This window comes from Macaca nemestrina, chromosome 3, assembly GCF_043159975.1.
Source record: "Macaca nemestrina isolate mMacNem1 chromosome 3, mMacNem.hap1, whole genome shotgun sequence".
NCBI classification, from domain to species: domain Eukaryota; kingdom Metazoa; phylum Chordata; class Mammalia; order Primates; family Cercopithecidae; genus Macaca; species Macaca nemestrina.
The window spans coordinates 153,684,012-153,828,190 of NC_092127.1; the positions used below are offsets into that span (position 1 = coordinate 153,684,012).

The 144,179-nt window shown below is 36.6% G+C and overlaps 1 pseudogene; it reads right to left on the reverse strand.

The window, feature by feature from the left end:
• Positions 1 to 65,211: 65,211 nt before the first annotated feature.
• On the reverse strand, positions 65,212 to 67,160 carry LOC139362250 (piggyBac transposable element-derived protein 3-like; annotated as a pseudogene).
• Positions 67,161 to 144,179: the final 77,019 nt, after the last annotated feature.

Genomic DNA, 144,179 nt, shown 5'->3' on the forward strand with positions numbered 1-144,179 from the left:
CTGGGTATCCAATAATGAGTGGAATGGAAAATTCCATAGGAAACGTGAAAGGAGGTGATAATTCTCAAATTGATAAGTTTGCAGTTGCAATGACAGATTCTACTGCAGCTAATTTGAGCAGAAAATATCCTATGGCAGTGTGAAAAAGGACATACCAAGTTATTAAGAGAGGTAAAGATATAAATTCTAGGTTTGGCTTACAGTAATGACTCTCCAAGTGACACCACTGACTGAACCCCCTGGAATCTGCTGTTACTGCAACACCAGGAAGCTATAGAGTCAGAAGTTTTAGCTACCATCTCCATGTCCATGCCTCGTTTGCTGTTATCCATATCTGCAACCACCTCTGCAAAACAGATGCCTCACAGCCTACCTTTTTTCAGAATTTGTCAGAGTATGCCTTATTGGCACACCTTAAATCAAATCTACAGCTATCATTGAAAAAGTGTCATGAATTCTTATCTGTCCAGCCTTTTAGTTTCAGAAAAGCTGAAACTTTCATGAGAAGGTTGGAGCAAATATTGTTTACATCAAATCACAGTATCTGTCATACCATGATTAATCTGCACATTAAATATAAACGCTAAAACACATGTGGATTTAATATTACCTTTTGCATAATTAAACATTTCTGTACTGAAAAACAATAAGAAATAAAAATAAATAAAAATTTTTAAATACTGTGTTAATCAGGTAGCTGGTACAAGCAAGAGGATATCACTAGTCTGATGGAAACAACTTATCCAGTCAATCAAGCAGTACTGATCAAATGCCTTCTCTGACAGATGTGATTTTGGAGGCTACTAGAGAAATACTGGTGAGCTTTATAGACACTGCATCCACCACCAGGAAACTTACAACTAGTAAGGAAGGCAGATGCTAACTCAGCTATTATAAATGTTTGGAATGTCACAAAAGAGAAATACTGTATTCTCTGAAAACATAAAAAGTATTCTAAATAACCTAATCTCAAATGGGTTAAGGTCAGAGAGAGCTTTTTGAGGAGATAATGTTAAAGATAAAGCTTGAAAGATGAATAGGAGATAAGGAGGTGGTGTAAGTTTAGTATGATTGGGGCAACTGGAACTGTAGAGCTATTACTGTTAGAAGAGTTGATTCTTTTGAGAGGAAACAAGAGTTAGGCCATGCAAGATTTTGTGATCATGTTGGGAATTTTGTACATTATACTGTGGGTCATGAGAAGGCACTGATGGATTTTTAAATACAGGAAGAATAGAACCTGATGTATGTCTTCAAAATTTCACTATGGCAATTTCATAAAAATTTGGTTATAAATGGAAAGATCATAAGCAATTTGCTGTGTAATATTGTAGGTCAGAGGTTTTGGTGACCTAGACTAGGGTAGAGAAGAATAGATGGAATGCAGAGACTGCTGGAGACAGAATCATCAGCAGATCTTAATGTTTGCTGATTATTAAAGCCAAAAGAAAGGGATGGGCCAAGGATGATTCACGAGGTTCAGACTACTAGTCTGATAAACAAGTCAGATATAGGAAACCCTGGGATGAAAGCAAGTTTGATTTTAGTTAATTATGAATTTAAATTAAAAACTATGGTTTCAATTGCTAGAGACGGGGTTTCACCGTGTTAGCCAGGATGGTCTTGATCTCCTAACCTCGTGATTCACCTGCCTCGGCCTCCCAAAGTGCTGGGATTACAGGCGTGAGCCACTGCGCCCGGTAAAATCATACTTCTTTTTTAACTATGAAGTTAAATAGTATATATAAAATGCTTGGCATGGTGCATAGACAGGTATTAGTTACCTATGTGGATTAAGTTAGCAGATTAGGGAGATATATTTGGGTTGTTGAAGTCAACAGATACTTATTAAAGCCATAGGAGGGAATGATATTTCACAGAGAAGGGGTGTAGAATAAGAAGAGGAGAGTACATAGAACAAGGCTTTAAGGTCAGGAGGCAAAGGAGATGCCCACCATAGACAAGCTGCAAGTATTGGCTCTACCCCTTAAACAAAAGAGTGCTGATTTCTTGTTCTCCGATACATCATTTCCAATTAAAATATGATAATACCATGTACATGTACGGGATTTACCTACATGAACACGATGAAAGGTTATTATCCAGATATATGAAGATCTGACCTGGAAAGAAAATGACAAGTAACAAGAGCTGTATGCTTTAGTTTGATTAGAATCTTGCTAATTATACAAACTTTAACATTAGAACAGTAATCATTAAAATAGTAACAACAAAACTAAAACAAAAAATCACCCCTCGCACATACACAGAATGACACATTCTTTGTGCGGTTTCAGTAATAATAATAGTTGTAATTAACTGAGTTCTTTCCTACAGCACCATGTCTGGTAATACACACATACACACACACACACACACACACACACACACACACCCATATAATTTTATCATTACAAATATGAGAATCACACTTTATCCTGAATTAAAAAGTGAGGAACATGAGGCTTAAAGCTGTGAGTGCCCTGTTCAATGTCACACAGTAAGTGACAGAGTGACAGACTTGGGAATCAAACTTAGGTTTAAATAACTCAAGCCGAAAGCCTTTCCCACCTTTGTCAACAACTTTGCAAAAGAGAAGCCAAATATGCTGACATGAAGACCAGTCACCGTAAAAGGATGCAGGACCATAGGTGAGAAATATCACACATGGTGAGAATAACCAGATATCACCTGAGTATGCTTTTTCATCTTTATTCATGTCATTCATGTGTTCATTCCAGGTGCTTTTCATTTTCTATGCTCTGGGATGATAGCACTGAGCAAAATAGATGAATACTTGTCCTAATCATAGCAATTTGGGGATAAAAGAATAATTTCGCCAAATGTAAACTCTATGCCATCCAGTTTTGCTTTATGCTAGAAAGTACTCACATAAAACACTGCCAGGAACTGAGCTGATTAACACAGTGAGTTCCTTTCTGCTGCCTTTTATTGAGTCAATTCACTCTTAGTTTTGTGATTTCCACTACTACTGGCCCCTTAGTATAGCACACCTGTGACAGATTCCAACATTTTGTGCAGAAGGAATTCATGAGAGTTGTTTTTGTTGGTTCTTGGCAACATAGGGTCCAAAATAGTGCCCTAGGAAGAATCTATTCCAGAGAATACCTGGGTACCAGTCATTCATTCTGTAGGTCCAATATCTGGAATTCACTCATGTTCATCACACTCTTCTAGGAACAATAGAACTAACTTCAGCACCACTCTAATACGTAACCTTGATTTCTCCTGTTCCTTGTTTTTTGACTTGTTTCTTATTCTTATCTGTTTCTCTTCTCTTTGGGCATTCCAGATCTTGCTGTCCTTGATAGTGTGGTGCTGAAGTCAGTTCAATATTGACCTACAAGAGCCAATCAATAGTTTTACATAAATTTTTTGAGCCAGTTTTTAAACACATGCAATATTCAAAATTAAATTTTACAAACTTATAATTAAATTAATTATATTCAAAACAATTGCCGGGCGCGGTGGCTCACGCCTGTAATCCTAGCGCTTTGGGAGGCCGAGGCGGGCGGATCACAAGGTCAGGAGATCGAGACCACGGTGAAACCTCGTCTCTACTAAAAATACAAAAAATTAGCCGGGCGCGGTTGTGGGCGCCTGTAGTCCCAGCTACTCGGGAGGCTGAGGCTGGAGAATGGCGTGAACCCGGGAGGCGGAGCTTGCAGTGAGCCGAGATCGCGCCACTGCACTCCAGCCTGGGCGACAGAGCAAGACTCCGTCTCAAACAAAAAACAAAAAACAAAAAACAAAACAATTATATCCTCTACATATCACTTCCTAGCTATTTCACAATGTTTTACTATTGCTTATACTCTTAAGATTATTTGCCTCTACCATAGCTGTATGGTGGGATTACTGTTTCACCATGTGCTACCACCCATCTCTTTCCAACTCCATGTTCAGTAACATCACATTAATAGCTTGACATTTGCCGTGGTGAAAAAGTAGACCATAGAAATCAGTCAAAGCTACCAAATGAGGCTTAGTTGATTGTTTTGTTGATTAGCTAGACTTAATGAAATGATGAAGAAAGTGTTAATAATGCAAATTGTAGTTAGAAGTATGTTGTGTCTCTAGCTATTACCTTATAAATAGCACAAAAAACAAAATATTTTTTCAATATTTTACAACTATTGTCTGATACATCAGTTTTCACATAATTGAAGAATAAAGTGTGACATATATAGTCTAAATGATACAAGTAATTTCAGTGCAATAATATAATTTATGTGAAGGTCAGGAATTGTTTAAGAGTAGATCACATATCATATCTTAAATTATTGAGAAAGAGTGGGTGGGTTGAAATGCAATTTCGTTTGTCAACCATAGTTGAATTGCAGACATTGGTTATTTTCAGATAAATGAATTCACCAAAAGTCAACAAAACCATTTTGCAAAAATCATTTGGCTGTGTAAAATTTACAATAGAAATATTGCATTAATTATAATTATTAAGTTATGTGTTACATATATTTTATATCAGTAAAATTTAAAACAAGCTCTATATGAACACATGTGTATATGTTTTCATACGTGTGTACTTACATACATGTATGTATGCATACATGTGTTTACATGCATGTATGTGCATTTACACAATGCATGTATATGTGTTCAGTTGTTTTATCAGTTTTACCCTTAGCAGACACAAGTTTTTACAGCTATACTGATGTCTATAGCTATTAAATTTTTGTTACTTGAAAACTGTAGATACGTTCACAGTTCATCAATTGTTAATAGTAAAATCTTTGTGTATGTAACTTTATATACATACACACACATATATTCACACACACACAAATATATATATAATATATATGCATATATTTTTAGTCTAGAGAATTAGTTGTTGACATATACTGGCACACTACCACTTTAAATACTTCTTTGGTATTGATGAACTATGTATTTGACCTCAATTTTATCACTTTTACCTGTAGCAGACACAAGTTTTTGCTGTTATACCACTGTCTATGGTATGAAATTTTTGTTACTTGAAAACCTTAGATATGTCCACAGTTCATCAATTGTTAAGAGTAAAATCTTTGTATCCAGAGTCTCTCAATTCATTTTTAGACTCAGCCTCTTACTAGTTCTGTAACTTCAGAGAAATTCACTTAACTTCTTAGTTTCTATGGCAGTAAAGAAAGAATATTATTAGCATTTATATCATAGGGTAGTAAAATTCAAATGAATTCACACATGTAAATTTCTTAGAATGGTGCCTAACTGGAATATCTAAAATATTTACTTAAAAAATCATGATTATTACTTTTTATTATTAGGCCTGTGTTGAGCACTAAAGATCATGTTCTTCTGCATATCTTTGTCACAGTTTATTGGAAATCAGGCTGCCTCATGTCTGAGACATGTGTCCTATTTCCCCAGGGAATTGGGGAAACTATAATCCTAGCATGGCTTGCTCAAGGAAGCGGTATTTTATGTGGAATATATGTGGATATAATGGCATTTCAGGACAGCAGCTCAAGGTGTACAATACATCTATACTGTTCCTTGACCTAGATGGCAACTAGCCCCATCTGCTTAACTCACGTGCTGCTGATAGTTGTACAGAGACTTTTTGTTGTATAGTAACACAGTGTGAGGCTCCACAGAGCATAACCTAACAACTAGGCCCTCATCCCTTTTTTCTCGATTGAGTCTCAGCGTCTTAACCTCTGATCAAGGGTAAGGTCATTTATAGAATGTCCTAAACATTCTATAGAATGGAATATTGGGGAGTAAACCACAGCATTTCTTGAGGTGGTACTTGAAGTCATACTTGAATATTGTATTTGTTCAACTTTCTTTTTTCTTTAATTACCTCCCCCTTGTCATCCTTCCTTCCTTTTCTTTCCTCGGCCAGGTATTTGTTATTGCTTCTAGCATTAAGTGATCTGACTCATTCTATTTTTCCTTCCTTTCAAACTCCTAAGTTGCCTAAAAGCATCTCTATTTGCCTCAAATGAACATGTTATGTTTATTTTCATGCCACATAAAATGTGTTTTTCTTTTACAGCTATCGTTATTAGATACGTCAAATATTTTCTATATTACTCATTTGGGAACAGATACTGAATCAGAAATCTGAGTCTAATGGAAAGAACACTAAAAAGTTCGTAACATTCGTGACAGCAACGGGAGAACATATGAATTTACTCATAAAGGATAAGGTAGTTATTCATAGAAGAGACTTTGCCTAGAACATACGATTATAGAAATGTTATTTTTCTTAAGATACTGAGCTTTCTTTACCAATAGCTTTTTAAAATGTAATGCTTCATATGTAGAAACATATATGTATCCTTATTGATATAGATTTAATCCCTGACTTAGCTAAGCTCCATATTCTTCCCAACATAAATTCTTTAATGCTAAATAAAAGCCCTTTTCAAAGGGGGAAAAAAGGATAAGATTTGAATTAGTAATTTAGACTTTTTATTTGAAAGCCATTTTAGCTGTTTCTTATTTCTAATCACACTGACATTTTTAAAGCTTCATACCCAGAAAGTCTATTGGTGAATATCTACTATCTCAAATTCAATGAAGATTATAAGTAGAGTCCAAGATAGGCTCACTCTTTTATGGAAACAAAAATACACAGTCCCCAAAGCACAAATACAAGTTATTGGGGAAAACCAGAAATAGCAGATTAGTTAAAATTAAAGACTAATATTATCAGTTATATTCAAAACTACAAAAGAACGATATGTGTGTGTGTGTGTGTGTGTGTGTGTGTGTGTGTGTGTGTGTGTGTGTATAATGTATAATGCTGGATGATGAAAATTTAAAATCTGAAACACCTTGCGTTAGTTGTGGTGCAAACAGGATCTCAAATCATTACATTCCAAATGACTGCTTGTACACCTATTCAACGTCGTTAAGTTACTGAGGAAACATAATTCTGGAGACACCATATACACTGCATATACACTTCTAATTTCTGGCTAGGTCTTTGGCCCCATAGCCCTAGGTTTTTGTTTTTCTATCTTGATTGTCTGAGTTGGGAAATAAAGAAACTTAAATACATGGTTTATTCTTACCTCTTAATGCCTAGAACTGAGCAAGGTCTTAGCATCTAACTACTTGCCACTCAATTTATCCTTGCTCTGCCATTTTCACCCAACTGGCACTTCTCTAACAAAAGACATCCAGCCTAAGCAGATTTCTCCTGCTAACTTCTACATAATATTTTATACTTCACCCATTAAATGCTGTGTTCTTTCCAGTAAAACAGAAAGAAATAGGTGGAACTTTTCCTAGAAGCATCATTATTTCTGGGAGGATTATTTTCTCCACAATGCAGAGGAGCTTTCTGTTTCCCTTCTAGGCATAGAACCAAGTGCTTAGATTATGTGGCCAAAAGATAGCACAGTATCATGTGTGGAAAATAATGAATACTCCAACAATTGGAAGGAAAAGGCAAGCCCAGGATAGCACCAATGGGAGACAGTGACTGTTAAACAAACTTAGAATGTCACTCCTTCAAAAACAAACAACAGCAGAATAACAGAGTTCTGATTCTTGAGCCTACCCTGAGTGTTCCAGCCTAATATAAAGTATGCGCAAAAATTTTATTTATTTTTATTTTCCATATTCTTCTCAGAACAGAAACTAGAGAAATGTTTAAAAATCATTTGAGGCAACATTTTAAAAGTTAATGTAAAATTACACCTATGTTAATGAGACTAACATCTTATGATTGTCATTCATTCATGGTTTATACATCATCTCCAAATACTCATGTTGTTTTTGGCCATTGGTAGCTCAGATTGTGAACTAGAACATATGAATAGATTAGAAGAAACTCACCACAAATACTACAAATATAACTCAAAATAGCATGCTTTAGCACATAATATAAATTTGAGCTGGAGGGTGGAGGTAGCATTATATTGCAGAGAAAAAAAAGTTTTCTCTTTTATGGCTGCAAAATGAATCATTTTTGACTACTGTTCATCTTAGCCAGACTACAAAAATATACCATGCTTTCTCAGCCCAACATTTCAAAATCTTGCTCTTACTCAGCTAAATTGAAGAAGTGTAGTTTTCCCTTAGTATTTGCTGGAAATTGGTTCCAGGAGCCTTCATGTGACCAAAATCCAGAGATCCTCAAGTCCCTGATATAAAATGGGATAGTATTTGCATAAAACCTATGCAGATCCTCCCATATACTCTCAATCACCTCCAGATAACTTACAATTCCTACTACAATGTAAATGTTTTATGAATAGGTGCAATATTATTTATTTGCATATTTTTGTTGTATTGTTATTTTATATATTTTTCCAATAAATTTTCTATCTGTAGCTGGTCAAATCTGCAAACATAGAATGCATTAATACAGATAGCTGGCTGTACATTGTATCACATTTCTTAGTTGGTTCCACACTTCACCGTACATCACACTAAAGTTCAGAGACCATATATTTATTTGTATTTTGACTACAGCTTGGTTATCACTTAACACACCAAGGTAATGTATCACACTTATTTGACATATGGATCTCCCTTTTGTAACGTTCGGTAAGGAACCAACATTACCTCTTTTTGATCACCTCCAGAGACAAAGGAATTTCTAAAATAATCCATTCGATTTTTTAAAAGTTACCATGAATAGACACATATAAATACTCATGTCATAAGAATGATCTGAACATTGAAAATAGGAAAAAGAATGATTACTGGGTGTTTATTCAGAAAAGTACTGGTTGTGACTTTCTACTGCCTAGCATATTGTAAAACGTTTTCACGGCAGACATTATGGTTAAAATTTTCCTGTTAGAAACGTGAAGAATTTCTGCCTAGTGGAATGGACACCTTCAAAAGTTATAGTTTATGCCCTGTTAAACATTAACTGTTTATGTAACCTAGAAATTTTATCCTGATTCCCTATAAATATATGATCAATATATAGTTTTATAATTGTTCTTTGCACCAGTTTTTACCTCTATTGGTTCCTTCTTTAATTAATGTGTTGTATAAAATTTTTGATACATGTTCTTTTTATATTTACGTTTGTTATGATTTTACCTCATAAAATTATATTTTAACATCCATCATTGTTCAGATATACAAAAATGTTTTCTAAACAACTAGTTTTGAATTTTATTATTCTATTAGAATCATCTGTAAGGCTTGTTAAAACACAGACTGTGGGGCCCTAGAATTTCTGATTCAGTAAGGTAAGATGAGATCCAAACATCTGTGTTTTTAGTAAATCTCTAAGTGACAAAAATGCTTTTGATCCTGGGATACCATTTTGAGAATTACTGTTCTAAATTCATCATTTACTATCTAGTTCTCTAATTTTCTCTTCAAAATGCCAAACACCCTTCACTACAATACTCTGTATAATATTTGTGAAGCTGTGACTATTAGACAGGGAAAGTTATATCAACTTGTAAGCCATGTAATTTCCCATCACTTTGCTACTTAGCAAATTAAAATCAAACTTCCAGAGAATTTTGTATCTATGTCTTTAGTGATAGGAACAATTACTTATTTTAAAAATATTTTTAAAAAATACAGAAGGTACAAATTAACAAGTCTAGTGTTTTGACTTTTTTGCTGTGTTTTCATAATTCTGAATGCCTTCTTTGAACTTATATAAGGGAGGGATTATTTACCTAGTAGAGATCAGGGGAATCAGTTACTATTCATTTTTGTATTATTTTAGAATTAATATACTCTTATTTTGAAAATATGGAGACATAATTTACCTCCACAGCAGGGCTTTCTCTCTTGATGAAGGAGATTTTAAAATTCTCTGGGATTTCTACTTAGAGGGGCATTGGTTTACAGTAAATTTTCTGTCACCATCACCTGTCAACAATGTTTCCCAAACTTTCAAACTGAGCTAAGAGTCACCAGACAGCACTTGTTAAAACACACATTACTAGGCATTTATCGCCTAAAGTAGAATGTACAAGAGAGGGGTTAAAGATGATCAGGAGTTTAACAAAGTTCCCCCGTGACTCCTGAGGTGAGGGAAACTTGAAAGACACTGATGTACAGAGAGGAATAATCTAGGATTCATGTATTCATCCATTTTCACGCTACCAATAAAGATATACCAAAGGCTGGCTACACCCTCCACTATCTTGGTGGAGGGTGAAGGAAGAGCAAAGGCTCATCTTACATGAAGGAAAGCAAGAGGGTATGTGCGGGAACTGCCCTTTATAAAACCATCAGATCTCTTAAGTTATTCACTATCATGAGAACAGCATGGGAAAAACCCACCCCCACCCACGATTCAATTACCTCCCACCGCCTCCCTCCCATAACACGTGGGGATTATGGGAGCTACAATTCAAGATGAGATTTGGGTGTAGACACAGCCAAACCATATCTATTCACAAATAACTGACCACTTGCTTGATTTTGCTGAGTAGTTCCAAACATGACTTCATTATGGACTTTTAAAAAAAGTCGTACTAATTCTTCCCACCCCAGACATTCTTATTTAATTGGAATATAGTGCCACCAGAGCATTGGGGTTTTTTAAAGCTTTAATATGCAGCAAAGTTTATGAACCACTGACCAGTCAGTAAGACTTGTTCCAATACATCTCTGCGAGCTTACAAATAGAAAACTTCTCCGGCCTCATTATCTCTGAGGTTCATTTTGTAGCACCTTGTGAGAAGAGAATATATTGAAAACCTCAAGTCCGCCCACATGCTTAGAGCAAATGATGATGGTTGGTGGATGGGAATATTGACACTGACCTTGTGGTTGGTTGGTTTGCTGTGTTTTTACATGATTGGAAGTAAGGAGTATTCAACACACTACTAATCAGTTAGTAGAATTTTATAACAGAGGCAGTGAATTAACAATGAGGAACCACTTCTATTTGTTTGGTATTTATCACTTAGTGTCCTACATGAAGGTCGGTCTCTTTTCTGGACCTCTATATCCTTAAGATTTGGCCAGCATTTGTTACGACCTCTTCACAAAATTACTGTGAGTCTGTGACTGCAAAGTGTCTTTTGAAGTCAACAGTGCTAATAATATGAAATATTATCATTTTCTCCTTCTAGTAATGAGACTAATAAAACAAGTTATTTCATTTGTTCATAACATTCTAATCCATTTTTCTCTTTTTAAAATTCTTGAAGTAAACCATGCATATCAAAGAAGGACAAATGATAAACATGCAGATAGATGAATGGTTTAAAAAATGAAGTGTTCTCAATAAATTTAATCTTTAGTGTTGTTGTTTGTGATCAACATTTTTGCATGATCATGTGTATTATTATTTATAATATTTGATATTAGAAACAGTAAAATATTTGTCAAAGTTGTCTAACATCCTCATTCTATTTTATTGTCCTTGTGACATGTATTCAGCTTTTGCTATCTATTGAATTTTAGCAAGTTTCTTTTAAAATATTTACCCCTTTTGTTTCAGTTTGCTTTTATTGGATAATATTGACAGATACCGGGTTGTTCAGTTTTCTCCACATTCATATGTTCTACAAAAAACAAAAAACAAAAAACAAACAAAAAAAACCACAGATTAGAAATACTTTCCTGTTCCTCATATGTCCTGGAAAATAAGTGTTTGGCTTCAGTACAGATAAAGAATTTTCTTCATTTATTCCTTTTCCCAGAGTACCTATTTTTTCAGCTTATATTTCAGAGTTATTTAAAAATATTTTAAATATCTAAAGAAAAAGAATGTGAGACTACCATTCTCAATGAGTTCCCAATGAGATCACAACTCGTTTGTGATATTAGGGAACTAAATTTTCTCTCCCTCCCTCCCTCCCTTCCTCCCTCACTCCCTCCCTTTCTTTCTTCCTTCCTTCCTTCCTTCCTTCCTTCCTTCCTTCCTTCCTTCCTTCCTTCCTTCCTTCCTTCCTTCCTTCCTTCCTTCCTTCCTTCCTTCCTTCCTTTGTTTCCACCACACTACAAAAGTATAATGTAATCTTTCTCTGATATAAGAGAAGGCGAATTAGGGTGGGCAGAAAAATCAACCTGTGCACTTCCCCTGTATTTCAGTGGAATGTTGGGCAGAAATGGCCTTATATAAGTTTTCAGGGTGTTAGAATTTCAACTATTTTAACAATGCCCTATCAGATACCCTTTTTATGGGGGGGAGGGGTATAACAAACTATCCTTTGAAATCACAAAAATGAGAAAAAATTTTTTTTCTTTTCTGTTTCCTCAGTTTTCCTGTTCTTGGGCAGGACTCCATTAATAAAAGCATCAAATTCCATTTGGTTGGCAATCTTTAATTAAATTTTTTATTTCTCAGGAATTCAAAGATCCTTTCTTGTTAATAGTTTGTGAGTATATTTACTGGCAAAAAAGCAGTCTCAAGAAAATTCTACTGTGTGTGCAATCTGGGCTTTTCTACATTTTTGTTTGTGAACTGGAGCTCATAAACCTGAAAAAAGTCTCCTCGGTAGTGAGCACTTCACTGAAGAAATGGGGTAAGTGTTTTCTACATTTGAAAACATGTAGCAGACTTTACAGATCTAATTTTGCCCTATATTCATACTTCTTTTATTAACAATGAACACATGTGTAAGGACCTATGTATTTATTCTGCACAGTAAGTGGGCAGATTGTCACTGCACATCTGCTGTGTTGGAGACATTATGACCTATACAGAAACTAACTGGTGAACAGAATGACCAGTTTTCACTCAGAGAATTTGAGATCAGGTAGGGGAGACAAAAGTGCTATAGCAATACCGGAAGATTTTAAGCTCCAGGAGGCCAGGGACTATGTCTGTCTCTCTCAACTGCTAAATCCTTGAATCTAATGACATGTATTGTTCACACCCCATGGAATACATTAATAAATTAAGGACAGTTTTAATAAACCTCTCCTTTATTTTCAGTATTCTCCCTCATCTAAAGTTCACCCTAGCCATGCCAGAAATCTTTTCCCTACTTTCTTCTTTCAGCCTACTATGAAAATTAAGAAGCCTGTTAGGCTTCTAAGTTATTATCCAGGCTCCTGTTAAGCTCAATATAGTGCTCTGTATCAGCAACGTGGCTCAAGGTCAACTACATGTCAGCCAATACTGTGTTTTCTCTTTGCCATTTTCTCATGGGGGAGAGGTAGCTGTGATCTGGATCAGGATTCATGTATTTCCAAGAGTACTGGCTTAATATCCCCTTTGACTGTTCTTACTCCACTGACATTTTACACAATTTTGATAAATACCTTTATTGGAAAATTACAGAAAGAGCATGCATGTGAGGCCACTGCCTTAAGGTTGGGACTCAGCACAGGAATTCCTGGAGGAGCTTATATTGTCTTCCAAGATATTAACTAAAATGTGAAGATGGAATTTTCTTTTAGTGTGCCTGAATTAATTGCTTCTTGGAAGACATGAAATATTTTAAATATCATTTGAGTGCTTCTCATCCTTGTGTAATATAACTTTTCCATATTCATAATAAAATAATGTAGCAAGAAGAATTCACAGTGACTTTTCTAAGAAATATTAGCACAAAAATGGCTCACTGGTTTCATGTGTGTGTATGTGTGGTGGTATTTGAATAATATAGAAAATTCCATTAATTAATTTAAAATAATCACTATTAGTACAGGAAGATTTACAGGACAACATTAAATAATTCTGCAATCACTAGTGCTATATAATGAAGAAATTTACTCATTTACAAGTGAAAAATATCTTATATCAGATTAGTTAATATGTGTCATCAATATCTTTGCCTGTGCATCTTAATAAAACTATGCAGAAGAGTCATTAATGAGAGCACACAAAGCTAGATAAATTGAATAATTTAATCCTCTAATAAACAAACAATAACTGCAGCTCTAAAAATTATTCAAATTATTTAGAATTAGAAACTTGTGAAGGCAGAGAGCTTGCTCCTCCTTTAACCACCAGGACATCCAGTGATCAGGCATGAATGACTTCTGAAGGGTTTTGAGGAGAGGAATAATATGGATCTCTAGGAGCTAGCTGGACATGTCAAGAGTTCCAGAAAGCAAATAAATGTACATATTATTTCTAATAGAGAAGCAAAGGCATTTCTTGGACTGAATAGAAGCTAATAATAAGCTTGATTCTTTTTCAGGAAGAGCAAGTTCAAATAGAAGTCTATTTAGGAAAGATTTTAAAACACAGTTGATTGCCTCCATTGTCTGAATTCGCTAAATAACTGATCAAATAGCTGATTCAATTATGATAACAATTATGGATTTTGCCGTAATTTTAAATGTGTACATTTTAGAGATGTTTAAAAAGGGTAAATCAATATAAATAATTAATTGTCCCATTTTGTCTGGGACTGAAGCATTTCCTGGGACACAAGAAATTTAGTGCCAATATGTGGAGTAACAAATCAATATTTCTGTTCTAAAAGTTGGTGGGAACTAGTGTAATCTATTCAAATAAAGAATATAGAAAAAATGCGAATGAGGGAGATATATAACGTTTCAGTTGAAATCTACAAACTACGAGGCACCTATGATGTAGGCCCTGGGACTGAGCAGTAGAGAGTTGTTGTATGTTTCTAGATTTTACAAAGAAATAGAAAATTTGAGGAAAATACCAGGAAGTTACCAGATTGCCAATGTCCAACTGTCAAAGACCAAGGAACATACCTGTGTTCAAATACAGTTAGGTTCATTGACTTCTTACAGTGAAGGAAACCATGTACCGTGGGAAACTGTGGGGTGTTTCACGCAAGGGGTATTAGGAAGTTGGCTTTGTGTGGGGAGATTTTGGACAGGATGCAAAGGAATGTATACTCAATGGAGCACTTTCAGAAAGCATGGTCATTCTATGACTGAGTAGCTGCTGTGATTTAAACATTTGTCACTTTCAAAACTCATGCTAAAATTTAATTGCCAATGTAACGACCTTACCAGGTGGAATCTTTGGGAAGTGTTTAGGATAGCAGGGCTCTGTCCTCATGGGTAGAATTGATGTCATTATAAAATATCAAGTTCAACCCCCTTTTGCCTCTTTGCCCTTTCACCCTCTGCCATATGAAGACAAAGTATTATACTTCTCTCTTTCAGGGGATGCAGTGTTTAAGGCACCATTTGGAACAGAATCACCAAATCTTCTACTGCCTTGACGTTGGGCTTTCCAGCCTCCAGAACTGTGAGCCAATACATTTCTATTTATAAATCACCCAGCCTCTGGTATTCCGTTACAGCAGCACAAATGAACTAAGACAGTATCCCAATAATTTTTATTTAGGACGTTTGAGTAATGGAATGGGGACAGAACTGTAATTGATGAAGAAGCAGCAGTCATATAGAACTGTAATTGATGAAGAAGCAGCAGTCATCTCTCTTATCCCAGAGAATGGGATAGTTGGTTCTTTTGTGTTTCCTAAGTGTTCTAGTTTTTTATTTTTATTTTTTTATTTGTTCACTCAAACATGGCTACACTTTTTTTTTTTCTTGTTCCACCAGTCACAGTGTGAAATTGTTTGACTGTGGTTTTCTATGAAATTGTTTATGTTGAGTAGGGAAAATTGTAATCTAGTTGTTAGAGCAGAATAGATATCAGCTGATAGATATCAAGGATTGCTCTTTTCTTTCTCACAACTAAAACAGCTATTTCAAACTATGAGCATTCCAGAGATTGGCTAGGGATGGTGCATAGATTGCAAGAAGAAGAGAACATGGGTAGACCCTGAAGTATATTATCCGCCCTTTAAACTCCCTACAATCACTGTCATTCCTAAACTCTTAAGGTCTTCTTTAGGTCATGGGGTAACCTACAAAAGACCAATCAAGTTTTTTTTGTCCCTAGTAAGTTGAGAAATTTGGTTGACTGGAAGCCAGGAGATTCTACAGGGATCAGCAATTTTATATCTCAAGCTCTTCTCAAAAGAATATGTTGTTTAAAAAATCTAAATATCAGAGAATCATCTTCTCTGAACATTTAAAACAGAAGAGGCTTTAATTGCAATTTATGAGCACATTAAATGGAGTTTGAAGAATATTTAAAATCGTGATTGTGAGGAGTATGAGAGAAAGTGATCTGGAGGAAAGCAGCATGACTTTAAGGTATTACTAGGGATCCAAGTAACATTAATCATCATGTATTTGGCATCACATGATTTAGAGTCTCTTTCATGGTTTGGCCATTTCTTGTAAGCTTAAAGGTGTAGAGTCTAAGATGGTTAGTACATTTGGCACTCATTTCCTATTTGGCCTTGCCTCCTGATGTTGATCTCCTGTATCCAGATTTAAATTCAGATAGTCTTACAGACAAGCAGCACAATATTGCCATTGAAGCACAGATTCAAGACTATGTCCCAGAGTTCCATTCTTTCACCACATCCTTCTTGATCTTTAACTTTGAGCAAGTTAATTAAGCTGTGCCTCAGTTTCTTCATCTACAGTATGGAGATAATAATCTTATTGGTTATGGGAAATAAACAAATCTTCTCAATATGTAGTAAGCACTTTCCAATTATTTGCTATTACCATTATTTTAGTTGTTGCTTGTAGTAGTAGTAGTACTAATAGTAGTGTAGTGAAAAATTAATCTTACACAAAGAAAGATCTGGCCTTTGTCCCAGTTCCTGGTAGGTAAGCTCTAAACTCTTGGGACTTCTCAGGTTATAGGAGTGTCTTTGTTATTCGTAATAGACCCATCAAACCACATATAAACTTTATGCTGATGAGATGACTCTAGATGATGCCAGCCACATCTGATAGTCTTGGGGTGAAGGCTGATCTTGCAGAAAGATCAACCTTGTGATTATAGAGTTGAGATATTGAGCCAAGAAAATATCAATCAGCCTGACCTCTGGAGGAAGAGGAAGGGGGCTGGAGACTGAACTCAACCACTTAGATCATAATTTAATTAATCATGCTTATGTAATGAAACCTCAATAAAATCTCTGGACACTGAAGTTCGGGTGAGTATCTTATGTTGGCAATACTCAATTCACATATTTTTACCCATTAATACTGGAGAAATAACATATCCCTGAGGACATGGAAGCTTTGTCTTTGGAAGGCTCTTAAGTCTCAAATTCCACCCAATCTCTTCCTGTGGTAGGTATTGATTGTATGCTTTGGTGACAATAAAAATGAAATTGCAAATATAGCACTTTTCTGAGTCCTGTGAATTTGGCTTACACTTTACAGAAATAAAGAAGTTAATATGTGCAAATTTTATTAGTATGTATTAAGTACTATTTAACTTTTGGCTATTACCATTGTTTTTATTGTTGTTTGTATTTTTTTCAGATTCATCTCTTCTTTTGCCTAGCTAAAAAAAAAGACTTACACTTAAATTTGCTCCCGTGTTAAGATCACTGCTTTTCTTCCCATTTGCTCTTTCTGCTTTGGCCTTCTGAGCTTAGCTATTAATGATGTGACTATACCAGTCTCTACTTACTCCCACCTTTATTCTTTCATTGTACAGTATATACTCAACATATCATTTATTCTTCAAAAATATAGGCCAAACTATATCTTCTGATCCATAATTTTTTATAGTGTTTTATCTAACTCAGTAGTATATTCACACCCCTCACCATGGTCTGCAAAGCCTTAGATAATACAGCTCTCACTATATATGTGATATGTCAGTTCTCAGTACATACCACCTTTTCCCATTTTCTTGTTTTATTCTAACTAGCTGACTGTCTTACTCTTTCTCAAACATATCTTCTAATTCCTGCCCCGGTGCCTATATAATTACTATACATTCTACGTTGAATATAGGTATTTCAGAACCTTTCCATGAAAACTTTTTGTCTTCGTATAATTGCAATCTCTACTAATGTGTCATTGTCTCTGAAAAATCTTATTAGGTATATGTTGAATGAGTGAATAAACGGATAAATAGATAAATGAAAATGAGAAATAATGATTGAACTGATGAATGAGTGATTGTATTTTAGTCTGGAAAATGAAAGTCTGTTTATGCAAATAAAGCTCTTTGGAATGAATACATTAACATTATTAAATTTGTGTGCACATATAATGCCTACTTATTTATGTGAAGGAAAAATTGAGTAAATATTACAGCCTAAGGCACCTGGAAGAAGGATTTGTCACTGAAGTGAGAAAACAATCAGTGGAGAAAATTAAAGTATAGGAATAAAACTTTTTGGTTTTGTGAGTATAGGTGAATTTTGTCACAACTTGTGATGAAAATAACAGCTCTCAACTCACATTAATTTTAAAGCACAGTGTTATAGAATGCATAATATGTACATATGCATGTATAAAATTTTGTGTGCAGTTATGTTTTGATATATTATCTTAATGTACATTATACAATAAGCCATATTTTTAAATGTTTAAAATATATAGCTGAATAGGCCGGGTGTGGTGGCTCATGCCTGTAATCCCAGCACTTTGGGAGGCCAAGGCAGGTGGATCATGAGGTCAGGAGATCAAGACCATCCTGGCTAACATGAAGAAACCCTGTCTCTACTAAAATTACAAAAAAAAAATTGGCCAGGTATGATGGCGGACACCTGTAGTCCCCAGTTACTCTGGAGGCTGAGGCAGGAAAATGGTGTGAACCTGGGAAGTGGAGCTTGCAGTGAGCCGAGATCATGCCACTGCACTCCAGCCTGGGTGACTGAGCAAGGCTCTGTCTCAGAAAAAAAAAAAAAAAAAAAATGTGTGTGTGTATATATATATATATATATATATACACACACACATATAATAGAGAGAGAGAGAGAGAGAGCGCACTGAATAAATCTTTGAAACTTTAATGATGCTGATTTTTACTTATGTTTTACTTTTGAATTGCAGGCTTAAACATATTTCTACTATTTAAAATGATCTGGTTGGAATCTTAGATCAACAAAATTTCTATAGTATACAAAGAAAATTTAAGTACCACTCACCTATAATTGCGAGATTGCTTTAATACTTTTTGCTTAATAGAAATTGCTTCAATATTATTTTTAAATAATCAAAGAAAATTAAACATTTTATTAGAAAAATAGTGATTTTTCCAAGGTTTATATTGGTAATATGCTAAATGTTATAATTGCCTTACAGGAAGTGCACACTACTGCTGATTTAATTTTTGTAATATTTGGGGATTTTATTTTCTTTCCTAAATTTTTCTTAAAAATATACTAAAGTTAAGCAATTGGATTTAATCACTTCCTCATGAAAATAAAGATAGAAATATGATAATTTTAAATAAATTTAGTCCTCATGAATGTTTATTATAACATTGAGGTTTCAAATAATAGAATATCTCCCTTTTAGGTTGACAACAAAAATAATTGATTTAAAACTTATTTTAACTTTGGCAACAAAGTTAAAATGATATATTTAAATTATATTTTTTGTCTTTAAGTAAAAATAGCTCATTAGTCTCATTAAAATACGTTTTTAAAAATTAATATTACCTTGCCTCTAATTAAAATAATATTTTTAGAGAAGAAAACTGGTTCGACTTTTTAAAATGTACTATCTGACCATATTTGAAAAGTAACAATATGAAGGCAGCTTTACAGTTGCATTAGTATACATGTAACTAATAATCTCAAATTTATGAAGTTTATCTGTTATAACATTAATATATAAAAAGCATAAATATTTTGAAACATACAAAATTTGAAATGGGGTTTATGGGAAAAAAATTTAGTTTAATTTCAGACAGTATTTATTTTCTTATTTTTTCTCTTCTAACTTTTATTTTAGGTTCAGGGGTTACATGAGCAGGTTTGTTACATGGGTAAATTGTGTGTCACTGGGGTTTGTTGTACAAATGATTTTGTCACCCAGGTAGTGCGCATAGTACCCAACAGGTAGTTTTCCAATCCTTGCCCTCCTATCCTCCACCCCCAAGTAAGTTTTAGTGTCTATTGTTCTCCTCTTTGTGTTCATGTGTACTCAATGTCTAGCTCCCACTTATAAGTGAGAACATGTGGTCTTCGGTTTTCTGTTGCTACGTTAATTCTCTTAGAATAATGGCCTTCAGCTACATCTATGTAGCTGCAAAGAACATGATATAATTTGTTTTATGGTTATATAGTATCCATGGTGTATATGTACCATATTTTCTTTATGCAGTCCATTGTTGATGGACATCTGGGTTGATTCCATGTCTTTGCTATAGTGAATAGTGCTGTGATTAATATAAGCATGTATGAGTCTTTATGTTTGAATGATTTATATTCCTTTGAGTGTTCATTTGGGGTTTTTTATTCATTTTGTGCCTATTGTGAACGGAATTGCATTCTTGATTTGGTTCTCAGCTTGGAAGTTATTAGTTTATACAAATGCTACTGATTTTTGAGCATTGGCTTTATATCCTGATACTTTGCTAAAGTTGTTTATCAGATCTAAGAGCCTTTGGGCAGAAACCATGGGGTTTTCTAGGTATAGAATCATATTGTCTGCATAGAGAAATATTTTGACTTCCTCTCTTCCTTTTGGATGCCTTTTATTTCTTCCTTTTGGTTGATTGCTCTGCCTAGAACTTGCAGTGCTATGTTGAATAGGAGTGGTGAGAGTGGGCATCCTTGTCTTCTTCTAGTTCTCAATGGGGAATTGATGATATGGTTTGGCTCTATGTCCCCACCCAAATCTCATCTCAAATTGTAATTCCCATGTGTCAATAGAGGGACCTGGTGGAAGGTGATTGGATCATGGGAGTGATTCCCCCATTTTGGTCTCATGACAGTGAGTTATAATGAGATCTGATGGTTTAAAAGTGTGGCACTTCCTCACTTTCTTTCTCTCTCTCCTGCCACCATGTAAGTTGTGCCTTGCTTCCTCCCCTTCTGCCATGATTGTAAGTTTCCTAAGGCCTCTCCAGCCATGCAGAATTGTGACTCAGTTAAACCTCTATTACTTATAAATTACCCAATCTCAAGTAGTTCTCTATAGCATGTAAAAACAGACTAATACAAAAAATTGGTACCAAGAGTGAGGCATTGCTATAAAGATATGTGAAAATGTGGTAGCAACTTTGTAACTGGGTAATGGGCAGAGGTTAGAACAGTATGGAGGGCTCAGAAGAAGACAGGAATATGTGGGAAAGTTTGTAACTACCTACGACTTGTTGAATGGTTTTGACCAAAATGCTGTTAGTAATATGGAAAATGAGACCCATACTGAGGTAGTCTCAGATGGAGATGAGGAACTTATTAAGAACTAGAGGAAAGGTCACTCTTGTTGTGCTTTAGTAAAGAGAATGATGGCATTGTGCCCCTGCTATAGAGATCTATGGAACTTTGAACTTTAGAAAGATGAATCAGGGTATCTCATGAAAGATATTTCTAAGCAGCAAAGATTCAAGAAGTAACATAACTGTTTCTAAATGCATATGACTATATGCAAAGAGGTGGTCTGAAATTGGAACTTATGTTTAAAAGAGAAGTAGAGTATAAAAATTTGGGAAATTTGCATCCTGACCATATTGTAGAAAGAAAGAACCATTTTCTGGGGAGAAATTCAAGCCATCTGCAGAAATTAGCATAACACCTGGATGTTTAGGCAGAAGTCTGCAGCAGGGATGGAGCCCTCATGGAGAGCCTTTACTAGTGCAATGCAAAAGGGAAACATGCGGTTGAAGCCCTTACACAGAGTCCCCACTGGGGCACTACCTAGTGGAGCTGTAAGAAGAGGGCCACTGTCCTCCAGACTCCATAATGGTAGATCCACCAACAGCCTGCATTGTGCACCTGGAAAAGTTGCAGTCACTCAACATCAGCTCATAAAAGCAGCAACAGAGGCTGTACTCTGAAGTGCCACAGGGGTGGAGCTACAGAGTAAAGTCACCTGGGAGCCCATATCTTGCATCATCATGCCCTGGATGTGAGACATGGAGTCAAAGGAGGTTATTTTGGAGTTTATGATTTAATAGCTGCTCTGCTGAATTTCAGATTTACATGGGGCCTGTAGCCCCTTAGTTTTCATCAACTTCTCCCATTTGGAATGGGAGCATTTATCCAATGCCTGAACCCCATTTTATCTTGGAAGTAACTAGTTTTTCATTTATTTTACAGGCTCATAGATGAAAGGGACTTACATTCTCTCAGATGGGACTTGGGGCATGGACTTTTGAGTTAATGCTGGAATGAGTTAAGACTTTGGAGGAATATTGGGAAGACATGATTGATTTTGAAATATGAGAAGTACATGAGATTTCGGTGGGGTCAGGGGTTTGCCTCTGTGTCACCACTCAAATTTCATCTCAAATTGTAATTCCCACATTTTAGGGGAGGGATCTGGTGAAAGGTGATTAGATCATGGGGACAGTTTCCCCAATGCTATTACTGTGACAGTGAGTTCTCTTGAGATCTGGTGGTTTAAAACTGTGGCACATCCCCTCTTGCTCGCTCACTCTCTCTTTTTTTTTTCTCTCTCTCTCTCCTGCCACCATGTAAGTCATGCCTTGCTTCCCTTTCTGCCATGATTGCTAAGCTTCCTAAGCCCTTCCCAGCTATGCAGAACTGTGACTGAATTAAACCTCTTTTCTTTATAAATTGCCCAGTCTCAGGTAGTTCTTTATAGTAGTGTGAAAAGAGACCAATACAGGAATGCTTCCAGCTTTTATTTGTTCAGTGTGATATTGGCTGTGGGTTTGTCATAGATGAATCATTTTATTTTGATGTATGTTACTCAAGTGCTTAGTTTGTTGAGGGATTTTAACAGGAAATGATGTTAAAATTTTTAAAAAGCCTATGTGCATATGTTGAACAAAACCTGCATCCCAAGAATAAAATCTATTTGATCCTGGTGTATTAGATTTTGACATGCTGCTGGATTTAGTTTGCTAGTATTTTCCTGAAGATTTTTGCATCTGTGTTCATCAGGAACATTGGGCTAAATTTTTTCTTTGTTTGTTATGTCTCTGCCAGCTTTTGGTAGCAGAATGATGCTGACTCTTTGAATGAGTTACAGAGGAGTCCCTCCTCCAGAATTTTTTGCTATAGTTTCAGGATTGGTGCCATCTCTTTTTTCTACATCTGGAAGAATTTGGCTGCAAATCTATTTAGTCTAGGGCTTTTTCTGGTTGGTAGGTTTTATATTACTTATTCAATTTCAGAACTCATATTGGTCTATTCAGGTGTTTAGTTTCTTCCTGGTTCAATCTTGTGAGGTTGCATGTTTCCAGAAATGTATTTATTTTGCCTAGATTTTCTAGTTTGTTTGCATAGAGGTATTTATAATAGTATCTGAGAGTTTTTTGTATTTCTACAGGGTTGGCAGTAAGGTCACATTTGTCATTTCTGATTGTGTTTTGGATCTTCTCTCTTCTTTTTCTTTATTAGTCTAAATAGTGGTCTATTCATGTTATTTATTCTTTCAGAGAAGCAACTTTTGTTTTCATTGATTTTTGAAAGGATTTTCACATCTAAATTTTATTCAATTCTGCTCTGATATTGGATATTTCTTTTCTTCTGCTATCTTTGGGGTTGATTTGCTCTTGCTTTACTTCTTCCCCTAATTGTGATGTTAGGTTATTAATTTGAGATCTTTCTAACGTTTTGATGTAGGCACTTAGCACTATAAACTTTTCTTTTACCACTGCTTTACCTGTGTCTCAAATATTTTGGTATGTTATATCTTTGTTTTCATTGTTGTTATAGAATTTCTTAATTTCTGCCTTAATTTTGTCATTTACTCAAAATTCATTCAGGAGCAGGTTTCTACATTTCCATCTAATTGTATTGTTTTGAGAGATCTTCTTGGTATTGATTTTTATTGTTATTGTGCATTGTCCAAGAGTGTTATTGGTATAATTTTGGGGTTTTTTTTGTGTGTGTATTTCTTGAAAATTGCCTTATGGCTGAGCATTTGGTTGATTCTAGAGTATTGGCTATGTGCATATGGGAAGAATGTATGTTCTCTTGTTCTGTGGCATATTCTGTAGATGTCTGTTAGGTCTATTTGGTCAAGTGTTCAGTTTAGGTCTCAAATATCTTTGCTAGTTTTTTGCCTTGATGATCTAATACTGTCAGTGGGATGTTGAAGGCTCCCACTATTATTGTGTTATTATCTAAGTCTCTTTTAAGTCTCTAAAAATTATTTTATTAATCTGCTGCTCCTGACTTGGGGCATATATATTTAGGATGATTATGTTGAATCGAACCCTTTATCATTATGTAATGCCCTTATTTGTCCTTTTTGATCATTGTTGGCTTAAAGTTTGTTTCACTGAAATAAAAATAGCAACCCTCATTCTTGCATGTTTTCTGTTTGCTTTATAGATCTTTTCCCTTCCTTTTACTTTGAGCCTATGGGTGTCATTGCATATGAGATGGGTCTCTTGAAGACAGGAAACAGTTGAGTTTTGCTACTTTATCCAATTTGGAACTCTATGTCTTTTAACAGACATTTAGTCCATTTACTTTAAAAGTGAATATTGATATGTAAGAATTTGATTCTGTCATGTTGTTAGCTGATTGTTATGTGAACTTGATTGTATAGTTGCTTTAGAGTGTCAGTGGACCATGTACTTTGGGGTGTGTGTGTGTGTGTGTGTGTGTGTGTGGTGGTGGTGGCAGATAATAGTCTTTCTTTTTCTTTTCTTTCAGACAGAAGTCTTGCTCTGTCACCCAGCCTGGAGTACAGTGGCATGATCCTACCTCACTGCAACCTCCGCCTCCCAGGTTCAAGCAATTATCCTGCCTCAGTCTCCCAAGTAGCTGGGATTACAGGTGCATGCCACCAGACCTAGCTAATTTTTGTATTTTTTTAGTAGAGACAGGATTTCACCATGTTGGCAAGGCCGGTCTCGAACTCCTGACCTCAAGGAATCCACCTGCCTTGGTCTCCCAAGGTACTGTGATTACAGGAGTGAGCCGCTGTGCTCAGTCAGGTAACAGTCTTTCGTTTCCATGTTTAGCACTTCCTTAAATACCTCTTGTAGAGGGGGTGTTCTGGTAATGAGTTTCCTTAGTATTTGTTTGTCAGAAAAGGACTGTATTTCTCCTTCACTTATAATGTTTAGCTTGTCTGGAAATAAAATTTGTAGTTGGAAAATTTTTTCTTTAAGGATACTGAATGTAGGCCCTCACTCTCTTCTGGCATGTAAGGTTTCTGCTGAAATATCTACCGTTAGCTTGATGAGGTTCCTTTTGTATGTGATATTGCCCTTATCTCTAGTTGCCTTTTATACTTATTTCTTTCACATTGACCTTGGAGATTCTGATGATTATGCCGTGAGGATGGTCATCTTGTATAGAATATTGTTGGGATTCTCTGAATTTCCTAAATTTGCTTATCAACCTCTCTAGTTAGGCTATGGAAATTTTCCTGGACAATAGTCTCAAATATATTTCCAAAATAGCTTGCTTTCTCCCCTTATCTTGCTGTAATGGCAATGAGTCATAGGTTTGATTTCCTTACATAATCTCGTATTTCTCAGGGGTTTTCTTCATTTTTCAAATTCTTTTTGTTTGTTTTTGTTTGATTGAGTTGATTCAAAGAACCAGTCTGTAAGTTCTGAGATTCTTTTCTCAGAACTTGGTCTATTCTACTGTTAATATTTCTGACCGTATTATGAAGTTCTTGTAGTGAGTTTTCAGCTTTAGAGTAGTTTGGTTCTTTCTTAAAATGGCTATTTCTTCTTTCATCACTTGTATCATTTTATAGGATTCTTTAGATTCCTCTGATTGTGTTTCAACTTTCTACTGAATCTTAATGATCTTCATTGCCAGTCAGATTCTAAATTCTGTGTCTGCCATTTCAGTTTGATTAAGAACCTTTGCTGGGGTGCTAGTGGAGGCATTTGGAGGTAAGAAGACAACCTGGCATTAAGAGTTACTGTAATTCTTGCACTGGTTATTTCTCATCTAGGTGGGCTTTAATGTTGGAATATCCTTTAATGTTTGAATATGGCGCTTTTTGTTTCTATGTTTTTGATGCCCTTGAGGATTTGACTGTGGTGTAAGTTGGGTTTAGTTGGTTGGCTTCATTTCTTGATAATCTCAGTGGGAAAGTGCTGGGACTCCTGGGCTGCATGCTGTAACTTTTGCAGGGCTAGGACTTGGTCCACTGCTTTGTTATCTGGTCTCTGGAGGTTAAGCACCTGCTGTGCTAGTTGATCAGAGGTGTTCTCAGTCTGCTGGCAACAATACTCAAATGGATGGTGCTCATCAAAAGTGTTTTGCAAAGGGAGTGGCAAGTTGATGGGAGTCCACATGCTTGTGCACATCTCCAACAGGGCAGCAGAAGACTCCACAAACGTGTGCATGACAGTCAGTATTTAATTTATATTGGTATAAAAATATATCTGTTTGGGTTGCATAGGCCTTACAAAATCTTTTTGGAAACAAAAAGTAGTTCTGAATGGCAATCTTGTTAAACTAAAAATAATAAACATCTATATTTACTTTAATAAAATCCTAACAGCAGAAAGTTTTACAAGAAAAAGTCTTATTTTTTCTTATTTTTCATTTATATAATCTATCTCTCTCGAATTAATCATTATTATGAGTTCCCTGTGAGTGATTTTTTTCCAGGTATTTATTCCACCGAACCTTGAACTCTTGTTCATTAACAATTTACTCATCAAATAGTTATTGAGCATTTACTATGTACTAGGTAATTTTCCAGATACTAGGGATACAGAGGTGAACAACACAAACTTTGTCATGAACTTTACAAAATCAATGATGAGACAGATAGTTAAGTTAAAAAATAAGGTAAACCAAGTATAAAAGTAAAAAAAAAAATGTCAGTGGAAAATGCTATGAAGAAAAACATGTAACAAGCTAAGGGGACAGAAATCTAGTTTTTGATTACATCCAGAGTTTATCAGAGATTTATCTGAGGAGGTAGAATATGAGCAGATACTTCCTAAAATTAGTCCCACAAATCTGAGGGAAGACATATATACAGAACAATCAACTTACATTTCCTATAAGCTTGAGTTGAGTAACATCTGTAAGTCTCACTTTATGCCAGTACAGTGAGAGATAAAATGGAAGCTAAGGTGAAATACCTGGACTCAACCCTCAGTAAGTGCACTGGGAAGACCCTTATAATGCCACACATACTGCCAGAATGGAGATCTGCAGGTACACATGGCAAACTGACATGGTGGTTCTTTTAAAAAGCAGGGGTTTTTATGATTCGAGAGACTGGATTTGAATCTTGGCTTTGCTACTAATTAGCTAGATTTCCTCAGGCAAATTACTTAACCTTTTTGTGGTTACCTTCTGTCACCTGAGAAATGGGGTAAATGGCAATGCCTACCTCATTAGACTGTCATGATGACTAAATAAGTCACTATATATACAATATTTAAAACTGTATTGGGACTTAGCAAATACCCTTTAAAAGTTAGCTATCATTATTAAAAGTTAGCTATTAAAATAAGTTATTATTATTATTACTATTAGTATTATTGTTGTGATTATACCCTACATCCAAGAGAGTGTAACTGAAAGACTTCAATTATTTTAAAAAATTTTCTCACTTTTCCTAGAAAACCTCTTATTAAAATATGTTAGGATCAGAATCAATGAAAGGCAGGTAAATAGTGAACATTTAATTCAGTTAACTTTTCCCTCACTTAACAATTTTACTGGCTGAAATCACAGAAAATAGATGATAACAAACAACCCCATCAAAAAGTGGGCAAAGGATATGAACAGACACTTCTCAAAAGAAGACATTCATACAGCCAAAAGACACACGAAAAAATGCTCATCATCACTCACCATCAGAGAAATGCAAATCACAACCACAATGAGATACCATCTCACACCAGTTAGAATGGCAATCATTAAAACATCAGGAAACAACAGGTGCTGGAGAGGATGTGGAGAAATAGGAACACTTTTACACTGTTGGTGGGACGGTAAACTAGGTCAACCATTGTGGAAAACAATGTGGCGATTCCTCAAGGATCTAGAACGAGAAATACCATTTGACCCAGCCATCCCATTACTAGGTATATACCCAAAAGATTATAAATCATGCTGCTATAAAGACACATGCACACGGATGTTTATTGCAGCACTATTCACAATAGTAAAGACTTGGAATCAACCCAAATGTCCATCAGTGACAGACTGGATTAAGAAAATGTGGTACATATACACCATGGAATACTATGCAGCCATAAAAAAACGATGAGTTTGTGTCCTTTGTAGGGACATGGATGCAGCTGGAAATCATCATTCTCAGCAAACTACCGCAAGAACAGAAAACCAAACACCACATGTTCTCACTCATAGGTGGGAATTGAACAATGAGATCTCTTGGACACAGGAAGGGGGACATCACACATCAGGTCCTATTGTGGGGAGGTGATGGGGGGAGGGATAGCATTAGGAGATATACCTAATGTAAATGACGGGTTAATGGGTACAGTACAGCAACATGGCACATGTATACATATGTAACAAACCTGCACATTGTGCACATGTGCCCTAGAACTTAAAGTATAATCAATTAAAAAAAATTTAAAAAAAAGAAAATAGATGATAATTTAAAAAGAAGAGTCTCTAAGCTATGTCATCTTGTCTTTACTGCTATGCACCTGATATAGTGACGTTATTTGGGACTTTTTAGTCAATGAGACTAATTCAATGTAAAATACATTTTAAGAATTATTTTTCTATAAAATAACAATCCACATATTATGTTGTGCCAGAGAGTGAAGTAATATAAATTAAACATTGGCAGTGATTTTTTTTACAAAGGCTGAACCTTAACCTCCAGTTTTCCTGTAATTCAGTTTTCTCTCTCTCTGTCATTTAATTTCTTTGTAGTGTTGCTATAAAGTTGTAAAGTATAAGAGGAAAAGAGTTATAAATTTTTGTAGACTTACACGGGTATAAAACTTAGATGGATTGACATCCTTTTAAAAAGACCTAAAGGTATTGCCTGACATGAAGAATTGATCCCATTAACAGTGTGCTGCAAAGGGCAGAGATAAACTATCATAAACGTGTAGTTTTAGCGGGAGAAGCTGTGACTATAGCCTTGGTAATAGAATGATTTAGAGATTGGATCCCATTGACAAAGTGCCTGAAGCTCACAACATGAATATTAGCATGACATGAGGCCATAAAAAGGGTTTTCACTCAGGTTCATATTTACATGCATCATAGAGCTCTATCAGATTCCTTTTCCTCTTACCATAGTCACATATCCTGAATCTTACCCTTCTATTATGTTCATCTACCATAGTTTCTCTTTTCCCAAACTGCCAGGAGCCTCATCTTCATCTCGTTTCCTGATATTTAAGTAAATTTGCTTTGCAATGCATTTACAATTTGGTATAAAATAATGCATTACCTAGAAATTGCAATCTTAAGTGGCTAAAATGTCTGTGTTCATAATAAGGGCAAACCCATAGTACATGTGAAAGTGTTTTAAATGTATTAATTCACTTAGTCCTCAATCAACCCTGCAAGAGAGAGTGGCATTATTATCTACATTGAACACATGAAGAAAGTTGAGCATGGAGAATTTGTGTAGCTTGCTCACACTCACAAAGCTGGAGTATGGTGGAGCTAGGATCTGGATCAAGTCAGTCCATTTTACAGTCTTTCCTTTTCAACTCTTAATTTAATAAGTTCTTTTCTAGAACTTACTAGCACAGTGTTAGTTTTGCTTAGATCCTTTGACTCTGTGAGGGGATCTTTATGGAATGCTTTGATATTTTAACCTGTTTTTATTTATTATGTAGGTTTTCAAATGACTTGCATTATGACCCAACCCACATGAATGATATGCTATCTATCTATCTATCTATCTATCTATCTATCTATCTATCTATCCATCTTAGACATATTTGTCAAATATGTGTTTAACAAGAATAAAAGACTCAAATACCTTGGGAAAGTTGACCTTTGTAAATTTCCCAGGATAGAAAACCAAGCCAAGAGCCAGGTGTGGTGGCTCATGCCTCTAATCCCAGCACTTTGGGAGGCCAAGTCGGGCAGATCACTTGAGGTCAGGAGTTTGAAACCAGCCTGGCCAACATGGTGAAACCCCATCTCTATTAAGAATACAAAAGTTAGCTGAGCATGGTGGCATGTGCCTCTAATCCCAGTTACTAGGGAGGCAGGGGCAGGAGAATCACTTGAACCTGGGAGGTGGAGGTTGCAGTGAGCTGAGATCATGCCATTGCACTCCAGCCTGGGTGACAGAAACTCCGTCTCAAAAAAAATAAATAAATAAATAAATAAAACCAAGCTAAAATCACAGCATACTGCTGCCTTCCAAAGCTCTACACTTATTATACCTAAAGATTAAATTTACAAAATTTTCCATGAAGAATTAGAAATTGTTTTTCAGATGGTCCTTGGTCAAATGACTTCACTTGTCTCAGACTCAGTTTCATATTCTATAAATTGGGAAACAAAGTTGCATCTAATCAATCAGATTTTTTTAGAATAAAATATAGTAACACATAAAATTTGTAGCATAAACTAAGTACTCAATAACTGTTAGTAGCTCTTATTTTTATCAAATTGAAGCTACCAGGTTTCTCACTAACAAGGAAGATCTCACTCTGATGTTGGAAGTCAGCTTACTCTTTTGTTCTTTTACTTAAACCTCACAATATCCATAGGAAGCAGGATAATGTTTTCTACCGTTTGAAGAAATTCCAGCTTGCATATTCACTATCCTTTGCACACAAAATAAGGCAATGAGCTAATTTTTATGAGCCTCACCTCACTTTGGACAGGTATCATTATCAGGCAGAAATTGGCCCTACAGAAGAGAATAAAGATTCACTGAAGGGTGCATCGGCTGAAGGACATCTTGTGAAGTTGAGAGGCATGTCTTATGTATACTGAGCTAGCAGTCCATGTATAAGGTAGTTCTCCTATAGTCAAAAATTATAATTCCAAAATCCAAGGAGTGAAAGTGGTATCTCTCTCCCTATTACTCTTCTTCTTCTTTTTTTTTTGAGACGGAGTCTGACTCTCTCGCCCAGGCTGGAGTGCAGTGGTATGATCTTGACTCACTGCAACCTCCACCTCCCAGGTTCAAGTGATTCTTCTGCCTCAGCCTCCCTAGTAGTTAGGACTACAGGTACATTCCACCATGCCTGTCTAATATTTTTTTTTAATTTTTTTTTTAAGTAGAGACAGGATTTCACCATATTGGCCAGGCTAGTCTCAAACTCTTGACCTCGTGATGCGCCCACCTCAGCCTCCCAAAGTGCTGGGATTACAGGCATAAGCCACTGCACCCGGCCCCTATTACTTTTTTTACTCTTCTCGCAAAACTATTTTTCACATCATTATCACTATGGGATCTGATGTTATACTCTAAGCACATGGATAAATAAGTCAAAAAGTTAGGGGCTTCTCTCAGAATTTTATTAATATTGTCACGTCCAATGGTTAAAGCACATGGATTACTTCAACAACTTCTTTCAGGAAGGGCCACCAGGACTCAAATATTTGCATACTAAAAACCCAATTTTCACAGCAGGAAAAGCATCACAGAGGAGCTGCTAGATAAGAGTGAAATAAACATTGAAAGGCTTGTGATGTTATTAAATCTATGTGTGGTTTCATAACATGTTACAAAAACAGGAAGTTTACTGTCTTCTCAACCTTCACTCTTGTTGTGTCATTTATATATTTAACTTAATTATACCTTTTTCCCCATCATGTTCAACCATTTTATATAAAGTGGAGTAGTGTTTTTGTTGTTGTTGTTGCTGTTGTTTGTTTGTTTTTACATAAGTCATGGATTATAGATACCAAGACAAGATTGCCACAGAACTAACAAAGTCAGACCTAGAAGTGATTACAGTCAGAGATTAGACATTGATTTGTGCTGTTTGGTATGTGTGGAGGGAGGTTTACCATTTAATAAAGGAAAGTTACCGAAAAGTGGCAGAATATGCCACCTAAAACATGCCACTCTTGCATAAGGATTATTTTGGGCTAAAGACACTTGAAGAAACAGCAGATGTAACAAGGGAATTCTAATTATTTCCTTTTCTTTCTGAAAACAGAAGATTAGAACCCCCATGTGAAAGATGCCTCCCTTCTACCAGGAGAAAATAATAAGTTTTTTGATGGGGAGTCACGACCAAGAGAATCCTGTACAAACAGACCTTGTTAAAATAATTCTTATCTTCCTTTGACCTCCCACATTATTTAGTTACTTTTTAAAATATTCCTTGTTCAATCTAGCATAAAAGCATTAAGACTTTGACAGCTCTTTGGGCCTTCACTTCCTCCTTATGAGGGCTCCTATGTCACTCAAAACTTACATAAATTTGGATGCCTTTCTCCTGGATATCTGTCTTATGTCAATTTAATTCTCAGGCTTAGCTGAAAAAAAGAAGTAGAGGGTAGAGGTAGACATTTGCCTCTCCTATATTGCCTATTTTTAGTGGGCAGTGATGCAATTTTTGCTGATGATGGAAAGTTTAAATATGATAGAAGTTGTGTGATGATGTGAAGGCTGCAAGGATTAGCTCCACAGGCATGTGTGGCTGATCATCTTTGAACACCCTTCTCATTTTTAAAATCATTTTTTATAATGTGTGTCCCAGCTTATCACAGTGAAAATAACACCACAAAAATGTTTTCTAGGCTGTATTCAAAGCTTCAGCATAAGCAAGCACCTGCATAACCTGTGATGTGATAAAAGTAAGTGGATAGGTGAGGAACCCCTGGCTTTGAGAGTATGATAACATAGAAATGTAGCTTCATACGGACACCTGTAAATGAGCTGCCATGCTCCACCAGTATGAATAACAGCTGTGCCTCCAGCTTCGTATGTGCAAGATGGAGAGTCCGTGTACATTATGGTGAGGTGCCCATCAGTAGTAGCTGTGAGGTTCTTGCCAGAACATCCCCAAAAATGCCTACAGGGATTCTGGCTGCAGAATTTAGGAGCCCAACTCTCTAGTCATTCCAGAGATTTCTGCATAATTTAGGAGCCCCACTCTCTAGTCATTCCAGAGATTCTACAATCTACCTTATGTCCTTTAATGCAATCTTATTTTCCTAATACAACAAGGTCTTATTCTGGCTTTTTTTTTTTTTTTTTTTTTTGGTAACTAAAAATATCGATTGAAACTTTGAGCAATAAAATACAATTTGAAAGTATTGATATAAAAAAGCCATGCTACTTTAGCATTTTAGCACCAAAAGGGAAGACCAGAAGATTAATTAAACAACTTCTTTTAATAATGATTACTGGCTGGGTGTGGTGGCTCCCTCCTGTAATCCCAACACTTGGGAAGCATGGGCCTCCAGAAGTGCTGGGATTACAGGTGTGAGCCACTGTGACAGGCCTGAACTCTTTATTATTTATTTATTTATTTATTTTATACTTTAAGTTCTAGGGTACATGTGCACAATGTGTAGAACGTGCAGGTTTGTTGCACAGGTATAAATTTGCCATGTTGGTTTGCTGCACGCATCAACTCATCATTTACATTCGGTATTACTCCTAATGCTGTCCCTCCCCCAGCCCCCTGCCCCCTAGTCAGCCCTGGTGTGTGATGTTCCCTGCCCTGTGTCCATGTATTCTCGTTGTTCAACTCCCACCTATGAGTGAAAACATGTTTGGTTTTCTGTTCTTGTGATAGTTTGCTTATAATGATGGTTTCCAGCTTCATCTATGTCCCTGCAAAGGACATGAACTCATCCTTTTTTATGGCTGCAGAGTATTCCATGGTGTATATGTGCCACAATTTCTTAATCCAGTCTATCATTGATGGACATGTGGGTTGGTTCTAAGTCTTTGCTATTGTGAACAGTGCTGCAATAAACATATGTGTGCATGTGTCTTTGTCATAGAATGATTTATAATCCTTTGAGTCTATGCCCAGTAATGGGATTCCTGGGTCAAATGGTATTTCTATTTATAAATCCTTGAGGAATTGCCACACTGTCTTCCACAATGCTTGAACTAATTTACACTCAAAGCAACAGTGTAAAAGTGTTCCTATTTCTCCACATCCTCTCCAGCATCTGTTTTCTTCTGACTTATTAATGATCACCATTCTAACTGGAATGAGATGGTATCTCATTGTGGTTTTGATTTGCATTTCTCTGATGACCAGTGGTGATGAGGACTTTTTCATATGTCTGTTGGTTGCATAAATGTCTTCTTTTGAGAAGTGTTTGTTCAAATCCTTTGCCCACTTTTTGATGGGGTTGTTTGTATTTTTCTTGCAAATTCGTTTAAGTTTTTTTGTAGTTTACGGATATTAGCCCTTTGTCAGATGGGTAGATTGCAAAAATTTTCTCCCATTCTGTAGGTTGCCTGTTCATTCTGATGATAGTTTCTTTTGCTGCGCAGAAGCTCTTTCATTTAATTAGATCCCATTTGTCTATTTTGGCTTTTGTCCTAAGTGTATTTCTTTCAGCAAGGACACCAGTTTAAAAAAAAAGCAACTCAAACTTTTCTCAACTTTTTACATCAAAAAAAAAAAAAAAATGAAAGCTGGTGGAATCAATTATTTGATCAATACACAAAATTGTAAAATTCTCAATCCCTATTGCCATTAACAAAATGGTTCAGGAACTCCACACATAAATGTCTATTTAATATCCATTAGAGATCATTATACTACATATTGACTTGTGAGATTTCAAAAAATTGTCTACTATATGGAAAGCCAAACTATTTTAAAGTAAAAAACAAACCTTCAACAGGTGTATGTATGTTTGATCAGTCTCAAATTAGAGAATAAAGCTGCCTCTGTTCTAAAATTTGAATATTCTCAATCTCCATCCTTGTGGGAAAGCATTTAAAAAACAATTACAGTGGTTGTATTTATTCTCCCTTTATTGACCTCTACAGGCAGCACATACTCTCTCCTCCAATCTCTGAATATTAGTCACTTGCCAGTTAATTTATGTTTTCATATTTCTACATAGTGACTCAAAAGCAATATTTATAAAACCATTTTAACTTCCAATTATAGATACTAACAGTAGCATTTTGAGATATATCCAAAATAAGTTTTAAAATACACCATTTGTAGAGCCTGAAATTTCATAAATTTTATTCTGAGGAACTTAATTATTCAGCTGATTCTTGTTTCACGTCTCTTGAGGAAACAAAAACCTGGCTAATGTTAATTAATTGCAGTTTTAAATCAAGAAGCTAGGGTTCTTTTGTAAACTACATCCCTTTTTTTCATGTGGGCTATTACCTTGGATAATTGAGATCGAAATATGTATGTTAGAGGCCAATACTCAAAATATTTTTGTTTTATTATTTTAAGCTACTAAGAAACCAAAAGAAACAACATGAAATATAACATCATGAATGTGGATGCCGAATGTCTGCCCAAATGAAAAGTCTGGGAATGGGACAGTAATCCTTTAATGAATTTACGTGAGTGAGCAAGAACATGTTAAAATGAGTTTAAAATAGTCAGTTGAAGAGAGGAGAGAGAATCACAGTTGTCAGGGTGGATGCTGCAAAGAGAACTGTTGATGTACTTAGTGGTAACTTTGACTACTCACCCTTACAGGAATTGAACTACATTAGATGTAAGACTGTATTGATGCAAAATTTGATTTATTTGGTAAGAAACAAAACTTTATGTGCTGTATGAGAAAACTAATAGAAAGAAAAAAAAAAGATCTATAACTGAAAGTTGGAAAATGACAGCAGATAAATGGTTCCACAGATTTGCAGATCTGAGAAAGCATCTTCCTCAGGGTCCTTCTTACGCTGGATCAGAGGTAGGAAAAATGTACATTTGAATTCTGGTAGTGAAAAAGGGCAAGATCAGAGCCAGAGAGACAAACAGAGACAGAGAGAGAACTTTTAAAAGCAGTTCAGAGGGAAGGATAAATTAAAATATCACAAAGAAAACAGCAGGGAGATCTGAACTCAATGCATCTTTTGGAAGAGCATTTTCCTTTTCTTTTGTGGTAACATGAATAGAACAGGTATTGGGAGGTTAATATGTTCTTCTGAAATAAAAACTTAAATGACGTAAAAATTTAGAAGGATGAGAAACCTAACACAAATATGCTAATTAAAATATCCCAGTGCAACAAATATTTCTTTTTGAAAGACCATATGATCTGAAAAATAAAAGAATAAGTACTTTTCTATTTTATATTCTCTAGAGAATAAAAGAAAGATAAAATAAAAAGTATTTTTCTACTTTATATTCTCCCATAAATGTGCTAGTTCTGTATGAAATTATTTTGGACTTTGAATGGCATTAATATAATTTGAAGGACAGGAAACTATATTTTAGGCATAGAGTGAAAAACACTATATTCTGACTTGAAATATAAATTAAATTTTCAGGGGACGTGCCCAAGATGGCCGAATAGGAGCAGCTCCAGCCTCCAGCTCCCAGTGTCAGCGACGCAGAAGATGGGTGACTTCTGCATTTTCAACTGAGGTACCGGGTTCGTCTCACTGGGGCATGTCGGACAGTTGGCGCTGGTCTGCACGTACAGCCCAACCAGTGAGAGCTGAAGCAGGGCGAGGCATTGCCTCTCCTGGGATGTGCAAGGGGGAAGGGAATTCCTTTTCCTAGCCAAAGGAAATTGAAACACACAACATCTGGAAAATTGGGTAACTCCCACCCTAATACTGTGCTTTACCAAGGGTCTTAGCAAATGGTACACCAAGGCATTATATCCCACACCTGGCCCGGAGGGTCCTATGCCCACAGAGCCTCCCTCATTGCTAGCACAGCAGTCTGAGATCTAAGTGCAAGGCGGCAACAAGGCTGGGGGAGGGGCGCCCACCATTGCTGAGGCTGAAGTGGGTAAATAAAGTCACCAGGAAGCTCGAATAGGGTGGAACCCACCACAGCTCAAGGAGGCCTGCCTGCCTCTGTAGACTCCACCTCTGGGGACAGGGCATAGCTAAACAAAAAGCAGCAGAAACCTCGGCAGAGGTAAATATCCCTGTCTGACAGCTTTGAAGAGAGCAGTGAATCTCCCAGAATGGAGGTTGAGATCTGAGAACAGACAGACTGTCTGCTCAAGTGGGTACCTGACCCCTGAGTAGCCTAACTGGGAGACATCCCCAACTTGGTGCAGACTGACACCTCACACCTCACACAGTGGGGTACTTGAGACAAAGCTTCCAGAGCAAGAGTCAGAAAGCAACACTCGCTGTCCAGCAGTATTCTATCTTCTGCAGCCTCTGCTGCTCATACCCAGGCAAACAGGGTCTGGAGTGGACTTCAGGCAAACGCCAACAGACCCGCAGCTGAGGGTCCTCACTGTTAGAAGGAAAACTAACAAACAGAAAGGACATCCTCACCAAAACCCCATCAGTACTTCACCATCATCAAAGACCAAAGGCAGATAAAACCACAAAGATGGGGAAAAAGCAGTGCAGAAAAACTGGAAATTCAAAAAATCAGAGCATATCTCCCCCTCCAAAGGAACACAGCTCATCACTAGCAATGGAACAAAGCTGGACACAGAATGAGTTTGATGAGTTGAGAGAAGAAGGCTTCAGTCGATCAAACTTCTCAGAGCTAAAGGAGGAACTATGTAACCAGCGCAAAGAAACTAAAAATCTTTAAAAAAGATATGACAAATGGCTAACTAGAATAACTAATGTAGAGAAGCCCTTAAAAGAACTGATAGACATGAAAGTCATAACATGAGAACTATGTGACAAATGCACAAGCTTCACTAACAGACTCAATCAACTGGAATAAAGAGTATCAGAGACTGAAGATCAAATGAATGAAATGAAGTGAGACGAGAAGTGTAGAAAAAAAAGAGTAAAAAGAAATGAACAAGGCCTCCAAGAAATATGGGATTATGTGAAAAGACCAAATCTACGTCTGATTGGTGTGCCTGAAAGTGAGGGGGAAAATGGAACCAAGTTGGAAAACACTCTGCAGGATATCATCCAGGACAACTTCCACAACCTAGTAAGACAGGCCAACATTCTAATGCAGGAAATACAGAGAATGCAACAAAGATACTCCTCGAGAAGAGCAACTCCAAGACACATAATTGTCAGATTCACCAAAGTTGAAATGAAGGAAAAAATGTTAAGGGTAGCCAGAGAGAAAGGTCAGGTTACCCACAAAGGGAAGCCCATCAGGCTAAGAGCAGATCTCTTGGCAGAAACTCTACAAGCCAGAAGAGAGTGGGGGCCAATATTCAACATTCTTAAAGAAAAGGATTTTCAACCCAGAATTTCATATCCAGCCAAACTAAGTTTCATCAATGAAGGAGAAATAAATCCTTTACAGACAAGCAAATGCTTAGAGATTTTGTCACCACCAGGCCTGCCCTACAAGAGATCCTGAAGGAAGCATTAAACATGGAAAGGAACAACAGGTACCAACCATTGCAAAAATATGCCAAAATGTAAAGTCCATCGATGCTAGGAAGAAACCGCATCAACTAACGAGCAAAATAACCAGCTAATATCATAACGACAGGATCAAGTTCACACATAAAAATATTATCCTTAAATGTAAATGGACTAAGTGGTCCAATTAAAACACACAGACTGACAAATTGCATAGAGTCAAGACCTATCAGTTTGCTGTATTCAGAAGACCCATCTCACATGCAGAGACACACATAGGCTCAAAATAAAGGAATGGAGGAAGATCTACCAAGCAAATGGAAAACAAAAGAAAGCAGGGGTTGCAATCCTAGTCTCTGATAAAACAGACTTTAAACCATCAGAGATCAAAAGAGACAATGAAGGCCATTACATAATGATAAAGGGATCAATTCATCAGGAAGGGCTAACTATCCTAAATATATATGTACCCAATACAGGAGCACCCAGATTCATAAAGCATGTACTTAGAGACTTACAAAGAGACTTAGACCCCCATACGATAATAATGGGAGACTTTGACACCCCACTGTCAACAATAGACAGATCAACGAGACAGAAAGTTAACAAGGATATCCAGGAATTGAAGTCAACTCTGCACCAAGCAGACCTAATAGACATCTATAGAACTCTCCACCCCAAAGAAACAGAATATACATTCTTCTCAGCATCACATCACACTTATTCCAAAATTGCCCACATAGTTGGAAGTAAAGCACTCCTCAGCGAATGTAAAAGAAAGGAAGTCATAACAAACTATCTCTCAGACCACAGTGCAATCAAACTAGAACTCAGGACTAGGAAACTCAATCAAAACCACTCAACTACGTGGAAACTGAACAACCTACTCCTGAGTGACTACTGGGTACATAATGAAATGAAGGCAGAAATAAAGATATTATCTGAAACCAATGGAAACAATGATACAACATACCAGAATCTCTGGGACACATTTAAAGCAGTGTGTAGAGGGAAATATATACCACTAAATGCCCACAAGAGAAAGCAGGAAAGATCTAAAATTGACACCCTAACATCACAATTAAAAGAACTAGAAAAGCAAGAGCAAACACATTCAAAAGCTAGCAGAAGGCAAGAAATAACTAAGATCAGAGCAGAACTGAATTAGACAGAGACACAAAAAAACCTCCAAAACATCAATGAATCCAGGAGCTGGTTATTTGAAGAGATCAACAAAATTGATAGACTGCTAGCAAGACTAATAAAGAAGAAAAGAGGGAAGAATCAAATAGATGCAATAAAAAATGATAAAGGGGATATCACCATCGACCCCACGGAAATACAAACTACCATCAGAGAATACTATAAACACCTCTATTCAAATAAACTAGAAAACCTAGAAGAAATGAATAATTTCCTGGACACTTACACTCTCCCAAGACTAAACCAAGAAGAAGTTGAATCACTGAATAGACCAATAGCAGGCTCTGGAATTGAGGCAATAATAGCCTACCAACCAACAAAAGTCCAGGGCCAGACAGATTCACAACCGAATTCTACCTGAAGTACAAGGAGGAGTTGGTACCGTTCCTTCTGAAACTATTCCAATCAATAGAAAAAGAGGGAATCCTCCCTAACTCATTTTATGAGGCCAACATCATCCTGATAGCAAAGCCTGGCAGAGACACAACAAAAAAAGAGAATTTTAGACCAATATCCCTGATGAAAATCAATGCAAAAATCCTCAATACTATACTGGCAAATTGAATCCAGCAGCACATCAAAAAGCTTATCCACCATGATCAAGTGGGCTTCATCCCTGGGATGCAAGGCTGGTTCAACATTCGCAAATCAATAAACATAATGCAGCATATAAACCGAACCAAAGACAAAAACCACATGATTATCTCAACAGATGCAGAAAAGGCCTTTGACAAAATTCAACAGGCCTTCTTGCTAAAAACTCTCAATAAACTCGGTATTGTTGGAATGTATCTCAAAATAATAAGAGCTATTTATGATGCTCTTATCCAGTTTTTTTCAATATCATGCTGAATGAGCAAAACCTGGAAGCATTCCCTTTGAAAACTGGCACAAGACAGGGATGCCCTCTCTCACTACTCCTATTCAAAATAGTGTTGGAAGTTCTGGCTAGGGCAATCAGGCAAGAGAAAGAAATAAAGAGTATTCAGTTAGGGAAAGAAATAAAGAGTATTCAGTTAGGAAAAGAAGAAGTCAAATTGTCCCTGTTTGCAGATTACAAGATTGTATATTTAGAAAACCCCATTGTATCAACCCAAGATCTCCTTAAGTTGATAAGCAATTTCAGCAAAGTCTCAGGATACAAAATTAATGTGCAAAAATCACAAGCATTCTTATACACCAGTAACAGACAAACAGAGAGCCAAATAATGAATGAACTTCCATTCACAATAGCTTCAAAGAGAATAAAATACCTAGGAATCCAACTTACAAGGGACGTAAAGGAACTCTTCAAGGAGAACTATAAACCACTGCTCAGTGAAATAAAAGAGGACACATACAAAGGGAAGAACACACCATGCTCATGGATAGGAAGAATCAGTATTGTGAAAATGGCCATCCTGTCCAAGGTAATTGATAGATTCAATGCCATCCCCATTAAGCTACCAATGACTTTCTTCACAGAATTGGAAAAAAACTGCTTTAAAGTTCATATGGAACCTAAAAAGACTCCGCATTGCCAAGACAATCCTAAACCAAAAGAACAAAGCTGGAGGCATCATGCTACCTGACTTCAAACTATACTACAAAGCTACAGTAACCAAAATAGCATGGTACTGGTACCAAAACAGAGATATAGACCAATGGAAAATAACAGAGCCCTCAGAAATAATACCACACATCTACAGCCATCTGATCTTTGACAAACCTGAGAAAAACAAGAAATGGGGAAAGGATTCCCTATTTAATAAGTGATGCTGGGAAAATTGGCTAGCCATTAGCAGAAAGCTGAAACTGGATCCTTTCCTTGCTCCGTATACGAAAATTAATTCAAGATGGATTAGAGACTTAAATGTTAGACCTAAAACCACAAAAGCCCTAGAAGATAACCTAGGTAATACCATTCAGGACATAGACATTGGCAAGGACTTCATGTCTAAAACACCAACAACAACGACAACAAAAGCCAAAATTGACAAATGGGATCTCATTAAACTAAAGAGCTTCTGCACAGCAAAAGAAACTACCATCAGAGTGAACAGGCAACCCACAGCATGGGAGAAAATTTTTGCAATGTACTCATCTGACAAAGTGCTAATATCCAGAACCTACAAAGAACTCAATCAAATTTACAAGAAAAAAACAAACAACCTCATCAAAAAGTGGGCAAAATTTATGAGCAGGCACTTCTCAAAAGAAGACATTCATACAACCAACAGACACATGAAAAAATGCTCATCATCACTCACCATCAGAGAAATGCAAATCAAACCCCAATGAGATACCATCTCACACCAGTTAGAATGGCAATCATTAAAAAGTCAGGAAACGACATGTGCTGGAGGGGATGTGGAGAAATAGGAACACTTTTACACTGTTGCTGGGACTGTAAACTAGTTCAACCATTGTGGAAGACAGTGTGGCACTTCCTCAAGCATCTAGAACTAGAAGTACCATTTGACCCAGCCATCCCATCACTGGGTATATACCCAAAGGTTTATAAATTATGCTGCTATAAAGACACATGCACACGATACTTGTTGTGACACTATTCACAATAGCAAAGACTTGGAATCAATCCAAATGTCCATCAGTGACAGACTGGATTAAGAAAATGTGGCACATATACACCATGGAATACTATGCAGTCGTAAAAAAGGATGAGTTTGTGTCCTTTGTAGGGACGTGGATGCACCTTGAAACCATCATTCTCTGCAAACTATCGCAAAAACAGAAAACCAAATACCACATGTTCTCACTCATAGGTGGGAGCTGAACAATGAGATCACTTGGACACGGGAAGGGGAACATCACACACTCGGTCCTATGGTGGGGAGGGGGAAGAGGGGAGGGATAGCATTAGGAGATATACCTAATGTAAATGATGAGTTAATGGGTGCAGCACACCAACATGGCACAAGTATACATATGTAACAAATCTTCATGTTGAGTACATGTACCCTAGAACTTAAAGTATACTAAATAAACAAAAGAAATGAAAAAAAAATTAAATTTTCATAATTTAATTTAAACATTATACTTTTCCACAAGGTGTAATGTTTTTCCCCAAACTAACAATGGTTAACTGATATTTATTTTGTTTTCTAATAAGTTCAATAATATTTAACTTTTAGTAGCTTATAATTCTTTTTCATGTTCTTTAATTAAGTGAATATGTACTTTAACATTAATAAATCATTTTAAATGATGATTTTCTTTCCCTCTATCTGTCTAAAAAATGCTCTTTAAGAATATGCCCTCCTACAGATACTGAACTATATTACAGAGAAAATAAAAAGAAATAATTGCTTTTACCTCTTAGTATAACTATTTACGAAATAAATGCAGTGTATCAGTCCATTTTCACACTGCTATAAAGAACTACCCAAGACTGGATAATTTATAAAGGGAAGAATTTTAATGGACTCATAGCTCCATGTGGCTGGGGAGGCCTCAAGAAACTTATAATCATGGTAGAAGAAGAAGCAGGCACCTTCTTCACAAGGTGAAAGGAGAGAGAGTGTGTGAAGGAGGAACTGTCAAACACTTACAAAAAGTAAGATCTTGTGAGAACTCACTCATCATCACAAGAAAAGCATGGAAGAAACTGCCCCCATATTTAAATCACCTCCCACCAGGTCCCTCCCTTGACACTTGGAGACTATGGGGATTACAATTTGAGATAATATTTGGGTAGAGACACAGAGCCAAAACACATCATTTCACCCTTGGCCCCTCTCAGATCTCACATCCTTTTAATGTTTCAAAATCAAGTATGCCTTCCCAACAGTCCCCCAAAGTCTTAACTCATTTCTGCATTAACCCAAAATCCAAGTCCAAAATCTTATCTGAGATAAGGCAAGTCCCTTCTGCATAGGAGCCTGTGAAATAAAAATCCAGTTAGTTATTTCCAAGACACAATGGGAGTACAGGCATTGGATAAATGCTCCCATTCCATATGGGAGAAATTGGCCAAAACAATGTGGCTGTTGACCCCATGCAAGTCTGAAATCCAGTGGGGCAGTCATTACATCTTAAAGCTCCAAAGTAGTCTCATTTGACTTTACATCTCACACCCAGGGCATGGTGATGAAAGGAGTGAGCTCCCATGTTCTTGGACTGCTCCACCCTCTTGGCTTTGCAGGTACAGCCCTTCTGCCTGTGTTCACAGCTGGTGTTGTGAACTAGTGGCCTTTGCAGGCACACAGTGTGATCTGTCAGTGGATCTACCATTTTGAGTTCTGGAGGATGGTGGCCCTCTTCTCACAGTTCCATTAGGCAGTGCTCCAGTGGGGACTCTGTGTGGGGGCTCCAACCTCACATTTGCCTTCCACACTGCTCTAGTAGAGGCTTTACCTGTGCCTCCACCCCTGTGGCAAATTTCTGCCTGGACATCCAGGTGTTTTCTTACATCCTCTGAAATACAGGCAAAAGTTCCCAAACTTCAATGCTTGACTTCTGCACACCTGCAGGCCCGATACCATATGAAAGCTGCCAAGGCTTGAGGCTTGTACCCTCTGAAGCAATAGCCCAAGCTATACTTTGGCCCCTTTTGGCCATGTCTGGAACTAGAGCAACTGGGATGGAGGGCACCAAGTCCCAAAACTTCACAAAGCTATAGAGCCTGGGGCCACGTCCATGAAATTACTTTTCCCTCCTAGGCCTCCAAGTCTGTGATGGGAGGGGCTGCTGTGAATGTCTCTGACAAGTCCTGGAGACATTTTCCCCATTGTATTGGTGATTAACATTGGAGTCCTTGTTACTCATGCAAATTTCTGCAGCTGGCTTGAATTTCTTCCCAGAAAATGCTTTTTTGTTTTTTTTGTTTTTTCTTTTTTTCTACCACATGATCAGCCTGCAAATTTTTCAAACTTTTATGTTGTTTCTCTTTTAAACATAAGTTCTAATTTCAGATAATTTCTCTCAAGTTTGAAGTTCCAAAGATCTCTAGGGCAGGGGCAAAATGCTGCCAGCCTCTTTGCTAAAGCATAGCAAGAATGATCTTCACTCCAGTTCCCAAGAAGTTCCTCATCTCCATCTGAAAGCACCTCAGTATGGACTTCATTGTCCATATCTCCATCAGTATTTTGGTCACAACCATTCAACAAGTCTCTAGGAAGCTCCAAATTTTCCCACATCTTCCTGTCATCTTCTGAGCCCTCCAAACTGTTCCAGCTTCTGCTTGTTACCCGGTTCCAAAGTTGCTCCCACATTTTCAGGTTATCTTTTTAGCAGTACCCCAGTCTCTGCAGTACCATTTTCCTATATTAGTCAGTTTTCACACTGCTACAGAGAACTACCCAAGACTGGGTAATCTATAATGGAAAGAGGTTTTAATTGACTCACAGTTACACATGCCTAAAGAGGCCTCAGGAAACTTACAATCATGGCAGAAGGGGAAGCAGGTACCTTCTTCACAAAGCAGCAGGAGAGAGAGAGTGTGTGAAGGTGGAACTGTAAGATACTTATAAAACCATCAGATCTCATTAGAACTCACTCACAATCATGAAAACAGCATGGAGGAAACTGTCCCCATTATCCAATCACCTCCTACCAGGTCCCTCCCTCAACACATGGGGATTATGGAGATTACAATATAAGATGAGATTTGGATGAGGACCCCAGAGCCAAACCACATCCTGCAACCATACTTGTACAGGCAGATTATCAGTTTAATTAATCTGCACCAATTGCTGTGACCTTCTCACCTTAGAATTCTCTAGGCAGCACTTCGATGATAATTGCAAAAGCTGTTCTAAAAAACAATTCTTGAATACTAATATTTAATTATCTGAAACAACTTTTAAATAGCATTTATTGGCGAGCTTTCATTGTTTTTTTTTGTTTTGTTTTGTTTTGTTTTGTTTTTTCTTTTTTGAGACGGAGTCTCACTCTGTCACCAGGCTGGAGTGCAGTGGCAAGATCTCAGCTCACTGCAACTTCTGCAACCTGGGTTCAAGAGATTCTCCTGCCTCAGCCTCCCAAGTAGCTGGGACTACAGGCGAGTATGTATCGACTACACCATAGGCGACTACACCATGCCCAGCTAATTTTTGCATTTTTAGTAGAGATGGGGTTTCACCATGTCTGCCAGGATCATCTTGATCTCTTGACCTTGTAATCCACCCTCATTGGCCTTCCAAAGTGCTGGGATTATAGGTGTGAGCCACCGTGCCCTGACTCATGGTTTATTAAAAGTTATATTCAAAGCCAGGCACAGTGACTCACACCTGTAATCCCAGCAATTTGGGAGGCCGAGGTGGGTGGATCACCTGAAGTCGGGTGTTCAAAACCAGCCTAACCAACATGGAGAAACCTCATCTCTACTAAAAATACAAAAATTAGCTGGGTGTTGTGGCACATGGTTGTAATCCCAGCTACTTGGGAGGTTGAGGCAGGAGAATCACTTGAACCCAGGAGGCAGAGTTTGCAGAGAGTCAAAATGGTGCCATTGCACTCCAGCCTGGGCAGCTAGAGCAAAACTCCATCTCAAAAACAAAGTGATATTCAAAACCAATCACATATTTTTTTGGCTCACCAGAAGCTGGTGATCTGACTTTTTTAAACGAGCATTAGTTGTAGTTTCTCCAGATACATAATTGTAATGTAGGTTCTTAGTTTCAGTTTGTCCAAATTTTCAATTTATATACTTGGTATCTGTGTGTACGCACACATGCATGGTGTTTCTCTGTGTGTGTTCATGCATGCATCTTAATTCTCTTTAGCTTTTTATGTCCTCCAGAAATTACCCTGGGTGCTACCTTTATAGTAACAATTTTGTTTTAAATCTGGCTACCTTGCCTTTATTCTTGATGAACCTCCAGTCTCAAGATATTCTTAATTCTTCCTCCTTCACAAAATGAATCTCACTTTTCCACGAGTTGTAAACAAGGACAAATCACAAAGCCATGGCAGGGACATAGACTTTGATCAAATGCAACCTTTCTAAAATACCCTAAAGAATTTAACACAAAATAAACCAACTTGAGTTTATGCCTAAACTCTCTCTATAATGTATTGTGTGGTCCACATGAATTTTTTCCCTCTGTATTGCTTGTCTGACCTGAAACAGCAAAACCGAATATTAAAAGCCAAGCTCCATTTGAAAAATTCTATAACTTACGATGCATAAGAACCAGTAAAACATGTTGCAGATAAGGTAAAAATACTGTTAAGGGATCTGCAGTCAATGATCAGGTGGTAGGTAAATAAAGCTGTCATAAAAAAATATGGAAGTGTTTAGTCCTATCTGTGAAGCAGGGTCTCAGAACGTCATCTCAGAGGAGATGACACTTGAACTGTGTCATGAAAATAGGAAGGGATTGTCAGATTGGCAGTATGAAGAGAAGATGAAAACTGTCGTGTTTAAAAACGTCTTAATTTTTATGAGTCTGATTTTTGTTTGAGAAACTAGGCTGAAATATAAGTTTTAAAGGATCTGGAGGAAAGAAAGATTGTAAAATTGTAAGACATTAGCTCTAAACAGGGAACCAATTCTGGACAGTCCTATGTATGCCACCAAAGAGTTTGGACATTGTCCTGAGCAATAAATGTCTGCAAATGAAAAAAATATGTATCAGGCTTGGCGCGGTGGCTCATGCCTGTAATCCCAGCACTTTGGGAGGCAGAGGCAGGTGGATCACTTGAGGTCAGGATTTTGAGACAAGCCTGCCCAACATGGTGAAACTCCGTCTCTACTAAAAACACAAAAGTTAGCCAGGCATGGTGGCACGTGCCTGTAGTCCCAGCTACTCAGAAGGCTGAAGCAGAAGAATCCCCTGAACCTGGGAGGCAGAGGTTTCAATGAGCTGAAATTGTGACACTGCAGTCCAGTCTGGGTGACAGATCGAGACTCCATCTCAAATAATAATAATAATAATAATAATATAAAATAAAATATATTTTTTAAAATCAGACAAAAGCATTTATTTTTTACTCTATGTACAAAGAAAGCAGCACCCCAGCTTCAGCCTTTTAAAAAATGTTTCTCCTCTACACTTTGAACTGCACTCAGGACAGAAAAAGGGTTATACGCAGTAACAGTTTAACCCTCTAAGTATAACTATCTGGTTCTACTCCACAGGAGTTGACTCAGGAATGTCGCGAACTATTATTGTTGTGGTATTAAGTAAGTTGAGATGAGGTTGTTTGTGAGTTTGTATTTCATTGTTGTTGTTTGCTTTACATAAGTTTCTTTATAATTTAAGGATCAGTTTTTCTCATTGAAAGTTAGCTGACAAATGTGTTTTAGTATCTTCATATAAATTCAGCCTTGAAAATATCCAAACTTGGGGAAATGACAGGCTGTTAGTATTACTTTTTAAAATACCAGGTGAAGGCAATATTCTTTTTCATTTTATTCTATTTATTTATTTCAATTAATAAATAAAAACTATATGCATTTATGATGTACAACCCGATGTTTAAAAATGTTTGAATGGCTAAAATCAAACTAATTATCTTATATTAGTTATATGTTACCTCACATATGTCTTTTTTGTGGTGAGAACACAAAATCTACTCTCTCAGCAATTTCCATGCATATAATACTCTGTTACTAGTTATAGTCACCGTGTAGGATAGAGCTTACTACATGTTTTAATTCAGTGGAGGAAATTTTTAGGTTTATATTTCAGATAGAGTTTTTGGCTGCAATGTGGAGGATGAATTGGACTAGGGGGTGCCATTAACAGACCAGTTGTACTCACAAGTCTTGGTGAGAGATGAGTGTATAAACTATGGCAGAAGTCATGAAAGTAGAGAGGAGGAGTTAGATGAGGTATATAAGAAGGTAGAATTTACAGGACTGGCTGATTGATTATCTGTGGGCTTAAGAGAGAGTTGACTATCTAAATTGCATCCCTGATATAGAATTTAAATGTGTGGGTGAATAATGATAAACATTTGGGGAAAGATGATTTTATTCTCTATGTTGTGTATGAGGTAACTTGAAGCTATTTATAACCATCCTCTATACCCTTGTATATACAGGAACAGAGTTCAGAGGATGAATTTATGGAGTAAATACGGATTAGTTTAATAAACATTTTTGAGCACTTACTAAGTATCAGGTAGTGTTCTGGGGATGCAGTGATGAGTAATAACCCTTCCCTGAAGGAGCCTCTTGCATTAGACTAAGTATAGTAGTCAACAGCAGAAGTTGTCCTCATAAGGATGGATGATCATTTTTGTAACAAATAAAATGAGGAGAGATAGAGGAACAAGGAGGGAAAGAGAAAGGGAAAGGGAGAAGTGAGAAACAGAGGAGGTTTTCAAATGGAACGGGTAAATTTCAACCTTTAAGGGACATCAGTAGAAACACTGCCAAAGTAGATTAAATGCTTAGAAAAGTAAAAACAGTGAACTAGAATTTTAGAGTAGAAATTGATGTTTTAGAATCCAAGGAATGAGAAAAGCCAAGAATTATAATTTTATGAAAAGATAAATTAAAGAAATCCAAGGAACGTGAAAGAAAAAAATAATTTATTGAAATCCCACTGGTCACCTTTTAGAGAGTAGTGTCAGTAAAATCATAGAGGCAGAGGCCTGATGGCAGAATGGTAAGAAGTAACTAGAATGTGAGATCTCCCGATTTGAAATAAATGTAACAAACATTCTCTTTTTAGCGAAAATTTCACAGTGGGAGGAAGAAAAAAGCTATAATTGCAGAAACAAAGGACATTTTCTATTTTTTAAGCTTGCAAAGACAAACATTTTGTTGCATATTAAAAAACAGTGATGAAGGAGAGGAAAAAAAGTTAAAAATACAAGAAGGGGGAAGACAGCAATCTATTTTACGAGTAAGGGAGTAAAGGCAAGAAATTTTTCAGAAGCACAAGTAGTGGGATTTACTTGAACATGAGAAATGACAGATTCTTTTCAGACTGGATGGAATGAGGTGACAATGGATATATATATATATATACACACACACACACACACATACAGAGAGACAGAGAGAGTGTAAGAGAAAAAGAGATTAACATTTCATATTTTATTTATGTGGGAAGAATGTAGATGTTGTTTCAAGGTTGAGAAAATCATACTCCCTTTTGCTTTCACTAGTTAAAATTCATCCCTTTCCTAAATATTTATTTGTTATAGGATCCTCTTGATTGCTAAAATGATGAGCTGTTATAACCCTTTTAAACTGAATGACCTAGCAAACAGCACATTATATTGGTCAATTGCACACATCTATAAGGGTGACTGCATTTAACACACTAGCGTAATTGCAAGTCTGCTCTTAATAAATTATTGCCAACATCCTTTCTATTGAATTACTTTACGCTTGTGAAAAAAAATCAAACAGGTTTTAACACATAAAACAATTCTCCTGCTATATTTTAAATATAGTGTCTTTCTAAATTTTAAACGCAATTTATGTTCATCAGCATAGTATGGACCTTTGTAATTCTACCAGGTTATCTAAAAGGCACCTTAAACTTAAATGTGTTATGTTAAACTATTGATATCCCTCCAGCCTGCTGTTTAGCTCAGAAAATAGCACTACTATTCACCACAAAACAAACACAACAAACAAATCTTAGGGTAAGTGCTGACCTCTTTTGTTCTTCCACATTTTCATAAATGCATCAGCACATCTTGTATCCAACCATTATCAATAAAGACTTTTCCTGATAAACTTTAGAGAATAACTTCTCATGAACTTCTATTGTCTTTCCAGTTTTAGTTTTTCTTTTAAGCACTATCACCACCTGACATCGTTTCTACCCATTTGGATATAAATTACATGAAAGCAGGAATTCTATCAGTTTTGTTGACTGTTAAATCCCCAGTACATGCAAATGGTAATTAATACATATTTTTGAGTGAATGAGGGAATCTCTCTGTTTGGAAATCTGTGCGCTGATTTTCTTTTCTCATCAATTTGAGCAGGGATTAAAGAGAGATGATGGGGCAGAAAGAGGGAATAGTATTGAGACAGCTGGCTCATCCATATCTGTGATTACTGATGTTTTAAACTGCATTAGATTATTGTGAGTGACTGAAAATGACCTGAAAGCTATAGGGTTTGCTTAAAATGTAATTACATGTTTTAAAAGCAAGGTAAGAGAGAAGTGACTGAAGACACATAAAACTTTACTATGAACATACTAGGTTCAGGCTGCTCAATAACCGTCTCATGTATTGATAAAAAATGTTTGAGAGTCAAAATGAACAGATCTATAAACTGGCAATTTTATGTATTTAAATTTATTTTCAAATATTACAATGTCATATAATGAGTACACTATGGCCTGAATTATAAAGTAAGCCATTCAGTTTACCTGCTTTTTATGGATTGGTTTGATTGCTGTTTTTATTAATGGCCATTCAAAACCTACGTCAATTCACAAAAGATTCGAGGAGATTTCAGTATAGATAAATTGATTGGTTGCCTACCAAATTTGTAGGTAGAATTATGTCGTCCAAGGTCTATGAGCAAAATTGTAAAAGTTTATTAACATAATCATGATAACAGTTGATACCTTCTTTTAAGGTACTAGCTATGAACTTCACTTAACCACTGAGATTTAGAGAATTTTAAATGTGTGAACTCTCAGGGCAGTGTGCTTCAGGTTCAATTCCAGTTCTACCACTTATCAACTGGGTATCCAGGGGCAAATTATTTAAATTTTTTTTATCTATTAAATAGGGTTATCAGTATACTTGTTCTATGGGTTGCTATGATGATAAGATGAAATAATACAGCTAAAGTGCTTAGAATAGTGCCTTGTAATAAATAATCCTTAAATAACTTTAGCTATTGTTAGTAACACTGTGTAGTTTGTACTTTTATTATCCAAATTACTATCTGAATATGGGATAATTATTCCCTATCAGTTAATATGGAGAGGATATAATAACTTTTTAATGGTCACATAATGAATAAATATCAGAATGAGGAAATTTCATATTCTTGAATTTCATGCCACCCCTAGAGAAGCAGGAAATATGAATTGATATTGAAATACATCCCTGAAAATAGCCTAACAATAATAATTGTTGTGAAATATATGTTTTATAGAAAAAGAAAACAAAATAAACAAACAAAAAAAAACTCCACTGAATGGCAATAGATAATTTGAAAAACAGAAGTCAGATATATGTTGCCTATAAATAATAACATTTCTACATTGGAATAATATTTAAATACGCTTTAATGGAATTCTCACCTTTAAAATCAAGTTTGGTAAAAATTTGATTACGATTTAGAATTTTCTGGAATCATGAATTTGATTCAATTTTGAATTCTGCAATGAAAACAAATTTGAATATTTTACACATGCACCCACAAACACACACACACAAACATATGCACACACACACGCCACATACCAACTATTCCTACTGCTAATGATCCTAATAGAGTTCTATAGAGGGCTACAGATCTTTGTTCTAGGCTCAGTGCAGACCAATGTCGAACATCAATCTCATGGAAAATATATGTTTACCACAATTGCAGATCCAAGAAGCTAGAAAAGCAGAACTAATACTAGCTATCATAAACCTTGTTTAAATAATGAGTTGAATGACATTTTTGTGTAAAACCGAGATAATGTAGTTTCACGAGAGTAAATAAAAATTTTATTATCAATTTTTTTACTTTCAAAGAATTGCACGAGTATAAGATTAGAGATTACTAAAGTAAGTGAACCTGCTACTATGAGCAGGAGATCAAAAAGCAACAAACAAATAAACAAACACCCAGAAACACAGATTCTTGACATTTTTGAGTCCTTGGACCAATGTTAGCAAGCCTTTACCTTCAAAATTCTTGCTATGTGAGAAAAATCAACTCCTGCTATTTAAGCCACTATTTGTTAGGCATTTTGTTACTCATAGGGATAGAATATCTAATTGATATACGATCTATATGATGTTGGCTTTTTAACCTACCTTTCTCAGAACTCTTGTGAACTGCCACATCTTTTGCACAGGGTGAATATTTGTTAACTAATTAATGAATAAAAAAACTTGATATCTTTAAGAAATTCCTATTTGACATCTATAATTGAATGTTTCAAATAAAATATATTACGGTCATAGCTAGACTTTTAGTTGTCTCTATGCTTTAAAACTTATTTTTTCTTTATAATATTTAAATAAATGAGATAATATTTACCAATGTGTTCAAACAAAAATCAGGATTCATCTTTGATTATTCTCTTTGGATATTTTGTTTTTGTTTGAATATCTGAAGACTGTGCTCATTCCCACTTCTAGTTTCTATGCATAATCATTTATTGTATATGAAACACTGTTTCTAACCTTTACTTGGCTAGCTATTTCTTTTTTTAATTCTTGAATTACAAAGGATATTCACAGAGAGAACTTTCCTGATTTCATAGTTAATTCAGTTTCTCAGTTATTTACTATCACAGGACACTATTTTTTCACTTCATTGTATTTATTGTGGATATGAGAATTGTTTTTAATTGAGATTTTTTTTTAAAAAAATGCGATTAAAGCAATAGGATAATTGTGTTTTTTTGTTGTTTTGTTTTGTTTTTTAAATATTTACTGTGGGTGTACTGTTGTCCCACAACAAGAGATACATAAATTATGAATGTATTTACCTTTCTCTATTCAGGCAGGAAAATAGGGTCTGGGGGCAGTGAACCTAGAAGTAAATCAAATGAAAACAACAACAACAACAACAATAACTTCCTATGACCAAGTAAATAACTTTGTAACTTCACTTCAGCTATAGCAGAAAACATCCTCTTCAATTGCATAGTGTGTACATCAAGTAAATTACTTCATAATCTCACTTTATCCTCTCATTTGCGTAGGTCATATACAAAGTAACCAATGGGAAACCTCTAGAGGATATTAAAACCCCAGAAAATTCTGTAACGGGGTTTTGGGCTACTTGCTCAGGCCTGCTCCCACCCACCCTGTGGCGTGTGCTCTTGTTTTCAATAAATCTCTGCTTTTGTTGCTTCATTCTTTCCTTGCTTTGTTTGTGCATTTTGTCCAATTCTTTGTTCAAACTGCCAAGATCCTGGACACCTTCCACTGGTAACTTATTTGCCTTTCTATGGCATTCACATTCAAGTTTAAACAAAATCTACATTAGCTATCTATTGCTACATAGCAAATGACCCCAGAATTTAGTAATGTAAACATCAAGCATTTATCTCATGGTTTCTGTGGCTTACAAGTCTGGGTGCAGATTTGCTGGGCTCCCCTAGGTCAGGGTTCCTCACAAAGCTGCAACTGAGGGAAGGATGTTAATAAGCTCACTCATATAACTGTTGTCACACTTTAGTTCCTAGTGAGTTGTTTAAAAAAAAGACCTTAGTTCCTTACTGGTTGTTGGCTCCAGGCTTCCCTCAGCTTCTTGCCACATAGGACTCTCTGGAGAGAAGCTCACAAATTGTCAAGTATCTTCCTTCAGAACAAGCTAGTGAGTGAGTGAAAATGAGTGAGCAAAATGGAGCCTACGGATGTGTGCAGTGGTGCTTACCTACAGTCCCAACTACTCTGGAGGCTAAGGCAGGAGGATAGCTTGAGTCCAGGAGTTCTGGGCTGCAGTGCCCTATGCTGATCTGTGTTTGCACTAAGTTCAGCATCAATATGGTGACTTCTTGGGAGCTGGGGATCACCAGGTTGCCTGAGAAGGGGTTAACCACCCCAGGTAGAAAACAGAGCAGATCAAAACTCCAGTATTGATCAGTAGTGGGATGGTGCCTATGAATAGCCACTGCACTCCAGCCTGGGCAACCTAGAGAGACCTCCATCTCCAAAAAAAAAAAAAAAAAAAAAAAAAAAAAGAAAAAGAAAAAAGAAAAAAAAGAAAGAAATTGAATCCACAGTCTTTCTGTAACCTACTCCAGAAAATGGAATTCCATCATTATAGCCATATCCCATTCCTAGGAAGGGAATCTAGGTTCTGCCCACACTCAATTGGAGGGAAATACATAAAGGCATAAATATTAGGAGACAGAGGTGATTCAGGGTCATCTTAGACCCTCCCTACACCAAACAATATTTCGGAGTTTTAAATTCAGTCATTATTCTGTGACTTCAGCATAATACTTTTGATCTTCTAGAATGTAAGGGCCACAGATACAGAATATAATGTTTGTTTAAAACTGTATCTCCAGCTTTCTGACTACTGCAGGGCCATATTAGGCACTTGTGTTGGGTTAAATACTGCCTGTCCCCAAAGATGTTTGCATCTAATCCCCTGAACTTGTGACTATATTACCTTACATAGTAAAAAGGGATTTTTCAAACATGCTTGTGTTATGGATTTTGATATAGAATTTATGGGTGATATAGAATTATCTGGGTGGGCCAGTGTAATAACAAAGGCCCTCGAAAGAGGAAGGGAGGAGGATCAGAGTGAATAGGAGATGCAATGATGAAGCAAGAGGTTGCAGTGATGGCAAAGAAAAGGCCAAGAAATACAGGCAGTCTCTAGAAACTGAAAAGGGCAGGGAAACAAATTATCCCCTAAATGTTTCAGAAGAAAAGCTCTAAACTGCTAATGTATTCTGGACTTCTTACCTCCAGAATTATAAGAGAATAAATTTGTGTTGTCTTATGCTGCTAAATTGTGGTTATTTCTTTCGGCAATAGAAAGCTAATAAAGCACTCAAGAAATACTTGTTGAATGAATAAAAAGTTTTATACAGTTCTCACATAGCATTACAACTGTCATTACATATCCATCCCCCCCACAAAATTAAAAAGGCAAAGAAGTGAAATTATGAGGAAGAAAGGAGTGAAATATTTCAGTGAGTTAAGAAGAAGGAAGAATGGAAGGAAGAAAATAAAGAAGGGTGGAGGAAACATAGGATGGAAGGGTAGAAGGAGAGAGGGAGGAAGGAAAGGAAGCTCAGTTTTAGATTGTCAAAATTATATTACCCAGATTACAGGAAAGAACCATCCAATTACATTTTAAAGGGGTTAAACATCAACTAATGTTTAATCATTGGTATGACATTTTCAATAAATCTTTGAAAATATAAGGTATATATAGAGGTGACTGACATGATGGAAACCAAAATTAAATATATTAGTTGAGGAAATAAAAGTGAGTAGTGAGAAAAACAAAACAAGCAAAATAAGACACTACTGTGATTAGAGATTTGTCAAAGCATGGGTTAAAATATAAGCTTTGAATTTGTAATGGTTAAAACACTTAGTAAGTACTAAAATAAACGTACTTGAAACTCTCTTTTAAATATAACAGTCCATAATATCATGATTGTTAGATTACAAGTTGTAAAATGAATTTTTCAAACTCTATAATACCTTTTAAAGTTGTATGTATTAGTGTCAGCTGAAAATGTATCTAAATTCAATACATATGCACACATTTTACAGAATTATGCAATATAAACAAATCAATTCAATGAAGTACATGTCAATAACCAAATTCTTCTTAGAGAAAGGTAAAACATCTTTTAGCTTTTCCTGTTATTTTGCAATTCACTAAGAATAAAGGGAGACTGAGTGAAGTGTATGTTTAAATTGTAATCCAAATGCAAATGTAATTTAATACATTTCATAAAATCCACTGAAAATACTCCTACAGGTTTAGATAAATTCACTAAAGTTCTTAAAGTAAACATTGTATGCATTGCTTTTAGAATTTTATACTAAAAACTATGATGATTTTTCCATGTTTAGAACTCCATATTATTTAAACTGATTTTACAGTACTAAATTGTATCATTTAAATATATGTAATGTGGACTATTACAAAGATTTATATTCTAAAAGTATTTGGATATTAGTAGAACTTCACTATCAACATATTCCAAGGACTCATGAAATTACAGATTTTTTTTGGAAAAAAGGTAAAGAGGCTTCCAAAGGGAATTAGCAAAAACAAATCACCTGTCAAATTCTAATATCAGATTTTCCATCAAAAGTCAACCACGAATGTCTTTGTACATTAAAAGTGGTTATACTAATAATGCATCAAATGGAATATTTGTTTGATTGTAGCTTGTATTTAATAAATCATCTTTCTTCCTTAATTTATGCACATAGATATATCACTGATGTTTCCCAAGAAATCTATCTTTAGAAGGCTAAAGTTATTTATAATGAACTGGCAGCTTCAATTAAATAGAGGAAGTGATACTTATAACTTTTTACAGTCTTTGAAGTATATGAAAGAATAAGACATTATATGCCTTTTCTTTCACTGCCTTTGGTCCATGTTTTGGATTTTTATATAAGAGTTGTCAGTAGTTGGATTTCATTTTCTTTTAAAATCCACCAAGAAACAACATATTAAAACAAACACCCATGGACGCACCCACACTCACACAAACAGCCCTTGAGTAAATGTGTATGTGTCTAGGGTCGCGGGGGGCATGTTATGTGCGTGTTTTAAACTTATGAAGGATGGGGATGAGTTTAGTGGAGGAGGTTAGTGGTAATTAAAACAAGTTAAAACAATTGACTGCAGCTCTTCCAGGAATGGATTACATAACAAACCTTAAGGGAAATTGGAAAATCTAATAGTTTAGAGCCTAGACCGGTCTAACTACTAGGTAAAAACAATGGAACTCCATTAGTGCTTCAGAATGAGACCTTCACACAACACAGCATATAATAATTGTTAAGCTAAAATCCCATCAGTAATCACCTGGAATCAAGTAGCCAGTGAAGGAAAAACTTTGAATGAAATGAATTATAGCTTCTTTAAGACAGAACAAAGGATATGATAAATTCGAGACTGTGTGATGTGACTACTTGTCATGGAACTTAAAAGTTAATTTAAAAAATTTAAAAAATTATAATATCAAATCTCTAAATTCTTAGTTCACAGTGTGGTAGACTGCAAAAATGAACACTAATAATTTATCCAATTCTTCTATGCTTATGCCACTCAACTCATAAAGAGATAAAGTCAGCTCCTTTCTCCTCAGATCTGGGCTGGTCTTGCGACTGACTTTGATCAACAGAAGGAATGAACAATGATACTGTACGACTTCTAGGGCCTGCACTTCAGAGATCCTAGTAGCTTCCACTTTCAACTTATTGGGATTCAGCTCCTGTGAAAAAAAGCTTGAATCACAGCTTTGAGTGATAAAAGAATTCACGAAACAGAAAGGACCAATGGATCCCCAGCCATAATATAGTCATGCTAGGCAAGGCTCTAAAAAACACAGGGGTAGCCATCTGGGATCCTGCAGTCCTGGCTGAGGCTCTGGACAACACCATATGGAACAGAGACAAGTCACTGTCAATAGGCTGAATAATGGTCCCCTGAAGTATTTCTGCACCCTAATGCCTGGAAACTATGAATGACATCTTTTATGGCAAATGGAACTTTGCAGATGTGACTGAGTCAAAGACCTTGAGATAGGAAGATTATCCTAGAGTATCTAGTTGAGCCTTAAGTAAGGCTCAATTTATTTATTCTTAAGTAAGAATCCCATAGGTTCTTAAAGAGAGAGGCAAAGAGTCTGAGACACATTTCTCACAGTAGTAAGAAAAGTAGCAATTTTTATGAATATAACATGTGTAAGAAATGTTATATTCACGTAAATATTCATGCACATTTCTTACTAGTGTAAGAAAAGTTATATTCATGTAAAAAGCAAGATGTTGGAGTGAAGTGATGTGAAGGAGTCATGAACCTAGGAGTCAAGCTGTAAAAAAATAAATTTTTGTTGTTTTAAGCCTCTTAGTTTTTGTTAACCTGTAACAGCAACAATAGGCAACGATTACAATGCCTCTGTTGACTCCTGCAAAAGTTATACAATAGTGAGAAGTAATAAATAGTTATTGCTATGTCATGCCACTATATTGGAAGGCAGGTGTTAAGCAATAATAGAAAACTTTAATACAAAGCGTGAGTAGAAACCCAGGCTCCTTACAATTGTGTTAAAAGAAACTGCTAGTTAGAGTCTCAGGAGTAAGATAACTAAGAATTAAGGATAAAGTATAATCTACATATTTACAGTATTAATTGAGTTCAAAGGGTAACAAAGTCTTTTTTGTTGTTGTTTGTTTGTTTTCTGAGATGAAGTCTCCCTCTTGTCACCCAGGCTGGAGTGCAATGGGGTGATCTCGGCTCACTGCAACCTCTGCCTCCTGGGTTCAAGTCATTCTCCCACCTTAGCCTCCTGAGTAGCTGGGATTATAGGCATTTGCCACCACACCTAGCTAATTTTTTTTGTATTTTTAGTAGAGACGGGGTTTCACCATGTTGGCCAGGCTGTTCTCAAATGCCTGACCTCAGACAGTCCACCTGCTTCAGCCTCCCAAAGTACTGGGATTGCAGGCAAGAGCCACCATGCCTGGCCCACAAAGTCTTTTATGTGAAATGTAGCAGACTGCCTGTTGTGGGAAGTCAGGGACCCCGACGGAGGCACCAGCTGGAGCCGAGGCAGAAGAACATAAATTTTGAAGATTTCATGGACATTTATCAGTCCCCCAAATTAATACTTTCATAATTTCTTACGCCTGTCTTTACTGCAATCTCTGAACATAAATTGTGAAGGCTTCATTGACATTTATTACTTCCCCAATCAGTACTCTTATAATTTCTTATGCCCATCTTTACTTTAATCTCTTAATCCTGTTATCTTCATAAGCCAAGAATGTACATCACCTTAGGACCACTATTGTACAAATTGATTGTAAAATATGTGTGTTTGAACAATATGAAACTAGTGCACCCTGAAAAAGAACAGCATAACAGTGATTTTCAGGGGACAAGGCAAGATAACCATGAGGTCTGACTGCCTGTGGGGTTGGGCAGAATAGAGCCATATTTTTCTTCTTGCAGAGAGTCTATAGATGAACGTGTGAGTAGGAGAAATAGTGCTGAATTATTTTCCCAGCAAGGAATATTAATAATTGAAACCCTGGGGAAGGAATGCATTCCTGGGGGTAGGTCTATAGACAGCCACTCTGGGAGTGTCTGTCTTATGTGGTTGAGATAAGGACTGAAATACGCCCTGGTCTCCTGCAGTACCCTCAAGCTTACTAGGATTGGGAAATTCCAGCCTGGTAAATTCTAGTCAGACTGGTTGTCTGCTCTTGAGCTCTGTGTCCTGTTAAGATGTTTATCAAGACAATGTGATACACAGCAGGACATAGGCCCTCATTAGTAATTTTGATTTTACCTTGTGATCTTTATTGCCCTTTGAAGCATGTAATACTTGTGACCTACTCCCCGTTCATACACCCCCTCACCTTTTAAAATCCCTAATAAAAACTTGCTGGTTTTGTGGCCCAAGGTCACCGTCACACTCCTATCAACATGTGATGGCACCCTCAGGAGCCCAGCTGTAAAATTTCTCTCTTTGTACTCTTTCACTTTATTTCTCAGATTGGCCTACACTTAGGGAAAATAGAAAGAACCTATGTTGAAATATTGGGGGCTGATTCCCCCAATCCTTGTCAGCAAAGAGTGGACAACTGATAATTTGAATGGAGATTTGGAGATTCAGAATATAAAAAGCATAACACCCAATTAATCTCATTTGGTTGCCATAGCAAAGTTCTGACCATGCCAAAGCTCGCTAACTTGAGGGAGTTACTTTGCAACGCTCTCTATAGTGATAAGTTAAACCAGGTCCCAGTAAAATTATAGATGATAATAACAAAGTCAACCCATGAGAAGATATATCTGCAAAACAATATCAGGGATTTGTTAATTTATAAAAAGGCTACAATTTGCATCTTATATTTGGGCCAAGAATTTTGAAAGTGTTTGTACAAAAAGAGGAGAATGTAGTTTTAGACTTAAATGGATTCATTCATGGATTATGTTGCACTCATCAAAAATATTGCTTCCTTCCATTTCTTTTGCTATTGCCATTGTATAATTTTATTGTTACATATTCTATAAACTCACAATAACTTGCTATTTTTACATTAGAAAGGTATATTTAATAGAGATTATAAATAATTTTATGAAGGTCTTTTATATATACCTTCATTTTAATCATGTCTAGGTTTCATTTTTGTTGTTTGTGCCCATACAATTTTTTCTCAGATATCTTATTTTTTTATATTCAATGACCTTTCTTATTTTTTTTACTTTTATTTTAGGTTCAGGGGTACATGTGCAGGTTGCTTATATAGGTAAATTATATGTCACAGGGGTTTGGTGTACAGATGATTTCATCACCCATTTAATAAGCATAGTATCCAATACGTAGGTTTTTGATCTTCACCCCCTACCCTCCACTCTAAAGTAGGCCCTACTGTCTATTGTTCCCTTATTTGTGTCCATGTGTTCTCAATGTTCAACCCCTACTTATAAGTAAGAGCATATGGCATTTGGTTTATTTTTCCTGTGTCAGTTTGCTTAGTATAATGGCCTCTAGGTCCATCCATGTTGCTGCAAAGGACGTGATCTTATTCTTTTCTGTGGCTTTGCAGTATTCCATGGTATATATATGCCACATTTTCTTTATCCAATCTACCATTGATGGGCATTTAGGTTGACTCCATGTCTTTACTATTCTGAATCATGATGTGATAAATATACATGTGCATGTCTCTTTGTGGTAGAATGATTTCTTTTCCTTTGTGTACATACCCAGTAATGGGGATTGCTGGATTGAGTGGTAATTCTGTTTTGTTATTTGAGAAATTGCCATCCTGCCTTTGGCAATGACTGAGCTATTTTACATTCCCACCAGCAGTGTATAAGCATTTGCTTATACTGTCATGTTGTACAATCTCACCGGCATCTGTTATTTTTTGACTTTTTGATAATATCCATTATGACTGGTGTGAGATGGTAATCTCATTGGGGTTTTGATTTGCCAACAAATGTATGAAAAAACTCTCAACATCACTAATCATTAGGTAAATACCAATCAAAACTTCCTTTGAATATTTGTTTTAGTGAAGGTCTGTTAATAGTGAATTCTCTCTTCTGTTGTTGGTATTTAAAATGTCCTCATTTCACATTTACTTATCAAAGAGAAGCAGATCATTTTGTGCTAGAGTTACATCAGCTCTTGGGCTATGAAACCTTAATTGTTACACAATCATTTCAGATGGTGACATCACTCTCACTTGACTACGAAAGCAGAAAATAGAAAATGGCCTAAAAGTTTTGGTGAGACACTTGCATGTTAGAAGATATAGGTATGTCACACAAACATACAGGGGACTGTTACCTCAGTGAAGTTTCTGTGGTCTGAACTATAGCAGTATATCCATTAGACTTTGCATAATCATCACTAATGAAGGAGAAAGAAACTTACTCATTGAGCTTCTTTGACTTTTGGAAGTAATTTGCAAGTTTTTCTTTTTCTCCATGCCATCTGATTTACCAAAAGGCCACCAACTCACAGTAGGGCTTTGAAAGAAGAGAAAAGATCTCCGCATGGTTTCTGACTCCAGTAAAAGCAGCCCTGACCTTGTGATTCAAATAATATAATGATGCTCTAAGAGTTTGTGGCAGATCCTGTGCTGAATGAGGTGATGGAAATCACGACAGAAGTCCCTTGACTTTTATAGCAAAGTAATGCCACTTAATCAAGTAGTAACCATTTTTTTTTAATGTTTTCAAATGACACATTGTAATTGTACATATTTGTAGGGTACAGTTTGGCATTTTGACTCACATCGATGTATAAAGATACAATCAAGGTAGTTAATATATCTGTTACTTCATGCATTTAGTATTTATTAGTGTTGAGAATATTCAAAGTGTGTCTTCCAGCTATTTTTAATCCACAATATTTTACTATTTAACCATAGTCACCTTACTGTGCAATAGACTAATTTCTTCTGCAAAATGGCTCTTCACTATATGTTGGGCACTGGTAGAAGGAGACTTATCCTCCTCCATGTCATTATACAAAGGGAGCTAGCTGCCCATAATACACAGGATGATATTTATCTAGCCCAAATATCAAACATATCCAGTAACATGCTATTTTAAAGTGAAGTGTCTGGTACCAGACCTGAGCTAGTACTGAAACCACAGATAAATTTAATTAACAAGTAACTCTACCCATACTAACATCTAACATCTTTTCCATAATATGCACTTCCAGACTCAGTGAGTACTGTCCATGATCATCCGAGAAAAAAAAAATTGTGAGTCTGATAAATAATACTCTGGCAAAAAATAAAATGACATGCTCTTACTTTACATACTTATAAAGAGGAGACCCTGGAAAACCACATAATCCTTTCAAAATTCCTCTGAAGGCAGAACTTTCAGTGGTGTATCTCATTGTCTATTTCTCTTAGAAGGAAAGATAGCCTAATGTATCCTGCACATCCATTTGGTGTCAAATGTTAAGGTTAGGCCAGATGGCCAGGGGCTTGAAAATGATATGATGAGAAGACTAGTACCAAACTTACTATGGTTGAGGGCTTTTACTTAGGGTACTAGATGGACACCATTATGGATGGCTAAAACTACCCTGTAGGATGGAAAACATACAATAAAAGGTACAAATGAAGGAGAAATGAAAGGAATAGTAATGATATGAATGGTTTTGTTCTTTGGTGCCATCCTCTATAACCATAACCAGTGGTAAAATTTAATAATATACCACTACATCATTGTACAAATAACTCTACCAAAAGTTCATGTCTCATGGGAATAAAGTTTAATTACATCTCTAAGCCAAAATCCTTATCATCTGGGGCCAGAGAAAACATAGAAATAGTGATTGGAAAAGGAAAGTAATAAACACAAGCAATAGCTTCCTGGCCAAATGCAGACACAGGACTTATTTTGGTATTTTTTGCTATGCTACCTAAAGATTTATATATTTAAAAAAAACACTTAGCTCACATTGCCTTTTTTAGTAATAATGTATATAAATTATAGTGTCAGTAATTTATTTTACAATCTTGCTTTTAGAATGTATAATATGGAAACAAAATAACATAAAAATAGAGGATGTGATGAACATTTTGTAGGGATTTTGGGCGTGGATCTGGTAGTTAAAACTGAAGAGATTTTGACTGGCTTCTTTAATCAGAAAGTGAATGAATACAAGTCCTGTAGAATATAAGTCGCCCTTACAAATAAAGGAAATCTTGACATTTGCAACAATATGGATAAGGACATAAGGTTAAGTGAAATAAGCCAGGAACAGAAAGATAAATTTTACATGATCTCACTTGTGTTGAATCTGAAAAAGTCAGACTCACCGAAGCAGGGTTGAACAGTGGTAATCAAGAGCTGAGGGGAAAACAGGATTTGAGAGACTTCGGTTAAAGGACACAAAGGACACAAAATTTCAGTTAGAAGAAATAATTTCAAAGAGATCCATTGTATACAATTGCAAATACAGTTGGTAACAATGTTTTGTAGACTTGAATATTAACAGAGTAGATTTTAAGTATTCTCACCACAAATTAATGATGTCTGTGAGATAATGCATGTGTTGCATAGCTTGATTTAATCATTCCATAATACATATTTCAAAACATCAATGTGTACCATAAATATATACAATATTTATTTGTCAATTAAAAAATAATTGACTAAAAATATAAAAATTTATATTCAGTTATATACTGCCTTAGAAGATTCTGTGTAATTCTTTTTTCTTTTCTTTTCTTTTCTTTTTGACAGGCTCTCTGTTGCCCAGGCTGAAGTGTAGTGGCATGATCTCAACCCGCTGCAACTTCCGCTTCCTTGGCTTAAGGGATTCTTCAGTCTCAGCATCCTGAGTAGTTGGCAGTACAGGTGTGAGCCACCATGCCCGGATAATTTTTTCTTTCTCTTTTTCTTTTTTGTAGAAATTTTTTTTTTTTTTTTTTTTTTTTTTGCCATGTTGCCCAGGCTGGTCTGGAACTCCTGAGCTCAGAATGACCCACCTGCCTCGGTCTCTCAAAGTGCTGGGATTATAGGCATAAGTCAACATGCCCAACAGTGTAATTCTTTTACTGTATGTTGGTCTGTCTCAATTTATTTTATTTTTTCTCAAAGGGATGATTTCTATTGTATATGTGGGTTTTTTCCCTACTTAAACACTTTGAATGGTAAGTGGTCTGTCTACAAAATGAAGGAAATCTATCTTTAGTGTATAACTCACCCCTCCTGCTTCCCTATTGCTCTGGCCCAAGTCTCTATTTTCATGTTGGTTACTCTTTGCTATGATAACTAATGTATAGAGTCTATTACATCTAGGGGTCATCTATCTACTGTAGTGCCATTGTACTAAGGTTTAATTATTTCTTGCTATTCTCTTTAGTTCATTCTTTTAAAACACTTTCAGCATTGATTTTGGTTATTTATTTACACATTTCTCAAAAATTTGTGGCATGACAAATATTTTAGGTACTGTTTAATTGATGAGTAAAAATCTCTGCCCTCATGGAGCTTATATTCTGATAAGAAGAGACAGATTAAAGAAAGTAAGGTATTTTATATGTTTGATGATTATAAGAGTAATTGGAGAAAAAATAAACTGGTTAAATGAAAAGGGACTGCAGAGATGGCATTTTATTTTATATTATACAGTCAGAGAAGACCTCTCTGGAAATAAAAACTTTTGAGCAGAAATGGGAAAAAAGTAGTTTGATACGAATTTAAAAGGAGCTTATCAGGTATTATTATGTATCTGTATTTTAATCTAGAAATACATTAAGAAGCAATTCTGTAATTTTTAATTTTTTTACAGATATCATTAACTCAAATTATCTCTAATTTTATTTCATATTTAAAAGACACAATTGCGGTTACAGCATTTATATTTGCTTTTGGTCGTATATATTTTCAAATTCTCCAGGAGAATATTTTACTATAATTTGAACTGTCAAACCTGAATAGATTAACCCATTTATGCATGAGGTTGCAATTTTTTAACTTTGTTCATGAAATTCATATTTGTTACCTAGAAAAGTTCAAGACACAAGAATTTGAAAAGGAAAATTTTTTATTATGTTGTATTGTTGAGTTACGTGACATTCAAAACACGGAACACTAGGCAAAATCACTGCTACATTGTACATAATGTTTAAAATCATGCTTCTTGTCTCAGGGGGTGGTGAAACCTGCAGTCCAGTGGGATATTCAACAGAACGCTTCACATGCAAGGCAACATCACATTTTTCACATTGAAAAGTGCTGTTCTTATGACACTCAGCACACCACATTTGCATTCCCCGCTTGAATATCCCATGATTTATGCCGTCATAACATGAGTCAGTGTTATGGCCTCAGAGAAGGTCTTCCTTTTCCTCCAGGTTCTAGACGATGACCACAGGTCTTCAAATAATGGCATACCACACATTGATGAAACTCCGGAAAATCCACTGGCTTCTCATCAAATGCTTTATGCAATTGCCAAGCATTTTGTAAGACCAATTCGAAACAGAACAAAAGAGGGCTCGATAACATTTATTTCCACAGATTGATGCCCAATACTTATTAATGTTTTCATCTGCTCTGTGTATGGCTCCCGTGAAACTGGTCATATACGCTTTGGTCATGTATGGCTGCTGACCTTGGATCTTCTTTTTCAGTTTCTGGTAATAACAACTGACAAGACATAGGGGATCGATACCAGCACCAGATGAGGCAATAGTGACTACACTGTTATCATTCCACCTGCAGACAGTACTGCCTTTGCCATCAGTTCGATGATCGAATGTGCCTCTATCTTTTTTTCGTTAGAGCTGCATCTGATTCCAATGGAGCCTTGTCAATGCAATACTTTCTCACTGTACCTGTTGCCTGATGTCCCAATGAACTGAGTTTATCAAGAAGTGCAATACTGGTGAAAAAGTTATCGAATACAAAATGGTATTGTCGAGGGTGTGTCTCTGTAAGTGCCTCACCAAACTGAAGGACAAGTGATGCACCAACACCATATTCTTCATGTTTAGTATCAGGGTTTTTACCCTGATACAGCTGAAACCAGCAATGTAGCCCAGACATTTGGTACCACAGCAAATCTTACAGCCAGACCGAACGGGCTTTCCCCATATAAATTGTTTGCATCCCTGATGACCAAAATAAGGAACCTCGGATTCATCAAAGCTGAAATATGTTTCATTTGGAACAAATTTCATACATCTCTCATTGAGTTTGCTTGTGAGAGGTCACAATTTGGAAAACTGGTCCATTGGATCCAAATTTGCATTGTCGGCAACATGCAAATTAGAAAATGTAGTTTCAAAACGGTCACATCTCATGGCAGTACATTATGCCAGTACATTATGGCAGTACATTATGCACATCTGTTCTTTGTTCCCCAAACACACGCCTTGAGCAACTGAGATGTAACCACTCAGAAAAATAATTTCCAGAAAAGATTTGAATTCGGAGGTAGTCAAGCCAAGATGTACACCCTTACTGCGAGCACATAAGTTGTAGTACTTGACAATGAATTCAACAACCTCATTATCATGAAAAAGTTCAAGAATTTCTGTGGGAGTTCTCATTTCGGTGAAAAAATTGTTTGGTGGTTCTGTAACTCTACCTCTTACGGGTTGTGCAGTTAGGCCAGATTTTATCCATTTGCAAACAATTTTGGTCACTTTCCGCCTCTTTGATGGTGGAGGTTACCGCGCAGTAGACATAGATGAAAATTCATCAGGAAAGTCATGTCTAGATGTGTATGAGGGATCATCTTAGTCAGGTTCAGCATCAGAGCCATCTTGAATAAGATATGCAGTTGCATGCAACAAAGAACCTGGCAGATTATTTCTTGTTCCACCTTCTTCATCTCCTGAGTCCTCATCAGAAACAGGTGCTGTAGCATTTTTCACGTGATTGTGTCACTATAGCACTTGCTGTCATCTGTCTCTAAAAGGTCAATTGTTTCATGTAAACTTAGAGTTTAAGGCATCTTGGGACGAAACTGAAAAAAAACGTATTATTAGTCCTAGTGGTAGTGGTTTTGCCTAGTGTTCCAAAAATGGAGTAAGGAAAGGATCCAGTTTCAGCTTTCTACTCATGGCTAGCCAATTTTCCCAGCACCATTTATTAAATAGGGAATCCTTTCCCCATTTCTTGTTTCTCTCAGGTTTGTCAAAGATCAGATGGCTGTAGATGTGTGGTATTATTTCTGAGGACTCTGTTCTGTTCCATTGGTCTATATCTCTGTTTTGGTACCAGTACCATGCTGTTTTGGTTACTGTAGCCTTGTAGTATAGTTTGAAGTCAGGTAGTGTGATGCTTCCAGCTTTGTTCTTTTGACTTAGGATTGTCTTGGCGATGCAGGCTCTTTTTTGGTTCCATATGAACTTTAAAGTAGTTTTTTCCAATTCTGTGAAGAAACTCATTGGTAGCTGATGGGGATGGCATTGAATCTATAAATAACCTTGGGCAGTATGGCCATTTTCACGATATTGGTTCTTCCTATGCATGAGCATGGTATGTTCTTCCACTTGTTTGTGTCCTCTTTTATTTCACTGAGCAGTGGTTTGTAGTTCTCCTTGAAGAGGTCCTTTACATCCCTTGTAAGTTGGATTCCTAGGTATTTTATTCTCTTTGAAGCAATTGTGAATGGAAGTTCATTCATGATTTGGCTCTGTGTTTGTCTGTTACTGGTGTATAAGAATGCTTGTGATTTTTGCACATTAATTTTGTATCCTGAGACTTTGCTGAAGTTGCTTATCAGCTTCAGGAGATTTTGGGCTGAGACAATGGGGTTTTCTAAATATACAATCATGTCATCTACAAACAGGGACAGTTTGACTTCTTCTTTTCCTAACTGAATACCCTTGATTTATTTCTCTTGCCTGATTGGCCTAGCCAGAACTTCCAACACTATGTTGAATAGGAGTGGTGAGAGAGGGCATCCCTGTCTTGTGCCAGTTTTCAAAGGGAATTTTTCCAGTTTTTTCCCATTCAGTATGATATTGGCTGTGGGTTTGTCATAAATAGCTCTTATTATTTTGAGGTACGTTCCATCAATACCGAATTTATTGAGCATTTTCAGCATGAAGGGCTGTTGAATTTTGTCAAAAGCCTTTTCTGCATCTATTGAGATAGTCATGTGGTTGTTGTCTTTGGTTCTGTTTATATGCTGGATTATATTTATTGATTTGCAAATGTTGAACCAGCCTTGCATCCCAGGGATGAAGCCCACTTGATCATGGTCGATAAGCTTTTTGATGTGCTGCTGAGTCCGGTTTGCCAGTATTTTATTGAGGATTTTTGCATCGATGTTCATCAGAGATATTGGTCTAAAATTCTCTTTTTTTGTTGTGTCTCTGCCAGGCTTTGGTATCAGGATGATGTTGGCCTCATACACTCTTCCAAGACTAAACCAGGAAGAAGTTGAATCCCTGAATAGACCAATAGCAGGCTCTGAAATTAAGGCAACAATTAATAGCCTACCAACCAAAAAAGTCCAGGACCAGATGGATTCACAGCTGAATTCTACCAGAGGTACAAGGAGGAGCTGGTACCATTCCTTCTGAAACTATTCCAATCAATAGAAAAAGAGGGAATCCTCCCTATTTCAAATTTTATAAATTAAATAATTTTCTTTTAAAATGTTTTGCTTATGTATGGCTATAGTCTAAAGAATAAAGTTACATATATGAAGAGTATAATTTATTTCATCAATATGTATTGATGTAATCTTCAAATGATTTTCAGCCTGTTTGCTTGCTAAATATTTCTAGCTTTTTAAATACTAATAACTGCATATTCAAAGAAATGGTTAGAGGATTTTTACAATTTTTTTAGTTTATTGATGTATATTTGACAGTCAAAAATCATATATATTTAAAGTGTACAATTTTATCATTTAAGATATAAATATGTAGTGAAATAATCATCACAAGCTAGTTAAATATTATTTCCATGACTTCAGATAGTTAACTTTTTTTACTTTTTTATTCTTGTTTCCATGAGAACGTTTAAGATCTATCCTCTTAGGAAATTCCAAGTATGAAATACAATATTATTTATATATATATAATTTTTATTTTTATTTATTCATTTTTTTTTTTGAGATGGAGTCTTGCTCTGTTGCCCAGACTTGAGTGCAGTGATGTGAACTCAGTTCACTGCAAGCTCCACCTCCCAGGTTCAGCCATTCTCCTGCCTCAGCCTCCCGCCTAGCTGGGACTACAGGCGCCCGCCACCACGCCTGGCTAAATTTTTTTTTTTTTTTAAGTAGAGACGGGGTTTCACCACGTTAGCCAGGATGGTCTCATTTCCTCACTTCATGATCCACGTGCCTTGGCCTCCCAAAGTGCTGGGATTACAGACGTGAGCCACCGTGCCTGGCCTGAAATACAGTATTATTAACCACAGTAAACATGCTGTACGTTAGATCTTAAGAATTTATTTATCCTGCATAATAAAAAATTTGAGCCATTTCTCCAGTCTTTCCCCTTCCTCTCGCTCCCAGCCTCTGGAAAACTACGAGTTTGTCTTCTTTTAGATTCCACATATAAGTGAGATCATGAAGTATTTGTCATTCTGTGCCTTGTTTACTTCGTTTAACATAATGTACTCAAAATGCCCTCCAGTTTCATCCACGTTGTTGCAAATAATAGGATTTTCTTCATTTTAAGGCTGAGAAATATTCCAATAGGTATATATATGTATATATACATATATATGTTAATATCATTTTATCCACCCATCGATGTATACTGGGTTGTTTTCAAATCTTCACTATTGTGAATAATGCTTCAATAAACCTGGAGGTGCATGTTCAATATACTGATTTCATTTCCTTGGAAAATATACCAAGCAGTAGGTTCGCTTGATCATATGGTAGTTTTATTTTTATTATTATATTTATTATATTTTGAAGTTCCAGGATACAAGTGCAGGATGTGCAGGTTTGTTACATAGGTAAATGTGTGTACCATGGTGGTTTGCTGCACCTATCAACCCATTGCATAGGTATTAAGCCCCACATGCATTAGCTATTTATCCCAATGTTCTTGCTTCCCCTGCCCCCTGACAGGCCCCAGAGTGTGTTGTTCCCCTCCCTGTGTCCATGTGATCTCATTGTTTCGCTCCCACTTATAAGTGAGAAGATGTGGTGTTTGGTTTTCTGTTCCTGTGTTTGTTTGCTGAGGATAATGGCTTTCAGCTCCATCCATGTTCCTGCAAAATACATGACCTCATTCTTTTTTATGGCTGCATAGTATTCCATGGTACATATGTACCACATTTTCATTATCCAGTCTATCACTGATGGACATTTGGGTTGGTTCCATGTCTTTGCTATTGTGCATAGTGCTGCAATAAACATACATATACATGTATCTTTATAATAGAATGATTTATATTTCCTTGGGTATATACCCAGTAATGGGATTGCCTGGTCAAATTGTATTTCTGGTTCTAGGTCTTTGAAGAATCATCACACTGCCTTCCACAATGGTTGAACTAATTTACATTGCCCCCCCACATGTAAAAGTTACCCTATTACTCCACAACCTCACCAGCACCTGTTGTTTCTTGACTTTTTAATAATCGCCATTCTGACTAGCATGAGACAACATTCCCTTGTGGTTTTGATTTGCATTTCTCTAATGATCAGAGTTGTTGAGCTTGTTTTCATATGTTTGTTGGCAGTATAAATATCTTCTTTTGTGAAGTATCTGTTCATGTCCTTTGCCCACTTTTTAATGGAGTTGTTTGTTTTTGTCTTGTAAAATTTGTTTAAGTTCCTTGTGGATTCTGGATATTAGACCTTTGTCAGATGGGTAGATTGCAAAAATTTTCTTCCATTCTGTAGGTGGTCTGCTCACTTTAATGACAGTTTATTTTGCTGTGTAGAAGCTCTTTAATTCAATCCCATTTGTCAATTTTTGCTTTTGTTGCAATTGCTTTAGATGGTTTCATCACAAAATCTTTGTCCACGCCTATGTCCTGAATGGTATTCCCTAGATTTTCTTCTAGGGTTCTTATGGTTGTGGGTTTACATTTAAGTGCTTAATCCATCTTGAGTTAATTTTTGTATAAGGTTTAAGGAAGAGGTCCAATTTCAACTTTCTGCATGTGGCTCGCCAGTTTTCCCAGCACCAGTTATTAAATAGGGAATCCTTTCCCCATTGCTTGTTTTTGCCAGATTTCTTGAAGACATATGAAGGCAGCATTATCTTGATAACAAACTCTGTCAGAGATACAACAACAACAAAAAAACTTCAGGCCACTATCCCTGATGAACATTGATGCAAAAATCCTCAATAAAATACTGAAAAACTTAATCTAGCAGCACATCTAAAAGCTTATCCAACATGATCAAGTCAGCTTCATCCCTGGGATGCCAGTCTGGTTCAACATATGCAAATCAATAAATGTAATTCATCACTTAAACAGAACTAAATAAAACACACACACACACACACACACACACACACACACATGATTTTCTCAATAGATGCAGAAAAAGCCTTCAATAAAATTCAACATCCCTTCATGTTAAAAAGTCTCAATAAGCTAGATATTCCTGGAACATGCCTCAAAATAATAAGAGCTATATATGACAAACCCACAGCCAATGGCAGCAACTGGAAGCATTCCCCTTGAAAATTGGCACAAGACAAGGGTGCCGTCACTCACCATTCCTATTCAACAGAATATTGGAGGTTCTGGCCAGGGCAATTAGGCAGGAGAAAGAAATAAAGCATATTCAAATAGGAAGGGAGGAAGTCAAACTGTCTCTGTTTGCAGACAACATGATCCTGTATCTATAAAACCCATTGACTCAGCCCAAAAGCTTCTTAAGCTGATAAGCAACTTCAGCCAAGTCTCAGAATATAAAATCAATGTGCAAAAATCACAAGCCTTCCTATACACCAAAAATAGAAAAGCAGGGAGCCATATAATGAATGAATTCCCACTCACAATTGCTATAAAGGAAATAAAATATCTAGGAAAACAGCTAACAAGGGAAATAAAGGTCCTCTTCAAGGTATTTCTATTTTTAATATTTTTGAGAAACCTCCATACTGTCTTCCATAATGGCTGTACTAATTTACATTCTTACCAAGAGTGTACAAGGCTTCCCTTTCTCCACATCCTCACCAACTTTCTTTTCATGCATCTATCTGATAGCCATTATAACAAGTTTGAGGTATTATCATATTATTGTTTTGCTTTGTATTTTTCTGATGATTAGTGGTGATGAGCACTTTTTCATATACCCGTTGGTCATTTATGTGCCTTCTTTTGAGAAATGTCAGTTTAGGTCTTTTGCCCATTTTGTAAATAGAGATTTTATTTGTTTATTTGTTTGTTTTTTGTTTTGTTTTGTTTTGTCTTGCTATTGAGTTGTATACATTCCCCATATATTTTCTACATTACTTCTTCATTCAATACATGGCTTGCAAATGTTTTCACCAATGCCGTTTTACTTTTTCGATTGTTTCCTTTGCTGTGCAAGAGCTTTTTAGTTTGATGAAATCTCATTTTTCTATTTTTTTTCTGTTGCCTGTGCTTTTGGTGTTAAACAAACAAAAAAATATTGTCTAGACCAATGTCAAGAAGGTATTTCCCTTCCTCTAAGTTTTCTTCCAGTAGCCTCACAATCTCAATCTCAGATATTACATTTAATTCTTCAATTAATTTTGAGTAGATTTTGTATATGATGTGAAAAAAAAGGAAACAATTCCATTCTTCAGCATCTGGATATACAGTTTTTCCAATATCATTTGCTGAAGAGAGTGTTTTTCTCCATTTTGTGTTCTTGACACCCTTGTTGAAGATTACTTGACCTGAGATACATGGATTTGTTTCTGGGCTAACTATTTTGTTGCATTGGTCTATATGCTGTTTTTATGCCAATGCCATATTGTTGGGATTACTGTAGTTTTGTAACATATTTTGAAATCAGGAAGTGTGATGCTTCTAGCCTTATTCTTTTTTTTTTTTTAATTTATTTATTATTATTATACTTTAAGTTGTAGTGTACATGTGCATAACGTGCAGGTTTGTTACATATGTATACTTGTGCCATGTTGGTGTGCTGCACACATCAACTCATCATTTACATCAGGTATAACTCCCAATGCAATCCCTCCCCCCTCCACCCTCCCCATGATAGGCCCCTGTGTGTGATGTTCCCCTTCCTGAGTCCAAGTGATCTCATTGTTCAGTTCCCACCTATGAGTGAGAACATGCGGTGATTGGTTTTCTGTTCTTGTGATAGTTTGCTAAGAATGATGGTTTCCAGCTGCATCCATGTCTCTACAAAGGACGCAAACTCATCCTTTTTGATGGCTGCATAGTATTCCATGGTGTATATGTGCCACATTTTCTTAATCCAATCTGTCACTGATGGACATTTGGGTTGATTCCAAGTCTTTGCTATTGTGAATAGTGCTGCAATAAACATACGTGTGCATGTGTCTTCATAGCAGCATAATTTATAATCCTTTGGGTATATACCCAGTAATGGGATGGCTGGGTCATATGGTACATGTAGTTCTAGATCCTTGAGGAATTGCCATACTGTTTTCCATAATGGTTGAACTAGTTTACAATCCCACCAACAGTGTAAAACTGTTCCTATTTCTCCACATCCTCTCCAGCACCTGTTGTTTCCTGACTTTTTAATGATTGCCATTCTAACTGGTGTGAGATGGTATCTCATTGTGGTTTTGATTTGCATTTCTCTGATGGCCAGTGATGATGAGCATTTTTTCATGTGTCTGTTGGCTATATGAATGTCTTCTTTTGAGAAATGTCTGTTCATATCCTTTGCCCACTTTTTGATGGGGTTGTTTGTTTTTTTCTTGTAAATTTGTTTGAGTTCTTTGTAGGTTCTGGATATTAGCCCTTTGTCAGATGAGTAGATTGCAAAAATTTTCTCCCATTCTGTAGGTTGCCTGTTCACTCTGATGGTAGTTTCTTTTGCTGTGGAGAAGCTCTTTAGTTTAATGAGATCCCATTTGTCAATTTTGGCTTTTGCTGCCATTGCTTTTGGTGTTTTAGACATGAAGTCTTTGCCCATGCCTATGTCCTGAATGGTACTACCTAGGTTTTCCTCTAGGATTTTTATGGTATTAGGTCTAACATTTAAGTCTCTAATCCATCTTGAATTAATTTTCGTATAAGGAGTAAGGAAAGGATCCAGTTTCAGCTTTCTACTTATGGCTAGCCAATTTTCCCAGCACCATTTATTAAATAGGGAATCCTTTCCCCATTTCTTGTTTCTCTCAGGTTTGTCAAAGATCAGATTTCCAGCCTTATTCTTTTGCTTAGGATTTATTTAGCTATTCAGACTCTTTTTTGGCTCTTTATGAATTATAGATTTTTCCCATTTCAATAAAGAATGCCACTGGGATTTTGATAAAAATTACATTGACTTTGTAGATCATTTGGGGTACTATGGATATAAAAAGTAACAAATTTGAAAGCAAGAAGTAAAATTATCTCTGTTTGCAGACAATATTATATACATAATAAACCCTAAATACTTGCAAGGAACTGTCAGACTAATAAACTAAGTTAGTAAAATTCCAGGATAAAAATTTGTGTACAAAAATCAATCACATTTCTTTTTTTTTTTTTTTCTTTTTTGAGATGGAGTCTTGCTCTATCAACCAGGCTGGAGTGGCATGATCCCAGCTCATTCAAGCTCCATCTTCCAGGTTCACACCATTCTCCTGCCTCAGCCTCCCAAGTAGCTGGGACTACAGGCACCCACCACCACACCCAGCTAATTTTTTTTTTTTTTTTTTTTTTTTTAGTAAAGACGGGGTTTCACCATGTTAGCCAGGATGGTCTCAATCTCCTGACCTCATGATCTGCCTGCCTCGGCCTCCCAAAGTGCTGGGATCACAGGCGTGAGCCACTGTGCCCAGCCTAAATCAATCACGTTTCTGTAGAAAAACAATTAACTATCCAAAAACAAAATTAAGAAAGCAATCCCATTCACGACAGTAACAAAAATAATAAAACACTTGACCAAAGAGATGAAAGCATTAAACACTGAATATTATAAAACATTAATAAAAGAAATTTAAAAAATTATAGATAAATGGAAAAACATCCTGTGTTCATAGACTGAAAAACTTAATATTGTTAAAATATCCATACTATGGGGCTTGATTATTTTAAATGGAACAGAAAATATTTGAGCTGTAGAATTAAAGTCACTCAATCTAGAAAATTAAATTGTAGAGCTTTGCAAAACAACATTGATAAAAATAAATCATTTCAACATTCATATGTCCTTGCTATATCTGAATGTTAAAAAATATAGGCTATATTTCATGGTGATGTGATTTGTACACATCTATATTTATATACTATTTATTAATTGCTTCAATTAGAATGGACAATTATTTTTGCTATAGTAGAAGTATGTAGTTTTCTAAGAATTGTATTATAGCTCTGTAAAAACAATTTCTGGTTTTGTACCCTGCTACGATTCCTAAGCTATAAATAACAGATTTGGGGTAAATTTAATTACTTTTATCTAAAGATCTTGTTTGTTTTTAAAAATATAATAATTATTGCACAAAGAAGTAATGTGTGTGTGTTTGTGTGTATTCGTGTGTGTAGGCTATAATTTGCTATTTAGAACATTGTATACTCAGTTTTTCCACTGCCACGAAGCATTCCAAACACAATGTCTTTTTTAAAAAATCATCTATTTGGCTCATGATTCTGTACTGACAATTTGTGCAAAGTTCACCCGGGCTTAACAGATAATACCTTGGGGGTGAGTCAACTGGGGATCACTGTTATATCGGGCCCTCAAATGGGATAGTGGTGACAGCCAGGGTTCCAAGAGCAAAAGAGTAAGCTTGCAAGGCTTCTTGAAGCCTGTCTTAGAAATGTCGTAAAATTGCTTCTAAGAAATTCTATTTGTCAAAGGAAGTCTTAAGATAACCAAATTAAAGGGCAAATAGATTTCACCTCTTGATGAGTGAGCAGCAATGAATTATGACTGTTTTTATAATCTAATATAAACATTAATCTGAATTTTTAGATAGGCTATCAAATATACACAAACAAATGAAGTAGTAACTCTATCAGCTAAGAAAATAATTTACTTCCAGATATTTAATTTGTATACTAAAAGAAAGTAGTCAAAATTTGTTAGACATCACCACCATCTTAAACATAATAAGCAAATAATTTTGATCTGATATTGTGAAGAAGGCTTTACATGTCATCTATTCACTTTTCTAAAAAATATGATAAATATATAGGAACATGCCTTTTGCAACATTCAGTGTGAAAAACATAATACAATGTATTTGTCACCATTATTAAAAAGAATAATGTATTGGTTGAATTCACTTAGCCAACTTCAAATAATTTTAGAGTAATGTGTGAACTAAATGCTTGTGGAAGAGGAATAGCTAGATAGATTGGTGAAAGTAGGCAACTTTGTCTAGTGCCAGTTCTTAGGAGGGATGCTTTCAACTTTTTCCCACTTAGTATTATGTTGACTGTGGGTTTTTTATGTATAACTTACATTTTTTTGAGGTATGTTTCTTCTATGCATAGTATGTTTAGGGTTTCTATCATGAAGGGATGCTGAATTTTATCAATGCTTCTTCTGCATCTCTTGAGATAATCATATGGTTTTTGTTTTTAATTCTGTTTATGTGGTGAATCACATTTATTGTTTTGTGTTTGCTGAGACATCCATGTATCCCTGGACTACAATCCACTTGATCATGTTGTATTATCCTTTTGATAAGCCATTGACTTTTGTTCACCAATATTTTGTTGAAAACATATGAATCTATGTTCATCAGTATATTGGCCTGAAGTTTTCTTTTTGTTGTTGTCTCTTTTTCTGGTTTTGGTGTTAAGGTAATGCTGGCCTAATAGACTAAGTTTGGAAGTATTTCTCGTTCTTCACTTTTTTTTTTAAGGAGTTTGAGTTTAACTGGTGTTGGTCCTTTTTCAAATGTTTGGTGTAATTGTGCAGTAAAGCTTTCAGGTCAGGTCCTGGAATTTTTATTGATGGGAGACTGTTTATAAAGGTTTTGATCTCATTATTCATTATGATTTTATTGAGATATTATATTACTTTATGGTTCACCCTTGGAAGGTTGTATGTGTTTAGATACTTATGTATTTCTAGGTTTTCCAATTTCTTGTCTGTAGGGGTTAATAATAGTCTCTAGTAATTCTTAGTTGTTGTGTCTAATTTTTATTTATGCTTTTATTTGGATCTTTTCTCTTTTTTCTTAATCTAGCTAAAGTCTTGTTGATTTTGTTTATCTTTTCAGAGAAACAACTTTGTGTTTCGTCAATATTCTGTGATTTTTCAGTATATGTTTCATCTAGTTATGCTCTGATAGTGTGAAAAGGCTGGTTAGGGGTTTTTGCCCAGGACATCTGTGGTGTGAACCTCGTTACTGCATCGTGCTGCTAAACAGCTGGTCAGGTTTGGTGTCACCTCTAATCTAGTCACAGAGCAGAGATTTCAGGTCTAAGGATGGTTTTACCTTCCTACTTTGACTCTGGATATTTTTAGGGATACTTCTCCCTTCAGGCACTCCCAGTGCTTCCCTTTGGTTCAGGCAGCAGTAGGTCTCCTGCCAGGGAACCCAAGATAGTGGAGTAGCTGGTTGTTCACTTTTTCCAGTATTAACACTATGATTCAGGGAAATGTTTTCACATGCTTGGTCCTGGACAGATTACGGGGAGGGATGTCATATATGTGGAAGTTTGATTTTCTTACCATCTCCTCAGATGTTGAACTTCTCTGTGACATAGGAACTGTCTCATCCTCATATTTGAGTTCTGGCATATTTGGTGATAATGTCAGTGTTATGTATTTGTTTTTGGTTTTCTGTAGGGAGGAGTAGAGTAAGCTTGCTTCCAAGGCACCATTTTGTTACCAGAAGTTTGTATTAATATTCTATTGCAGGGTAAAAAGTTAGTACAAACTTTGCAGTTGACTGCCACACTCATTTATCATCTCAGTTTCTGTAGCTCAGATGTCTGAGATAGGTTTACTGCTCAGGGTTTCACAAGGGTATGCCAAGTTGTGGGCAGTGGCAGCATTCTCATCATTAGCTTGGAGTTCTCTCAATCTCATTCACGTTGTTGGTATAATTTGTTTCTTGTGGTTGTAGGACTGAAGTCACTGTTGTTTTCTTGCGATGCTTTGGTTGGAGATCACTCTTAGTTCCCAGAGGCCATTCTTTCGGTACTAGCTAGGTAACTTTCTCCAGAAGAAAGTTCACTGGTATGCCTATTTCCTTTCTTCACACCAGGAACAGAGCATTTTATGCTGCTACTTATCTCTTTTAAGAACTCATTGATTAGGTCAGGTCTATCGAAGATAATGTTATTTCCCTTTTATTTCAAATTTAGCTGTTTAGGGATCTTCATTATATCTGAAAAATTCCTTAGTCCATATAATGTAACATAATCAAGGGAAGGGTGTTCCATCATATTCACAGGCTCTGTTTGCACTCAAGGAAAGGGATTATAAAAAGTATGTATATCAGGCAGTAGAATCTTGGGAGTCATCTTGGCATTTGCCTATCATAATGTTCATAGTAACTGAAGAAGAAACTATAATGAGTAGGCAGAAATAACAAGTAATTAACTTGGAAGTCAAATAAATTGTTATGGATAAGAAGTATGTAGGAAAGAAAATCTATCATTGTCAAAAAGAACTCAATGTCTATTTCATTTATTTAGGGTAATTCCAATGCAAAACTGAACTACTGTACCCTTGGAAGATGGAAACTAATATTACTTACTCTTAAGCTCTGCTCTCCAGTGTCCCAAAGCAATCATTATTATAATTAATGGTTTCTGTTATAAAATAAAGAATGAAAGATAATTATCTCATACAACTCAGATTTTCTTAAGTAGATTAATGTGATGTAAGAGACTAAAAAACTTTAAAGATTTTTAACTGTCTCCCATTTCCTTAGTAGCGTGTGCTTTCATGTAGGAAACACTCCTCTTACTATGAGTCAGTTCAGTCAGTTAGAATATCACGTTTGGGTGTTTTAAGAAAGATGAATATAATCGTATTATTTTTTCTTTTTCTTTTATTAAAGCAAATCTTATATATATATTTTAATAGAAAGGGATTCCCGTCATGTTGCCTAGGCTCAAACTCCTGGGCTCTTGTGCTCCTGGGCTGAAGCAATCCTACCATGTTGGCCTCACAAAGTGCTGGGATTGCAGGTGTGACCCACAACACCCAGCTGATATGATCTTCTCTAAGGCATTAGGAAAGAAAATCTTTCAAATGTAGAAGCTTAGGCTCATGACAGAAGGCAAAAAGTGTGATTTTAAAAAACAAGTTGGCACACATAGGATAATTAATCAAAGTTTATTCCTATTCTTATTAGTCACATATGTGTACCTAACATTATTAATAACCTCTGCTAAGTGGGGAATAATAGAGAAAAAGCAGAAAAGGATTTAAAATCAAACTTATCCTTGTTGCAAAAAGTTATAAAAAATTAATTAACAGTTGAAAATGTAAAGTACTGATAAAAATCTAAATAATTTTTGCTATTTCTGAATATCTAGAAAACTTGGAAAATTTAGGGAAATATAAAAATATAGTGTGGTTATGTGCATGTGACTTATATCTATGTTTAAGTAACACATATATCTATGTGTAAGTAACACATAAGAAAATCCATTTTAGAGTTAAGCAGCAACAGACACGAACCTTATCAGTATCTTTTAAGGATGACTTCAGATTGTGGTATTCAGTGTTTTATCTTCTTCTATTCATTTATTCATGTTAACATTAATGAATTCTTTAATTCATTTATCCACTTTCATAAAAGTATTACTTTTGTACTCATATACAAAGGACTCAATTTGTTTTATTGTTTATATTAATTATCAAAAAATAACTCTGGGTCATGAATTTATATTTGTAAATATTAACTAAACCTGGTGCTGATAGAGATTATTTATTATCTAAATGTTATGTGAATGATTTTCAACTGAGCAAAATTTTGCCACCACCACCACCATCACTACCTCCCAAGACAGTTTGGAAATGTAGGTGGTCATTTTTGATTGCCATGACATGAAGGCAGGGATGCTACTAGCATCTAGTTGGTAAAGACCAGAGATGTTACTAAACACCCCATAATATACACCCTGATCTGTCTGTACATGTATAAAATTTCAAAATTTTTACATGCATTATTCAGAAATTGGCAGCAGCTTTCTAGTAACTATAGAAAAATCTATTATCTTCAGATGTGAGAATTTACAAAATGGAACATATTTTTCAAAGTATAGTGGAAGAACACTGATGTATACCGGCATGTATGTGTATGTATGAATTTAATGTATTTGTTGTAGTGTCAGAGTTCTTTGTCAATAGAACTGAGTTCACAATGTAAACAATGGCCTGTTTCACTCTGAAGTTTGTTTTTGCCTTGAAAATATGAAAATGTTCTTACAACACTATGTTTACTTGCTGTATAAAGCAAACTTGAAAAGTTATTGACTATTTCATGTAGAAATAAAGGATTGATATACTTCAAGTAGGAAGTTATATAAGTAAACTACATTAGAAATTATTCAGATATTAAGATTTTCTACAAAAGTGTTGTATTCCCAACTCAGCAATCCATTTCTAGCATATAACAGTTACTCTGTGCTTTCAAAGCAACCCTAAAACCCAGAATACCTAATTTCTTAGTTTAATTTTATTTTATCTTGTTCTATACTTAGTGTAGAAGAAAAACAGCTGGTATCCATCTTCTAAAATACATCTATTCACACTCTTGAATTCTATTATTAAATTTAGTTCAAATTTCTTTATTTAAAATCACTCACTTTCTCAAAACTGCATGGAAAGGTTGACATGTCCTACCTACCTGTGAAGATTCGAGGTAGACTTGATATGTTAAAAAGCCCCTCAGAAATTCAGCCATCTGACTTATCGTTAAAAAGAACTTTCTTCTTAATGAAACTAGTCCCTTTGATTAAAAGCCCTGCTTTCCGAAATGAAATCATTTTCTAAGCCATGAACATTCTCTGCAGATGTTGTTTCTAGTGGAGTTGAAACACTTTTCCTTATACTGTACTTCTAGTAAAGATAAATCCAAGAGTTACCAATAATAGAATATTAATGTAGTTTCCTCCATAGCAGATGTAACACAAAAGTATAACAAATTCAAATATATAGAGACAATTTAAAGCAAATTGATTAGCATTTGGATATAATCAGTCATGGACATGAAATGCTATTTAATCAGGTAATGGCTTCATTAAACATGGTTAATCACACACCACCTTGAACTCATTTTCTAAACATAGAATTAATTATTCAAATTATAGCAATTAAAACACACCCGTCAATGGCTGGATTCATTTCTAAAACTACCTAGGCAAGCCTGCCAAGAAAATCTACTCATCATTTGCAGAAGTTGGCGTGTGTGTTGAATATCTAGTTCAATAAAATAGACTTCTGAATCAAATGGTACTATAGAAACAAAATATGGACAACACTGGATAGTTATTTTTAACCAAATCACATAATCAATTTAGAGAAGTAAATAGTAGATAGAGAATATAATTGAATATTGAAAGTTACCATTCTTTCTTCAAATATAGTATAACTCTTTCTTTATCGTAGGACCATACTCAATTCAAACAAAGCAGAAATACATTTTCCTTACTCCACACAAAATCAACAGGTATATAAGTATCTATAACCTGTACGTATATATTCATTTTGTGTGGCATAATCTATACCATACAAAACTGGAGTGGATTATTTCATTTAGTGGTGTACATAAACAAAAAAAACTCTTACTTGAGAGATGTTACATCTAATTTTAGATGCCAGATATAAAATGAGGAGAACGACTCCTAAAATGCTCAAGCATAGTCAACTGTGGAAGAGGCTATTGGGATTTCTGTTTTGAGGCATACACTTGGAAAACATTTGTTGTGTCTCAGCTTAGGAAATTGTTGGATTCTGTCTCATGGCACTCTTTACATGGTCATTCTTGACCACTCTAGCACTGGAGGAATAGTTTATTTCCTGACTATTCACACTTATGTACTCACTAAGAAAAGGTATTGCATGCTCCAATAAAACTTAGGGGATGGAATGAGTAACATTGCCTTAAATTTTGCCTGTGTCTCAGGATTATTATTCATAGCAATTTAAGATGGTAATTGTCTTAAATAAAACTTAAATAAAACTGTTTAATTATTCTACATTTAATTCAACATTCCAACTGTTAATGGGCATTATAATAATATACATCCAGAATTCTAATAAAACCTTTTCAAATATTACTTAAAAGTGTTAGCATATTTATACAATTACCAAGGTCATCAATTACTTTCTCCCATCAGTTGAAACCTACTATATAAAGTTTTCATTTGAAAATAATTCTTAAAATTCCACACAGATAAGGTGAGTATTGAGTATCTGGACATATTTGTGACATAGTTCTTAACAATCTTCCTTTCATTACAGCAATTCTTTCCTTTTAAAATAACCAAACAAGGTCAAATAATGATTATATTACTATATACTTATGAAAAATTATAACTCTTAGTAACATTATGTAAGAGAATAAAATGCATGACTTATTTCTAAGAAACATCTAATTTCCATGTATTACTTGTAATATAGAAAATAGGATACAAACACCAGCACATTCTCATCACAGAATGCTCATTTAGAGATATGAACTATTCACACAATATGATTCAAAGTAAACAGCTGTTAATAAAAGAGCTGCTTAAAAAATAATAATTTCAACTTTATTCAATTTTTACCTCATATTCCAGCATCAGGTATGAATTTTCTGAGAATTGATGTATACCTGCTGTTATTCTAAAACCATATTTACAGCAAATTGAAGTAATATTATTGACCTAGTAATTTAGTTTAATGAAAATTATGCCTCATTATCATAAATTTATTAAATAATACTGAATAGTTTTATTGAAAATTGCTTCTGAAATTATGCCACTATAGTAACTCAACAAGAGGAAATACTATAAATGGAAAATTCCATCTTCTTGCTTAGGTAAAACTACATTTTAAAGGCTAGCTGACATACTGAATTTTGTCATATTGAATTTTTATTGAGGTTAAAATATATGATAAAATGATAGTGAAAACAAGCAAAACATGTTGAAAATTCAACCTAAAATATAATACATCTTATACATATATTTGCTAGATATAATATATATAATAAAATGCACTGAATATTGTTCAGCTGCACAATCAGTATCTGAGTGTCCATTGATGAATGTACACAGTGTGCTTCCGAATACATCATTGCCTTCATATTCCATTTAAAATGCAGTAACTGCCTTGACAAATATTTCTGGGAATAGAATGCAGCTATTTTAATGTTTATTTATTCATTTACTTATTTTAAAACTTTATGATAGTCCACGTTTTATGGTTCAACTCAAATGCTGCCTCTTCTCTGCAGCATTTTCTGGTCTAATATAATAAAGGGTTTCTTCTTCCCTGAGTTTTGCCATATTCCTTGGCCCCTGGCTTGTTAAATGAATCACTTTCGTTTTTGAATCATGATTTCGATCTAATTTTTTTTTTTCAGAAGTGGTTCAGATGCTGACATGTTAAGACTGTTGCAAACAGCTTAGATTTTCAAAGTCATTTAAATTCTGCAACTTTGCCTTATTAACCCAGGTACTGGAAATAAATATTGTGACGATTATTTTCATGTGTCAATGTAACTAGGGTAGGGGATACTCAGATTTGGTAAAACATAATTTCTGGGTGTTTCTGTAAGAAAGTCTCCGGAAGAGAGTAGAATTTGAATCAGTAAACTGAGTAAAGAAGATCTATCCTTACCAATATGGGTGGGCCTCATCCAGTCCCTTGGGGGCCTGCCAGAATAGGCAGCAGGGTGAGGAAGGGTATGTTGTTTCTTCCTGAGCTAGGAGGTCCACTTTCTTTTGCCCTTGAACATCAGAGCTCCTGGTTCTTGAGTTTTTGGACTCCAGCTCTTGCAGCAGCACCCCTTCAATTTCACAGACCTTTAGCCTCAGACTGAGAGCTATGCCTTCAGCCTCCCTGGCTCTCAGACCTCCAGACTCAGGCTGAATTACGCCATCTACTTTCCTGGTGCTCCAGGTTGCAGACTGGTGGGGCTTCTTGGTGTTCATAATTTCAGGAACAAATTTCCATAATAAATTTATTACATATATAATGGTTAATATTGAGTGTCAATTTGACTGGATTGAAGAATGCAAAGTGTTGTTCCTGGGTGTGTCTGTGAGGGTGTTGCCAAAGGAGATTAACATTACAGGCAGTGGACTGGGAGAGTCAGACCCATCCTTCATCTGTGTAGGCACTGTCTAATCAGCTGCCAGTGAGGCTATAATAAAAGCAGAAAGAGGAACATGAAGAGACTAGACTGGCTAAGTCTTCCGAACTTCGTCTTTCTGCTGTGCTGGATGCTTCCTTTCCTGCAACATCGGACTCCAGGTTCTTCAGCTTTTGGACATATAATATATATGATATATTATATGTCAGTATAAGTCCTATGGGTTTTGTTTCTCTAAGAACCCTGAGTAATACAGATGGAAACATGACTAAGTATAATATAATATGGTCATGGCCGAGTATATGCTGTGAGAAAGAATACAGTGGAAGTCAACCAGGTGTGGTCACGGTGGAGCAGACTCAGAACAAAGATCTTGCCTGTCCTGCCTATATCATCCTTTCACTTGACAGATGGATAATCAGTGGTATAAAGGAGCTCTATTATAAACTAGATCATGTGTAATCAGATGAACCAAAAAGAGTCATGGAAATTTCAATATTGAAAGTGTTAGATGTTGCTGGAATTCAAAATATTGTAAAGCCTAGAATATTTACTACATTGTTTTACATTCTCTTATTTTAAAATGACTTGCTGTATATATATTTTTTCTGTTTTTCCTCATTAGCCTTCTCAAGGTTCTTTTATTTTTTAGGCTTCTGTAATTAGCAGCTATAAATTACTTACGTTTACATACTATCAACACTTTTGGTTAAAATAAATTATGAAGTGAAATATAGTATATCTGCAGCTTACTATAAGCCAACAGGTAAGGAACAGTTTAAAGAACAGTTACTTCCTTGAAATGTGAAACATAGACATCATTCTCACAAAAGTGAATAATACTTTTAGATATCATGTTCATTCATTTAGTTTTTTTTTTGACTCTTAAGAATCATCAAATGTACAAATTCAGCAGAGGAATATTAATTTTAATATACAGGTCACTCACTTTTTAAAGGAAAATATTCTCCCTTTCTTGGATATAATTAGCAATGGAAAATTTTAAATACTTTTTTTTTTTTTTTTTTTTTTTTGAGAGCGAATGTCTTGCTCTGTCACCCAGGCTGGAGTGCAGTGGCTCGATCTCGGTTCACTGCAACCTCCACCTCCCAGATTCAAGGTGTGCGCCACTATGCTGGCTAAGTTTTGTATCTTTAGTAGAGATGGGGTTTTTCCATGTTGGCCAGGATGGTCTCAAACTCCTGACCTCAGGTGATCCACACACTTCAGCTTCCCGAAGTACTAGGATTACAGGCGTGAGCCACCACACACCACCTTAAAATACTTTTTAATACATGACTAAAAGCATTAAAGAAAATGGATAATGACTATATCAAAATGCCTAAGGTAATATTCCGACAAACTTTGCTGATTCATATTTTCCCTTTCTTATTTGAATTAAGAGGTCAAGAAATAACAAGAAATAAGTGAAATATAGATAGGCAATAATAACAAAAATAATTAAGGCTATTGAAAACATTTGGAAAATAAAAATTGACTGATAAATATACAATAATTACACAAAGTTTGTCATTGAGGACTAACAAAGAGAGGCAAGTCACCTAGTCTGTCAACTTCACTCACATTATTTTTTCTAAATTTTACACCCAATTGCTGTCATAAAACATCATTATCTAAATCCTTATTTGCTTTTTTACAGTAGTATCAAAACCCTATAATAATCATAAAACTCTGAAAAAGCTTTGTCATATTTCAGTCATTCCTAGCATTTTGTTTCACTGGAACTGAGAAGTAAGTACCTTTTCAAGAAAAAAAAAATCAACCTGCTAAAATTGGTAACTATAATTCTACATTTTAAAATATGATTTGAAAACCAGAAATTAAAATTTTTAAATAAAATTTGCTTACTCTTTGATAAATTGAAGTGTTGGTGTCATTTTAAATATTTGTTTCCTCTTTACACACTGGGAATTGATTGTTCAATTCATGATTATTCATAGTACATCTCTAGGCAACCTCATTAGTGCATGAAAGATCTTTTTTCTCCTCTTCAAATGTATTTGCAGTATTGTGCTAAAACACTTTTTACGTTCTCTAGAAATTTTCTTTCATTATTTTTGACTGGTGTGATAAAGTTTGTATGTGTTAAACAAGGCAAAAACCCTTTTTTTAAATCTATTAGGAATTTTGTCTATAAATAGCTACTTATTTAGATGAAGGTGGATCTTTCACATTTGGTTATAGTATCATAGAAGATACTATTCCAAGATACTCAGTATCTCCAAGCTTGACAGGAATGATGACGGTTCTCAACAAATTTTTCCTCCCTAATTTTTTGGGCAATAAGTAAACATGTGCTATGGAACAAATTGTGTTTCTTCACAACATTAATATACAGAAGGTTTGAAATGCCTCAGAATGTGATTTTTTTGGAGATAGGGCCTTTAAAGAGGCAGTTACATTCAAATGGGGCCCTTAGAGTGAGCCTTAATCCAATAAGACCAATCCAACAGGGCAGATAAGAACATACAGAGACTCCGTATGTAGACATCAGAAAAAGATAGATATTACAAGAGAGAGGCCTCAGAATAAACAACCTTGCCAAAACCTTGGTCTATTACTTTTATCCTCTAAAACTGTGAGAAAATAATTTTCCCTTTTTCAGCCATGCACTCTGAGGCAGCATAACAGATTTTCTAATGGCAGTCCTAACAACTTAATATACATAGGAAAGAGGAGGAAAAATAGTCTCTGTGTTTAATTGGAATCAGTCTGTGGAAAATCTGTTGGACTAGTTACCCATTAAAACAAGACAATCATACACAGTGTTATGGACCATTTCAGAACTAAGACAAGAGGTTAAAAGCCTACACAAGGGGATGCTAGGACCTCACAACAAAATCAGGCCATACTCCTCCGAAGTATTAAAAGATCATAGCTTTACCCGGGTCAAGAGAGTGAATTACATTCAGTAAAAGTATAACCCTATTGAAAGACTGTCCGGGGCGGGGGGAGGGGGTGAAAATAATCCCTAAGCAGGAAAAAAGTCTCTAAGAAGGGATTTCTAAAGCTTTATCTACATGAAAATGTTCTCAAAGATTTTTTTTAAATAAACAATAATATTATAATAAACAAGGCACTTCAACTTTGCTCTTACGAGTTAAAAAATGTTCCGGTATATTTACCTGTATTCTATTATTTTCCTCTAAAAGGATCATATAATGGGGGGAAAAAAAATAAACAAAAAAATTAATATATAAACAGTATTCTTAAAATATATTGTAGTTAGGAGTTAAGAATAGTTAAAATCTTATTGCTCAATATTTTGTAATTTTGTTTACTTTTTTAAATTTTCAACGAGTTAACTGATATTTGAATAAATTTATTATAAAATTGAATTTAAGTTTGACTTTTATTAATCACACAGTTTCCCATATTTAACTCTTCTGAAATTTGGACATAATATTAATAGACTATATTACAGAAATTAAAATTAACAACATAGTATTGAGCTGAAAGTGTTTTAGGTCATAAAACCTTACATATAAATATAAATAGGAGCTTGTTTTAAATAACAACTGTACAGCCAGACTTTTCTTTTTTAAATACATATCCTAATGTTTTTATTTAAAAAAATTTTTGTACATATTTAAAATCAATGACATTATGTTTTAATAGGTATATAATGAAATGATTACTACAGCTATTAATGTATCCATTTTCTCACATAGTTACCATTTTTTGTTTTTGTGGTAGGATCATCTGAAATCTACTTAGCAAATTTCCCATATGCAGTACAATACAACTTGTTATAATCATCATGTATTAATACATTAGATCTCTAGATTTACTCATCCTACATAACTACAACTTTGTACTTTTTGATCTTTCTGCTCTTATATTGAAACTTATATTTAATACATTTTTGTGTGTGGTGTGAAATAACAGTCCAATTTTATTCTTTTGCAAGTGGATATCTAGTTTTCCCAGCATCATTTAGTGAAAAGGCTATATTTTCCCCATTTTGTCTTTTCTTGGTGCTCTTTTCAAAAATTAGTTGATCGTATATGCTTGGATTTATTTTTGGGCTTGCTATTCTGTTCCATTTGTCTGTGTGTCTGTTTTTTATACCAGTACCACACTGTTTTGATTAACATGTCTTTGTAATGTAATTTGAAATTAGAAAGTGTGATGCCTCCAACTTCATTCTTCAAAATCTTTTGTAGTTTTGTATAAATTTTAGGCTTTTCTTTTTAGTTCTGTGAAAAATACTATTGGAATTTTAATAGTTATTCCATTGAATATGTAGAACACTTTGATTAGTATGGATATTTTAACAATATTATTTTCTTCAATTTAGGAATAAGTGATATCTTTTCATTTCTTTGTTCATTTTATTTCATGAATATTTTATAGTTTTTAGTACATAGGTCTTTCATCTCCTTGGTTACATTTATTTCTAAGTGTTTTATTCTGTTTGATGCTATGATAAATTAGATGGTTTTCCTACTTCATTTTTTGAATAGACTATTATTTGTGTGAAGAAATGCAACTTATTTTTTCCTATTGATTGATTTTCATCTCACAGTGTTACTGAATTCATTTTCATTTACTAGTTCTGTATTAGACCATTGTTTCTTTGCCATAAAGAAATACCTGAGGCTGGGTAATTTATAAAGAAAACAGATTAATTGGCTCATAGTTCTGCAGACTGTGCAGAAAACATGACGCAGACATCTGCTAGGCTTCCGGGGAGGCCTCAGGGAACTTACAATCATGGCAGAAGGCAAAACAAGAGAACAGGCATGTCTCATGGCCAGAGCAGGGGCAAGAAAGCAAAGGGGGAGGTACTACATGCTTTAAATAACCATATCTCAGAACTCACTCACTAGCTCAAGGACAGTGCCAAGGGGTTTGGTGCTAAACCATTCATGAGAAATGTGCCCCCATGATTTAATCCCTTCCCACCAACTCCTACCTCTAACATTAAGGATCACACTTTAACATGAGATTTGGGTGGCAATACACATCCAAACTCTATTAAGTTTTAATTATTTTACCCTTTTTGGAGTCTTCAGAGTTTTATACATATATGATCATCTTCAACAGGGATAGTTTTATTTCTTTCTTTCTGATTTGAATGCCTTTTCTTTCTTTTTCTTGTCTAATTGCTCTTGCTAGTACTATGTTGAATAGAAACAGCAAGAATTAGTATCCTTCCCTTGTATCAGATCTTAGAGGAAAAGATTTCATTTTTTCCTATTGATTTTATTTTTAACTTATTATTAGAAAATTTGTAATGTTGATAATAAGCATAGAATTATTTAATAATCATTTAAAAACAGAAATCACATATTTTTACAAAAAGGGATTTAATACAGAAAATTACATCAAAGAGTGATTTTTGGCTGAAAAAAAAATAGAGAATGCCAATATCATCTAAATCCACCACTCATGAAGGCAGCTGTTTCCAGCACCAAAGCATATAATCCAAAGCTCTGGAAAAAACCTCAGAACTGCTGTTTATCCAAGTATCTATCACATTGCTTGAGCAGAGTAAAGAATTCCCTTATGTTATGTCTTCAAATTCTCACTTAAGTGTCCCGCAATACAGGAAAGAACTTAGTCTCACTTAGTCCTGCAATACAGGACAGTTGAGACCTGAAGATGGTGCTTACAATCAATGAATAATATCTAGAACTCGTATCAATAAGACATACAGAAATATTCGGTCAAGAAGTAATAGTTACCATAAAATACATATGCTTAAAATTTTAATTTTACTGAGTTCTTATTAGGAGAAACAAAAGTATTAGCTGATAAGGTATCTCAACATGCTCCAGTTACATGGTAACATTCTTGCTTAATATTTAAATATGTATAACTTGAGCCATAACCCAAATGTGAGTTGGGAAAGCAAATATTACTTCTAACATCTTACGGTATGTAGACAGGTCTTATGTTTATACTGATCTCCTTTTGCTTTTACTTTCTAATTTTCTTGAATTGTAAATCACACTAATGTTTTCACTCAATTCACTAGTTTCTCTTTTTTGTTCTCTATTAAACCAAATTTGAAACCGTCAAATAAAAATTACACCAGTGGAGTTAAATTGGCAAAATACACTCTATTCAAGATGTTGCAATGGGATCAAGATTATTGAAACAAAAGAGAGAGATTAAACTCAATTCCTCTGAAACAAAAAAAGGCAAGAAGTGAGCTAGTGGAAAAGTACTGAAGGATATTAGAGGAGAGTTTGATCAGTGTGATTAGGCTATCTGTGTTTGCTAGTTGGTGCTTACTGAAGTTAAACTCCTACCCTTCCAGGGAGTTGAGGAGATAGGAGTGCTGTTTTTATTGCTGATTACATTTTAAATAGATGCTCTCTAGTTCTTGAAAAAGACATTCCTGAATTGCAAAACTGACAAGAGGCTAGGAGAAAATTTACATCTCAAGGAGGGCAAAAGAAGGACTTACAATTGTAAGTTTTCTGAAATAAATACTCTAAGAAAAGCGAAGTCAAGATCCTAGAAAGCTGACTAATATTTAGTCAAATTGAGGGAGTCCTTAAAATGGTATTGGTAAGAACAGAGCCATTTCTAAGAGGGAGGTACCTAGGGTGTAGAATTTAAGGAGCCCTAGATACCTTACCCTCCTGTTGGTCCTGAGCTCTCTATAGGCGGATTAGCTCTCTCCTGTGGCAGATTATGCAAAAGATTCTGGAGTATCAAAGACTGGGGAAAGTCTGGAATTATATTACATCCCTCTTCCTAAAACATCCTCCTCAGGTCTCAAGGCTGAGTGAATTACCTACAAAGTTTAAACTGCACACTGTCATCATTGGTCCATGTGAGACCCCAGCCATGGACTGAATTATATTTCCCTCAAATTTATGTGTTGAAACCCTAACCCCCAATGTGACTGTATTTGGAGATAGGATTTTTAGGAATTAATTAAGGTTAAATGGGTTAATAAGGGTAGGGCCCTAATTTGATAGGATTGATATCCTTATAGCAAGAAAAAGATAGACCAGAGCCCCATCTCCTTCTCCAGGTGGGCGAACACAGAGGAAAGTCATTGTAAGTACAGAGATAAGGCAGTCATCTATAAGCCAGAAAGAGATCCCTCACCAGAAACCAAATTTACTGGCACCTTGATCATGGACTTTTAGCCTCCAGAACTGGGAGAAAATAAATGTCTGTTGTTTGAGCTTAGTCTGTAGTAATTTGTTATGGCAGCTGTTATTATAACCCCCTCTTAATTTTTATGTTAATTTCAAGTTTCAGCACTCTTCATATCTTTTGTCTCCAGAAACCACATTCTGTTCTCATCCTCTAAGTAATCATTCTGATGTGTTAAATGTATTTTTTATTTCACTGAAAACTTGTAATATACAATTTTTGCATGAATATGTCATTTACATAAATTGCATTCTTTTATATCTATTAAGCATCTCATACTTTTTTTTTTCACTTGGCACCTGTTTTTAGGAACTATCCATGTGGCTATATATAAATCTAATCCCTTGCTTCTACTTGCTGCATAGTATTCCATAGTCTGCTTCTAATATGCTTAACCTACTTATCTCCCAGTGGTGACTTGAAATCTGTTTCTAGACAATGCTACATAAGTGCCAAAGTATATAATTTCCGATTTTTACATTACTCCCATCTTTCTTCCCTCATGTATTTTGGCTTCTTTATCACCTGAGACCCTTTTTCCATTCCCTACTCATATCTTTTCTTACATCTCCTTATTCCCAGAGTCTCTTTTGAGTAGACTTTGTGAAAACAAATACCACTCTTAGATAAATTCAGCCTTATATGTTATAGGGCCTACAAGATCATCCACAATATGTCTTGTGGCTTTGCCTTTAATACCAAAACAATCAACTAATGTAGAAATTAGGCTTCCCCAAAAACACAGATTCAAGCAATTATGGTTCAAATTTGCATTTTTCTTTTTGTATTTAAATAACAAAACTTAAAATAGGAATATTTGATTAAATTTAAATTTAGGTAGTGCAAGTACTTACAGAAAATATATAGCAAGATTAAGAATACAGTACATTTTTATCTTTTGTCTATTACCCTCTTCCACTCCCCAATGGCTTCTTCCAGGAAATATATAATTTGAGCTGAATTCCACTCTGGAATAACTTAGGCAATTTTGAATCCTGTTTTACGTTTCAATCAAATAAGGCAGGATCATTTTAAGTGGGCATTGCAAATTTCAGGCTTCACCTTCAATTAAAAGAACACAAGGAAAGGCTCTTTTCTCCTAACAGTCCAAAGCCTAGGACTGGAGGCATTTGGATTTCCTCCTGTATGTCACTTGCCATTGCACATTATCTCCCAGCAACAGCTGGTGACACACAGACACTGTGCCTCTAGGAAAACTCTCTTTTCCCCCTTCCATCTGTTTCAGTCCATTTACTTCAGAAATAAAACACTGCTTTAGCTACTCTGCTTACAACATCTTATCCACAGTGTAATTTAAATACCTTCAGTCGGAGGAAGCAGATTTTGCATTTTGAGGCTAGTTTTACTTAAAGAAAAAAAAGCTGAAGTTATAGGTCTTCACAACCAGATTATCACATGGAAACTTTTTATAGGTAGGACAGGAAAATACCGATGCTTATGTTATCAGAAGAATATAAAGGTAATATGTAAATATGTTTGAAAATAAAATATACTTACTGTATTTCTGAGGTTGAATTTAAACCTAAGTGACTGTTATTTATTTTCACTACAGAACAGGAAGGATTTGCAATTTTATAAGGGCTGCTATATCAATGTCTCTATGCTTTTTTGCTCTTGATTGGGAAGCAGCAACAAACATCAATGAAGGTAGAAGTAACCACAGCTTCTGCGTCTTCACACCCTTACAGCTGCTTTGAATGCCTAGACCATGACTATAGCAAGGTTTTTTTTTTTTTTTTTTTTGTATTTTTCTCTTTTAAAATTTGTATGTGACTTCTTCTCCACTGTTTGAAAAATATCACAAGCTCAGAAATCCAATGGCCAAAGTGTGAACAAAGAATACAATATTACATGTGAAATGAGCAAGTTATTTAACATATCTAAGTCTCTGTTTATCTAAAAAAATAAGGTACCTATTTCATAGAGTTACTATGAGGATTAAACGATATGTTTCATTTAAGGTTTTTAATACTGTGTCTGTCCCACTATAAGGGATCAAACGTAAGCTAACATAAATGTTGCAGAAATAATAATAATGAAAATAAAATAATATTATTTTCCTTTGATTACTGTGATTCTTTCTCATTTTCAAGAAAAGAGAATGTCATTAGTCTTTTGAATCAATCTCTTTGTTTTTGGTTTGAGGAGATGAAAAAACACAAAATCTTACTCCTGATATTGACGTTGTAAGAGTTATACCATTTCTTCCTAAATACATTGTTGCAACAAAGCTAATTCTGTTCAGTAGAACATAAAATCAATATTTTTACTGATGTTTTCTAATGTAGTAATTTGTTTCTTATTTAGTAGATTTTTTTATTTTAAAATAGTTTTTTTATATTGTGATTTTTCTCTGTGTGTATTTCCAAGTGAACATTTTTCACCTTTGGATTATAAAAGCAGAAATGCATGTTAACTTTATGCTTTTTGGTTTGTTGTTTCTCTGTTTATTATTATAAGGTATAATAAGATACTTTTTGTCATAAAACAATATAATACGAGTTTTAGGTTTTAAATTTAATTTTTAAATTTTAGGTTTTAAATTAGGTTTTAAAACTAGGTTTTAAATTTTATTTATTAATTTCCAACTTGAATCAGCAGTAAATATGGCTTTACCCATTGTTTCTCATAGATCATTATGAAAATTATTATTCTGTTCCACTCTGGGACTGTCTACTTTTAAATCACCGTGTGGAAATCTATCATAGAACTCAAAATTAATTGTCCAAATGGAACTAGTGATTTCACTTCTCCTCACAAAAATCCCCAATTTGTTCATCCTCAACTCTCACACATCACTAGTGGCATCATCACTGAGTCAGTTGCTTAAGCCAAACACACGTTTTATCTTTCTGTTTTCTTCACACTTCACATCTGATCTCTCAGTAAGTCTTTAGGTAATATATTTAAAATACACAAAAATCTATATTACTTGTCACTCTCTCCATCTCCATAAGCCACCGTCACCCTATAAATGGTCTACTATGATGGCATTCTATATTTGTCAATATGGGCTAGTTTGTTACTCTTGACAGGAAGTTCATTAATTTTTATCATCTAAAAAAACACATAACACTTAGCCCATTATAATTCTCAGGTCAATCATGAAGTACAAAAGTATATTGAGAAAATTAAAAGTCTCCTCCTCTTACCGTTGCCACTGTCCTCTTTATCTCTTCAGAAGTGACCATAGTTAACTGGTTGAAATGTGTATCCTTCAGTCTTGTCAATTATATGTGTAGTTCTTAAGTGGGGTTGATTTTCCACCTAGGGGACATTTTACAATACCTGAAGTCAATTTTGGTTATTAATGCATGAGGTCGCTACTGACATATAGTAGGTAGTGGTCAGGAACACTGCTGAACTTCTACAATGCACAGGCAACCCTCACAACAGATAATTATTTAGACCAAAATATGAATAGTACTGAATTTGAAAAACCCTGTTTGTTTTGTTTTGTTTTGTTTGTGTGTGTGTGTGTGTGTGTGTGTGTGGTGATGTTGGTGATGTTGCTTTTACTTTAAACAATCTACTGTTTTAATATAATCATAGAGTTGTCCAATTATTCAGTTTTTGAATACTTTTGTCACTCAAACAGGAAACCCCACATTCATTATCAGTCATATCTCATTTGCTGTAGTCCTCCCAATCCTAGGCAACCATAATCTACATTCTGTCTCTACAGATCTATTTTGAACATTTCATATTAATTAAATTATACAATATGTGGTATTTTGTGATTGGCTTCTTTCGCTTAGCATAATGTTTTGAAGGTCCGTCAACATGTAGTGTGCATCTTTACTTCCTTTCTTTTCATTGCCAAATAATATTGCATTGCATTGATATCCTACATTTTATTAATAGTTCTCTGTCAATTGACAGAAATTTGGGTTGTTTCTATTCTTTGACTATTTACTAATAGAATTTCTGTGGATATTTGTGTACAAGTTTCATGTGAATATATATTTTTATTTCTCTTAGTATAAACCTAGGAGTGCAGTTGCTGAATCATATGAAACTCTATATTTCACATTTTGAGGAACTACCAGACTGTTTTCCAAAGTAAGCTGCACCATTCTCACCAGCAATGTATGAGTTCCATTTTCTCCACATCTTTGTCAATTCTTATTGCATGATTATTATATTTGGATTATAGCCACCAAAGCACATGAAAAGTGGTATATCATTGTTATTTTGATTTTCATTTCTCTAATGACTAATGGTTTTTACCATCCTTTTATGTGCTAGTCATTTGTATATCCTCTTTGGAGAAATGTCTACTTAGATTCTTTTTTTTGTTTTGTTTTGAGATGGAGTTTGGCTCTTGTTGCCCAGGCTGGAATGCAATGGTGTGATCTCGGCTCATTGCAACCTCCACCTCCTGGGTTCAAGCGATTCTCCTGCCTCAGCCTCCTGAATAGCTGGGATTATAGGCATGCACCGCCATGCCTGGGTAAGTTTTTAAATTTTTTTATTTTTCAGTAGAGATAGGGTTTCTCCATGTTGGTCATGCTGATCTCGAACTCCCGACCTCAGGTGATCCGCCTGCCTCGGATTCCCAAAGTGCTAGGATTACAGGTGTGAGCCTCCGCGCCCAGCCTACTTAGATTCTTTGTTGTTTTTTTATTTGTTTGTCTTTTTATTATTAAGTTAAAGAATTCTTTGTATTATATATATGAGTCCTTTATCTAATATATGATTTATAAATATTTTCTCCCATTCTATATTTTTCCACTTTATTTATATTAATTCTTTAAGGCAAAAGAGTTTTAATTTTGATATGCTTCAAGTTTTATATTTTATTTTTTGTGACCTACCTGAAGCTCACGAAGATATATGCCCATATTTTCGTCTAGGAATTTTATAGTTTTATTTTTAATATTTAGGTTCACGTTCTGTTTTAAGTTAGTTTCTGTGTGTGGTATGAGGAAAATATCCAACTACATTCAGTTTACTTTTTTAAACTGATAAATAAAATTTGTGTATTTCTATGGTTTACAAAGTGATGTTTTTGTATGTGTATAAGTTGTGGAATGATTAAATCAAACTAATTCACATATCCCTCATTTCAAATACTTTTTTTGTAGTGAGTCCATTTAAAATCTATTGTCTTAGCAATTTCCAAGTATATAACACATTGTTAACTATAGCACGCTGTGCAATAGATCTCCAGATTTCTTTTGCATGTGGAAATCTAATGTCCAAGTGATGCAAGCAAACCCCAAAATTGGGACTCAGCCTGGGAGGGTTTTTGGCTTCATGCAGGAAAGAATTCAAGAGTGAGCAAACAGAGTAAAGTAAAAGCAAAACAACTTTATTTGTGCATAGGAAAATGGCTGCTCTATAGAGCAGGGCTTCACCATAGGCAGAGTAGCACTCATGGATTGCTGGCTAGCTATATTTATAGCTACTCTTAATTATATGCTAAATAAGTGACAAGTTATTCACAAATACTCTAGAACAAGGATGGAGAGTCTCCAGAACTGAGGGTTCCTCCCCTTTTAAACCATATATTGTAAATTTTGGACATTGCTATGGCACTTATAAACTGTCATGGTGCTGGTGGGAGTGTCTTCTAGCTTGTTAATGCATTATAATTAGCATATAATGAGCAGTGAGGACAACTAGAAGGTTGCTTTTATCACCATCTTAGTTTTAGCCGGTTTGGGCTAGTTTCTTTTTTTGTTTGTTTGTTTGACTGTTTTTTTGAGGAAGAGTCTCACTCTGTCCCCCAGGTTGGAGTGCAGTGGCCCGATCTCAGCTCACTGCAAGCTCCGCCTCCCGGGTTTATGCCATTCTCCTGCCTCAGCATCCCGAGTAGCTGGGACTACAGGCGCCCGCCAATCTTGCCCGGCTAGTTTTTTGTATTTTTTAGTAGAGACGGGGTTTCATCGTGTTAGCCGGGATGGTCTCGATCTCCTGACCTCGTGATCCGCCCTTCTCGACCTCCCAAAGTGCTGGGATTACAGGCTTGAGCCACTGCGCCAGGCCCTAGTTTCTTTACCACATCCTATTTTGACCAGATCCTGTTTTGATCATAGGGGTTGTGACTGGTGCTCAGAAAAGAAGTTCTGCTAATCTCCTTCCCCACATGCCTCACCTGTTGAAAAGACTGTTCTTCCTCATTGATTTGTCTTGGCACCCTAGTCAAAAAATCAAATAACTGTAGATGTTAAGTTTTTTTTTCTTTTGACTCAATCCTATTGCATTGGTCTATGTGTCTAGCCTTATGACATAACCACATTATGGATTGTGTAGCTTTGTAGTAAGTATTGAATTTACATGTGTGAGTTCTCCAACATTGTTCTTCTTTTACAAGATTGGTTTCTCTATCCTTTCTATTATTAAAAATAAGATATTGAAATATCCATTTGTTATTGTTATTTTTCTGTTTTCCCTTTGAATTATTTCAGTTTTTATTTTGTTTATTTTGGTGACCTCAGTTAGGTGCGTATGTGTTTATATTTTTTGTATCTTTCTGATGGATTAGCACTTTTTATTATGGAATGTCCCTGTAGATCTCTATTTTATTATAAAGTCTGTTTTACCTAATATAGGTATAAGCACACCAGTTTTCTTGTGTTTGGTGTTTTTCTAGCCTTTTATTTATTTTATATTATGTGATTATTATTATTTTTTGAAATGCAGTCTTGCTCTGTCACCTAGGCTGGAGGGCACTGGCACAATCTTGGCTCACTGAAAGCTCCGCCTCCCAGATTCACACCATTCTCCTGCCTCAGCCTCCCGAGTAGCTGGGACCACAGGCACCCGCCACCATGCCCGGCTAATTTTTTTAATTTTTAGCAAAGAAGGGATTTCACTGTGCTAGCCAGGATGGTTTTGATCTCCTGACCTCATGATCCGCCTGCCTCAGCCTCCCAGAGTGCTGAGATTACAGGTGTGAGCCACCATACCTGGCCTCTAGCCTTTTATTTTTAACCAGCTTGAATCTCTGATTCTAAAGTGAGTCATCTGTAGACTACATGTACGTGGATTTTGTTTTGTTTTTTGTTTCTGTGTCCAGTTTTGCAAACTCTGCATTTTAATTGGATTGTTTAATTCACTCATATTTAATGTTATTATTGATGGAGTCGTATTTGCATATTACTATTTACATTTTGTTTTCTATGTCTCATATGTTTTTGCTTCTATATTCCTATTTTATGGCTTTTTGAATTACCTTAATATTTCCTAGTGTAACATTTTAATTTCTTCATTGATCTTTTGGGGTGTGTGTGTGTGTGTATATATATATATGTGTGTGTGTGTGTGTGTGTGTGTGTTTTTGCAGTTGTTCTGGAACTTACTATATATATTCTCACTCATCAGAATCAACTGTATATTTATACTAACTTATTTTCAATGATATATGAAAATGTTGGTCCTACATATTGTGTACACTGCATCTATATTTCACTAATCCAACAGTACAGGTACAATTACTACTTTATATATAGTCTTTTAAAAGACAGAAGAAAGAAGAGCAATTATAGAGAGAGTACATTAATATAAAACTTTCTACTTACTATTTTTGGCACTCTTAATTCATTTTTGTGTTTTAAGTTATAATTTAAACACTTCAGCTTTGTTTACTTACTCATCTTCAGCTTTGTTTCCATATACATTCTTTGGGTTAACTTTTCTCAGCTATATTAAATTTTTTTATGCTGTAGCCCTGCTGTAGTTTCAATGTCTGCTCCCAAAACTCATGTGAAACATTGTCTCCAATGTGGAAATGTTGAAAGGTGGAGCTTTTTCTGCACCCATCCACAGTCAAATGTCTCAGGAATCAGGTAGGAGTTTGTGAAACCCCGGTGGAGCCTAAGACTTAGGAAGGTAGTTTTGAGAGAGCAGATCAACACCAAGGTGGCTGATCTGTCCTACTGAGCTTGCTTACAGGTTCAAGACAAGAAACAGGAGAGTTCACCAAGAGGTTTGGCTATAGCTTCACTTGGCCTTGAGCTTTTAACCAAAGCCATCTGTCAAGGTGTTCACAAGGAATGATGCACATTAGTGCCTTGGTGGAAGGGTTTATTTGCTCATTGACATCAGTCTCAGCAGTGAACCTGAACGTTGTCCTGTGGTGCTTCTTCAGCTTTCCTTAGCTGAGTTCCTAGCTCAGAGTTACTCTCACAGGGACCCAGAGGGAGACTCACCCATATAACCCAGTCTAAGATTCTAAACCTTCCAGACAAGCTTGCCAACCTCCATCCCACAGCAGATTCCAAGGAAGTCTAATCTCAGCTGTAGTCCCTCTTGCTGCAACTGGAAACTATCCCATCTCTGTAGGGATGTACTAACAGCCTCATTCCTATCTGGGACAATGTGACAGGGTCTCTAGCCTCTGTCCCATAGCAGATTCCAAGGGGGCCCAGTTTCAGTCTAGTCTCTCTCTTTGCAGTCAAGGAAATGTCCTATCTGTGTAGGAACTTGCTGGGTAATGCATACCACTCTTTGAAGAGACCAGGCTTTCAGTCTCTGTCCCACACCAGATCCCAGTCTCAACTCTAGGTCTCCTACTATAGTTAAGGAACTATCTCATCTGTTTAGGAACCTACTGAGAGATGCACACCCATCTAAGTCAGTGTGACAGGCATGCCAGTCTTCATTCCAGAGCAGATCCTGAGGGGGCCTAGTCTCATCTGTAGCCCCTCCTGAGAACTACTCTGCAAAGTAGGACCCATCCTGTTTGTGCAGAGACCTTCAGGGATGCATATCCATCTGGGACACTGAGACAGCCTTTTGAGTTCAGGTCCCTGGCCGGCGTTCTTACACAGTCTTAGTACCCTCACTGAGCCTTCCCCAGGTCCATCAGGGACAGAAAGCCATGTCAACCCCATAGCCCTTGCAGCTCTCCTAGACTTGGGCTAAGAATGTCCTCTAATGCTAAGATAGATGCAGTAGATATAGGTTCAGAGCATACAACAGTCAGTCTAGAATTCTTAGATACTCCTCTGAAGAAGGACAGCCACAACCAAAGTCAGATTCCAAAGACTAAAATACATACTTAGTTCCTTAATGGGCAGACATCATCACACTTCCAAAGGAATCAAGAACATACAGGAAAATAGAATGTAACCACTCCAGCCTGAGTGACAGAGCGAGACTCTGTCTAAAAAAAAAAAAACAGGATGTAACCAAATGGACAAAATAAGACACTAAAGGCTGGCCCTATAGTGATAAAGGTGTGTAATCTCTCATACAAAGAATGCAAAATAGCTGTTTTAAAGAAGCTTGATGAACTTCAAGAAAACACAGACAATTAATTTAAAAATTTGCCAGAGAAATTTTAACAAATACATTAAAATTTAAAAAAGGAAATCCTGGACCTACTAAACCCAATGAATGAAATTAAAAAATGCAATAGAGAGCATCCACAGCAGGACCAACCAAGCAGAAAAAAAGAATCAGTAAACTTGAAGATGGACTATTTCAAAATGCACAATCAGAGGAGGAAAAAAGAAAAATAGTGAAAAAGAATAAACCAAGCTTGTGGGTCTTATGGAACAACATTAACATGGCAAATATCCAAGTTATTGAAGTTAAAGAGAAAACTGAGAAAGACAAAGTGTAAGTAAGCTTATTCAAATAAATAATAACTTTAAACCTTCGAAAACCTAGAGAAATATGTAACTAGCTATGTACATGAAGGTCAATATTCACCAATCCAATTCAACCCAAATAAGAATACTTCAAGAAATTATAATAGAAATCTCAAATGTCCAAGACAAAGAGGGGATCCTGAAAACAACAAGGGAAAAGAAGCAAATAACATATAAGAGATCCAATACACCTGGTAGCAGACTTTGCTGGAGAAACCTTACAGGCAAAGAGGAAGTGCAACAATGTAATCAGAATACTGAAGAAAAAAATATCAAAAATACTGTACCCAGCGAAGTTACTTTTCAGAAATGAAAGACAGATGAGGACTTTCCCAGAAATACAAAAGCTAATGGCATTTATTGCTATCAGACCTGTCATACAAGAAACACTAATAAAAGTTATTCAGATTGAAAGAAAAGGAAGCTAATAAGATTGTTACTCTAATATTTTAATTATTGTACTTATATTGTTAGTAAGAAGACTAAAAGACAAAACTGTTAAAAATAACAATAACAACTCGATAAAAGATAAGCAATACAAATGTAAATCACGACATCAAAAATTCAAAATGTTGGTGGAGAAGGGAGTCAGTTTGCACAGGATTTTTAGAGAGTTGTTTGTTTTATTTGTTGTGTGATCACAGTAAATTGGTATCAGTTTTAAATACTTGTACTTATAGAATGCTTTTGGTTAGCTTCTTTGGTTACCACCACAAAGCAAAAATCTATAATAGGTACACTAATAATAAAAAGGAATTAATTAATCCATACTACCAGAGAAAATTACTTAACCACAAAGGAAGATAGTAGAATGAAAGAGAATAAGAGAGGAGTTACAAAACAACCCACAAAACAAGCAACAAATGAAAGTAGTAAGGCTTTAACTATAAATTATGACATTGAACATAAACTGACTAAATTATCCAATTAAAATTGGCTGAATGGATTAACAAACAAGACCCACGTATATGCTGCCTGGAAGAAACTCACTTCATGTGTAAAGACACACAGAAATCGTGGTGACAGAAAAAGTATTTCATAAAAATGAAAACCATAAGAAAGTCAGGGTAACTGAACTTAGATAAGATAGATTTTAAGTCAAAAACTATAAAAAGACCCAAAGAAGGTTGTTATATCATGATAAGTGGATCAATTCAGCAAGATATAACAATAGTAAATATATAGGCACCCAAAACTGGAATACCCTATTATATAAAACAAATATTAGATTTATTGGGTGGGATAGTCTACACTACGATAATGGTAAGGGATTTCAACACCCCATTTCTGGTAATGAACAGATCATCCAGGCAGAAAATCAACAAAGAAGCATGAGAGTTAAACTATACTCTAGAACAAATGGACCTAATATTTATAGAACACTCCATCCAACTGTTGCAGAATACAAAGTCTTCTCATTAGCACATAAAACATTTTCAGGATAGACTATATGTTACACTCCAAAAACAACCTCAACAAATTCAGAAAAGTAAAAGCTCTACCAAGCATATTTTCTGACCAAAATGAAATGAAACTAGAAATCAATAACACAAGGAATTCTGGAAACTTTACCAATAAATGGAAATTAAACACATATTCCTGAATGACCAATGTTCAATAAAGAAATTTAAAAGGAAATAAAGGGCCAGGCATGGTGGCTCATGCCCATAATCCCAGCACTTTGGGAGCCTGAGGCGGGCATATCAGAAGGTGAAGAGATCAAGACCATCCTGGCCAACATGGTGAAACTGTCTCTACTGAAAATACAAAAATTAGCTGGGTGCAGTGGCACATGCCTGTAGTCCCAGCTACTCAGGAGGCTGAGGCAGGAGAATCACTTGAACCTGGGAGGCAGAGATTGCAGTGAGCTGAGACTGTGCCACTGCACCCCAGCCTGGTGATGGAGTGAGACTGTCAAAAAAAAAAAAAAAAAGAAAAGAAAAAAAAAAGAAATAAGAAGAAGGAAATAAAAAAAATTAAATGGAAATGGAAAGAAAACGTAGCAAAACCTATAGCATACAGCAAAAGAGGTTCTATTAGTCCATTCTCATGCTGCTATGAAAAAAATACGCAAGACTGGTTAATTTATAAAGGAAAGAAATTTAATTAACTCACAGTTCCACAGGGTTGGGGAGACTTCAGGAAACTTAGAATGATGGTGGAACAGGAAGCAAACGTGTACTTCTTCGCATGGTGGCAGGAAGAAGAATGAGAGCCGAGAGAAGAGGAAATCCCTTTATGAAACCATCAGATCTCATGAAAACTTACTCAGTATCACAAGAACGGGATGGTGGAAACCACCCCCATAAAACAATGATCTCCACCTTGTCCCTCCCACGATGTGGGGATTATGAGAACTAAAATTCAAGATGAGATTTAGGTAGGGACACAGCCAAACCATATCTTTCCACTCTGGCCCATCCTAAATCTCATATCCTCACAATTCAAAACACAATCATGCCCTTCCAACAGTCCCCCGAAGTCTTAACTCATATCAGCATTAACTCAAAAGTTGAAGTACAAAGTCTCATTTGAGACAAGGCAAGTCTGTTCCACCGATGAGCCTGTAAACTCAAAAGCAAGTTAGTTACTTTCTAGATATAAAGGGGGTACAGGCATTGGGTAAGTACATCCATTCCAAATGGGAAAAATTGGCCAAAACAAAGGGGTTACAGGCACCATGCAAGTCCAAAATCTAATAGGGCAGTCATTAAATCTTAAAGTTCCAAAACGATCTCCTTTGACTCAAAGTCTCACATCCATGTCATGCTAATACAAGAGGTGAGCTCCCATGGCCTTGGCACGCTCCACCCCTGTGACTTTGCAGGGTACAGCCCTCTCCAGGCTGCTTTCACAGGCTGGTGTTGAGTGTCTGTGGATGTTCCAGGTGCACAGTGCAAGCTGTCAGTGAATCTACAATTCTGGGGTCTGGGAGACAGTGGCCCTCTTCTCAGAGTTCCACTAGGCAGTGCCACAGTGGGGCCTCTGTGTGGGGGTTCCAACCCCACATTTCCCTTTTGTACTGTCCTCATAGTTCTCTATGAGGGCCCCAGCCATGCAGCAAAGTTCTGCCTGGACATCCAGGCATTTCCATACATCCTTTAAAATTCAAATGTAGTTTCACAAACCTCAATGCTTGACTTCTATGCATCTATGCATCTGCAGGACCAACACCATGTGGAAGCTGCCAAGGCTGGAGGCTTGCCCAATCTGAGACAACAACCTGAGCTGTACTTTGGCCTCTTTTAGGTATGGCTAGAGCAGCTGGAAAGCAGGACATCAAGCCCTGGGGCTGCACACAGCAGCGGGGGCCCTGGAGACAGTCCAGGAAAGCATTTTTCTTTTCTAGGCCTCCTGGCCAGTGATGTGAAGGGCTGCTGTGAAAGTCTCTGACATACCCTGGAGATATTTTTTGCCATTGTCTTGGTGATTAACATTTAGCTCCTTGTTACTTATGCAAATTTCTGTAGCAGGCAAAAATTTCTCACCGGAAAGTGGGTTTTTCTTTTCTATCACATCATCAGGTTGCAAATTTGTCAAACTTTTATGGTCTGCTTCATCTCAAACATATTGCCACTTAGAAATTTCTTCTACCAGAAACTCTGAATTAACTCTCTCAAATTCAAAGTTCGAAAGATCTCTAGGGCAGAGGCAAAATGTTGCCAGTCTATTTGCACAACAAGAGTAATCTTTACTTCAGTTCCCAAAAAGTTCCTCATCTCCATCTGAGACCATCTCAACTTGAACTTCATTGTCCATATCACTATCAACATTTTTGTCAAAGCCATTCAACAAGTCTCTAGGAAGTTCCAAAATTTCCCATATTTTCCTGTCTTCTTCTGAGCCCTCCAAACTGTTCCAACATCTGCCTGTTACAGAGTTCCAAAGTTGCTTCTACATTTTTGAGTATCTTTACAGCAGTATCCCACTCTCTGTAGTACCAATTCACTGTATTAGTCCATTCTCTTGCTGCTGTGAAGAAATACCAAATAATGGGTAATTTATAAAGGAAGAGGGTTAATTGACTGACAGTATCACAGGGCTGGAGAAGCCTCAGGAAACTTAGGATCATGGCAGAAGGGGAAGCAAACATGTCCTTCTTCAAAGGGCAGCAGGAAGGAGAAGAATAAGAGCCTAGAAAAGGGCAAAGCTCCTCATAAAACCATCAGATATCATGAGAACTAACTCACTATCATGAAAACAGGATGGGAGAAACAGCCCCCATGATTCAGTTATCTCTAGCTGATCCCTCCCACAACACATGGGGATTATGGGAACTACAATTCAAGATGAGATTTGGGTGGGGATGCAGCCAAACTATATCAGAGGTACTAAGAGGAAAGTTTATAGCAATAAAACATAGAAAAAGTCTAAATATACAATCCAAAAATGTATCTCAAGAAACTACAAAAACAAAAGCACCCAAAAATAATAGAATAAAAGAAATCATAAAGATCAGAGCAGAGATAAATAAAAGTGAGACTAGGCAACATGCAGATAAATGAAATGAAATGTTGGCTTTTTTCAAAAGATAAACAAAATTGTCAAACATTTAGCTAGAATAATAAAAAAGAGAAGACCCAAATAAAATCAGAGTTAAAAAGAAAAATATTGCAACTGATATCACGGAAATACAAAGAATCATTAGATTCTATTATGAACTACTATATAACAACAAATTGGAAAATCTAGAGGAAATAAATGAATTCCTGGATGTACACACTTTTCCAGGATTGAACCATGAAGAAATAGAAAACTTAGAGAGACCAGTGACAAGGAGTAAGATGAAAGCAGTAATAAAATGTCTTCCATCAAAGAAAATCTAAGGAACCTAATGGATTCACTGCTGAATTCTACCATGTGATCCACCAATCCCACTGCTGGTTATGTATCTACAGGAAAGAAAATCAATGAATCAAAGAGATATCTACATTCTCATGTTTATGAGTGCTCTATTCACAATAGCCAAGATATGGTGTTAACCTAAGGTCCTACCAATGGGTGAATGCATAAAGAAAATGTGGTATCTATACACAATGAAACATTATTCGGGCATTATTTTCATAGAAATAATGAAATGATTTTATTTCTATGAATGTAATATGAATAGAACAGGAGATGATTATGTTAAATCAGATAAGTCAGATATAGAAAACCAAATATCACATGATCTCACTCATATGGGGGAGCTAAAAATGTAGATCTCATGCAGGTAGAGAGTAGAAGGGTGGTGACCACAGCTGGGAAGGGAATGGGGAGGAAGGTATGAAGACAAGTTGGCTAATGAGTATAAAAACACAGAAGAAGTAATTTCTGGTATTCATAATACAGTAGAGAAATCATAGTTAACAATAATGTATATTTCAAAACAACTAGAAGAGTTTTGTAATTTTTTAACACTAAGAAAAACATAAATGTTTGAGGTGACAGATATTTCAATTACCCTGATTTGATTATTTCATGTTATATGCATGTATCAAAATATCACATGCGCCCTAAACATAGGTAGATCTCTGATATGTCAATTTAAAAAGGCAAAAATAAGTTTTTAAAAAATAGGTGATCTGATCATGAAGTCTTTGCCCAAATTTGGGGATTAATGTGTAAGTTAATGAATTAATGAGTTATGAGTAATGAGTTCCCCCCAGGAAGATGTTTCTTACCAGATGTGGTTCCTTAACTTTGGACATCTCAGCTTCTATAACTGTAAGAAATAAATTTATTTTCTAATAATTCACTCAGTTTCAGGTATTCTGTTACAAGCAACAGAAAACGAATTAATACTATTTCTAACAACACAGAATTTAGATAGATAAATGGATAATAGATATAAATACAGTTATAGTTATTTACAACTGTTCTTTAAATCACTTAAGAAAAGAAAGGAGTGTTAATAAACATTTATAATGATCTTTATAATCCTGTAAGTATAGTTAATGGTACTTCTTGTTTCTCGGGAGTTTTCTTTCTTTGGTGGGGTAAGGGACAGTTCAAGACTGAAATTACTGTATAAGGTCACCTCCTTTCAGCCTGCAGAATTTCCTTTATTATTTCTCACAGGAAAGCTATGTTAACAACAAATTCTCCGTTTGTTGTTCTTGTTGTTGTTTATTTGGCCACATCTTTATTTCACTTTTATTTTTGAAAGATTGCCTTGCCACCCCACTTTCAACTGTCTTGTACTGTTTTTGCTGAGGCTGGGTTGGGAAGTCAACTGCTAATTTGGTTGGACTTATTTTCTACCTGCCAAGTCATTTTTCTCTTGCTGCTTTAAAGATTTTGTTTCTTTTCTTGCTTTTGTCATTTTCTCTAGAATGTGTCTATGTGGATCTCTTTGTTTTTGTCCTACTTGCATTTCATTAAACTTCTAGGATGCATACAATAAACATTTTTTTGTCAAATTTGAGAATATTTCAGCCATTGTTTATCTGGAATTATTTTCTGCTTTCTCTCTTGTTCTATCACAAGTAATTATGAAAGTCAAACTGAAATTATGATAATAAAAAGTAATTCATGGCCAGGTGCAGTGGCTCACACCTGTAATCCCAGCACTTTGGGAGGGCAAGATGGGGCCAAGTTCAGGAGTTCAAGACCAGCCTGGCAAATATGATGAAACCCTGTCTCTACTAAAAATAAAAAAAATTAGCCGGGCATGGTGGCTGGCACCTATAATCCCAGCTATTCGGGAGGCTGAGGAAGGAGAATTGCTTGAACCTAGGAGGCAGAGGTTGCTATGAGCTGAGATCATGCCATTGCATTCCAGCCTGGGCAACAAGAGTGAAACTCCATTAAAAAACCAACAAACAAACAAACAAAAAACAGTAATTCATGAGTAAAATTAAGCTAAAAACAGAAGCAGATTTTATAATTTCTGTTAAAAAGACAGACTGGTGAACAATCGTATAGCATGTTCATGAGTTTGGACAAATAAATTAGCAAGCTAGTGGTAAAGTAAAATGAGCCAGTTATTGAATAAATATGCTGATTAAAAACAAATAACCTAGGAAATGTGTCACAAATGCTAATAGGCTTTTGTATCCTGAAGAGATAAAAGAATAATTATTTTTAAAAAAGAAATACATATGTAACTATGAGGTAGCTATATTAAGTCCTCCTCTCATCTGATTAAAATTTTTCAGAAGTGCAAAAATAAGAAGGAAATTGCAAAAAAATCATTAAGAATTTAAAGCATAAGAAAATGAAAATTGGAAATGTATCTGTTTAAAAATAATTGAAAGTACAAAGAAGGCAGACTCCTCATTTTTCTAAGCTTGTAGTATATAATGCAACTATAATCAGATGAAGAAAATGATGTAGTCTTAATTTTGTAAATAGTGAAAGCATAAAGAATTAAAATGTTATATTTAAATATAATGATATGGTAGTTCTCTAGTACCTAATATTAAATTTTTAAATTTAATTCAATGCAGTAAACAACAATCAAACCTCTGTTTTAGGTAACATGAAAAGACTGAGAAAAAGTGAAAGATCCAGTTCCTTCATTTGAAGAGATCACAGGTTTAAAATGTATACAGACAAAATAATAAATCTGTCATAATTAAATGGTAAAAATGTAACAATAAAATTACGCACAGTACAGCACGTGAGTGTGATGTATAGTTATCATTAAAATGTGACTATACTTCATAAAACAACTAAGATGTGGGTTATGTTAAAAAGAATAAATACAATCTTGAACAAAGAAGGAAAGGTCTCTACAAATAAGGAAAATAATATGTTCAAAGAAGCATAATTTTGAAAAAGTTGAGTGCAGACAGAGATTATAGTATGACTAAAGATAGGAAACAAGATAGGGAGAAATGGTCAGGCCAAATAAGAGATCTGAAGGCAAGTCATGAATAATACCCTTCAGTGAGACATCAATAATATATTAAGAAATAGAGTTTCATTGCTGAGAAAAACAAAGAAACATTATAATACATCGCATAGTAAAATGACAAGATTTGGTTATTTTAGAAAATTTATACTAGAAGCAGCACAGAGCATCATAAAGAGTGAAACTGAAAGTGGGAACCTAGTTAGAAGGCTGGAGTAATAACTGGGAGAAAAATGAACGGCAATATACGCCTTTAGAATTTTTTATTTAGAGGAGAAGGACAAGAGATGCTAAGGAGACCGAATGCAAAGAACTTGTTGACAAACTGCTTGTAGGGACTGATAGAAAAGGAAGCATATAGTTACTTCCTGATTTGGGATTGTGGTGCTTTTCACAAAGGTAAGGGACGAAATGAATTTTTAAAAGTCTGTATGGATGGGTGAGGGAGAGGATGAGATTTTTTTTTTGAGACTATAATCTGTTTTAAATACCTTTAGGAAAGTCAAGTCAAGATTTGTTGAGAGAAATGAGCAGTTAAATATTCCAATCTGGAGTTCAATATATTGAACTGAATATATTCCAAGTGGTCAATATCTGAACATAAGGAAGACAAAATCAATCATTCACAAAGAATGAGATGAGAACTAAGAATGAAACTTTGGGAAATAAGGACACTGAGAAAAAAAAAAAAAATAGCCACAGAGAGAGGAGAAAAAAACAAACAAACAAACAAAAAAAAAGTGCATAGTATACTGGCAGCTAGTGAAGATTTTCATTTTGAAACCTATAAATTACACAAAAGAGTGAAATGCTACAGACCAAAAGTTTAAAAAGATAACAGATATGTATTTTTTCATTGAATTCATCAGTAGAATGTAATTTTAGTGGACATTAGAAACCATAATGCAATGTGTTAAAGAGAATTTGATGTTCAGAAGTGAATTCCAGGAGAGCTGAAAACCTATACAAGAAGCTTGATTTGAAGGAAGAAAAATACAATAAGGATAAATTATAAAGATGAGATAAATAAAGTCAAGAAAAGAAAGGCAAGTGAAAAGATAATGGGAAGGAATTAGAAAAAACAAAGAATGAGACCCACTTGCAACCACATGGATGGAACTGGAGATCATCACGTTAAGTGCAATAAGCCAGGCACAAAAAGACATACATCACATGTTCTCACTTATTTGTGGAATCTCAAAACCAAATCAATTGAACGCATGGACATAGAGAGTAGACGGATGATTAGCAGAGGCTAGGAGAAATAGTGGAGGGCTGGGTAAAAGGTGGAAATCGTTAATAGTTATAAAAAATTAGAAACAATGAATAAGACTAACTATTTGATGATAGCACACTAGGGTAACTATAGTCAATAATAACCTAATTGTATATTTAAAATAACTTAAAGAATGTAATTGGACTGTTTGTAACTCAAAAAATAAATGCTCGAGGGGATGGATGCCCCATTTTCCATGATATGCTTACTTCATGTTGCATACATGTATCAAAATGTCTCATGTACCCCATAAATATATACATTTACTATGTACCCATAAAAACATTTAAAAATAATAAAAAATTAAAAAGAAATAAGTTAGAAATTTTGTGAGATGACATTATAATATTATTACTGTTAATGATACTTATTAAAAGAGTTAGCTTAATAGAGGATTAGATCATATTTTTCAACCACAACCAGGATCAGAATAAAAAAACATATGTCAGTGGTAGGCAAGAAGCTGAGGGAATGTATGGCCTCTATTTTCTCTGTGAAGTAAGAATACTGAGAGTGAAGGAGTGCTGGAGTTTGGGCCTCCAGGCATCTCTAAAGAAGTGAACTAGCCATTGTGCAAAATATGAAAGAAAGCAGATATAAAATCCTTCCTCATCAGGAATAAGGTTTTAGTAAAAGTTTCTAACAATACCTATGTGATGACCCTTATGAGCATTGTGTGATTTCCTCAAGATGTGCTCGGTAGTTCAGCTGTAGAAGACAAGAGAATGTGTTGTACCGGTGAGTTTTCCAGGTGAGTACAAGGGAAGAAAAAGGAAGCAATTGAAAATCCTCTCTTGTTATACATATCTTTTTCCTAAGGGATGTACAGTTTAAAAGAGAAAATCCAGATCATTTATTTGCAACCTACTATGAGGTACTAATACATAATTTCTACTGAGAAGGCATCAGATAGAAGTCTTTGGAAAAGTGAAGGAGTGAGCTGGACCCATTAAGGCAGATCCAGGTATCTGGTAGATGATGAAAGGCAGAGTCCCCCGGTGGTGGACGAATTGTGCCTTCAGCCCAGGTCTGGAGTTGATTTGAGTCAGAATGCAGCCCCATCTAAGCCCTTAAGCAAAATAGACATGAAAGGAGAGCAAAAGAAGAGTAGTTAGCTTATTCAGAGCAATTATTAAGAACACATGTAGCTAGGCCAAGCCAAGATGAGAAAAATGAAGTTTCCAATAGTCACTTTGGCAGGAATGGGAGAAAGCATCATTGTATCCTTTTGGCCTATTCAGAGGCACAGAGCTCTTTTCACCTGTGCTGTCAATTGTTCTGCCAATGGATTTCACTTTGCCTTTTAAGACCATCTCCTTTTTGTTTTGTTTCTCCTCCAGCATATAAAACACTGTTATTTTTCTTCATCTTAACTTCAACTAGTACCAATATACTTATAATTCCTACAAATTCCAATCTTAATATCTTCAAGACTCGAGTTTTAAATTTACTCTACCTGGCCGGGTGTGGTGGCTCACTCCTGTAATTCCAGCACTTAGGGAAGCCAAGGCGAGTGGATCACGTGGTCAGGAGTTCAAGACCAGCCTGGTCAATACAGTGAAACTCTGTCTCTACTAAAAATACAAAAATTAGCTGGGCATGGTGGTGGGCATCTGTAATCCCAGCTACTCAGAGGCTGAGGCAGAAGAATCACTTGAATCAAGGACATGGAGGGTGCAGTGAGCCAATATTGTACCACTGCACTCCAGCCTGGGCGACAGAGTGAAACTACATCTCAAAAACAATAAAAATAAATATATTTACTCTACCGGAGTATTGACTGTATTTACTCAAACTCAGAATGTCTTAACTGAATATATGTTCTCAAATGTGTCCCTTCTCCTGTTTTCTTATCTTATGGTACATAGAAATGCATCACTATCCATCTAGTCATTCAAACTTGAAGCCTGGAAGTCCTAATTTCTACTTCTTTTTCTCTCCCAATTTCCAATTGACGAGAAACTATCCATCTCTTATTTCCATTACTACTTCTACAGCCCACTTGCCACTACAAAGGGAGGCATTAATAATTGCCCAGGGCCTCTATTCTTTCCTCCATTCCTTCTATCTCTACACGCAAAACAGATAATTCTAAGTGTTTAGTAGCTCACAATGCCCAGAATAAGAAATTTGAAAATTCTTTAGCATGGTCCTTCACGATTCACTCCCTAGCACTTTTCAAGATTTTTTACCAGATTATTGAACAAAACATTACTGGTTTTGCCTGAAGCGAGAACAAAACAGATGCAAAGAACAAAACAGGCAAGAATTCCTGTATTCATAGAGTTTACATTCTAATGGCAGAGGGAAGAAAGGTGTTAAATAATAATAATAGACTGGGCACAGCAGCTCATGCCTGTAATTCCAATACTTTGGGAGGCCGAGGGGGGTGGATCACCTTAGGTTAGGAGTTCCAGACCAGCCTGGCCAACATGGTGAAACCTCGTGTCCACTAAAGATACCAAAAATTAGCTGGGCATGGTGGAACACACCTGTAATCCCAGCTACTAGGGAGGCTGAGGCAGGAGAATCACTTGAACCTGGGGGGTGGAGGCTGCAGTAAGCCGAGATTGTACCGCTGAACTCTAGCCTGGGCAGAACAGTGTGCAAGTTTAGGGGAACTTGAGTCTAAGTTACAGAAGAGACTGCAATTTTAATAGTGTGGTCAGACATAGTATCAGCAATGATTTTTGTAAGGACTGGAAGTACAGGTAAATTCTAACTCATACTCTCCCTTATCTTCCACTATTTTTTCACAGTCCCTCTCATCTTCCTCTATGTGGACATTACTTATTATGATTATCTCCCCCACAACTAAATGAGAAGCTTCACAAAATCTGCATATTTGTCTTGGTCATTGATTCCTAGTTCTGAGAATAATGTCCAACACATAGTAGTGTCTGAATAAATATTTGAAGACCGTATGTATCTCTTTAAATGGAACTTCAGCCACAGTTGAAATCTTTCCAGGCAATACCCAGACTTACATATTGTGACATAAAAGCTTGCCATATAATCTGTTGTGAAAAAAATTAAAACATATTCTTGGTTCCGTATATCAGAGTCTCACAAGTTAACACCAATGTGGAAAGCCTAAAGCAACAGCAGCTGGAATAACATATGCATCTTTGCTCTCTGCGGTTCAGAAGAATAGAAACACTACAGAAGCAGAAATGAGAGCAACAAAGATTGCACAAATATCCTGGCAGCATAACTTTCTTTAGTTTATAATGAGCACTTGAATCATGGCTATCATTCTAAATATCAGAGATCTGAACATTTAATTTTCTGAAGTGATTCTAATTGGCTTGAATGATAAAACAATTTCAAGACTAAATATCTGAGTTCCATGTAAGTCTTCATAGGCATATTTCTGAAATACCTTTTCCCCTTTTAGTGATATTTAAGCTACTTGTTGCCAATTGCATGCTAGACATATTTCATATGTAATCTTCATGAAATTCCTGCAAGGTACATATGCTTATTTCTATTTTGAAAAAAAAGGGGAGAAAAGATAAACAACTTGCCTCTAATTACATAGTAAATGGTATAGTGGGGTTTTGAAGCCGCATCTGCCAACATTCAAAACTCATGCTTTTAGTCATTATTTTATATATTTACTTTCAAATTGCAAAAGGAAAAGCAGCATATGAAAATTATTTATTATATAGGATTGCTTCCTGAGTAGTTTTTTTAAATGTAGAAAGTAATGCGATTGTGTTTAAAAGAGAGAAGAAATTGGCTTCTTTCTTTAAATGCTATGATTTTCCAAAAATTAAGAGCAATTTACCTTCTTTATAACAAATTGGAAGAAACTGTAAATTTAAATGTTAGAAACTCTAGATTTTTAAATTTATTTTATTTTATTGAGATGAGGTTTCACTCTTGTTGCCCAGGCTAGAGTGCAATGGCACATTCTCTACTCACTGCAATCACCTCCTTTTGGGTTCAAGCGATTCTCCTGCCTCAGTCTCCCAAGTAGGTGGGATTACAGGCACCTGCCACCACGCCTGTCTAATTTTTTGTATTGTTTTTTTGTAGAGACAAGGTTTCACCATTTTGGCCTGGCTGGTCTCCAACTCCTGACCTCAGGTGATCCTCCCACTTTGGCCTCCCAAAGTGCTGGGATTACAGGTGTGAGCCACCATGCCTGGCTTTGATTTCTTTTTACTTTGTTTTATTTTATAATAAAAGAATTCATGCTAATTATAAAACAATGGTAAATTTTAAAATGAAAAAGTAAAATTATCAAACATAACACCATCTAGAGACAACTACTATCACTATTTGGTGGGAAATGCCTCCATATCTTTCTCTGTCTGTGCACAAATATATCCACATAGACACCTTTGTAAATATAACTGTATATCTGGACTTTTAAAATGAAAGTTGTATTTGTTTAATTTCTCTTTCATTTGTCATATTCATACACGTAAAATGGTTAACAGGGAAAAATTTAGAAATTCTGTTCTTGAAATGATTTTTCCCTAAAGATTTTATTTTCCCCTTGATGAGTGCCACAGTCACTTTTCCAAATTGTTTCCTTTCATATGAGGAAAAGCTCATAAAGAGGCTGGTCAGAGAAGGCAAAAATCCTCAGCTGTGACTTCTATTGAATACCAAATGCTCCTGAATGTATCAATGATGGGATCCAACTTGGCACGGGTGAAGCTGGCTCATGTCAAGGATAACGTGTTGCACACTTGCTAACACAGTGGTCAATAGGAGGGGTTAAAATTAAAAATATATACATCGTATGGTTGACTGAGAAAAAGTTGAACTTTTATTAATTGCATTCATCCACACACAGGGAGTGTAATAATTTGGCTTTTGGCTATTTACAGGCAATTATATATTGACTGATTGATCTTATCAAGGCTTCTTAATGGAGAATTCGGACTACTTTCTAGTTAATGTTTATTTCTGTGTTTTAACCTAATTTAGAAGAACAATTTTAATAAATAAATCTGCATGAGCACGTCACATGTTTTTACTTTGTAAACTTTTGGATCAGTTCTCTCTTTCTAACACTTATCTCGGTTATATGATCATGCTACAAATAGAAAGAAAAAGATTTTTTCCACTGTGAAGACTGATATGTTCATAAATGTTTAACACTTGATTCTTAGAGGGAAAATAAGCCTGGTTTGTAGCATTTGCCAATTTTCTTGTTGTAAATACTACCACCATGGCACATTTCAAGGTATAAAGTGATGTCACTTAAGACAAAAAATGGAAAGAGATGCACAGCAATATATGGTTATAAAGTATTTCCACCATGCAGAAATATTAGACCGTTCACAACCTCAAAATCAGAGATGTAATACAATGATTCGGAAGTAATGAATTCTGAATGTTCATTATATTTTTCTGTAGTAGAATTCATTTAATTTTAAGTTTATACAATTTAATAGTTTAATAATGTCTCTCATCTTTCCTGAAAGTTCAGCGACTTGATTGTGTGAGCTGGTAGGGACCTGCTTCACTGCTCCACTGTATTCTGTTTGTAGCTTCCCCCAAGATCTTGGTTTTATAACAAATCAATTCAAATCTACTTACTGGATTACTATGATATGCTAAGTGCTGTGTGGAATACTGCAACCATTAGGCTGAGTGTAAATTCGGGAAAATCAGAAGACACAGAAGAGTAACTCAATTGTTCTCTATAATCCACTTTGTATTGCTAAAAGCACTACAGAGTTGTTTAAAATTTTTCTCTTAAAATTATTGCTCTATTTTCTTAGTGATTTATTTCTGAAATCCTAGTTTTGAAATAATAAAAAGTTGTCTAAACTCAACCTTGTCTCTAGAACAAAATTATCAAATACTTTTGTTTCTGTACTGATTTATTATTGGAGAATTCATACATTTCACTGATGTTTATAATATGTGATATTTCTCTTTAAATTATATTTTATAATCACATCTTTGCCATACTTTTAAATAAAAATAAATAAAGGTAATAGTTTGTATCGAGGCCAGTCCTAGGACCAAAAACATTAATATCAAAATCATGATTAGTAATTAATGAGTAATTAAATTAACAACATGAAGTCATCATGGAAAAGAAACGATGTTCAGTACACCACATTTATTAAAATAGCAAAGTGAATAAAACACTTGTAAGCATATTCATCAGAAAGCATTGTAACTAAAATATCTTAATTACTACATTGGCAGCCTTTGTGAGTCCCAATATATTTGGTAACTATTTCATACACACTATGTGATACTTTATAAATAGGTGAAATGAGAAACATGCAATATTGTGATCTGCTTGACTCTCTTTCCCACAGAGATACTTCTTTAACAAATAAAGTAGTAAGCAACTGCTAGGTTTCAGACTCTGGGCTGACTTCTGTGAATCAAAAATCTCCTTTATCAAGGGAGGGGCCTTGATCCCCACTTGTAAGGTTCAGGGGCCTTTGAAAACAGTATGCTGAGAATAGATAGGGCTCAAGGACAGCATCTTCAGTTGAACTTTTAATGAACTCCTCTAGGCGCCAAGAAGGCGGGCAGATAAGAAAAAGCATAGAAACAAGGAACTGAGTAGAAGGTTACATGTGGGAAAAGAAAGTTTGTTTTGCATTGCATTCTTTTTGCTGATGTGAAATTTATGGGGTATAAATAAAGTGAGGCGGAGGCTCTGAGTGCGGCCGCCATGTTCTCTGTGTGTCTTTGTCTTTGTGTGTGTTCTTTCATTCTCCAACACCCCCGGTGCGGCCCCCAACAAGTGGCGCAGCGAGCAGGGTCAGCACGGGTGAGTAGGGGAGAACAAGAAGGGGAACCCCCTAGGGGCGGGTAAGGCCCGGATATTATTAAGGGGAACCTTCTTAAGCTTTCATTATGGGGAATTCCAGTTCCTTGGCCTCAGAATATTTAAGATTATTACAAGGGCTTTTACTTTCAATTGGAGTTGATACAAAAGAGAGAACTTTGCGGAAATTGTTTGCTCATGTGGAACAACATTGTGGTTGGTTTCAATATCAAACTGAAGTCCAATTGAATAAACGAGATTGGCAATGGGTTATTAAGACCCTTCATCAAGCGCATCAGCACGGTGATGTAATGCCGGCACCTTTGTGGGCTCTCTGTGCCTCTATTACTCAGGCTTTGGAGCTCTTAGAGACAGATTCTGAAAAAGAGGAGGGTGGAGATGAGGAATCTTTGAAGTCTCCGATAGCTATTTCCCCTCCTTTAGATAATTCTGTAACTGAGGGGGAAGGCCCTTTGCATAATGATGTGTCTCAGGAAAAGGAATCAGAAATTCAAAAGGAGCTTCAGCCTGTTGTTCAATTGTTACAACAAATTTTGCAACTGCAGTTATCTCCCCATCACCCTACTCCTCCAGCCACTCCTGTTTTTACTTTTCCTGTAACTCATGCATCCCTGCCAGCACCTAAAACGGCAGAGGAGGATAGTTTTCCACCACCACCACCGCCGGTGGAAATGTTGCCTCATTCAGGCACGGTTTTTACTGTCCCTGCTTCTACTGCTAAAGCGGCAATTAAGGTATTGGATTCTCAAGAGGATGAGGATTTTTACAATTGTTCCCCATTACCAGGCAACCTTTTGGCCCTAATGATCAATTTCCTCAAGGAGGTGTGAATGTGCAGTATAATGTCCTTCAATTTAAGTTCCTCAAAGAAATGAAGGCAGCTGTTGCTAATTATGGCCCTCAATCTCCTTTTGTCATGGGGCTTTTAGACTCTTTCTCCTCTGAAAATTTATTTTTGCCTATTGATTGGGAGACTTTGGGGAAGGCTGTTTTGGACCGTTCTCAGTGGCTCCAGTTACATAGTTGGTGGCTGGAGGATGCCAAAGAACAGGCCTGCCGCAATGCTGCTAGAAATCCTCCAGGACCAACAGAGGAGCAATTAACAGGTACTGGTCAGTTTGTTACCGTAGCGGCTCAATCTGGGCTCGATGACATAGCATTATCACAAGTTAAAGGGCTTTTTTTAAAGGCTTGGTGTAAAATAGAACCATCGGGAAAAACTGCTTTGTCTTTTGTTAAGATTTTACAAGGTGCTAACGAACCATACCCTGATTTTGTTGCTCGGCTCCAAGATGCTGTAATGAAAACTGTGGGTAATGGGATAGCAGGCAAAATCCTGATAACCACACTAGCTTTTGAAAATGCTAATCAAGAATGTCAGAGGTTGTTGCGCCCTCTAAAGGCTGCTGGAAATTTGCAAATAGAAGATTTTATTAGAGCCTGTGCCGGAGTGGGGGGGGCTGCCTATAACGCACAATTGTTTGCTGGAGCTTTATCTAAAGTACTCATGGAAAAAAGGGGGGTCTGTTTTCAATGTGGAAAGACTGGTCATTTTAAAAAGCAGTGTCGTAAGTTACTTAATAAGAGTGACTCCCCTAAAACAGGATTTAAAAAGCTTCCCACTGAGCTCTGTCGCCGTTGTGGCAAAGGGCGACATTGGACTAATCTATGTCACTCTAAAGTAGACAAATACGGTAACCCTTTAACCTCCGAATCGGGAAACTTGCAGAGGGGCCCTTCAGCTTGGGGCCCCAGCAACAATACAAGCCCTCTTCATTTGCAATTTCCAATCAGCTCGGGGGACCAACATCAGCAGGCAAATCAGTCAATGTTAACCCCCGATTTTCACTAACTCAACTTTTTTCCGCTACTTCTGGTAGCACTGCTGCTGATGTGTCAATTTTACAGACTGTTGAACTCACCCCAGAAATGGGAGTTGTTAAATTGCCTACAGGTATTTTGGGGCCATTACCTCCACATACTGTTGGATTGCTTATAGGACGTAGTAGTAGTATATTAAAGGGTTTACAAGTTCATTTGGGTGTTATAGATTCTGATTATAAAGGAGAAATTCAAATTATGGCACAGGCTCATAAACCCATATCCCTTAAAGAGGGGCAACGGATTGCACAGCTCCTTTTATTACCTTATTTTCAGTTTCCTTCACAGAGGCAAAAAAGAACTGGAGGTTTTGGAAGCACAGGTAAACATATTTTTTGGGAAACTTTAGTAACTCAACAAAAACCTTTGTTTCCTCTCGAGATAGAGGGACAAATTTTTCAGGGCTTGGTAAATACAGGAGCTGATGTTTCCATTATTGCCTCTGACCAATGGCCTTTACAATGGCCTAAACAGCCTGTTGCTGTGTCTCTTACTGGATTAGGTTCCACTTCAGAGGTGTATCAAAGTTCCCAATCTTTGAATTGTCGAGGGCCGGATGGTCAAATGGCCCAAGTCCAATTTTATATTGTTCCTATTGCCCTAAATTTATGGGGGGCGAGATTTATTACAGCAATTTGGAGCTTTTGTTTCTATTCCTCATGTTTCTAATTCTGCCAAGAATATGATGTTCCGCATGGGATACAATCCTCTTGAAAACTCTTTAAACATGTAGCCACTGTTCAGCAGCCTCAAGCCCTTCCTTTAAAGTGGAAAACTAATATTCCTATATGGGTTGAACAGTGGCCTTTAACACGTGAAAAGCTTGAGGCCTTGGAAAACTTAGTTCAGGAACAATTATCCTTAGGCCATATAGAGCCTAGTACTTCTCCATGGAATTCCCCCGTCTTTGTCATAAAGAAAAAGAATGGAAAATGGAGATTATTGACAGATCTTCGTGCTATTAATGCATGTATTCAACCTATGGGATCTTTACAACCTGGTCTTCCTAATCCTTCTATGATTCCTCAAGACTGGGTGCTCATGGTTATTGATTTAAGAGATTGGTTTTTTTCCATTCCTTTGGATCAAAAAGATTGTGAACGTTTTGCCTTTTCTGTCCCTGTTTTTAATAATTCACAACCACTTTCTCGATATCAATGGAAAGTTTTACCTCAAGGTATGTTAAACAGCCCTACCTTGTGTCAAGAATTTGTCCATAGGGCCTTGGATCCTGTTCGAAAACGTCATGCTTCTGTTCTTTTATATCATTATATGGATGACATTCTTCTTGCTGCACCCACCAGAGAACAGCAGCAAGATGCTTTTGTATCATTACAAACTCAGCTTTCCTTTTATTCACTTAATATTGCTCCAGAAAAAATTCACCTGGATTTTCCTATTCAATATTTAGGCTATACCTTGGGGGCACAAAATATTCGACCCCAAAGAATTCAAATTCGACGTGATCATTTAAAAACATTAAATGATTTTCAAAAGCTTCTAGGAGACATTAATTGGATGCGTCCTGTTTTAGGAATACCAACATATCAGTTACAACATCTTTTTTCTATTCTAGAAGGAGACAGTCACTTGGACAGCTCACGTCATTTAACTCCTTTGGCTTTACAGGAACTCCAGTTTGTGGAAGAGCAACTTCAAAAGGCCCATTTACATTATATCCTTCCTGATGTTCCCCTTTCCCTTTGTTTATTTCATACTTTGCATTCTCCTACAGGAATGATTCATCAGACCAATCGGCCACTAGAATGGATCTTTTTGTCCAATAAAACATCTAAACACTTAACTATTTATATTGATCGTTTAGCTGAGCTGATCATCAAAGGACGACATCGTTTTCGACAACTTTGGGGAGGAGATCCTTCCGTAATTATTTCTCAATTCACTGATAGATCACTCATCTTCTTGCAACTTCTGATTCTTGGCAAGTTGCTTGCGCTTCTTTTGTTGGACAATTTTCTACTCAATATCCTAAATCTCCGATCTTTTCATTTTTTAGGCAACATTCTGTGTTGCCTTTTTCACCAATCTCTGTATTTCCTGTTCAAGGTCCTACCTTTTTTACCGATGCTAGTAGCAATGGTAAGGCTGGATATTGGAGTGTTCATCAATCTCGAGTTACAGTTTATCCTTATCCCTCAGTGCAACAGGGCGAATTGTTTGCTATTCTCATGGTCTTACTTGATTTCCCTACTACTGGTTGTAATATTGTTAGTGATTCTCAATATGCTGTTTATGTTACTTCTTATATTTCTCAGGCCACTTTACCTCTTTGTGCTACCTCTTCTCTTCAGAAACTCTTTTCCTTGTTATTTTCTACTTTGAGCCAACGTCGAGCTCCTTTATTCATCACTCATCTTCGTTCTCATTCTCAACTTCCTGGACCATTAGTTCATGGTAATACTCAGATTGATTCACTTCTAATTGGCCACTTGCAGGCTGCAGAACAAGAACATGCTCTACATCACACTAATAGTTCTGGCCTTCAACGATGGTTTCATTTAACTCGTAAACAAGCTCGTTCTCTTATTCGAGCTTGTCCTTCCTGTGCTCCTTTGAGCATTCCATCCTTCCATCCTGGAGTTAATCCGAGAGGTACTCAAGTTAATCAAATTTGGCAAATGGATGTTATACATATTCCTTCTTTTGGACGATTAAAGTATGTTCATCATACCATTGATACTTTTTCTCATTTTCAATGGGCCACTCCGTTGCCATCTGAGAAAGCTGATTCTGTTATTACACATCTCTTAGCTTGTTTCGCCATCATGGGCATTCCTCTTATACTTAAAACTGATAATGCCCCTGCCTATGTCTCTCATAAATTACAAGTTTTCTTACAGCAATACAATATTCAACATATCACCGGGATCCCGGGCAACAGTCAAGGTCAAGCCATCATTGAGCGTGCAAATTTAACTTTAAAAACTCAACTATTAAAACAAAAAGGGGGAAATGAGCCCCCCAGAAACCAGATTTTGAAGGTTCTTTTTACTTTAAATTTTTTGAATCAGTGGAGACAATTGCAAGACTCCGCTGCCGTAACTCATCTTTCCTCACCTCCCTCGGTGATAGTCCCTGCTGACAATTTAAAGGTCTGGTATCCTAATGAAGAAGGTAAGTATGTACAGGGCCAAATTCTAAAGCAGGGACGGGGATATGCTCTTGTCCTTACAGGGAGTGGACCTGAGTGGTTTCCTACAAGATGATTGAAACCCTGTTGAAAAGAAAATTGGATTCAACATGCATTTCTTCCTTTGTTGGATGTGCCTTGGCGGGGGGCTTATTTCTCTTAGTGAGGCTTTGTATGAATATTGGACTTATATTCCCTTTCCACCTTTGTATCAAGGAGTCGCCTGGGGAGAGGCGGAAATTAAGGTTTTCACCAATGACACTAGTTGGATGCCGTCCCCCTATATAGATAAAGACAATATAGAACGGGAAACGGGAATTATAAACAATACATACCAATTTGGTGTGGAAGGACTTCCAATATGTATGGGAAATAGTCCTCATTGTCTCCGAAAATCGCATGAAGCTTGGGCTGTTCACTATAATCATAGTCATGTGGCTGCTAATACTGTTATTATTGTAACTAGAAGTTTTCAGTATAATCATATTGTATATAGTAATGAGACTATTCCTAGTTCTTTACCTGTTTGTCCTATTCCAGAAGTTTCCCCTAATATAGAGGTGTTGGAATGGCAACAATGTAGGGGAACTAAACCCCGAATTTTATTAGAATACAATGGTATGCAAATAACTGATTGGAGTGTACACGGTGATTTTCAAACAAAATTTAGTCACATACCTTTGAAATGGCACCGAGTAAATAAAAGTATTGCTGCTGATGGTAATGAAATCTTGGTTTGGCGTGAAGGAGGCCTGTCACCACCTATGCCGCATCTTAAACACTCTTTACAAGTACAGAGTCATCTTTGGAAGTTGTTAGCTGCAGGCGATGCCATTAGCACTTTTGTGGGAAATATGTCCCTTAATCTTTCTAATCCAACTAACTCCTTTCATATTCAGTTAGATCGGAATACCTCTCGATATATTATTGCTTGTGTCCGTAAGCCCTACCTATTATTAGCAGGGAATTTGACATGGGATAATAATACAGGAATTGTTAATTGTACAAATATGTGTACATTTTTGTCTTGCCTCAATCATTCTTGGTGGTACAACTTTGCTGGGGATATTTATATCCTCAGGGCTCGTAAGGAAATTTGGCTACCTGTTAATCTTACACGACTGTGGGGGGCATCACCTCTTGAAACTTATATTTGGACTTCTCTTCAGCGAACCCGCCGTGCCCTTGGACTTATAATTGCCTCGGTGATGAGTCTTGTTGCCATCGCCTCCACTGCGGCTGTAGCAGGGCTCGCTCTTCATCAAAGCATACAAAATGCTGAATTTGTGCAGCAATGGCATGAACAATCTCATCGGTTATGGCTTCAACAACGAAACATTGATTCTCAACTTACTGAAAGATTGGACAACATGGAGCAAGCATTGACATGGCTTGGAGATCAGCTCACTGTACTCAGTACTCGGGTAACATTACAATGTGATTGGAATTCCACTCAATTTTGTGTAACGCCTGTGCCTTTTAACATCTCTCAAAATTGGACTGTAATCCGAAGATTATTAATTGGTCATAAAAATATTAGTTTGGACATTCAAGAGCTCACTCAGAACATTTCCAAAGCATTTCGACAACAATTACATGTGCTGTCTGGAACTGTAACCCTGCAGGAGCTGGGGCAGCGCCTTGCTGCCTTTAACCCATGGACCCAGATGAAAACATGGATTTCTACAATCTCTGGAAGTATATTGCTTTGGGCACTTGGCTTAGGTCTACTTCTTTTGATGATTCGATGCTCCCTCCGTCGCCTCCAAAAACAAAAGAAAACACAGGAACAAATATGGGCTACCTTTTTAGGATTGAGGCAAAACAAAATTAAAAGGGGGGAAATGCAGGGGCCTTTGAAAACAGTATGCTGAGAATAGATAGGGCTCAAGGACAGCATCTCCAGTTGAACTTTTAATGAACTCCTGTAGGCGCCAAGAAGGCGGGCAGATAAGAAAAAGCATAGAAACAAGGAACTGAGTAGAAGGTTACATGTGGGAAAAGAAAGTTTGTTTTGCATTGCATTCTTTTTGCTGATGTGAAATTTATGGGGTATAAATAAAGTGAGGCGGAGGCTCTGAGTGCGGCCGCCATGTTCTCTGTGTGTCTTTGTCTTTGTGTGTGTTCTTTCATTCTCCACCACCCCCGGTGCAGCCCCCAACAGTAAGGGACCCCCACTTTAGGCCACATGATCCCCACTTGTAGGTTCAACTCAAGGCATACTTTGAAGCCAATTCTGCTCCACCAAGGAAGACAACGTTTTCGGGACCAGCAGACAATCAGAGATTTAGCATGATTCTCTTGTGTTCTCACAACCAGATGCAGAACTGGGACTTCTGCATTCCTACTCTGCCTCAATTCCTGCCATGTATCCCTCTTCCGGTGGTCTCTGTCTTCTCTCTTAAGTCTGAATCTTGTCATGATTTTCTGTTTGGTAACTTTCTTACTTCAGGTCTGATTTTCTCTCTAACAAGTCCTTACTGCTCTTGGTAGTCTGATTATCAGAACTTTTTTCTATCCATTCATTTAATATTTACTTAGTATCTTCAGTGCCAAGCATTCTTCTAAACACTAATTGCATATTAGTGAGTAAAATAAACTATAATATTTACCTCCTTCAGGTCAGGCTTTTTCCCTTTGCAGCCAAGATTGCTTAACAATAAGTATTATTGTAGGTTAAGTAGAAATTGTAATAGTACTTGTACACACATATACATAATAACTAGGAAATCTTTGTATTGCTTATTCCATATTCAATTATATATTGATTCATAGTGATTTTAAAGAGATTGGGTTCACATATAGAAGAATGCTACTAGGTTGATAGACACTAATTTCATATTTATTAAACTTAAATTCAGTCTTTCATTTTATTCAGCACTAATGTGTTAATAGAATCATTAGTTTGATAGTCATTTTGACAATAGGACCAGCAATAGCATACATTTTGGAATTTTTGCCACTGACTGTATTTGATCACATTAAGATAAAGAATTCTTTAGGAAAATTTTAAGAACCTCTACTAACCTCGTATAAAATAAATGATGTCTAATTTTCTTCAGCTGAATGTAACATATGCTCTAGGTCATTCATTAGCAACCTGGCTAAAACCATGTATCAAATCTGATACTTGGCATGCTTTGGTATGGACCTTAAATTAATAATTGTTTTCATATTTTTATAAATTGTTAACAGAATTCAAAGAAGAATATATGATTGAGACCACATATAGCCTGTAAAACCTAGATATTTACTCTCTAGTCCTTTAAAAAAATAAAAGTTTGCTGACTTCTAACAGAAACTTTGAAAAATACTTAACAATTCAGATATCTTATACAGTTGACCCTTAAACAATGTGGGGAGTTAGGTGTGCTGGGCACCCTGCAGTTGAAAATCCATGTACAACTTTTGATTACCCAAAAATTTAACTACTAGTTGCCTGCAGTTCGCCAAAAATGTTACTGGTAACATAAGTTTATTAACACTTATTTTTTGTGTTATATGTATTATATACTGTATTCTTACAATAATGAAAGCTAGGAAAAGAACATGTTATTAAGAAAATCGTAAGATAGTAAAATATATTTATTATTTATTAAGTGAAAGAGAATCATCACAAAGGTCTTCATCTTTATCATATTCACATTGAGTAGGCTGAGGAGAAAGAGGAAGAGAAATGATTGGCCTTGCTCTCACGAGTGGCAGAGATGAAATAAAATTCACATATAAGTGGACCCATGCTATTCAAACCCATGGTGTTCAGGATCAGTTGTATTAGTGTGTGTCTGACGTTAACAAATGCAGATTTATTAAAAATAGAAAAACACAACAGGCATGGTGGCTCACTAACTAATTCCCACATTTTGGGAGGCTGAAATGGGTGCATCACTTGAGACCAGGAGTTTGAGACCAGCCTGGCCAACACGGTGAAACCCCATCTCTAGTAAAAATACACAAATTAGGCAAGTGTGGTGGTGCACACCTGTAATCCCAGCTACTTTGGAGGCTGAGGCATGAGAATAGCTTAAACCCTGGAGAGGGAGGTTGTAGTGACTAGAGATCGCACCACTGCACTCTAGCCTGAGTGACAGAGTGAGAGAGCAAGATGAGGAAGGAAGGGAAGTAGGGAGGGAGGGAGGAAGAGAGGAAAGGAGGGAGAGACGGAGGACAGAAGGAAGGAAAGAAGGAAGGAAGGAAGGAAGGAAGGAAGGAAGGAAGGAAGGAAGGAAGGAAGGAAGGAGAAAGAAAAAAGAAAGAAAGAAAGAAAGAGAAAGAAAAAAGAAAAGAAAAGAAAGAAAGAGAAAGAAAGAAAGAAAAGAAAAGAAAAGAAAGAAAAGAAAAAGAAAGAAAGAAAGAGAGAGAGAGAAAGAATAATTTCCTTGTCTTCCTTACTAATATTTGTTTATATATTAAAATTCTTACTCTGACTTCAGTACATTTCTGTAGGTAGCCAAACGACAGACTTATGGACATAAGAACATATATCTTCTGAGTTTTTGAGGAATTTTTTTTAATTGTCATTTTTTTCACAGAAAATTGTAGCATGATAACTCAATCCAAAGAGAGGTTATTAATTAAACCATGCTATTTCTTTTATCTTTATTGACATAATATTAATAGTTTAAGTGTTTTAATGAATATCCCATTTATTTCTGTGACTCACAGAATGTGGCTAAGGGCCTAGAGATTCATTAAAAATGGAAGAGACTCCTTTGATTTTGTTGAGCTTCCTACATCAACCTGGTAAATGTGTAGTGCAACATATGGGTCTCACCACAAGCATTTAAATTCAAACTACTCTATTTTCTGACACAGCCAGAAGCAGTAAAGAATTTCAAAACTCTAGAGACCTTGATGGAAAACATACTGTCTTGAGATTACTAAAACACACATTTTCATATTTATTACAGACATGCATAACCACTATCAGTTGCCATTCAACATGCTTTGATATAAAGGAAGCCATGTGTAGTAAATCTTAGAGTTGTTCTTTACTAAAATTGAAAAAAATCTATGTAATACCTCTGGTCCCCAGTCTTGCGGCCAAATGCCAATATGCTTATTTCCTTCATTAGCAAAAAAGTAGCCTATCAATAACTTTCTAGTCTAGGGTTGTTGTGAAAATCTTATGAAGTAAAGTCCTGATTTTAATAATTATACTATAGTTATTAACGGAAGAAAATGTGTGCATGAGATTGTCTGTAAGGTAATTATATTGTTTTTATGAATGCATATTGGAGTATTTAAAGGTGAAGCAGTGTCATGTCTGCTGCTTACTCTGAAAAAAGTACCATTATACACACATCCACATGCATATATATGTGTGTAGATGTATGCATGTGTATGTACATCTGCTGTTTTGAACCCTATATGCCATAATTGTGCCATCACCAAGACCCATATACACACATTGACCAAGATGACCTTTCAGTTTCCTTCAGCTTTGCCAAACTTTAAACAGATTTTTTCCTGACCATAGGTGCCTAAATTCACTTTTCTTAGGGCACTTATATCAGAAAACTTACAATCATAAATTATTTCTCCCCATTATGTAAATCATCTAGTTTCTTGCCAGTTTTACAACTCAAGAATGTCTTTCTCAAGAACCTGGAAATGATGCCTTTGAAATGTAATTCATGAAGAAAGATAGCACTCTTAACTCTCAGTTTCCTTGGGAGGGTAAGATCCCAACTTAGATAAACATGCATTAGCAAACACCGATGTTCTAGTTACTATGGCCAACCTCCCCCATTATGTGCTTCAGTATTTTCCCAATAGCTCACCTCAGCATTTAAAAATTCTCTAACCTTTTGTTTCTGTAAAGTTGAATTCAATCTCTCTTTCCTAGTGCAGTATTCTTGAACAAAGTCTTATTTGCTTGTTTGAATTTATTAATGCAATTTTTATTTACTGATACATACTTACACACATTAACATATGGAAAGAATGAAATTAATGATTAATCAAATATAGGAACATGTTAACTTTTTGGAAACATGAGTAAGGAGTAATCAGGAATTTGTACTGTTTTGCAACTTTTCTATACTTTTGGAATTACTTTTAAAAAGTCAAATAATTACACAAAGAAGTGCATGAAATATTCTATAATATCTAACAATCTATCTGAATGAAAGTTAAAATATTCAATTCCTAAAGCCAATAGCCACATCAAGCTGAAATATATCTGTCAACACTATAAATTACTAAGGAAAGCAGTAAGAAATAATTATGGTGTGTCATTACACATAAATAATTATTTTCAAAAGGCTGGAGGCAAATTTTGTTCTTCTGTACAAATGTAAAATTGCTTTCATCTTGAAGGCTAATTAGTAATGTAAACTATATAAACTACTTCACGTGAAATTCAAAGGCAGAAATCAAAGTGACAAGTGACAACCTGCTAGCAGCCCTCGCTTGCTCTTGGCGCCTCCTAGGCCTGGGCGTCCACTATGGCCATGCTTGAGGAGCCCTTCAGTCTGCCACTGCACTGTGGGAGCCCCTCTCTGGGTTGGCCGAGGCTGGAGCTGGCTCCCTCTGCTTTAGGGGAGGTGTGCAGGGAGAGGCGCAGGCAGGAACCAGGGCTGCGTGCAGCACTCGTGGGCCAGCGCATGTTCCAGGTGGGCGTGGACTCAGTGGGCCCCGCGCTAGGAGCGGCTGAGCTTCGCTGCTGGCCCTGGGCAGTGAAGGGCTTAGCACCCAGACCAGCAGCTGCAGAGGATCTTCTGGGTCCCCCAGCACTGCCAGCCTGCCCGCCTCACGCCCAAATTCTCACCGGGCCTCAGCCACATCCTGAGTGGCAGGGCTCAGGACCTGCAGCCCGCCATGCCCGAGCCAACCCGCCCCCATCACCCCACCCTGTGGGCTCCCACATGTCCTGAGCCTCCCCAAAGAGGGCCTCCCCTGCTCCACAGCACCAGGTTCCATCAACTGTCCAAGGGCTGAAGAGTGTGGGTGCATGGCACGGGACTGGTGGGCGGCTCCACCTGCGGCCCCAGCACGGGATCCACTAGGCAAAGCCAGCTGGGATCCTGAGTCAGGTGGGGACTTGAAAAACTTTTATGTCTAGCTAAATGTTTGTAAATGCACCAATCAGCACTTTGTGTCTAGCTCAAGGTTTCTAAACTCACCAATCAGTACTTTGTGTCTAGCTAATCAGGTGAGGACTTGGAGAACTTTTGTGTCTAGCTAAAGGTTTGTAAATGCATCAATCAGCACCTTGTGTCTAGCTCAAGGTTTGTAAATGCACCAATCAGGGCTCTGTCAAAATTGACCAATCAGCTCTCTGTAAAATGGACCAATCAGCTCTCTGTGAAATGGACCAACGATTAGGATGTGGGTGAGGCCAGATAAGGGAATAAAAGTAGGCTACCAGAGCCAGGAGTGGCAACCTGCTTGGGTTCCCCTTCTATGCTGTGGAAGCTTTGTTTTTTCACTCTTCACAATAAATCTTGCTGCTGCTCACTCTTTGGGTCCGCGCCACCTTTATGAATTGTAACACTCACTGCAAAGGTCTGTAGCTTCACTCCTGAAGCCAGTAAGACCATGAACCCACTGGAAGGAATGAAAAACTCCAGACACACCACCTTTAAGTGCTGTAACACTCACTGCAAAAGTCTGCAGTTTCACTCCTGAAGTCAGCAAGACCACGAACTCACTAGAAGGAAGAAACTCCAGATACATCTGAACATCTGAAGGAAAAAACTCCAGATACACAATGTTTAAGAACTGTAGCATTCACCGTGAAGGTCCACGAGACCTTCATTCTTGAAGTCAGCGAGACCAAGAACCCACCAATTCTGGACACACTTTGGTGACCCAAATGGGACTACGGCCTATCACCAAATGGTGAGACCATCACCTATCGCCAAGCAATGAGACCATCGCTTATCACCAAGTGGTGAGTACCATCAGACCCCTTTTGCTTGCTATTCTGTAGAATTCGGGGGCTAAATACCGGGCACTTGTCAGCCCGGTATTTACTTGTCAGCAAATACACTTGTCAGCCCGGTATTTACTTGTCAGCCCTGTATTTTATTTGTCAGTAAAAGCAACTAGTGCACTCACTAAAGACATGGCTGTCAGGCTTTCTGGGAACGGGCTCTCTAACAACCCCTGACTCTTCGGAGTTGGGACCATTGGTTGCCTGGAACTAGCTTTGGCTTTTCCTGTACTGGACTGAACCGAGGGTCAACAGAGAGGAAAGCCATTCAGCTCCGTGGTTCCAACAACAAGTTAGTTGACCCTGTGGCCATAAGCAGAATTCTCAAAGGCATGTTGCCCAAACAAGACTCGCCCGTCTCTCCTATCTATCCTGATCCTTGCCCCCTGGGTCCTAATGCCTGCCAGACCATCTTCCTCTCACCTCTCTTCTCTGAGGCTAGCCCCACTTCTAAAAACCACTCCCTGTCTCTGGTGATTTTCTAGTTTCTCCTATAAGAATGATTTCTAGTATAAACTCCAGGACTCTGTTACCTTCTTTAGGCACCCAGGCTCACCAGTCAGAAAGACATAATTTTTCCCCAAAGCCCCGTTATAGGGGGGACTATCTGAAATTTTAGGACCCCCCCTCAGACTAGTAGGCCTAAAAAAAGCTATTCCTGAAGCTAGGATATGGGGAGCCTCAGAAATTATATCCTTCCTATTCTTATAAATGAAGACAAAAGGCAACACTCTTCCAACCCTGGAGATCCCTTCCCTCCCTCAGGGTATGACCCTCCACTGCATTTTTGGGGCACAACATCTTTATAGGACAGGGGTAAAGTCCCAATACTAACAGGAGAATGCTTAGGACTCTAACAGGTTTTTGAGAATGCATCAGTAAGAGCCACTAAATCCAATTTTTCTCGGTCCTCTTTGTGATCTAGGAGGACAGGCAAGGGTGCAGGTTTTCGAGAATGCGTCAGTAAGGGCCACTAAATCTGACCTTCCTCAGCCCTCCTTGTGGTCTGGGAGGAAAACTAGTGTTTCTGCTGCTGCGTCGGTGAGTGCAACTATTCCGATCAGCAGGGTCCAGGGACTGTTGTGGGTTCTTGGGCAGGAAGAGAAACAAAAAAAACCAAAATTGCAGGCGGTTTTGTCTTTCAGATGGGAAACACTCAGGCATCAACAGGCTCACCCTTGAAATGCATCCTAAGCCATTGGGATCAATTTGACTTGCAAACCCTGAAAAAGAGGCAGCTTATTTTTTTTCTGCACTATGGCCTGGCCCCAATATTCTCTCTCTGATGGGGAAAAAATGGCCACCTGAGGGAAGTACAAATTACAATACTATCCTGCAGCTTGACTTTTTCTGTAAGAGGGAAGGCAAATGGAGTGAAATATCTTATGTCCAAGCTTTCTTTTCATTGAAGGAGAATACACGACTTTGCAAAGCTTGCAATTTACAACCCACAGGAGGACCTCTCAGCTTACTCCCGTACCCTAGCCTCCCTATTGTTCCCCTTCTTATTAACGATAATCCTCCTCTAATCTCCCCTACCCAGAAGGAAATAAGCAAAGAATCTCCAAAGGAGCACAAAAACCCCCAGGCTATTTGTTATGTCCCCTTCAAGCTGTAGGGGGAGGGGAATTTGGCCCAACCTGGGTACATGTCCCCTTCTCCTTCTCTGATTTAAAGCAGACCAAGGCAGACCTGGTGAAGTTTTCAGATGATCCTCATACGTACATAGATGTCCTACAGGGTCTAGGGCAAACCTTCAACCTCACTTGGAGAGATGTCATGCTACTGTTAGATCAAACCCTGACCTTTAATGAAAAAAAAGCGGCTTTAGCTGCAGCCCGAGAGTTTGGAGACACCTGGTATCTTTGTCAAGTAAATGATAGAATGACAGCCAAAGAAAGGGATAAATTTCCTACCAGTCAACAAGCTGTCCCTAGTATGGATTCCCACTGGGAACTTGACTCAGATCATGGTGACTGGAGTCATAAACATCTGTTGACCTGTGTTCTAGAAGGACTAAGGGTAATTAGGAAAAAGCCCATGAATTATTCAATGATGTCCACCACAAGTCAGGGAAAGGAAGAAAATACTTCTGCCTTCCTTGAGTGGCTACAGGATGCCTTAAGAAAATATACTCCCCTGTCACCCAAATCACTCAAGGGTCAATTGATTCTAAAAGATAAGTTTATTACCCAATCAGCTGCAGATATCAGGAGAAAGCTCCAAAAGCAAGCCCTGGGCCCTGAACAAAATCTGTAGGCATTATTAAATCTGGCAACCTCAGTGTTCTATAATAGGGACCAAGAAGAACAGGACCAAAAGGAAAAGTGAGATCAGAGTCATGGCCCTCAGACAAACAAACCTTGGTGGTTCATAGAGGACAGAAAATGGAGCACTCCAATCACCTGGCAGGGCTTGTTATCAGTGTGGTTTACAAGGACACTTTAAAAAAGGTTGTCCAATGAGAAACAAGCCATTCCCTCATCCATGTCTGCTATGCTGAGGAAATCACTGGAAGGCACACTGCCCCAGAAGACAAGGGTTCTCTGGGTCAGAAGTCACCAACCAGATGATCCAACAACAGGACTGAGTGTACCTGGGGCAAGCGCCAGCTCATGTCATCACCCTTACTGAGCCCCGGGTACATTTAACCATTGAGGACCAGGAAATTGACTTCCTCCTGGACACAGGTGCAGCCTTCTCAGTGTTAATCTCCTGTCCTGGATGACTGTCCTCAAGGTCTGTTACCATCTGAGGAATCCTGGGACAGCCTGTAACCAGGTATTTCTCCCACCTCCTCAGTTGTAATTGGGAGACTTTGCTCTTTTCACATGCCTTTCTTGTTATGCCTGAAAGTCCCACACCCTTATTAGGGAGGGATATATTAGTCAAAGCTGGAGTTATTATCTACATGAATATGGGGAACAAGTTACCAATTTGTTGTCCTCTACTTGAGGAAGGAATCAACCCTGAAGTCTGGGCATTGGAAGGACAATTTGGAAGGGCAAAAAATGCCAGCACAGTCCAAATCAGTCTAAAAGATCCCATCACTTTTCCTTATCAAAAGCAATATCCCTTAATGCCTGAAGCTCATAAAGGATTACAGGATAGTGTTAAACATTTAAAAGTTCAAGGCTTAGTAAGGAAATGCAGAAGTCCCTGCAACACCCCAATTCTAGGAGTACAAAAACCAAATGGTCAGTGGAGACTAGTGCAAGATCTCAGACTCATCAATGAGGCAGTAATTACTCTATATCCAATTGTACCCAACCCCTATACCTTGCTCTCTCAAATACCAGAGGAAGCAGAATAGTTCACAGTTCTGGACCCCAAGGATGCCTTCTTCTGTATTCCCCTGCACTCTGACTCCCAGTTTCTCTTTGCCTTTGAGGATCCCACAGATCACATGTCCCAACTTACGTGGACTGTCTTGCCCTAAGGGTTTAGGGATAGCCCTTACCTGTTTGGTCAGGCACTGGCCAAGCATCCAGGCCACTTCTCAAGTCCAGGCACTCTGGTCCTTCAGTATGTGTATGATTTACTTTTGGCAACCAATTCAGAAGCCTTGTGCCAGCAGGCTACTCTGGATCTCTTGAAATTTCTAGCTAATCAAAGGCACAAGGTGTCTAGGTCGAAGGCCCAGTTTTGACTACATCAGGTCATATATCTAGGCCTAATCTTAGCCAGAAGGACCAGGGCCCTCAGCAAGGAATGAATACAGCCTATACTGGCTTATCCTCACCGTAAGACATTAAAACAGTTGTGGGGGTTCCTTGGAATCACCAGCTTTTGCCAACTATGGATCCCCAGGTACAGCAAGATAGCCAGGCCCCTCTATAGTCTAATCAAGGAGACCCAGAGGGCAAATACTCATCTAGTAGAATGGGAACCAGAGGCAGAAACAGTCTTCAAAACCTTAAAGCAGGCTCCTTGTACAATTCCAGCTTTAAGCCTTCCCACAGAAGAAAACTTCTCTTTATACATCACAGAGAGAGCAGGGATAGCTCTTGGAGTCCTTACTCAGACTAATGGGAAAACCCCACAACCATTGGCATACCTAAGTAAGGAAATTGATGTACTAGCAAAAGGCTGGCCTCACTGTTTACAGGTAGTTGCAGCAGTGGCTGCCTTAGTGTTGGAGGCTATCAAAATAATACAAGGAAAAGATCTCACTGTCTGGACTATTCATAATGTAAATGGCATACTAGGTGCCAAAGGAAGTTCATGGCTATCAGACAACTGCCTACTTAGATACCAGGCACTACTCCTTGAGGGATCATTGCTTCAAATACGTATGTACATGGCCCTCAACCCTGCCACTTTTCTCCCAGAGGATGGGGAACCAATCAAGCACGACTGCCAACAAATTATAGTCCATACTTATGCCACCCAAGATGATCTCTTAGAAGTTCCCTTAAGTAATCTTGACTTTAACCTATATATTGATGGAGGTTCATTTGTGGAGAATGGGATGTGAAGGACAGGTTATGCTATAGTTAGTGATGTAACCATACTTGAAAGTAAGCCTCTTCCCCCTGGTACCAGCACCCAGTTAGCAGAACTAGTGGCACTTACCCAAGCCTTAGAACTGGGAAAGGGAAAGAGAATAAATGTGTATACAGATAGGAAATATGCTTATCTAATCCTACATGCCCATGCTGAAATATGGAAAGAAATGGAGTTCCTAATGTCTTGAGGAAACCCCATTAAATACCTTAAGGAAACCATGGAGTTATTGCACATAGTGCAAAAACCCAAAGAGGTGGAAGTCTTACTCTGCCAAAGCCATCGAAAAAGAGAAGGAGAGGGGAGAAGAGCAGCATAAGTGGCTGATAGAGGCAGGGCAAGACCAGCAGAGAGAGACAAAGTCAAAGACAGAAGGAGAGAGATGAACAGACAGACAAAGAGAGAGTCAGAAAGAGAGAAAGAGAGAGGCAATGGAGAAGTTGAAGAGAAAGAAAGAGAGATGGAAGTAGTAAAGAAAAAACTGTGTACCCTATTCCTTTAAAAACCAGGGTAAATTTAAAACCTTTAATTGATAACTGAAGGTCTTCTCTGTAACCCTATAACACTCCAATACCACCTTGTTATCAGTGTAAACAAAAGCGTAGCCAAAAGCACTGAGGCCACTGACAACCCATAGCCTTCCTATCAAAAATCCTTAACCCTGCAGGTTTCCTAACAAGGCACCTAAATCTTAATTACCATACAAACGTCAGACCAGATCTAGGAGGAACTCCCTTCAGGACAGGACAATAGATGATTCCTCCCAGGCGATTAAGGGAAAAAGACACAATGGGTATTCACTAAGTGATTACCTAATAATTGGTCTGCTCAAATGTTTGAGTTCTTCGCACTCAGCCAAATCTTAAAGTACTTACAGAATCAGGAAGGAGCCATCTATACCAATTCTAAGTTTATATGGACTGAACAAGGTCTTATTAATAGCAAAGAAAAATTGAAATCCCAAACTTACAAGGTTTTCAACAAAAGTAAAATATGCTAAAAGTTAACAGTGTAAACATATATTATCATAACTTCGAAACTTGTGGAAATCAGACCCTATCAGTACCCCTCAAAGCTCAAGTCTGGCAGCACAGAACCATACAACTAATACCCCTACTTATGGGTAGGAATGGCTACTGCTACAGAAACTGGAATAGCCAGGTTATCTACTTCATTATCCTACTACCACACACTCTCAAAGGATTTCTCAGATGGTTTGCAAGAGATAACGAAATCTATCATTACTCTACAATCCCAAATAGACTCTTTGGCAGCATAGCTCTCCAAAACTGCTGAGGCCTAGACCTCCTCATTGCTGAGAAAGGAGGACTCTGCACCTTCTTAAGGGAAGAGTGCTGTTTTTACACTAATCACTCAGGCATAATATGAGATGTTGCCTGGCTTTTACAGGAAAAGGCTTCTGAAATCAGACTGAAATCAGATGACACTTTTCAAACTCTTATACCAGCCTCTGGAATTGGACAACATGGCTTCACCCCTTTCTAGGTCCTGTGGCAGCCATCTTGCTGTTACTTGCCTTTGGACCCTGTATTTTTAACTGCCTTGTTAAATTTGTTTCCTCTAGAATTGAGGTCATCAAGCTACAGATGATCTTACAAATGGAACCCCAAATGAGCTCAACTAACAATTTCTATCGAGGAACCCTGGACTGACCCGCTGGCACTTTCACTGGCCTAGAGAGCTCCCCTCAGAGGACACTACAACTGCAGGGCCCCTTCATCACCCCTATCCAGCAGGAAGTAGCTAGAGCAGTCATTGGCCAAATTCCCAACACCTGTTGTCCCTTTTGGGGGGGATTGAGAGGTGACAACATGTTAGCAGGCCTCACTCACTCTCTGTGCCTCCTTGGTCTCAGTGTCCACTCTGGCCACACTTGAGGAGTCCTTCAGCCCACCGCTGCACTGTGGGAGCCCCTCTCTGGGCTGGCCAAGGCCAGAGCAGGTTCCCTCTGCTTGTGGGGAGGTGTGGAGGGAGAGGTGAGGGCAGGAACTGGGGCTGCATGCAGCACTCACAGGCCAGTGCCAGTTCTGGGTGGGCATGGGCTCAGTGGTCCCTGCACTCGGAGCGGCCAGCCGGCACCACCGACCCTGGGCAGTGAGGGGCTTAGCACCTGGGCCAGCAGTTGCAGAGGGTGCACCTGGTCCCCCAGCACTGCTGTCCCACCCACGCCGCACTCGAATTCTCACCGGGCCTCAACCACCTCCCCATGGGGCAGGGCTTGGGACCTGCAGCCTGCCCTGCCCAAGCCATCCCCATGGGTGGGCTCCCATTTGACTTGAGCCTCCCTAAGAGGCGCTGCCCCCTGCTCTGTAGCACCCAGTCCCATTGACTGCCCAAGGGCTGAGGAGTGTGGGAGCGTGGTGCAGGACTGGCAGGCAGCTTTGCCCGCAGTCCTGGCGTGGGATCCACTAGGCGAAGCCAGCTGGTCTCCTAAGTTGGATGGGGACTTGGAGAACTTTTATGTCTAGCTAAAGGTTTGTAAATGCACCAATCAGCACTTTGTGCCTAGCTCAAGTTTTGTAAACGCACCAATCAGCACCCTGTGTCTAGCTCAAGGTTTGTAAATGCACCAATAAGCACTCTGTCAAAATGTACCAATCAGCTATCTGTAAAGTGGACCAATCAGTAGGATGTGGGTGGGGCCAGATAAGGGAATAAATGTAGGCCACCCCAGCCAGAAGAGGCAACCCGCTCGGGTCCCCTTCCAGGCTGTGGAAACTTTGTTCTTTCACTCTTCGCAATAAATCTTGCTGCTGCTTACTCTCTGGGTCTGCGCCGCCTTTGTGAATTGTAACACTCATGGTGAAGGTCTGCAGTTTCACTTGTGAAGCCAGTGAGACCACGAACCCTCTGGAAAGGATGAACAACTCTGGATGGGAGGAACAAACAAATCCGGATGCACCACCTTTATGAACTGTAACACTCACCATGAAGGTCTGCAGCTTCACTCTGGAGGCCCGCAAGACCACAAACCCACTGGAAGGAATGAATAACTCCAGATGTACCACCTTTAAGAGCTGTAACACTCACTGTGAAGATCTGCAGCTTTATGAATGGTAACACTCACCGTGAAGCTCTGCAGCTTCACTCCTGAGGCCTGCAAGACCACAGACTCACCAGAAGGAATGAACAACTCCAGATGCACCACCTTTAAGAGCTGTAACACTCACTGTGAAGATCTGCAGCTTCACTCCTGAAGTCAGCAAGACCACGAACCCACCAGAAGGAATAAACTCTGGACACATCTGAACATCTGAAGGAGCAAACTGTGGACACACAATCTTTAAGAACTGTAACGCTCACCGCAAGGGTACACGGCTTCATTCTTGAAGTCAGCAAGACCAAGAACCCACCAATTCTAGACACAAAAGCACTATGGAGACCTAGAGTGAGAGTTACTCCCATCAGTTATGTGGTCCAATTTCACACCCAAACAGTAGTTTGTTCTGTTATCCCTAGTAGGTGACCATCTCATGCCTGCATGATTACTTCTAGTAGCAAAGGTCCTGCCCATTTTAATTTTGGATTTCTCTATATTGAAAAAAAAAATCCCATGTTCTCATAAGTTTTACTCAATAGTATTTCTTCCATCATCTAAAATAACATACAATTAGTCAATATGTGTGTCTCTTAAATACTTAAACCATCTTTCATTCATCTTCTCAAGTAAAATACTTCAAAGAGCCCTTCTTTAACCACTAAAGCCTCTTCCTTTGTTCTATTCCTGATACGATAAAATGTTTAAATTAACAGAACATGTGAGACATGGTCAGAAAAACACCTGTTGCCAAGTGGCTGTATTCACATCCAGATTCTAGGGACAATTGTGGGAATGGTGCCACTTGCAAAGTTAGATGTTCAGCATGGGTCATGGTGATGGGGCAAGCTATGGTATTTGTCATTCAAAATAGTGGCTATGTTGTCTCCATGGAGTTCATTCTCTGGAACTGTTCTGTGGTTCTCGTTTCCACCTAGTCCTTTTTATTCCTACCCATTACATAAGTTTCATTTCCCAATCTCTTCTGCAAATATTTCAATGTATTCATTTGCTGCTTGTATCAACCAGAGATATCTTTTTGCTTAGCTTTAGAAACTCTGATTGCCACTGATATTTCTTTTCAAATAATCACCTGATTATAAAACATTCATTTTGTGAAAGCTATCAGTCATACCAAATGCTATAAATATCAATAAGACCTGTGCTTTGTCATACTGTCATATGGCCTTAAAATCAATCATAGGGTTATCACTCTAGGATTTATTGAAATAGGTTGTTTCTAGTTTCATCTTGTATCTTGGAAAATTACATTTTGAGATGCCTTATCTTACATTCTGTGCACAACAGAAATCAGAACTCAAACTGGAAACATTGTACTCTTGTTCTGGGATTAGCGTGATGCAGGTAGAAGTGTTAGCAGTCCTAATATGAGTGCCTATGGTTGATGAGCAGCAAAGAAGGAAACTAGGCCTAGTAACTACTGGGGTTTAAACTAACAATCTAATCACAGAAAGAAAGTTGTATGAGATTGTATTATCAAGCAGCGATCAGAACTGGATATGCAGAAATGATATGTGGTGTAGTAAGTTTCTGAAATAATTTTTGTAATTCCAGGCCACTTGATTTCCTAATCAAAGTTTGCAGTCAAATTTCTCATTTGTGTGAGATGACTCACATCTTCAGCCTCAATGTTTTTCCTTCTCAGCACTTTTATATTTTTCATTTTTTTTTAATTTTAATAACTGTAGGGATACAAGTGGTGTTTGCTTACATGGATGAATTGTATAGTGATGAAGACTAGCATTTCAGTGCACACATCAATTGAGTAGTGTACATTTTACCCAATAGGTAGTTTTCCATCTTTCACCCCTCTTCACTTGCCTCTCCCTTTCTGAATCTCCGGTGTCCATTATATGACTCTGTTTGTCTTTGAATACTCATAGCTTAGCTCCCATTTATAAGTATATGGTTTTTCATTACTGAGTTACTTTACTTACAATAATGACCTCCAGTTCCATCCAAGTTGTTGCAAAAGACATTATTTCATTCCTTATTGAGACTGATTAGTATTCCACTGTAAACACACACACACACAAACACACACACACACACACACACACACACCACGTTTTCTGGGTTCCATATCTTTGCAATTATGAATTGATCTGCAATAAATTTACATGTACAGGTGTCTTTTTGATATAGTGACTTATTTTCCTTTAGGTAGATATCCAGTGGTGGGATTGACAGGTCAAATTAGCCTCAACTTTAGAATGTTGCTGCTATGTTTAAATATCCCAGACCTACTGGGAGAGTTCTGATGTTAATGGATGACAGCTACATTACACCAAGAGTGGTTTTACAGTAGAAATAAATTGAGTGCTCATGAAGTAACCTTAATTGTAACTCAAGGAGAATGTCCTAACTCTAGTATGTTGAAATGAGTCCACTAGAGCTTAGTTTATCTTACTTGAATTTTCCTTGATTTTCTGAAATTGCATCACATTCTTATTTCCTTCTAGATCACAAAGAAGATATGGCTGTTGTGTCTTTTAAACATCTTTTACATTTGTAACATGCAAAACAAACCTAACCACGTGGGCTGGAACTAAAGAAGTGGAAACATATCAAACTAACTAGCAATAAAAATATTGGATGTTACATTTATCCTTTCATGTTTTAAATCAACTGCAACCTATCTATTAGTGTGTCCAGAATGTATTCCTTCTGGTGGGTTCTTGGTCTCACCGACTTCAAGAATGAAGCCGCAGACCCTTGTGGTAAGTATTACAACTCATAAAGGTAGTGCAGACCCAAAGAGTGAGCAGCAGCAAAATTTATTGTGAAGAACAAAAGAACAAAGATTCCACAGCATGGAAGGGGACCCGAGCAAGTTGCTGCTGCTGGCTGCCTGGCCAGCTTTTCTTCCCTTGTTTGGCCCCACCCACATCCTGCTGATTGGTCCATTTTACAGAGCACTGATTGGTCCATTTTACAGAGTGCTGATTGGTGCATTTACAATCCTTTAGCTAGACACAGAGTGCTGATTCATGTGTTTTTACAGAGTGCTGATTAAGGCATTTACAATCCTTTAGCTAGACACAGAGTGCTGATTGGTGCATTTTTACAGAGTGCTGATTGGTGTGTTTACAATCCTTTAGCTAGACACAAAGTGCTGATTGGTGCATTTACAATCATTCAGCTACACAGAAAAGTTCTGCAAGTTCCTGCTGGACCCAGGAAGTCCAGCTGGCTTCTCAATAGGTTGAATTTGGCCTATTAATCACTCTTAATTTTACATTCTGTAGATAACCTAGTATGTGGAAAGCAAGCAGGCTTTGAAAACAGTGTGAACTATCTCAGCTACTTTCTGAAACTTAGAGAAAGTAACTGGAGCTCTCTGAACTTCAGGTTCAAATTAACAGAACATGTGAGACATGATCAGACAAACACCTGTTGCCAAGTGGAGCTCTCTGAACTTCAGGTTCTCATCTGTTTATCGAAATTATTTATGCCACTTCTTACTGGATTTGAAGATAATAGATGACATATGAAAGAATCAAACATAACACAGAAACTGGAACAGAGCTGGTAGATACAAAAAAACATTATTCTCCCTTTCTATCACCATTTCCTTGCCTTTCCTACCTTGTTTTTGACAATTTCTGCATTTCATTCCCTGCTTGCTCTTTTGAAGGGAACTTCCTAGCTGTGGCTCACACTTATTAGAGAGTAGTTTGAAAAATTTCATGATAATTTGTATAGGTTTTTTCTGTGAAATAACATTACCAAAAAGTACACGAATATATGTAAGCAAGCCCCTGCAACTAAAAACTAATACATACAAGATTTTCTTATAATCACATTTCTGACATTTACATTAATATTATTTAGCTTTTTAAAAATTTATTCTGTTTCCCATTAGGAAACAGTAGTGGATACCAAATGTTGAAAAGGAAAACTTTTCCTTTTATTGAGCAGGGAAACTTAAAACTGAGAAATTTTATTAACATTTGTTTTCATTTTTTGTGTATTGGTGAATTGGGAAAACTTGACATTATTTGACTCTTGTGTAAGTATACTACTCAATACTCCATTTTGCAGAAACTAAGATACAATGATGTCATTCTATAACACCTTGATTTGTCACAGTCCTCCTGCATGGACATATTTTCCAGTATCTGAACCATATCTATAGATTCTAGACTCTACTTTTCAAATTCCATTCTATATGCATAATATATTTGCTAAATATTACGATCATTGTCTGTCATGCTATTTTTTTTTCTCAGTGACGTTTAGCTTTTAATTCCTAAGGAGAAAAACCCCAAAAATATATAGCCTGAGCTGACATCTTTGGAGTAATGCCAAAGGCAATACTTTCAAGATTGGTCTGCAGTCTTTCTATGTTGTTTTATTATTTTATTGCCAAGCAGGCCTTCATCTCAAGGAGATGGTATCAACTTACCCTTTTTGTGATATTCAAAGCATCTCAATGTTACTTCAAAGTGGTCTCTTGAATCCTACTATTTGTTTTCCACCCATAATGCTAGCCTAGTTCAAGCTTTATTAACTTTCATATGAGCTAGTGCAATTTCTTCCTATCTCATCTATTTTCCTCATCTCTAAATTCCTACTTCTTTCTTCAGTGAGTAGAGAAAATAGATAAGTAGTCAGAGATTTGTTCATGTCAGGCATTGTATGATTTCCCACACATTAGTCTTTAAGCAATGGTGCATGGTAAAGAGGCTGTTTATTAATATAATAAACCAAAGGCAAGAATCACAAGTTACAGTTACAGCTGCTTCAGTATAAAATAAGAGATGTTAAGAAAAAAATTAGAAGATTTAGAGATTGATAAATAGAGATATGGGAAAAGATTAAAGGGTGGGGAAGGAGTTTGAAGCCTCTCTAGCTTCTTGCTTGGCTGCTGGAATAAATTGTGATTCTGCTCTTTAAAATATGAGATTCAAGAGAAGAATCTAATTTGGACTCAAAATATCTTATTCATTTTGAACCCAGTTGAGTTTTAGTTTTCTATGGGAAGATATGCTACAGCATCTAAAATATTTAACATATGGATCTGGATCTCAGGGATTTAGTTTATGGCATAGATGTGTTTTTCAGGATTATTAATTAAAAGTGGTAGTTAAAAACATGTAAAGAATCCGAGTGCTCACCGAGAGCACATTGACTTAACAGAAAAGAGAACAAACGGAACCATAGGAAACATGAGCAACTGTAATTAGGACAGAGACTAAGGAGCTAACAAAATTCAGAATGAGAAGACAGAATTAAGAGTACCAATGAGAAGAACAAAGAGAGGGTGATGTCTCAGAAGGCAAAGACAAAAGATGTTCATGAAGGAAGCAGTCAACAATGAAAAAAAAAATAAGATAAGGAATAAAAATATTCATTGAAAATGGCAATAGAAAAGTCATTAAAGATATTCAGAACAATTTAACTGGGGTTGTCGGTGTGGTATCCGGTAGGTTAAAGAGTAAATAAATAGAAAGTAAAGAAATAGTTGGGGTTTTTAAAATATTATTTTATTTTGGGGGATCCTTTTCATGAATTGAAGTGAGTGAAATATAAAAGGGAGAATTATTGCTCTTCATTTTGTTTTAAATGGACAGGTTTGATGATATTATGACATGAACCAAGAGCCAATTGTAACCTAAAAGTTAAAAATATGCAGAAAATAGAAAATAATTAATTAAATATTATCTTAGACAAGATAATATCAACTAGAAAGTTGAACTTTGATAAAGAAAAGTCTGTTCCAATAATGGAAGAAAGAAAGTCAATATACATATAATATACATATTTGTAAGTTTGAGAATGGACAGTTGAAACTGTCCTACAAGATTATCTATGTCTTCTCTCTGAATTAGGGAAAAATCTACTACTAAGAAAGATGAGAGTGGATTGAAAAATTAGAATTAATCTTAAATTAGATAGAAAAAAAAAGAAGGGTTTAATGCAGGACTTCTCATGACTTCATGGACATTCAAAGATGGCCCACAATTTTTACTCATCTTGTGCCCTTGTGTAAATCATACTCATGTTTTCTTATCCAAAAATTAGCTTGCATGGAGGCCTTGTCTAAAACCCCCAAGGAAGTTGCAATTCTTTTTTTGTACTGCCTCAATACCTTGTTATATCACTAAACTATTTAATTGTAATGTTCTGTTTATTTTGTTTATAAAAGTAGTCATTATTTGTTGAGGATCTATGAAACGTCAAGAATTATTTTAAGTGCATATATCTGAAAACATATAATGAAGTGCCTACTGATGTAATTATTTCACAAACATGAAAACTCAGCAAAACAAGTTAAGTAACGCGGCAATCATGAGTGATTAAACAAATAAACCTCCAGTATCCCTCACTTTAGTTATTTTGATATTCTGTTCTCCTCCCCTCATGAGCTGTAAATTATTTAACAGTAGGGGTGGAATATTATTCATTTTATATGTTCCATGCCTCCAT